Here is a 144,179-nt window from a genome sequence, read left to right on the forward strand (position 1 = left end):
TAGTTATCAGCAACATTGAACTGTACACTCCATTGAGTTGAATGCATTACTTTCTATTGAATGCAGTCTGTGGTAAGTTTGTGTACATAACTACTCAGGGTGATTTGGAACAGTATAGATATTGCATGTAGAGTGCTCAGTACCATGGAATACTCCAATGCAAGCTGAATTCAGTAACCTACCTGTTACCATTTACAGTGGAACAGCCATTGACTTGGTTTACTTCTGCAAAGGCTAAAGTTCCACTGTGTAGAGAAGGTAATGTTAATGAAAGTAACTTCTGGAGTATCGGTAGCACACTGATAACATTGGTTGCAGACAACTCTAAATCATATGGGTAGTGTGCTAACAATGTTTAAATCATGATAGCACATAGTAGTTATCAGCTAAATAGAACTGTACACTGCATTGAGTTGAATGCATTACTTTCTATACAATGCATTCTGAGGTAAGGTTGTGTACATAACTACTCTGGGTGGTTTGGAACTGTATAGATTTTGCATTTAGAGTGCTCAGTCCATGGAATACTCCAATGCAAGCTAAATTCAGTAACCTACCTGTTACCATTTACAGTGGAACAGCCATTGACTTGGTTTACTTCTGCAAAGGCTAAAGTTCAACTGTGTAGAGAAGGTAATGTTACTGAAAGTAACTTCTGGAGCATAGGTAGCGCACTGATAAAATTGGTTGCAGACAACTCTAAATCATATGGTTAGTGTACAAACAATGATATACATCATGTTAGCACATAGTAGCTATCAGCTAAATGGAACTGTACACTCCATTGAGTTGAATGCATTACTTTCTATTCATTGCATTCTGAGGTAAGGTTGTGTACAGAACTACTCTGGGTGGTTTGCAACAATATAGATTTTGCGTGTAGAGTGCTCAGTCCATGGAATACTCCAATGCAAGCTGAATTCAGTAACCTACCTGTTACCATTTACAGTGGAACAGCCATTGACTTGGTTTACTTCTGCAAAGTCTAAAGTTCCACTGTCTAGAGAAGGTAATGTTACTGAAAGTAACTTCTGGAGCATAGGTAGCACACTAATAAAATTGGTTGCAGACAACTCTAAAGCATATATTTAGTGTGCTAACAATGTTTACATCATGTTAGCACATAGTAGTTATCAGCAACATTGAACTGTACACTCCATTGAGTTGAATGCATTACTTTCTATTGAATGCAGTCTGTGGTAAGTTTGTGTACATAACTACTCAGGGTGATTTGGAACTGTATAGATATTGCATGTAGAGTGCTCAGTACCATGGAATACTCCAATGCAAGCTGAATTCAGTAACCTACCTGTTACAATTTACAGTGGAACAGCCATTGACTTGGTTTACTTCTGCAAAGGCTAAAGTTCCACTGTGTAGAGAAGGTAATGTTACTGAAAGTAACTTCTGGAGCATAGGTAGCGCACTGATAAAATTTGTTGCAGACAACTCTAAATCATATGGTTAGTGTGCTAACATTGTTTACATCATGTTAGCACATAGATGTTATCAGCTAAATAGAACTGTACACTCCATTGAGTTGAATGCATTACTTTCTATTCAATGCATTCTGAGGTAAGGTTGTGTACATAACTACTCTGGGTGGTTTGGAACTATATAGATTTTGCATGTAGAGTGCTCAGTCAATGGAATACTCCAATGCAAGCTGAATTCAGTAACCTACCTGTTACAATTTACAGTGGAACAGCCATTGACTTGGTTTACTTCTGCAAAGGCTAAAGTTCCACTGTGTAGAGAAGGTAATGTTACTGAAAGTAACTTCTGGAGCATACGTAGCACACTCATAAAATTGGTTGCAGACAACTCTAAAGCATATGTTTAGTGTGCTAACAATGTTTACATCATGTTAGCACATAGTAGTTATCAGCAACATTGAACTGTACACTCCATTGAGTTGAATGCATTACTTTCTATTGAATGCAGTCTGTGGTAAGTTTGTGTACATAACTACTCTGGGTGATTTGGAACTGTATAGATATTGCATGTAGAGTGCTCAGTGCCATGGAATACTCCAATGCAAGCTGAATTCTGTAAGCTACCTGTTACCATTTACAGTGGAACAGCGATTGACTTGGTTTACTTCTGCAAAGGCTAAAGTTCCACTGTGTAGAGAAGGTAATGTTACTGAAACTAAATTCTGGAGCATAGGTAGCACACTCATAAAATTGGTTGCAGACAACTCTAAATCATATGGTTAGTGTGCTAACATTGTTTACATCAGGTTAGCACATAGTAGTTATCAGCTAAATGCAACTGTACACTCCATTGAGTTGAATGCATTACTTTCTATTCATTGCATTCTGAGGTAAGGTTGTGTACATAACTACTCTGGGCGGTTTGCAACAATATAGATTTTGCATGTAGAGTGCTCAGTCCATGGAATACTCCAATGCAAGCTGAATTCAGTAACCTACCTGTTACCATTTACAGTGGAACAGCCATTGACTTGGTTTACTTCTGCAAAGTCTAAAGTTCCACTGTCTAGAGAAGGTAATGTTACTGAAAGTAACTTCTGGAGCATAGGTAGCACACTAATAAAATTGGTTGCAGAGAACTCTAAAGCATATATTTAGTGTGCTAACAATGTTTACATCATGTTAGCACATAGTAGTTATCAGCAACATTGAACTGTACACTCCATTGAGTTGAATGCATTACTTTCTATTGAATGCAGTCTGTGGTAAGTTTGTGTACATAACTACTCAGGGTGATTTGGAACAGTATAGATATTGCATGTAGAGTGCTCAGTACCATGGAATACTCCAATGCAAGCTGAATTCAGTAACCTACCTGTTACCATTTACAGTGGAACAGCCATTGACTTGGTTTACTTCTGCAAAGGCTAAAGTTCCACTGTGTAGAGAAGGTAATGTTAATGAAAGTAACTTCTGGAGTATCGGTAGCACACTGATAACATTGGTTGCAGACAACTCTAAATCATATGGGTAGTGTGCTAACAATGTTTAAATCATGATAGCACATAGTAGTTATCAGCTAAATAGAACTGTACACTGCATTGAGTTGAATGCATTACTTTCTATACAATGCATTCTGAGGTAAGGTTGTGTACATAACTACTCTGGGTGGTTTGGAACTGTATAGATTTTGCATTTAGAGTGCTCAGTCCATGGAATACTCCAATGCAAGCTAAATTCAGTAACCTACCTGTTACCATTTACAGTGGAACAGCCATTGACTTGGTTTACTTCTGCAAAGGCTAAAGTTCAACTGTGTAGAGAAGGTAATGTTACTGAAAGTAACTTCTGGAGCATAGGTAGCGCACTGATAAAATTGGTTGCAGACAACTCTAAATCATATGGTTAGTGTACAAACAATGATATACATCATGTTAGCACATAGTAGCTATCACCAGAATTGAACTGTACACTCCATTGAGTTGATTGCATTACTTTATATTCAATGCATTCTGTGGTAAGGTTGGGTACATAACTACTCTGGGTGATTTGGAACTGCATAGATATTGCATGTAGAGTGCTCAGTGCCATGGAATACTCCAATGCAAGCTGAATTCAGTAACCTACCTGTTACAATTTACAGTGGAACAGCCATTGACTTGGTTTACTTCTGCAAAGGCTAAAGTTCCACTGTGTAGAGAAGGTAATGTTACTGAAAGTAACTTCTGGAGTATCGGTAGCACACTGATAACATTGGTTGCAGACAACTCTAAATCATATGGGTAGTGTGCTAACAATGTTTAAATCATGATAGCACATAGTAGTTATCAGCAAAATTGAACTGTACACTCCATTGAGTTGAATGCATTACTTTCTATTCATTGCATTCTGAGGTAAGGTTGTGTACATAACTACTCTGGGTGGTTTGCAATAATATAGATTTTGCATGTAGAGTGCTCAGTCCATGGAATACTCCAATGCAAGCTGAATTCAGTAACCTACCTGTTACCATTTACAGTGGAACAGCCATTGACTTGGTTTACTTCTGCAAAGTCTAAAGTTCCACTGTCTAGAGAAGGTAATGTTACTGAAAGTAACTTCTGGAGCATAGGTAGCACACTAATAAAATTGGCTGCAGACAACTCTAAAGCATATATTTAGTGTGCTAACAATGTTTACATCATGTTAGCACATAGTAGTTATCAGCAACATTGAACTGTACACTCCATTGAGTTGAATGCACTACTTTCTATTGAATGCAGTCTGTGGTAAGTTTGTGTACATAACTACTCAGGGTGATTTGGAACTGTATAGATATTGCATGTAGAGTGCTCAGTACCATGGAATACTCCAATGCAAGCTGAATTCAGTAACCTACCTGTTACCATTTACAGTGGAACAGCGATTGACTTGGTTTACTTCTGCAAAGGCTAACGTTCCACTGTGTAGAGAAGGTAATGTGACTGAAAGTAACTTCTGGAGCATAGGTAGCGCACTGATAAAATTTGTTGCAGACAACTCTAAATCATATGGTTAGTGTGCTAACATTGTTTACATCATGTTAGCACATAGAAGTTATCAGCTAAATAGAACTGTACACTCCATTGAGTTGAATGCATTACTTTCTATTCAATGCATTCTGAGGTAAGGTTGTGTACATAACTACTCTGGGTGGTTTGGAACTATATAGATTTTGCATGTAGAGTGCTCAGTCCATGGAATACTCCAATGCAAGCTGAATTCAGTAACCTACCTGTTACCATTTACAGTGGAACAGCCATTCACTTGGTTTACTTCTGCAAAGGCTAAAGTTCCACTGTGTAGCCAAGGTAATGTTATTGAAAGTAACTTCTGGAGCATAGGTAGCACACTGATAAAATTGGTTGCAGACAACTCTAAATCATATGATTAGTGTACTAACAATGTTTACATCATCTGAGCACATAGTAGTTATCAGCTAAATACAACTGTACACTCCTTTGATTTCAATGCATTACTTTCTCTTCAATGCATTCTGAGGTAAGGTTGTGTACATTACTACTCTGGGTGGTTTGGAACTGTATAGATTTTGCATGTAGAGTGCTCACTGCCATGGAATACTCCAATGCAAGCTGAATTCAGTAACCTACCTGTTACCATTTACAGTGGAACAGCCATTGACTTGGTTTACTTCTGCAAAGGCTAAAGTTCAACTGTGTAGAGAAGGTAATGTTACTGAAAGTAACTTCTGGAGCATAGGTAGCACACTCATAAAATTGGTTGCAGACAACTCTAAATCATATGGTTGGTGTGCTAACATTGTTTACATCATGTTAGCACATAGAAGTTATCAACTAAATAGAACTGTACACCATTCAGTTGAATGCATTACTTTCTATTCAATGCATTCTGAGGTAAGGTTGTGTACATAACTACTCTGGGTGGTTTGGAACTATATAGATTTTGCATGTAGACTGCTCAGTCCATGGAATCCTCCAATGCAAGCTGAATTCAGTAACCTACCTGTTACCATTTACAATGGAACAGCCATTGACTTGGTTTAATTCTGCAAAGGCTAAAGTTCCACTGTGTAGAGAAGGTAATGTTACTGAAAGTAACTTCTGGAGCATAGGTAGCGCACTGATAAAATTGGTTGCAGACAACTCTAAATCATATGGTTAGTGTACTAACAATGTTATACATCATGTTAGCACATAGTAGCTATCACCAGAATTGAACTGTACACCATTGAGTTGATTGCATTACTTTCTATTCAATGCATTCTGTGGTAACGTTGTGTACATAATTTCTCTGGGTGGTTTGGAACTGTATAGATTTTGCATGTAGAGTGCTCAGTGCCATGGAATACACCAATGCAAGCTGAATTCAGTAACCTACCTGTTACCATTTACAGTGGAACAGCCATTGACTTGGTTTACTTCTGCAAAGGCTAAAGTTCCACTGTGTAGAGAAGGTAATGTTACTGAAAGTTACTTCTGGAGCATAGGTAGCACACTGATAAAATTGGTTCCAGACTACTCTAAATCATATGATTAGTGTACTAACAATGTTTACATCATCTTAGCACATAGTAGTTATCAGCTAAATACAACTGTATACTCCTTTGAGTTCAATGCATTACTTTCTATTCAATGCATTCTGTGGTAAGGTTGTGTACATAACTACTCTGGGCGGTTTGGAACTGTATAGATTTTGCATGTAGACTGCTCACTGCCATGGAATACTCCAATGCAAGCTGAATTCAGTAAGCTACCTGTTACCATTTACAGTGGAACAGCCATTGACTTGGTTTACTTCTGCAAAGGCTAAACTTCCACGGTGTAGAGAAGGTATTGTTACTGAAAGTAACTTCTGGAGCATAGGTAGCACACTCATAAATCTGGTTGCTGACAACTCCAGATCATATGGTTATTGTGCTAACAATGTTTAAATCATGCTAGCACATCGTAGTTATCAGCAAAATTGAACTGTACACTCGATTGAGTTGAAAGCATCACTTTCTATTCAATGCATTCTGTGGTAAGGTTGGGTACATAACTACTCTTGGCGGTTTGGAACTGCATAGATATTGCATGTAGAGTGCTCAGTGCCATGGAATACTCCAATGCAAGCTGAATTCAGTAACCTACCTGTTACCATTTACAGTGGAACAACCATTGACTTGGTTTACTTCTGCAAAGGCTAAAGTTCCACTGTGTAGCGAAGGTAATGTTACTGAAAGTAACTTCTGGAGCATAGGTAGCACACTGATAAAATTGGTTGCAGACAACTCTAAATCATATGATTAGTGTACTAACAATGTTTACATCATCTTAGCACATAGTAGTTATCAGCTAAATACAACTGTACACTCCTTTGAGTTCAATGCATTACTTTCTATTCAATGCATTCTGAGGTAAGGTTGTGTACATAACTACTCTGGGTGGTTTGGAACAATATAGATTTTGCATGTAGAGTGCTCAGTCCATGGAATACTCCAAAGCAAGATGAATTCGGTAACCTACCTGTTACCATTTACAGTGGAACAGCCATTGACTTGGTTTAGTTCTGCAAAGGCTAAAGTTCCACTGTGTAGAGAAGGTAATGTTACTGAAAGTAACTTCTGGAGCATAGGTAGCACACTCATAAAATTGGTTGCAGACAACTCTAAAGCATATGTTTAGTGTGCTAACAATGTTTACATCATGTTAGCACATAGTAGTTATCAGCAAAATTGAACTGTACACTCCATTGAGTTGAATGCATTACTTTCTATTCAATGCATTCTGTGGTAAGGTTGGGTACATAACTACTATGGGTGATTTGGAACTGTATAGATATTACATGTAGAGTGCTCAGTGCCATGGAATACTCCAATGCAAGCTGAATTCAGTAAGCTACCTGTTACCATTTACAGTGGAACAGCCATTGACTTGGTTTACTTCTGCAAAGGCTAAAGTTCCACTGTGTAGAGAAGGTAATGTTACTGAAACTAAATTCTGGAGCATAGGTAGCACACTCATAAAATTGGTTGCAGACAACTCTAAATCATATGGTTAGTGTGCTAACATTGTTTACATCAGGTTAGCACATAGTAGTTATCAGCTAAATAGAACTGTACACTCCATTGAGTTGAATGCATTACTTTCTATTCATTGCATTCTGAGGTAAGGTTGTGTACATAACTACTCTGGGTGGTTTGCAACAATATAGATTTTGCATGTAGAGTGCTCAGTCTATGGAATACTCCAATGCAAGCTGAATTCAGTAACCTACCTGTTACCATTTACAGTGGAACAGCCATTGACTTGGTTTATTTCTGCAAAGGCTAAAGTTCCACTGTGTAGAGAAGATAATGTTACTGAAAGTAACTTCTGGAGCATAGGTAGCACACTCATAAAATTGGTTGCAGACAACTCTAAATCATATGGTTAGTGTGCTAACATTGTTTACATCATGTTAGCACATAGAAGTTATCAACTAAATAGAACTGTACACCATTCAGTTGAATGCATTACTTTCTATTCAATGCATTCTGAGGTAAGGTTGTGTACATAACTACTCTGGGTGGTTTGGAACTATATAGATTTTGCATGTAGACTGCTCAGTCCATGGAATACTCCAATGCAAGCTGAATTCAGTAACCTACCTGTTACCATTTACAATGGAACAGCCATTGACTTGGTTTAATTCTGCAAAGGCTAAAGTTCCACTGTGTAGAGAAGGTAATGTTACTGAAAGTAACTTCTGGAGCATAGGTAGCGCACTGATAAAATTGGTTGCAGACAACTCTAAATCATATGGTTAGTGTACTAACAATGTTATACATCATGTTAGCACATAGTAGCTATCACCAGAATTGAACTGTACACCATTGAGTTGATTGCATTACTTTCTATTCAATGCATTCTGTGGTAACGTTGTGTACATAATTTCTCTGGGTGGTTTGGAACTGTATAGATTTTGCATGTAGAGTGCTCAGTGCCATGGAATACACCAATGCAAGCTGAATTCAGTAACCTACCTGTTACCATTTACAGTGGAACAGCCATTGACTTGGTTTACTTCTGCAAAGGCTAAAGTTCCACTGTGTAGAGAAGGTAATGTTACTGAAAGTTACTTCTGGAGCATAGGTAGCACACTGATAAAATTGGTTGCAGACTACTCTAAATCATATGATTAGTGTACTAACAATGTTTACATCATCTTAGCACATAGTAGTTATCAGCTAAATACAACTGTATACTCCTTTGAGTTCAATGCATTACTTTCTATTCAATGCATTCTGTGGTAAGGTTGTGTACATAACTACTCTGGGCGGTTTGGAACTGTATAGATTTTGCATGTAGACTGCTCACTGCCATGGAATACTCCAATGCAAGCTGAATTCAGTAAGCTACCTGTTACCATTTACAGTGGAACAGCCATTGACTTGGTTTACTTCTGCAAAGGCTAAACTTCCACGGTGTAGAGAAGGTATTGTTACTGAAAGTAACTTCTGGAGCATAGGTAGCACACTCATAAATCTGGTTGCTGACAACTCCAGATCATATGGTTATTGTGCTAACAATGTTTAAATCATGCTAGCACATCGTAGTTATCAGCAAAATTGAACTGTACACTCGATTGAGTTGAAAGCATCACTTTCTATTCAATGCATTCTGTGGTAAGGTTGGGTACATAACTACTCTTGGCGGTTTGGAACTGCATAGATATTGCATGTAGAGTGCTCAGTGCCATGGAATACTCCAATGCAAGCTGAATTCAGTAACCTACCTGTTACCATTTACAGTGGAACAACCATTGACTTGGTTTACTTCTGCAAAGGCTAAAGTTCCACTGTGTAGCGAAGGTAATGTTACTGAAAGTAACTTCTGGAGCATAGGTAGCACACTGATAAAATTGGTTGCAGACAACTCTAAATCATATGATTAGTGTACTAACAATGTTTACATCATCTTAGCACATAGTAGTTATCAGCTAAATACAACTGTACACTCCTTTGAGTTCAATGCATTACTTTCTATTCAATGCATTCTGAGGTAAGGTTGTGTACATAACTACTCTGGGTGGTTTGGAACAATATAGATTTTGCATGTAGAGTGCTCAGTCCATGGAATACTCCAAAGCAAGATGAATTCGGTAACCTACCTGTTACCATTTACAGTGGAACAGCCATTGACTTGGTTTAGTTCTGCAAAGGCTAAAGTTCCACTGTGTAGAGAAGGTAATGTTACTGAAAGTAACTTCTGGAGCATAGGTAGCACACTCATAAAATTGGTTGCAGACAACTCTAAAGCATATGTTTAGTGTGCTAACAATGTTTACATCATGTTAGCACATAGTAGTTATCAGCAAAATTGAACTGTACACTCCATTGAGTTGAAAGCATCACTTTCTATTCAATGCATTCTGTGGTAAGGTTGGGTACATAACTACTCTGTGTGTTTTGGAACTGTATAGATATTGCATGTAGAGTGCTCAGTGCCAGGGAATACTCCAATGCAAGCTGAATTCACTAACCTACCTGTTACCATTTACAGTGGAACAGCCATTGACTTGCTTTAATTCTGCAAAGGCTAAAGTTCCACTGTGTAGAGAAGGTAATGTTACTGAAACTAAATTCTGGAGCATAGGTAGCACACTCATAATATTGGTTGCAGACAACTCTAAATCATATGGTTAGTGTGCTAACAATGTTTACATCATGTTAGCACATAGTAGTTATGAGCTAAATTGAACTGTACACTCCATTGAGTTGAATGCATTACTTTCTATTCAATGCATTCTGTGGTAAGGTTGGGTACATAACTACTCTGGGTGATTTGGAACTGTATAGATATTACATGTAGAGTGCTCAGTGCCATGGAATACTCCAATGCAAGCTGAATTCAGTAAGCTACCTGTTACCATTTACAGTGGAACAGCCATTGACTTGGTTTACTTCTGCAAAGGCTAAAGTTCCACTGTGTAGAGAAGGTAATGTTACTGAAACTAAATTCTGGAGCATAGGTAGCACACTCATAAAATTGGTTGCAGACAACTCTAAATCATATGGTTAGTGTGCTAACATTGTTTACATCAGGTTAGCACATAGTAGTTATCAGCTAAATAGAACTGTACACTCCATTGAGTTGAATGCATTACTTTCTATTCATTGCATTCTGAGGTAAGGTTGTGTACATAACTACTCTGGGTGGTTTGCAACAATATAGATTTTGCATGTAGAGTGCTCAGTCCATGGAATACTCCAATGCAAGCTGAATTCAGTAACCTACCTGTTACCATTTACAGTGGAACAGCCATTGACTTGGTTTATTTCTGCAAAGGCTAAAGTTCCACTGTGTAGAGAAGATAATGTTACTGAAAGTAACTTCTGGAGCATAGGTAGCACACTCATAAAATTGGTTGCAGACAACTCTAAATCATATGGTTAGTGTGCTAACATTGTTTACATCATGTTAGCACATAGAAGTTATCAACTAAATAGAACTGTACACCATTCAGTTGAATGCATTACTTTCTATTCAATGCATTCTGAGGTAAGGTTGTGTACATAACTACTCTGGGTGGTTTGGAACTATATAGATTTTGCATGTAGACTGCTCAGTCCATGGAATACTCCAATGCAAGCTGAATTCAGTAACCTACCTGTTACCATTTACAATGGAACAGCCATTGACTTGGTTTAATTCTGCAAAGGCTAAAGTTCCACTGTGTAGAGAAGGTAATGTTACTGAAAGTAACTTCTGGAGCATAGGTAGCGCACTGATAAAATTGGTTGCAGACAACTCTAAATCATATGGTTAGTGTACTAACAATGTTATACATCATGTTAGCACATAGTAGCTATCACCAGAATTGAACTGTACACCATTGAGTTGATTGCATTACTTTCTATTCAATGCATTCTGTGGTAACGTTGTGTACATAATTTCTCTGGGTGGTTTGGAACTGTATAGATTTTGCATGTAGAGTGCTCAGTGCCATGGAATACACCAATGCAAGCTGAATTCAGTAACCTACCTGTTACCATTTACAGTGGAACAGCCATTGACTTGGTTTACTTCTGCAAAGGCTAAAGTTCCACTGTGTAGAGAAGGTAATGTTACTGAAAGTTACTTCTGGAGCATAGGTAGCACACTGATAAAATTGGTTGCAGACTACTCTAAATCATATGATTAGTGTACTAACAATGTTTACATCATCTTAGCACATAGTAGTTATCAGCTAAATACAACTGTATACTCCTTTGAGTTCAATGCATTACTTTCTATTCAATGCATTCTGTGGTAAGGTTGTGTACATAACTACTCTGGGCGGTTTGGAACTGTATAGATTTTGCATGTAGACTGCTCACTGCCATGCAATACTCCAATGCAAGCTGAATTCAGTAAGCTACCTGTTACCATTTACAGTGGAACAGCCATTGACTTGGTTTACTTCTGCAAAGGCTAAACTTCCACGGTGTAGAGAAGGTATTGTTACTGAAAGTAACTTCTGGAGCATAGGTAGCACACTCATAAATCTGGTTGCTGACAACTCCAGATCATATGGTTATTGTGCTAACAATGTTTAAATCATGCTAGCACATCGTAGTTATCAGCAAAATTGAACTGTACACTCGATTGAGTTGAAAGCATCACTTTCTATTCAATGCATTCTGTGGTAAGGTTGGGTACATAACTACTCTTGGCGGTTTGGAACTGCATAGATATTGCATGTAGAGTGCTCAGTGCCATGGAATACTCCAATGCAAGCTGAATTCAGTAACCTACCTGTTACCATTTACAGTGGAACAGCCATTGACTTGGTTTACTTCTGCAAAGGCTAAAGTTCCACTGTGTAGCGAAGGTAATGTTACTGAAAGTAACTTCTGGAGCATAGGTAGCACACTGATAAAATTGTTTGCAGACAACTCTAAATCATATGATTAGTGTACTAACAATGTTTACATCATCTTAGCACATAGTAGTTATCAGCTAAATACAACTGTACACTCCTTTGAGTTCAATGCATTACTTTCTATTCAATGCATTCTGAGGTAAGGTTGTGTACATAACTACTCTGGGTGGTTTGGAACAATATAGATTTTGCATGTAGAGTGCTCAGTCCATGGAATACTCCAAAGCAAGATGAATTCGGTAACCTACCTGTTACCATTTACAGTGGAACAGCCATTGACTTGGTTTAGTTCTGCAAAGGCTAAAGTTCCACTGTGTAGAGAAGGTAATGTTACTGAAAGTAACTTCTGGAGCATAGGTAGCACACTCATAAAATTGGTTGCAGACAACTCTAAAGCATATGTTTAGTGTGCTAACAATGTTTACATCATGTTAGCACATAGTAGTTATCAGCAAAATTGAACTGTACACTCCATTGAGTTGAAAGCATCACTTTCTATTCAATGCATTCTGTGGTAAGGTTGGGTACATAACTACTCTGTGTGTTTTGGAACTGTATAGATATTGCATGTAGAGTGCTCAGTGCCAGGGAATACTCCAATGCAAGCTGAATTCACTAACCTACCTGTTACCATTTACAGTGGAACAGCCATTGACTTGCTTTAATTCTGCAAAGGCTAAAGTTCCACTGTGTAGAGAAGGTAATGTTACTGAAACTAAATTCTGGAGCATAGGTAGCACACTCATAATATTGGTTGCAGACAACTCTAAATCATATGGTTAGTGTGCTAACAATGTTTACATCATGTTAGCACATAGTAGTTATGAGCTAAATTGAACTGTACACTCCATTGAGTTGAATGCATTACTTTCTATTCAATGCATTCTGTGGTAAGTTTGTGTACATAACTACTCTGGGTGATTTGGATCTGCATAGATATTGCATGTAGAGTGCTCAGTGCCATGGAATACTCCAATGCAAGCTGAATTCAGTAAGCTACCTGTTACCATTTACAGTGGAACAGCCATTGACTTGGTTTACTTCTGCAAAGGCTAAAGTTCCACTGTGTAGAGAAGGTAATGTTACTGAAACTAAATTCTGGAGCATAGGTAGCACACTCATAAAATTGGTTGCAGACAACTCTAAATCATATGGTTAGTGTGCTAACATTGTTTACATCAGGTTAGCACATAGTAGTTATCAGCTAAATAGAACTGTACACTCCATTGAGTTGAATGCAATACTTTCTATTCATTGCATTCTGAGGTAAGGTTGTGTACATAACTACTCTGGGTGGTTTGCAACAATATAGATTTTGCATGTAGAGTGCTCAGTCCATGGAATACTCCAATGCAAGCTGAATTCAGTAACCTACCTGTTACCATTTACAGTGGAACAGCCATTGACTTGGTTTATTTCTGCAAAGGCTAAAGTTCCACTGTGTAGAGAAGATAATGTTACTGAAAGTAACTTCTGGAGCATAGGTAGCACACTCATAAAATTGGTTGCAGACAACTCTAAATCATATGGTTAGTGTGCTAACATTGTTTACATCATGTTAGCACATAGAAGTTATCAACTAAATAGAACTGTACACCATTCAGTTGAATGCATTACTTTCTATTCAATGCATTCTGAGGTAAGGTTGTGTACATAACTACTCTGGGTGGTTTGGAACTATATAGATTTTGCATGTAGACTGCTCAGTCCATGGAATACTCCAATGCAAGCTGAATTCAGTAACCTACCTGTTACCATTTACAATGGAACAGCCATTGACTTGGTTTAATTCTGCAAAGGCTAAAGTTCCACTGTGTAGAGAAGGTAATGTTACTGAAAGTAACTTCTGGAGCATAGCTAGCGCACTGATAAAATTGGTTGCAGACAACTCTAAATCATATGGTTAGTGTACTAACAATGTTATACATCATGTTAGCACATAGTAGCTGTCACCAGAATTGAACTGTACACCATTGAGTTGATTGCATTACTTTCTATTCAATGCATTCTGTGGTAACGTTGTGTACATAATTTCTCTGGGTGGTTTGGAACTGTATAGATTTTGCATGTAGAGTGCTCAGTGCCATGGAATACACCAATGCAAGCTGAATTCAGTAACCTACCTGTTACCATTTACAGTGGAACAGCCATTGACTTGGTTTACTTCTGCAAAGGCTAAAGTTCCACTGTGTAGAGAAGGTAATGTTACTGAAAGTTACTTCTGGAGCATAGGTAGCACACTGATAAAATTGGTTGCAGACTACTCTAAATCATATGATTAGTGTACTAACAATGTTTACATCATCTTAGCACATAGTAGTTATCAGCTAAATACAACTGTATACTCCTTTGAGTTCAATGCATTACTTTCTATTCAATGCATTCTGTGGTAAGGTTGTGTACATAACTACTCTGGGCGGTTTGGAACTGTATAGATTTTGCATGTAGACTGCTCACTGCCATGGAATACTCCAATGCAAGCTGAATTCAGTAAGCTACCTGTTACCATTTACAGTGGAACAGCCATTGACTTGGTTTACTTCTGCAAAGGCTAAACTTCCACGGTGTAGAGAAGGTATTGTTACTGAAAGTAACTTCTGGAGCATAGGTAGCACACTCATAAATCTGGTTGCTGACAACTCCAGATCATATGGTTATTGTGCTAACAATGTTTAAATCATGCTAGCACATCGTAGTTATCAGCAAAATTGAACTGTACACTCGATTGAGTTGAAAGCATCACTTTCTATTCAATGCATTCTGTGGTAAGGTTGGGTACATAACTACTCTTGGCGGTTTGGAACTGCATAGATATTGCATGTAGAGTGCTCAGTGCCATGGAATACTCCAATGCAAGCTGAATTCAGTAACCTACCTGTTACCATTTACAGTGGAACAACCATTGACTTGGTTTACTTCTGCAAAGGCTAAAGTTCCACTGTGTAGCGAAGGTAATGCTACTGAAAGTAACTTCTGGAGCATAGGTAGCACACTGATAAAATTGGTTGCAGACAACTCTAAATCATATGATTAGTGTACTAACAATGTTTACATCATCTTAGCACATAGTAGTTATCAGCTAAATACAACTGTACACTCCTTTGAGTTCAATGCATTACTTTCTATTCAATGCATTCTGAGGTAAGGTTGTGTACATAACTACTCTGGGTGGTTTGGAACAATATAGATTTTGCATGTAGAGTGCTCAGTCCATGGAATACTCCAAAGCAAGATGAATTCGGTAACCTACCTGTTACCATTTACAGTGGAACAGCCATTGACTTGGTTTACTTCTGCAAAGGCTAAAGTTCCACTGTGTAGAGAAGGTAATGTTACTGAAAGGAACTTCTGGAGCATAGGTAGCACACTCATAAAATTGGTTGCAGACAACTCTAAAGCATATGTTTAGTGTGCTAACAATGTTTACATCATGTTAGCACATAGTAGTTATCAGCAAAATTGAACTGTACACTCCATTGAGTTGAAAGCATCACTTTCTATTCAATGCATTCTGTGGTAAGGTTGGGTACATAACTACTCTGTGTGTTTTGGAACTGTATAGATATTGCATGTAGAGTGCTCAGTGCCAGGGAATACTCCAATGCAAGCTGAATTCACTAACCTACCTGTTACCATTTACAGTGGAACAGCCATTGACTTGCTTTAATTCTGCAAAGGCTAAAGTTCCACTGTGTAGAGAAGGTAATGTTACTGAAACTAAATTCTGGAGCATAGGTAGCACACTCATAATATTGGTTGCAGACAACTCTAAATCATATGGTTAGTGTGCTAACAATGTTTACATCATGTTAGCACATAGTAGTTATGAGCTAAATTGAACTGTACACTCCATTGAGTTGAATGCATTACTTTCTATTCAATGCATTCTGTGGTAAGGTTGGGTACATAACTACTCTGGGTGATTTGGAACTGTATAGATATTACATGTAGAGTGCTCAGTGCCATGGAATACTCCAATGCAAGCTGAATTCAGTAACCTACCTGTTACCATTTACAGTGGAACAGCCATTGACTTGGTTTAATTCTGCAAAGACTAAAGATCCACTGTGTAGAGAAGGTAATGCTACTGAAAGTAACTTCTGGAGCATAGGTAACACACTCATAAAATTGGTTGCAGACAACTCTAAATCATATGGTTAGTGTGTTAACAATGTTTAAATCATGTTAGCACATCGTAGTTATCAGCAAAATTGAACTGTACACTCCATTGAGTTGAATGCATCACTTTCTATTCAATGCATTCTGTGGTAAGGTTGGGTACATAACTACTCTGGGTGATTTGGATCTGCATAGATATTGCATGTAGAGTGCTCAGTGCCATGGAATACTCCAATGCAAGCTGAATTCATTAAGCTACCTGTTACCATTTACAGTGGAACAGCCATTGACTTGGTTTACTTCTGCAAATGCTAAAGTTCCACTGTGTAGAGAAGGTAATGTTACTGAAAGTAACTTCTGGAGTATAGGTAGCACACTCATAAAATTGGTTGCAGACAACTCTAAATCATATGGGTAGTGTGCTAACAATGTTTAAATGATGTTAGCACATCGTCATTATCGGCAAAATTGAACTGTACACTCCATTGAGTTGAATGCATTACTTTCTATTCAATGCATTCTGTGGTAACGTTGTGTACATAACAACTCTGGGTGGTTTGGAACTGTATAGATTTTGCATGTAGAGTGCTCAGTGCCATGGAATAGTCCAATGCAAGCTGATTTCAGTAACCTACCTGTTACCATTTACAGTGGAACAGCCATTGACTTGGTTTAATTCTGCAAAGGCTAAAGTTCCACTGTGTAGAGAAGGTAATGTTACTGAAAGTTACTTCTGGAGCATAGGTAGCACACTGATAAAATTGGTTGCAGACTACTCTAAATCATATGATTAGTGTACTAACAATGTTTACATCATCTTAGCACATAGTAGTTATCAGCTAAATACAACTGTATACTCCTTTGAGTTCAATGCATTACTTTCTATTCAATGCATTCTGTGGTAAGGTTGTGTACATAACTACTCTGGGCGGTTTGGAACTGTATAGATTTTGCATGTAGACTGCTCACTGCCATGGAATACTCCAATGCAAGCTGAATTCAGTAAGCTACCTGTTACCATTTACAGTGGAACAGCCATTGACTTGGTTTACTTCTGCAAAGGCTAAACTTCCACGGTGTAGAGAAGGTATTGTTACTGAAAGTAACTTCTGGAGCATAGGTAGCACACTCATAAATCTGGTTGCTGACAACTCCAGATCATATGGTTATTGTGCTAACAATGTTTAAATCATGCTAGCACATCGTAGTTATCAGCAAAATTGAACTGTACACTCGATTGAGTTGAAAGCATCACTTTCTATTCAATGCATTCTGTGGTAAGGTTGGGTACATAACTACTCTTGGCGGTTTGGAACTGCATAGATATTGCATGTAGAGTGCTCAGTGCCATGGAATACTCCAATGCAAGCTGAATTCAGTAACCTACCTGTTACCATTTACAGTGGAACAACCATTGACTTGGTTTACTTCTGCAAAGGCTAAAGTTCCACTGTGTAGCGAAGGTAATGTTACTGAAAGTAACTTCTGGAGCATAGGTAGCACACTGATAAAATTGGTTGCAGACAACTCTAAATCATATGATTAGTGTACTAACAATGTTTACATCATCTTAGCACATAGTAGTTATCAGCTAAATACAACTGTACACTCCTTTGAGTTCAATGCATTACTTTCTATTCAATGCATTCTGAGGTAAGGTTGTGTACATAACTACTCTGGGTGGTTTGGAACAATATAGATTTTGCATGTAGAGTGCTCAGTCCATGGAATACTCCAAAGCAAGATGAATTCGGTAACCTACCTGTTACCATTTACAGTGGAACAGCCATTGACTTGGTTTAGTTCTGCAAAGGCTAAAGTTCCACTGTGTAGAGAAGGTAATGTTACTGAAAGTAACTTCTGGAGCATAGGTAGCACACTCATAAAATTGGTTGCAGACAACTCTAAAGCATATGTTTAGTGTGCTAACAATGTTTACATCATGTTAGCACATAGTAGTTATCAGCAAAATTGAACTGTACACTCCATTGAGTTGAAAGCATCACTTTCTATTCAATGCATTCTGTGGTAAGGTTGGGTACATAACTACTCTGTGTGTTTTGGAACTGTATAGATATTGCATGTAGAGTGCTCAGTGCCATGGAATACTCCAATGCAAGCTGAATTCACTAACCTACCTGTTACCATTTACAGTGGAACAGCCATTGACTTGCTTTAATTCTGCAAAGGCTAAAGTTCCACTGTGTAGAGAAGGTAATGTTACTGAAACTAAATTCTGGAGCATAGGTAGCACACTCATAATATTGGTTGCAGACAACTCTAAATCATATGGTTAGTGTGCTAACAATGTTTACATCATCTTAGCACATAGTAGTTATCAGCTAAATAGAACTGTACACTCCATTGAGTTGAATGCATTACTTTCTATTCATTGCATTCTGAGGTAAGGTTGTGTACATAACTACTCTGGGTGGTTTGCAACAATATAGATTTTGCATGTAGAGTGCTCAGTCCATGGAATACTCCAATGCAAGCTGAATTCAGTAACCTACCTGTTACCATTTACAGTGGAACAGCCATTGACTTGGTTTATTTCTGCAAAGGCTAAAGTTCCACTGTGTAGAGAAGATAATGTTACTGAAAGTAACTTCTGGAGCATAGGTAGCACACTCATAAAATTGGTTGCAGACAACTCTAAATCATATGGTTAGTGTGCTAACATTGTTTACATCATGTTAGCACATAGAAGTTATCAACTAAATAGAACTGTACACCATTCAGTTGAATGCATTACTTTCTATTCAATGCATTCTGAGGTAAGGTTGTGTACATAACTACTCTGGGTGGTTTGGAACTATATAGATTTTGCATGTAGACTGCTCAGTCCATGGAATACTCCAATGCAAGCTGAATTCAGTAACCTACCTGTTACCATTTACAATGGAACAGCCATTGACTTGGTTTAATTCTGCAAAGGCTAAAGTTCCACTGTGTAGAGAAGGTAATGTTACTGAAAGTAACTTCTGGAGCATAGCTAGCGCACTGATAAAATTGGTTGCAGACAACTCTAAATCATATGGTTAGTGTACTAACAATGTTATACATCATGTTAGCACATAGTAGCTATCACCAGAATTGAACTGTACACCATTGAGTTGATTGCATTACTTTCTATTCAATGCATTCTGTGGTAACGTTGTGTACATAATTTCTCTGGGTGGTTTGGAACTGTATAGATTTTGCATGTAGAGTGCTCAGTGCCATGGAATACACCAATGCAAGCTGAATTCAGTAACCTACCTGTTACCATTTACAGTGGAACAGCCATTGACTTGGTTTACTTCTGCAAAGGCTAAAGTTCCACTGTGTAGAGAAGGTAATGTTACTGAAAGTTACTTCTGGAGCATAGGTAGCACACTGATAAAATTGGTTGCAGACTACTCTAAATCATATGATTAGTGTACTAACAATGTTTACATCATCTTAGCACATAGTAGTTATCAGCTAAATACAACTGTATACTCCTTTGAGTTCAATGCATTACTTTCTATTCAATGCATTCTGTGGTAAGGTTGTGTACATAACTACTCTGGGCGGTTTGGAACTGTATAGATTTTGCATGTAGACTGCTCACTGCCATGGAATACTCCAATGCAAGCTGAATTCAGTAAGCTACCTGTTACCATTTACAGTGGAACAGCCATTGACTTGGTTTACTTCTGCAAAGGCTAAACTTCCACGGTGTAGAGAAGGTATTGTTACTGAAAGTAACTTCTGGAGCATAGGTAGCACACTCATAAATCTGGTTGCTGACAACTCCAGATCATATGGTTATTGTGCTAACAATGTTTAAATCATGCTAGCACATCGTAGTTATCAGCAAAATTGAACTGTACACTCGATTGAGTTGAAAGCATCACTTTCTATTCAATGCATTCTGTGGTAAGGTTGGGTACATAACTACTCTTGGCGGTTTGGAACTGCATAGATATTGCATGTAGAGTGCTCAGTGCCATGGAATACTCCAATGCAAGCTGAATTCAGTAACCTACCTGTTACCATTTACAGTGGAACAGCCATTGACTTGGTTTACTTCTGCAAAGGCTAAAGTTCCACTGTGTAGCGAAGGTAATGTTACTGAAAGTAACTTCTGGAGCATAGGTAGCACACTGATAAAATTGTTTGCAGACAACTCTAAATCATATGATTAGTGTACTAACAATGTTTACATCATCTTAGCACATAGTAGTTATCAGCTAAATACAACTGTACACTCCTTTGAGTTCAATGCATTACTTTCTATTCAATGCATTCTGAGGTAAGGTTGTGTACATAACTACTCTGGGTGGTTTGGAACAATATAGATTTTGCATGTAGAGTGCTCAGTCCATGGAATACTCCAAAGCAAGATGAATTCGGTAACCTACCTGTTACCATTTACAGTGGAACAGCCATTGACTTGGTTTAGTTCTGCAAAGGCTAAAGTTCCACTGTGTAGAGAAGGTAATGTTACTGAAAGTAACTTCTGGAGCATAGGTAGCACACTCATAAAATTGGTTGCAGACAACTCTAAAGCATATGTTTAGTGTGCTAACAATGTTTACATCATGTTAGCACATAGTAGTTATCAGCAAAATTGAACTGTACACTCCATTGAGTTGAAAGCATCACTTTCTATTCAATGCATTCTGTGGTAAGGTTGGGTACATAACTACTCTGTGTGTTTTGGAACTGTATAGATATTGCATGTAGAGTGCTCAGTGCCAGGGAATACTCCAATGCAAGCTGAATTCACTAACCTACCTGTTACCATTTACAGTGGAACAGCCATTGACTTGCTTTAATTCTGCAAAGGCTAAAGTTCCACTGTGTAGAGAAGGTAATGTTACTGAAACTAAATTCTGGAGCATAGGTAGCACACTCATAATATTGGTTGCAGACAACTCTAAATCATATGGTTAGTGTGCTAACAATGTTTACATCATGTTAGCACATAGTAGTTATGAGCTAAATTGAACTGTACACTCCATTGAGTTGAATGCATTACTTTCTATTCAATGCATTCTGTGGTAAGTTTGTGTACATAACTACTCTGGGTGATTTGGATCTGCATAGATATTGCATGTAGAGTGCTCAGTGCCATGGAATACTCCAATGCAAGCTGAATTCAGTAAGCTACCTGTTACCATTTACAGTGGAACAGCCATTGACTTGGTTTACTTCTGCAAAGGCTAAAGTTCCACTGTGTAGAGAAGGTAATGTTACTGAAACTAAATTCTGGAGCATAGGTAGCACACTCATAAAATTGGTTGCAGACAACTCTAAATCATATGGTTAGTGTGCTAACATTGTTTACATCAGGTTAGCACATAGTAGTTATCAGCTAAATAGAACTGTACACTCCATTGAGTTGAATGCAATACTTTCTATTCATTGCATTCTGAGGTAAGGTTGTGTACATAACTACTCTGGGTGGTTTGCAACAATATAGATTTTGCATGTAGAGTGCTCAGTCCATGGAATACTCCAATGCAAGCTGAATTCAGTAACCTACCTGTTACCATTTACAGTGGAACAGCCATTGACTTGGTTTATTTCTGCAAAGGCTAAAGTTCCACTGTGTAGAGAAGATAATGTTACTGAAAGTAACTTCTGGAGCATAGGTAGCACACTCATAAAATTGGTTGCAGACAACTCTAAATCATATGGTTAGTGTGCTAACATTGTTTACATCATGTTAGCACATAGAAGTTATCAACTAAATAGAACTGTACACCATTCAGTTGAATGCATTACTTTCTATTCAATGCATTCTGAGGTAAGGTTGTGTACATAACTACTCTGGGTGGTTTGGAACTATATAGATTTTGCATGTAGACTGCTCAGTCCATGGAATACTCCAATGCAAGCTGAATTCAGTAACCTACCTGTTACCATTTACAATGGAACAGCCATTGACTTGGTTTAATTCTGCAAAGGCTAAAGTTCCACTGTGTAGAGAAGGTAATGTTACTGAAAGTAACTTCTGGAGCATAGCTAGCGCACTGATAAAATTGGTTGCAGACAACTCTAAATCATATGGTTAGTGTACTAACAATGTTATACATCATGTTAGCACATAGTAGCTGTCACCAGAATTGAACTGTACACCATTGAGTTGATTGCATTACTTTCTATTCAATGCATTCTGTGGTAACGTTGTGTACATAATTTCTCTGGGTGGTTTGGAACTGTATAGATTTTGCATGTAGAGTGCTCAGTGCCATGGAATACACCAATGCAAGCTGAATTCAGTAACCTACCTGTTACCATTTACAGTGGAACAGCCATTGACTTGGTTTACTTCTGCAAAGGCTAAAGTTCCACTGTGTAGAGAAGGTAATGTTACTGAAAGTTACTTCTGGAGCATAGGTAGCACACTGATAAAATTGGTTGCAGACTACTCTAAATCATATGATTAGTGTACTAACAATGTTTACATCATCTTAGCACATAGTAGTTATCAGCTAAATACAACTGTATACTCCTTTGAGTTCAATGCATTACTTTCTATTCAATGCATTCTGTGGTAAGGTTGTGTACATAACTACTCTGGGCGGTTTGGAACTGTATAGATTTTGCATGTAGACTGCTCACTGCCATGGAATACTCCAATGCAAGCTGAATTCAGTAAGCTACCTGTTACCATTTACAGTGGAACAGCCATTGACTTGGTTTACTTCTGCAAAGGCTAAACTTCCACGGTGTAGAGAAGGTATTGTTACTGAAAGTAACTTCTGGAGCATAGGTAGCACACTCATAAATCTGGTTGCTGACAACTCCAGATCATATGGTTATTGTGCTAACAATGTTTAAATCATGCTAGCACATCGTAGTTATCAGCAAAATTGAACTGTACACTCGATTGAGTTGAAAGCATCACTTTCTATTCAATGCATTCTGTGGTAAGGTTGGGTACATAACTACTCTTGGCGGTTTGGAACTGCATAGATATTGCATGTAGAGTGCTCAGTGCCATGGAATACTCCAATGCAAGCTGAATTCAGTAACCTACCTGTTACCATTTACAGTGGAACAACCATTGACTTGGTTTACTTCTGCAAAGGCTAAAGTTCCACTGTGTAGCGAAGGTAATGCTACTGAAAGTAACTTCTGGAGCATAGGTAGCACACTGATAAAATTGGTTGCAGACAACTCTAAATCATATGATTAGTGTACTAACAATGTTTACATCATCTTAGCACATAGTAGTTATCAGCTAAATACAACTGTACACTCCTTTGAGTTCAATGCATTACTTTCTATTCAATGCATTCTGAGGTAAGGTTGTGTACATAACTACTCTGGGTGGTTTGGAACAATATAGATTTTGCATGTAGAGTGCTCAGTCCATGGAATACTCCAAAGCAAGATGAATTCGGTAACCTACCTGTTACCATTTACAGTGGAACAGCCATTGACTTGGTTTACTTCTGCAAAGGCTAAAGTTCCACTGTGTAGAGAAGGTAATGTTACTGAAAGGAACTTCTGGAGCATAGGTAGCACACTCATAAAATTGGTTGCAGACAACTCTAAAGCATATGTTTAGTGTGCTAACAATGTTTACATCATGTTAGCACATAGTAGTTATCAGCAAAATTGAACTGTACACTCCATTGAGTTGAAAGCATCACTTTCTATTCAATGCATTCTGTGGTAAGGTTGGGTACATAACTACTCTGTGTGTTTTGGAACTGTATAGATATTGCATGTAGAGTGCTCAGTGCCAGGGAATACTCCAATGCAAGCTGAATTCACTAACCTACCTGTTACCATTTACAGTGGAACAGCCATTGACTTGCTTTAATTCTGCAAAGGCTAAAGTTCCACTGTGTAGAGAAGGTAATGTTACTGAAACTAAATTCTGGAGCATAGGTAGCACACTCATAATATTGGTTGCAGACAACTCTAAATCATATGGTTAGTGTGCTAACAATGTTTACATCATGTTAGCACATAGTAGTTATGAGCTAAATTGAACTGTACACTCCATTGAGTTGAATGCATTACTTTCTATTCAATGCATTCTGTGGTAAGGTTGGGTACATAACTACTCTGGGTGATTTGGAACTGTATAGATATTACATGTAGAGTGCTCAGTGCCATGGAATACTCCAATGCAAGCTGAATTCAGTAACCTACCTGTTACCATTTACAGTGGAACAGCCATTGACTTGGTTTAATTCTGCAAAGACTAAAGATCCACTGTGTAGAGAAGGTAATGCTACTGAAAGTAACTTCTGGAGCATAGGTAACACACTCATAAAATTGGTTGCAGACAACTCTAAATCATATGGTTAGTGTGTTAACAATGTTTAAATCATGTTAGCACATCGTAGTTATCAGCAAAATTGAACTGTACACTCCATTGAGTTGAATGCATCACTTTCTATTCAATGCATTCTGTGGTAAGGTTGGGTACATAACTACTCTGGGTGATTTGGATCTGCATAGATATTGCATGTAGAGTGCTCAGTGCCATGGAATACTCCAATGCAAGCTGAATTCATTAAGCTACCTGTTACCATTTACAGTGGAACAGCCATTGACTTGGTTTACTTCTGCAAATGCTAAAGTTCCACTGTGTAGAGAAGGTAATGTTACTGAAAGTAACTTCTGGAGTATAGGTAGCACACTCATAAAATTGGTTGCAGACAACTCTAAATCATATGGGTAGTGTGCTAACAATGTTTAAATGATGTTAGCACATCGTCATTATCGGCAAAATTGAACTGTACACTCCATTGAGTTGAATGCATTACTTTCTATTCAATGCATTCTGTGGTAACGTTGTGTACATAACAACTCTGGGTGGTTTGGAACTGTATAGATTTTGCATGTAGAGTGCTCAGTGCCATGGAATAGTCCAATGCAAGCTGATTTCAGTAACCTACCTGTTACCATTTACAGTGGAACAGCCATTGACTTGGTTTAATTCTGCAAAGGCTAAAGTTCCACTGTGTAGAGAAGGTAATGTTACTGAAAGTTACTTCTGGAGCATAGGTAGCACACTGATAAAATTGGTTGCAGACTACTCTAAATCATATGATTAGTGTACTAACAATGTTTACATCATCTTAGCACATAGTAGTTATCAGCTAAATACAACTGTATACTCCTTTGAGTTCAATGCATTACTTTCTATTCAATGCATTCTGTGGTAAGGTTGTGTACATAACTACTCTGGGCGGTTTGGAACTGTATAGATTTTGCATGTAGACTGCTCACTGCCATGGAATACTCCAATGCAAGCTGAATTCAGTAAGCTACCTGTTACCATTTACAGTGGAACAGCCATTGACTTGGTTTACTTCTGCAAAGGCTAAACTTCCACGGTGTAGAGAAGGTATTGTTACTGAAAGTAACTTCTGGAGCATAGGTAGCACACTCATAAATCTGGTTGCTGACAACTCCAGATCATATGGTTATTGTGCTAACAATGTTTAAATCATGCTAGCACATCGTAGTTATCAGCAAAATTGAACTGTACACTCGATTGAGTTGAAAGCATCACTTTCTATTCAATGCATTCTGTGGTAAGGTTGGGTACATAACTACTCTTGGCGGTTTGGAACTGCATAGATATTGCATGTAGAGTGCTCAGTGCCATGGAATACTCCAATGCAAGCTGAATTCAGTAACCTACCTGTTACCATTTACAGTGGAACAACCATTGACTTGGTTTACTTCTGCAAAGGCTAAAGTTCCACTGTGTAGCGAAGGTAATGTTACTGAAAGTAACTTCTGGAGCATAGGTAGCACACTGATAAAATTGGTTGCAGACAACTCTAAATCATATGATTAGTGTACTAACAATGTTTACATCATCTTAGCACATAGTAGTTATCAGCTAAATACAACTGTACACTCCTTTGAGTTCAATGCATTACTTTCTATTCAATGCATTCTGAGGTAAGGTTGTGTACATAACTACTCTGGGTGGTTTGGAACAATATAGATTTTGCATGTAGAGTGCTCAGTCCATGGAATACTCCAAAGCAAGATGAATTCGGTAACCTACCTGTTACCATTTACAGTGGAACAGCCATTGACTTGGTTTAGTTCTGCAAAGGCTAAAGTTCCACTGTGTAGAGAAGGTAATGTTACTGAAAGTAACTTCTGGAGCATAGGTAGCACACTCATAAAATTGGTTGCAGACAACTCTAAAGCATATGTTTAGTGTGCTAACAATGTTTACATCATGTTAGCACATAGTAGTTATCAGCAAAATTGAACTGTACACTCCATTGAGTTGAAAGCATCACTTTCTATTCAATGCATTCTGTGGTAAGGTTGGGTACATAACTACTCTGTGTGTTTTGGAACTGTATAGATATTGCATGTAGAGTGCTCAGTGCCATGGAATACTCCAATGCAAGCTGAATTCACTAACCTACCTGTTACCATTTACAGTGGAACAGCCATTGACTTGCTTTAATTCTGCAAAGGCTAAAGTTCCACTGTGTAGAGAAGGTAATGTTACTGAAACTAAATTCTGGAGCATAGGTAGCACACTCATAATATTGGTTGCAGACAACTCTAAATCATATGGTTAGTGTGCTAACAATGTTTACATCATCTTAGCACATAGTAGTTATCAGCTAAATAGAACTGTACACTCCATTGAGTTGAATGCATTACTTTCTATTCATTGCATTCTGAGGTAAGGTTGTGTACATAACTACTCTGGGTGGTTTGCAACAATATAGATTTTGCATGTAGAGTGCTCAGTCCATGGAATACTCCAATGCAAGCTGAATTCAGTAACCTACCTGTTACCATTTACAGTGGAACAGCCATTGACTTGGTTTATTTCTGCAAAGGCTAAAGTTCCACTGTGTAGAGAAGATAATGTTACTGAAAGTAACTTCTGGAGCATAGGTAGCACACTCATAAAATTGGTTGCAGACAACTCTAAATCATATGGTTAGTGTGCTAACATTGTTTACATCATGTTAGCACATAGAAGTTATCAACTAAATAGAACTGTACACCATTCAGTTGAATGCATTACTTTCTATTCAATGCATTCTGAGGTAAGGTTGTGTACATAACTACTCTGGGTGGTTTGGAACTATATAGATTTTGCATGTAGACTGCTCAGTCCATGGAATACTCCAATGCAAGCTGAATTCAGTAACCTACCTGTTACCATTTACAATGGAACAGCCATTGACTTGGTTTAATTCTGCAAAGGCTAAAGTTCCACTGTGTAGAGAAGGTAATGTTACTGAAAGTAACTTCTGGAGCATAGCTAGCGCACTGATAAAATTGGTTGCAGACAACTCTAAATCATATGGTTAGTGTACTAACAATGTTATACATCATGTTAGCACATAGTAGCTATCACCAGAATTGAACTGTACACCATTGAGTTGATTGCATTACTTTCTATTCAATGCATTCTGTGGTAACGTTGTGTACATAATTTCTCTGGGTGGTTTGGAACTGTATAGATTTTGCATGTAGAGTGCTCAGTGCCATGGAATACACCAATGCAAGCTGAATTCAGTAACCTACCTGTTACCATTTACAGTGGAACAGCCATTGACTTGGTTTACTTCTGCAAAGGCTAAAGTTCCACTGTGTAGAGAAGGTAATGTTACTGAAAGTTACTTCTGGAGCATAGGTAGCACACTGATAAAATTGGTTGCAGACTACTCTAAATCATATGATTAGTGTACTAACAATGTTTACATCATCTTAGCACATAGTAGTTATCAGCTAAATACAACTGTATACTCCTTTGAGTTCAATGCATTACTTTCTATTCAATGCATTCTGTGGTAAGGTTGTGTACATAACTACTCTGGGCGGTTTGGAACTGTATAGATTTTGCATGTAGACTGCTCACTGCCATGGAATACTCCAATGCAAGCTGAATTCAGTAAGCTACCTGTTACCATTTACAGTGGAACAGCCATTGACTTGGTTTACTTCTGCAAAGGCTAAACTTCCACGGTGTAGAGAAGGTATTGTTACTGAAAGTAACTTCTGGAGCATAGGTAGCACACTCATAAATCTGGTTGCTGACAACTCCAGATCATATGGTTATTGTGCTAACAATGTTTAAATCATGCTAGCACATCGTAGTTATCAGCAAAATTGAACTGTACACTCGATTGAGTTGAAAGCATCACTTTCTATTCAATGCATTCTGTGGTAAGGTTGGGTACATTACTACTCTTGGCGGTTTGGAACTGCATAGATATTGCATGTAGAGTGCTCAGTGCCATGGAATACTCCAATGCAAGCTGAATTCAGTAACCTACCTGTTACCATTTACAGTGGAACAACCATTGACTTGGTTTACTTCTGCAAAGGCTAAAGTTCCACTGTGTAGCGAAGGTAATGCTACTGAAAGTAACTTCTGGAGCATAGGTAGCACACTGATAAAATTGGTTGCAGACAACTCTAAATCATATGATTAGTGTACTAACAATGTTTACATCATCTTAGCACATAGTAGTTATCAGCTAAATACAACTGTACACTCCTTTGAGTTCAATGCATTACTTTCTATTCAATGCATTCTGAGGTAAGGTTGTGTACATAACTACTCTGGGTGGTTTGGAACAATATAGATTTTGCATGTAGAGTGCTCAGTCCATGGAATACTCCAAAGCAAGATGAATTCGGTAACCTACCTGTTACCATTTACAGTGGAACAGCCATTGACTTGGTTTACTTCTGCAAAGGCTAAAGTTCCACTGTGTAGAGAAGGTAATGTTACTGAAAGGAACTTCTGGAGCATAGGTAGCACACTCATAAAATTGGTTGCAGACAACTCTAAAGCATATGTTTAGTGTGCTAACAATGTTTACATCATGTTAGCACATAGTAGTTATCAGCAAAATTGAACTGTACACTCCATTGAGTTGAAAGCATCACTTTCTATTCAATGCATTCTGTGGTAAGGTTGGGTACATAACTACTCTGTGTGTTTTGGAACTGTATAGATATTGCATGTAGAGTGCTCAGTGCCAGGGAATACTCCAATGCAAGCTGAATTCACTAACCTACCTGTTACCATTTACAGTGGAACAGCCATTGACTTGCTTTAATTCTGCAAAGGCTAAAGTTCCACTGTGTAGAGAAGGTAATGTTACTGAAACTAAATTCTGGAGCATAGGTAGCACACTCATAATATTGGTTGCAGACAACTCTAAATCATATGGTTAGTGTGCTAACAATGTTTACATCATGTTAGCACATAGTAGTTATGAGCTAAATTGAACTGTACACTCCATTGAGTTGAATGCATTACTTTCTATTCAATGCATTCTGTGGTAAGGTTGGGTACATAACTACTCTGGGTGATTTGGAACTGTATAGATATTACATGTAGAGTGCTCAGTGCCATGGAATACTCCAATGCAAGCTGAATTCAGTAACCTACCTGTTACCATTTACAGTGGAACAGCCATTGACTTGGTTTAATTCTGCAAAGACTAAAGATCCACTGTGTAGAGAAGGTAATGCTACTGAAAGTAACTTCTGGAGCATAGGTAACACACTCATAAAATTGGTTGCAGACAACTCTAAATCATATGGTTAGTGTGTTAACAATGTTTAAATCATGTTAGCACATCGTAGTTATCAGCAAAATTGAACTGTACACTCCATTGAGTTGAATGCATCACTTTCTATTCAATGCATTCTGTGGTAAGGTTGGGTACATAACTACTCTGGGTGATTTGGATCTGCATAGATATTGCATGTAGAGTGCTCAGTGCCATGGAATACTCCAATGCAAGCTGAATTCAGTAAGCTACCTGTTACCATTTACAGTGGAACAGCCATTGACTTGGTTTACTTCTGCAAATGCTAAAGTTCCACTGTGTAGAGAAGGTAATGTTACTGAAAGTAACTTCTGGAGTATAGGTAGCACACTCATAAAATTGGTTGCAGACAACTCTAAATCATATGGGTAGTGTGCTAACAATGTTTAAATGATGTTAGCACATCGTCATTATCGGCAAAATTGAACTGTACACTCCATTGAGTTGAATGCATTACTTTCTATTCAATGCATTCTGTGGTAACGTTGTGTACATAACAACTCTGGGTGGTTTGGAACTGTATAGATTTTGCATGTAGAGTGCTCAGTGCCATGGAATAGTCCAATGCAAGCTTAATTCAGTAACCTACCTGTTACCATTTACAATGGAACAGCCATTGACTTGGTTTAATTCTGCAAAGGCTAAAGTTCCACTGTGTAGAGAAGGTAATGTTACTGAAAGTAACTTCTGGAGTATAGGTAGCACACTCATAAAATTGGTTGCAGACAACTCTAAATCATATGGTTAGTGTACTAACAATGTTTACATCATGTTAGCACATAGTAGTTATCAGCTAAATTGAACTGTACACTCCATTGAGTCGAATGCATTACTTTCTATTCAATGCATTCTGTGGTAACTTTGTGTACATGACTTCTCAGGGGGATTTGGAACTGTATAGATATTGCACGTAGAGTGCTCAGTGCCATGGAATACTCCAATGCAAGCTGAATTCAGTTACCTACCTGTTACCATTTACAGTGGAACAGCCATTGACTTGGTTTAATTCTGCAAAGGCTAAAGTTCCACTGTGTAGAGAAGGTAATGTTACTGAAAGTAACTTCTGGAGTATAGGTAGCACACTAATAAAATTGGTTGCAGACAACTCTAAATCATATGGTTAGTGTGTTAACAATGTTTAATTCATGTTAGCACATCGTAGTTATCAGCAAAATTGAACTGTACACTCCATTGAGTTGAATGCATCACTTTCTATTCAATGCATTCTGTGGTAAGGTTGGGTACATAACTACTCTGGGTGATTTGGATCTGCATAGATATTGCATGTAGAGTGCTCAGTGCCATGGAATACTCCAATGCAAGCTGAATTCAGTAAGCTACCTGTTACCATTTACAGTGGAACAGCCATTGACTTGGTTTACTTCTGCAAATGCTAAAGTTCCACTGTGTAGAGAAGGTAATGTTACTGAAAGTAACTTCTGGAGTATAGGTAGCACACTCATAAAATTGGTTGCAGACAACTCTAAATCATATGGGTAGTGTGCTAACAATGTTTAAATGATGTTAGCACATCGTAATTATCGGCAAAATTGAATGTACACTCCATTGAGTTGAATGCATTACTTTCTATTCAATGCATTCTGTGGTAACGTTGTGTACATAACAACTCTGGGTGGTTTGGAACTGTATAGATTTTGCATGTAGAGTGCTCAGTGCCATGGAATAGTCCAATGCAAGCTGATTTCAGTAACCTACCTGTTACCATTTACAGTGGAACAGCCATTGACTTGCTTTAATTCTGCAAAGGCTAACGTTCCACTGTGTAGTGAAGGTAATGTTCCTGAAAGTAACTTCTGGAGCATAGGTCGCACACTCACAAAATTGGTTGCAGACAACTCTAAATCATATGATTAGTGTACTAACAATGTTTACATCATGTTAGCATATAGTAGTTTTCAGCAAAATTGAACTGTACACTCCATTGAGTTGAATGCATTACTTTGTATTCAATGCAGTCTGTGGTAAGTTTGTGTACATAACTACTCTGGGTGATTTGGAGCTGTATAGATTTTGCATATAGAGTGCTCACTGCCATGGAATACTCCAATGCAAGCTTAATTCAGTAACCTACCTGTTACCATTTACAATGGAACAGCCATTGACTTGGTTTAATTCTGCAAAGGCTAAAGTTCCACTGTGTAGAGAAGGTAATGTTACTGAAAGTAACTTCTGGAGTATAGGTAGCACACTCATAAAATTGGTTGCAGACAACTCTAAATCATATGGTTAGTGTACTAACAATGTTTACATCATGTTAGCACATAGTAGTGATCAGCTAAATTGAACTGTACACTCCATTGAGTCGAATGCATTACTTTCTATTCAATGCATTCTGTGGTAACTTTGTGTACATGACTTCTCAGGGTGATTTGGAACTGTATAGATATTGCACGTAGAGTGCTCAGTGCCATGGAATACTCCAATGCAAGCTGAATTCAGTTACCTACCTGTTACCATTTACAGTGGAACAGCCATTGACTTGGTTTAATTCTGCAAAGGCTAAAGTTCCACTGTGTAGAGAAGGTAATGTTACTGAAAGTAACTTCTGGAGTATAGGTAGCACACTCATAAAATTGTTTGCAGACAACTCTAAATCATATGGGTAGTGTGCTAACAATGTTTAAATGATGTTAGCACATCGTAATTATCGGCAAAATTGAACTGTAAACTACATTGAGTTGAATGCATTAGTTTCTATTCAATGCATTCTGTGGTAACGTTGTGTACATAACAACTCTGGGTGGTTTGGAACTGTATAGATTTTGCATGTAGAGTGCTCAGTGCCATGGAATACTCCAATGCAAGCTGATTTCAGTAACCTACCTGTTACCATTTAGAGTGGAACAGCCATTGACTTGGTTTAATTCTGCAAAGGCTAACGTTCCACTGTGTAGAGAAGGTAATGTTACTGATAGTAACTTCTGGAGCATAGGTACAACACTCATAAAATTGGTTGCAGACAACTCTAAATCATATGGTTAGTGTGCTAACATGATTTACATCATGTCAGCACATAGTAGCTATCAGCTAAATTGAACTGTACACTCCATTGAGTCGAATGCATTACTTTCTATTCAATGCATTCTGTGGTAACTTTGTGTACATGACTTCTCAGGGTGATTTGGAACTGTATAGATATTGCACGTAGAGTGCTCAGTGCCATGGAATACTCCAATGCAAGCTGAATTCAGTTACCTACCTGTGACCATTTACAGTGGAACAGCCATTGACTTAGTTTAATTCTGCAAAGGCTAACGTTCCACTGTGTAGAGAAGGTAATGTTACTGAAAGTAACTTCTGGAGCATAGGTAGCACACTCACAAAATTGGTTGCAGACAACTCTAAAGCATATGTTTAGTGTGCTAACAATGTTTACATCATGTTAGCACATAGTAGTTATCAGCTAAATACAACTGTATACTCCTTTGAGTTCAATGCATTACTTTCTATTCAATGCATTCTGTGGTAAGGTTGGGTACATAACTACTCTGGGTGGATTGGAACAATATAGATTTTGCATGTAGAGTGCTCAGTCCATGGAATACTCCAAAGCAAGATGAATTCGGTAACCTACCTGTTACCATTTACAGTGGAACAGCCATTGACTTGGTTTACTTCTGCAAAGGCTAAAGTTCCACTGTGTAGAGAAGGTAATGTTACTGAAAGTAACTTCTGGAGCATAGGTAGCACACTCATAAAATTGGTTGCAGACAACTCTAAAGCATATGTTTAGTGTGCTAACAATGTTTACATCATGTTAGCACATAGTAGTTATCAGCAAAATTGAACTGTACACTCCATTGAGTTGAAAGCATCACTTTCTATTCAATGCATTCTGTGGTAAGGTTGGGTACATAACTACTCTGTGTGTTTTGGAACTGTATAGATATTGCATGTAGAGTGCTCAGTGCCAGGGAATACTCCAATGCAAGCTGAATTCACTAACCTACCTGTTACCATTTACAGTGGAACAGCCATTGACTTGCTTTAATTCTGCAAAGGCTAAAGTTCCACTGTGTAGAGAAGGTAATGTTACTGAAAGTAACTTCTGGAGTATAGGTAGCACACTCATAAAATTGGTTGCAGACAACTCTAAATCATATGGTTAGTGTACTAACAATGTTTACATCATGTTAGCACATAGTAGTTATCAGCTAAATTGAACTGTACACTCCATTGAGTCGAATGCATTACTTTCTATTCAATGCATTCTGTGGTAACTTTGTGTACATGACTTCTCAGGGTGATTTGGAACTGTATAGATATTGCACGTAGAGTGCTCAGTGCCATGGAATACTCCAATGCAAGCTGAATTCAGTTACCTACCTGTTACCATTTACAGTGGAACAGCCATTGACTTAGTTTACTTATGCAAAGGCTAAACTTCCACTGTGTAGTGAAGGTAATGTTACTGAAAGTAACTTCTGGAGTATAGGTAGCACACTCATAAAATTGTTTGCAGACAACTCTAAATCATATGGGTAGTGTGCTAACAATGTTTAAATGATGTTAGCACATCGTAATTATCGGCAAAATTGAACTGTACACTCCATTGAGTTGAATGCATTACTTTCTATTCAATGCATTCTGTGGTAACGTTGTGTACATAACAACTCTGGGTGGTTTGGAACTGTATAGAGTTTGCATGTAGAGTGCTCACTGCCATGGAATACTCCAATGCAAGCTGATTTCAGTAAGCTACCTGTTACCATTTACAGTGGAACAGCCATTGACTTGGTTTACTTCTGCAAAGGCTAAACTTCCACGGTGTAGAGAAGGTATTGTTACTGAAAGTAACTTCTGGAGCATAGGTAGCACACTCATAAATCTGGTTGCTGACAACTCCAGATCATATGGTTATTGTGCAAACAATGTTTAAATCATGCTAGCACATCGTAGTTATCAGCAAAATTGAACTGTACACTCGATTGAGTTGAAAGCATCACTTTCTATTCAATGCATTCTGTGGTAAGGTTGGGTACATAACTACTCTGGGCGGTTTGGAACTGCGTAGATATTGCACGTAGAGTGCTCAGTGCCATGGAATACTCCAATGCAAGCTGAATTCAGTTACCTACCTGTTACCATTTACAGTGGAACAGCCATTGACTTGGTTTAATTCTGCAAAGGCTAAAGTTCCACTGTGTAGAGAAGGTAATGTTACTGAAAGTAACTTCTGGAGTATAGGTAGCACACTCATAAAATTGTTTGCAGACAACTCTAAATCATATGGGTAGTGTGCTAACAATGTTTAAATGATGTTAGCACATCGTAATTATCGGCAAAATTGAACTGTAAACTATATTGAGTTGAATGCATTAGTTTCTATTCAATGCATTCTGTGGTAACGTTGTGTACATAACAACTCTGGGTGGTTTGGAACTGTATAGATTTTGCATGTAGAGTGCTCAGTGCCATGGAATACTCCAATGCAAGCTGATTTCAGTAACCTACCTGTTACCATTTAGAGTGGAACAGCCATTGACTTGGTTTAATTCTGCAAAGGCTAACGTTCCACTGTGTAGAGAAGGTAATGTTACTGATAGTAACTTCTGGAGCATAGGTACAACACTCATAAAATTGGTTGCAGACAACTCTAAATCATATGGTTAGTGTGCTAACATGATTTACATCATGTCAGCACATAGTAGCTATCAGCTAAATTGAACTGTACACTCCATTGAGTCGAATGCATTACTTTCTATTCAATGCATTCTGTGGTAACTTTGTGTACATGACTTCTCAGGGTGATTTGGAACTGTATAGATATTGCACGTAGAGTGCTCAGTGCCATGGAATACTCCAATGCAAGCTGAATTCAGTTACCTACCTGTGACCATTTACAGTGGAACAGCCATTGACTTAGTTTACTTATGCAAAGGCTAAACTTCCACTGTGTAGTGAAGGTAATGTTACTGAAAGTAACTTCTGGAGTATAGGTAGCACACTCATAAAATTGTTTGCAGACAACTCTAAATCATATGGGTAGTGTGCTAGCAATGTTTAAATGATGTTAGCACATCGTAATTATCGGCAAAATTGAACTGTACACTCCATTGAGTTGAATGCATTACTTTCTATTCAATGCATTCTGTGGTAACGTTGTGTACATAACAACTCTGGGTGGTTTGGAACTGTATAGAGTTTGCATGTAGAGTGCTCAGTGCCATGGAATACTCCAATGCAAGCTGATTTCAGTAACCTACCTGTTACCATTTACAGTGGAACAGCCATTGACTTGGTTTAATTCTGCAAAGGCTAACGTTCCACTGTGTAGAGAAGGTAATGTTACTGAAAGTAACTTCTGGAGCATAGGTAGCACACTCACAAAATTGGTTGCAGACAACTCTAAAGCATATGTTTAGTGTGCTAACAATGTTTACATCATGTTAGCACATAGTAGTTATCAGCTAAATACAACTGTATACTCCTTTGAGTTCAATGCATTACTTTCTATTCAATGCATTCTGTGGTAAGGTTGGGTACATAACTACTCTGGGTGGATTGGAACAATATAGATTTTGCATGTAGAGTGCTCAGTCCATGGAATACTCCAAAGCAAGATGAATTCGGTAACCTACCTGTTACCATTTACAGTGGAACAGCCATTGACTTGGTTTACTTCTGCAAAGGCTAAAGTTCCACTGTGTAGAGAAGGTAATGTTACTGAAAGTAACTTCTGGAGCATAGGTAGCACACTCATAAAATTGGTTGCAGACAACTCTAAAGCATATGTTTAGTGTGCTAACAATGTTTACATCATGTTAGCACATAGTAGTTATCAGCAAAATTGAACTGTACACTCCATTGAGTTGAAAGCATCACTTTCTATTCAATGCATTCTGTGGTAAGGTTGGGTACATAACTACTCTGTGTGTTTTGGAACTGTATAGATATTGCATGTAGAGTGCTCAGTGCCAGGGAATACTCCAATGCAAGCTGAATTCACTAACCTACCTGTTACCATTTACAGTGGAACAGCCATTGACTTGCTTTAATTCTGCAAAGGCTAAAGTTCCACTGTGTAGAGAAGGTAATGTTACTGAAAGTAACTTCTGGAGTATAGGTAGCACACTCATAAAATTGGTTGCAGACAACTCTAAATCATATGGTTAGTGTACTAACAATGTTTACATCATGTTAGCACATAGTAGTTATCAGCTAAATTGAACTGTACACTCCATTGAGTCGAATGCATTACTTTCTATTCAATGCATTCTGTGGTAACTTTGTGTACATGACTTCTCAGGGTGATTTGGAACTGTATAGATATTGCACGTAGAGTGCTCAGTGCCATGGAATACTCCAATGCAAGCTGAATTCAGTTACCTACCTGTTACCATTTACAGTGGAACAGCCATTGACTTAGTTTACTTATGCAAAGGCTAAACTTCCACTGTGTAGTGAAGGTAATGTTACTGAAAGTAACTTCTGGAGTATAGGTAGCACACTCATAAAATTGTTTGCAGACAACTCTAAATCATATGGGTAGTGTGCTAACAATGTTTAAATGATGTTAGCACATCGTAATTATCGGCAAAATTGAACTGTACACTCCATTGAGTTGAATGCATTACTTTCTATTCAATGCATTCTGTGGTAACGTTGTGTACATAACAACTCTGGGTGGTTTGGAACTGTATAGAGTTTGCATGTAGAGTGCTCACTGCCATGGAATACTCCAATGCAAGCTGATTTCAGTAAGCTACCTGTTACCATTTACAGTGGAACAGCCATTGACTTGGTTTACTTCTGCAAAGGCTAAACTTCCACGGTGTAGAGAAGGTATTGTTACTGAAAGTAACTTCTGGAGCATAGGTACAACACTCAAAAAACTGGTTGCAAACAACTCGAAATCATATGGTTAGTGTGCTAACATGATTTACATCATGTTAGCACATAGTAGTTATCAGCTAAATTGAACTGTACACTCCATTGAGTCGATTGCATTACTTTCTATTCAATGCATTCTGTGGTAACTTTGTGTACATGACTACTCAAGGTGATTTGGAACTGTATAGATATTGCACGTAGAGTGCTCAGTGCCATGGAATACTCCAATGCAAGCTGATTACAGTAACCTACCTGTTACCATTTACAGTGGAACAGCCATTGACTTGGTTTAATTCGGCAAAGTTCCACTGTGTAGAGAAGGTAATGTTACTGAAAGTAACTGCTGGAGTATAGGTAGCACACTGATAAAATTGGTTGCAGACAACTCTAAATCATATGGGTCGTGTGCTAACAATGTTTAAATCATGTTAGCACATCGTAGTTATCAGCAAAATTGAACTGTACACTCCATTGAGTTGAAAGCTTCACTTTCTATTCAATGCATTCTGTGGTAAGGTTGGGTACATAACTACTCTGGGTGATTTGGAACTGTATAGGTATTGCACGTAGAGTGCTCAGTGCCATGGAATACTCCAATTCAAGCTGATTTCAGTAACCTACTTGCTACCATTTACAGTGGAACAGCCATTGACTTGGTTTACTTATGCAAAGGCTAAAGTTCCACTGTGTATAGAAGGTAATGTTACTGAAAGTAACTTCTGGAGCATAGGTAGAACACTCACAAAATTGGTTGCAGACAACTCTAAATCATATGATTAGTGTACTAACAATGTTTACATCATGTTAGCACATAGCAGTTTTCAGCAAAATTGAACTGTACACTCGATTGAGTTGAATGCATTACTTTGTATTCAATGCAGACTGTGGTAAGTTTGTGTACATAACTACTCTGGGTGGTTTGGAACTGTATAGATTTTGCATATTGAGTGCTCACTGCCATGGAATACTCCAATGCAAGCTTAATTCAGTAACCTACCTGTTACCATTTACAGTGGAACAGCCATTGACTTGGTTTATTTCTGCAAAGGCTAAAGTTCCACTGTGTAGAGAAGGTAATGTTACTGAAAGTAACTTCTGGAGCAGAGGTACAACACTCATAAAATTGGTTGCAAAGAACTCTAAATCATATGGTTAGTGTGCTAACATGATTTACATCATGTTAGCACATAGTAGTTATCAGCTAAATTGAACTGTACACTCCATTGAGTCGAATGCATTACTTTCTATTCAATGCATTCTGTGGTAACTTTGTGTACATGACTACTCAGGGTGATTTGGAACAGTATAGATATTGCACGTAGAGTGCTCAGAGCCATGGAATACTCCAATGCAAGCTGATTTCAGTAACCTACCTGTTACCATTTACAGTGGAACAGCCATTGACTTGGTTTACTTATGTAAAGGCTAAAGTTCCACTGTGTACAGAAGGTAATGTTACTGAAAGTAACTTCTGGAGCATAGGTAGAACACTCACAAAATTGGTTGCAGACAACTCTAAATCATATGGGTAGTGTGCTAACAATGTTTAAATGATGTTAGCACATCGTAATTATCGGCAAAATTGAATGTACACTCCATTGAGTTGAATGCATTACTTTCTATTCAATGCATTCTGTGGTAACGTTGTGTACATAACAACTCTGGGTGGTTTGGAACTGTATAGATTTTGCATGTAGAGTGCTCAGTGCCATGGAATAGTCCAATGCAAGCTGACTTCAGTAACCTACCTGTTACCATTTACAGTGGAACAGCCATTGACTTGCTTTAATTCTGCAAAGGCTAACGTTCCACTGTGTAGTGAAGGTAATGTTCCTGAAAGTAACTTCTGGAGCATAGGTCGCACACTCACAAAATTGGTTGCAGACAACTCTAAATCATATGATTAGTGTACTAACAATGTTTACATCATGTTAGCATATAGTAGTTTTCAGCAAAATTGAACTGTACACTCCATTGAGTTGAATGCATTACTTTGTATTCAATGCAGTCTGTGGTAAGTTTGTGTACATAACTACTCTGGGTGATTTGGAGCTGTATAGATTTTGCATATAGAGTGCTCACTGCCATGGAATACTCCAATGCAAGCTTAATTCAGTAACCTACCTGTTACCATTTACAATGGAACAGCCATTGACTTGGTTTAATTCTGCAAAGGCTAAAGTTCCACTGTGTAGAGAAGGTAATGTTACTGAAAGTAACTTCTGGAGTATAGGTAGCACACTCATAAAATTGGTTGCAGACAACTCTAAATCATATGGTTAGTGTACTAACAATGTTTACATCATGTTAGCACATAGTAGTGATCAGCTAAATTGAACTGTACACTCCATTGAGTCGAATGCATTACTTTCTATTCAATGCATTCTGTGGTAACTTTGTGTACATGACTTCTCAGGGTGATTTGGAACTGTATAGATATTGCACGTAGAGTGCTCAGTGCCATGGAATACTCCAATGCAAGCTGAATTCAGTTACCTACCTGTTACCATTTACAGTGGAACAGCCATTGACTTGGTTTAATTCTGCAAAGGCTAAAGTTCCACTGTGTAGAGAAGGTAATGTTACTGAAAGTAACTTCTGGAGTATAGGTAGCACACTCATAAAATTGTTTGCAGACAACTCTAAATCATATGGGTAGTGTGCTAACAATGTTTAAATGATGTTAGCACATCGTAATTATCGGCAAAATTGAACTGTAAACTACATTGAGTTGAATGCATTAGTTTCTATTCAATGCATTCTGTGGTAACGTTGTGTACATAACAACTCTGGGTGGTTTGGAACTGTATAGATTTTGCATGTAGAGTGCTCAGTGCCATGTAATACTCCAATGCAAGCTGATTTCAGTAACCTACCTGTTACCATTTAGAGTGGAACAGCCATTGACTTGGTTTAATTCTGCAAAGGCTAACGTTCCACTGTGTAGAGTATGTAATGTTACTGATAGTAACTTCTGGAGCATAGGTACAACACTCATAAAATTGGTTGCAGACAACTCTAAAGCATATGTTTAGTGTGCTAACAATGTTTACATCATGTTAGCACATAGTAGTTATCAGCTAAATACAACTGTATACTCCTTTGAGTTCAATGCATTACTTTCTATTCAATGCATTCTGTGGTAAGGTTGGGTACATAACTACTCTGGGTGGATTGGAACAATATAGATTTTGCATGTAGAGTGCTCAGTCCATGGAATACTCCAAAGCAAGATGAATTCGGTAACCTACCTGTTACCATTTACAGTGGAACAGCCATTGACTTGGTTTACTTCTGCAAAGGCTAAAGTTCCACTGTGTAGAGAAGGTAATGTTACTGAAAGTAACTTCTGGAGCATAGGTAGCACACTCATAAAATTGGTTGCAGACAACTCTAAAGCATATGTTTAGTGTGCTAACAATGTTTACATCATGTTAGCACATAGTAGTTATCAGCAAAATTGAACTGTACACTCCATTGAGTTGAAAGCATCACTTTCTATTCAATGCATTCTGTGGTAAGGTTGGGTACATAACTACTCTGTGTGTTTTGGAACTGTATAGATATTGCATGTAGAGTGCTCAGTGCCAGGGAATACTCCAATGCAAGCTGAATTCACTAACCTACCTGTTACCATTTACAGTGGAACAGCCATTGACTTGCTTTAATTCTGCAAAGGCTAAAGTTCCACTGTGTAGAGAAGGTAATGTTACTGAAAGTAACTTCTGGAGTATAGGTAGCACACTCATAAAATTGGTTGCAGACAACTCTAAATCATATGGTTAGTGTACTAACAATGTTTACATCATGTTAGCACATAGTAGTTATCAGCTAAATTGAACTGTACACTCCATTGAGTCGAATGCATTACTTTCTATTCAATGCATTCTGTGGTAACTTTGTGTACATGACTTCTCAGGGTGATTTGGAACTGTATAGATATTGCACGTAGAGTGCTCAGTGCCATGGAATACTCCAATGCAAGCTGAATTCAGTTACCTACCTGTTACCATTTACAGTGGAACAGCCATTGACTTAGTTTACTTATGCAAAGGCTAAACTTCCACTGTGTAGTGAAGGTAATGTTACTGAAAGTAACTTCTGGAGTATAGGTAGCACACTCATAAAATTGTTTGCAGACAACTCTAAATCATATGGGTAGTGTGCTAACAATGTTTAAATGATGTTAGCACATCGTAATTATCGGCAAAATTGAACTGTACACTCCATTGAGTTGAATGCATTACTTTCTATTCAATGCATTCTGTGGTAACGTTGTGTACATAACAACTCTGGGTGGTTTGGAACTGTATAGAGTTTGCATGTAGAGTGCTCACTGCCATGGAATACTCCAATGCAAGCTGATTTCAGTAAGCTACCTGTTACCATTTACAGTGGAACAGCCATTGACTTGGTTTACTTCTGCAAAGGCTAAACTTCCACGGTGTAGAGAAGGTATTGTTACTGAAAGTAACTTCTGGAGCATAGGTAGCACACTCATAAATCTGGTTGCTGACAACTCCAGATCATATGGTTATTGTGCTAACAATGTTTAAATCATGCTAGCACATCGTAGTTATCAGCAAAATTGAACTGTACACTCGATTGAGTTGAAAGCATCACTTTCTATTCAATGCATTCTGTGGTAAGGTTGGGTACATAACTACTCTGGGCGGTTTGGAACTGCATAGATATTGCATGTAGAGTGCTCAGTGCCATGGAATACTCCAATGCAAGCTGAATTCAGTAACCTACCTGTTACCATTTACAGTGGAACAGCCATTGACTTGGTTTACTTCTGCAAAGGCTAAAGTTCCACTGTGTAGAGAAGGTAATGTTACTGAAAGTAACTTCTGGAGCATAGGTAGCACACTGATAAAATTGGTTGCAGAAAACTCTAAATCATATGATTAGTGTACTAACAATGTTTACATCATCTTAGCACATAGTAGTTATCAGCTAAATACAACTGTACACTCCTTTGAGTTCAAAGCATTACTTTCTATTCAATGCATTCTGAGGTAAGGTTGTGTACATAACTACTCTGGGTGGTTTGGAACAATATAGATTTTGCATGTAGAGTGCTCAGTCCATGGAATACTCCAAATCAAGATGAATTCGGTAACCTACCTGTTACCATTTACAGTGGAACAGCCATTGACTTGGTTTACTTCTGCAAAGGCTAAAGTTCCACTGTGTAGAGAAGGTAATGTTACTGAAAGTAACTTCTGGAGCATAGGGAGCACACTCATAAAATTGGTTGCAGACAACTCTAAAGCATATGTTTAGTGTGCTAACAATGTTTACATCATGTTAGCACATAGTAGTTATCAGCAAAATTGAACTGTACACTCCATTGAGTTGAAAGCATCACTTTCTATTCAATGCGTTCTGTGGTAAGGTTGGGTACATAACTACTCTGGGTGGTTTGGAATTGTATAGATTTTGCATATAGAGTGCTCACAGCCATGGAATACTCCAATGCAAGCTTAATTCAGTAACCTACCTGTTACCATTTACAGTGGAACAGCCATTGACTTGGTTTAATTCGGCAAAGTTCCACTGTGTAGAGAAGGTAATGTTACTGAAAGTAACTTCTGGAGTATAGGTAGCACACTGATAAAATTGGTTGCAGACAACTCTAAATCATATGGGTCGTGTGCTAACAATGTTTAAATCATGTTAGCACATCGTAGTTATCAGCAAAATTGAACTGTACACTCCATTGAGTTGAAAGCTTCACTTTCTATTCAATGCATTCTGTGGTAAGGTTGGGTACATAACTACTCTGGGTGATTTGGAACTGTATAGATATTGCACGTAGAGTGCTCAGTGCCATGGAATACTCCAATGCAAGCTGATTTCAGTAACCTACTTGCTACCATTTACAGTGGAACAGCCATTGACTTGGTTTACTTATGCAAAGGCTAAAGTTCCACTGTGTATAGAAGGTAATGTTACTGAAAGTAACTTCTGGAGCATAGGTAGAACACTCACAAAATTGGTTGCAGACAACTCTAAATCATATGATTAGTGTACTAACAATGTTTACATCATGTTAGCACATAGCAGTTTTCAGCAAAATTGAACTGTACACTCGATTGAGTTGAATGCATTACTTTGTATTCAATGCAGACTGTGGTAAGTTTGTGTACATAACTACTCTGGGTGGTTTGGAACTGTATAGATTTTGCATATTGAGTGCTCACTGCCATGGAATACTCCAATGCAAGCTTAATTCAGTAACCTACCTGTTACCATTTACAGTGGAACAGCCATTGACTTGGTTTATTTCTGCAAAGGCTAAAGTTCCACTGTGTAGAGAAGGTAATGTTACTGAAAGTAACTTCTGGAGCAGAGGTACAACACTCATAAAATTGGTTGCAAAGAACTCTAAATCATATGGTTAGTGTGCTAACATGATTTACATCATGTTAGCACATAGTAGTTATCAGCTAAATTGAACTGTACACTCCATTGAGTCGAATGCATTACTTTCTATTCAATGCATTCTGTGGTAACTTTGTGTACATGACTACTCAGGGTGATTTGGAACAGTATAGATATTGCACGTAGAGTGCTCAGTGCCATGGAATACTCCAATTCAAGCTGATTTCAGTAACCTACTTGCTACCATTTACAGTGGAACAGCCATTGACTTGGTTTACTTATGCAAAGGCTAAAGTTCCACTGTGTATAGAAGGTAATGTTACTGAAAGTAACTTCTGGAGCATAGGTAGAACACTCACAAAATTGGTTGCAGACAACTCTAAATCATATGATTAGTGTACTAACAATGTTTACATCATGTTAGCACATAGCAGTTTTCAGCAAAATTGAACTGTACACTCGATTGAGTTGAATGCATTACTTTGTATTCAATGCAGACTGTGGTAAGTTTGTGTACATAACTACTCTGGGTGGTTTGGAACTGTATAGATTTTGCATATTGAGTGCTCACTGCCATGGAATACTCCAATGCAAGCTTAATTCAGTAACCTACTTGCTACCATTTACAGTGGAACAGCCATTGACTTGGTTTACTTATGCAAAGGCTAAAGTTCCACTGTGTATAGAAGGTAATGTTACTGAAAGTAACTTCTGGAGCATAGGTAGAACACTCACAAAATTGGTTGCAGACAACTCTAAATCATATGATTAGTGTACTAACAATGTTTACATCATGTTAGCACATAGCAGTTTTCAGCAAAATTGAACTGTACACTCGATTGAGTTGAATGCATTACTTTGTATTCAATGCAGACTGTGGTAAGTTTGTGTACATAACTACTCTGGGTGGTTTGGAACTGTATAGATTTTGCATATTGAGTGCTCACTGCCATGGAATACTCCAATGCAAGCTTAATTCAGTAACCTACCTGTTACCATTTACAGTGGAACAGCCATTGACTTGGTTTATTTCTGCAAAGGCTAAAGTTCCACTGTGTAGAGAAGGTAATGTTACTGAAAGTAACTTCTGGAGCAGAGGTACAACACTCATAAAATTGGTTGCAAAGAACTCTAAATCATATGGTTAGTGTGCTAACATGATTTACATCATGTTAGCACATAGTAGTTATCAGCTAAATTGAACTGTACACTCCATTGAGTCGAATGCATTACTTTCTATTCAATGCATTCTGTGGTAACTTTGTGTACATGACTACTCAGGGTGATTTGGAACTGTATAGATATTGCACGTAGAGTGCTCAGTGCCATGGAATACTCCAATGCAAGCTGAATTCAGTTACCTACCTGTTACCATTTACAGTGGAACAGCCATTGACTTGGTTTAATTCTGCAAAGGCTAAAGTTCCACTGTGTAGAGAAGGTAATGTTACTGAAAGTAACTTCTGGAGTATAGGTAGCACACTCATAAAATTGTTTGCAGACAACTCTAAATCATATGGGTAGTGTGCTAACAATGTTTAAATGATGTTAGCACATCGTAATTATCGGCAAAATTGAACTGTAAACTACATTGAGTTGAATGCATTAGTTTCTATTCAATGCATTCTGTGGTAACGTTGTGTACATAACAACTCTGGGTGGTTTGGAACTGTATAGATTTTGCATGTAGAGTGCTCAGTGCCATGGAATACTCCAATGCAAGCTGATTTCAGTAACCTACCTGTTACCATTTAGAGTGGAACAGCCATTGACTTGGTTTAATTCTGCAAAGGCTAACGTTCCACTGTGTAGAGAAGGTAATGTTACTGATAGTAACTTCTGGAGCATAGGTACAACACTCATAAAATTGGTTGCAGACAACTCTAAATCATATGGTTAGTGTGCTAACATGATTTACATCATGTCAGCACATAGTAGCTATCAGCTAAATTGAACTGTACACTCCATTGAGTCGAATGCATTACTTTCTATTCAATGCATTCTGTGGTAACTTTGTGTACATGACTTCTCAGGGTGATTTGGAACTGTATAGATATTGCACGTAGAGTGCTCAGTGCCATGGAATACTCCAATGCAAGCTGAATTCAGTTACCTACCTGTGACCATTTACAGTGGAACAGCCATTGACTTAGTTTACTGATGCAAAGGCTAAACTTCCACTGTGTAGTGAAGGTAATGTTACTGAAAGTAACTTCTGGAGTATAGGTAGCACACTCATAAAATTGTTTGCAGACAACTCTAAATCATATGGGTAGTGTGCTAGCAATGTTTAAATGATGTTAGCACATCGTAATTATCGGCAAAATTGAACTGTACACTCCATTGAGTTGAATGCATTACTTTCTATTCAATGCATTCTGTGGTAACGTTGTGTACATAACAACTCTGGGTGGTTTGGAACTGTATAGAGTTTGCATGTAGAGTGCTCAGTGCCATGGAATACTCCAATGCAAGCTGATTTCAGTAACCTACCTGTTACCATTTACAGTGGAACAGCCATTGACTTGGTTTAATTCTGCAAAGGCTAACGTTCCACTGTGTAGAGAAGGTAATGTTACTGAAAGTAACTTCTGGAGCATAGGTAGCACACTCACAAAATTGGTTGCAGACCACTCTAAAGCATATGTTTAGTGTGCTAACAATGTTTACATCATGTTAGCACATAGTAGTTATCAGCTAAATACAACTGTATACTCCTTTGAGTTCAATGCATTACTTTCTATTCAATGCATTCTGTGGTAAGGTTGGGTACATAACTACTCTGGGTGGATTGGAACAATATAGATTTTGCATGTAGAGTGCTCAGTCCATGGAATACTCCAAAGCAAGATGAATTCGGTAACCTACCTGTTACCATTTACAGTGGAACAGCCATTGACTTGGTTTACTTCTGCAAAGGCTAAAGTTCCACTGTGTAGAGAAGGTAATGTTACTGAAAGTAACTTCTGGAGCATAGGTAGCACACTCATAAAATTGGTTGCAGACAACTCTAAAGCATATGTTTAGTGTGCTAACAATGTTTACATCATGTTAGCACATAGTAGTTATCAGCAAAATTGAACTGTACACTACATTGAGTTGAAAGCATCACTTTCTATTCAATGCATTCTGTGGTAAGGTTGGGTACATAACTACTCTGTGTGTTTTGGAACTGTATAGATATTGCATGTAGAGTGCTCAGTGCCAGGGAATACTCCAATGCAAGCTGAATTCACTAACCTACCTGTTACCATTTACAGTGGAACAGCCATTGACTTGCTTTAATTCTGCAAAGGCTAAAGTTCCACTGTGTAGAGAAGGTAATGTTACTGAAAGTAACTTCTGGAGAATAGGTAGCACACTCATAAAATTGGTTGCAGACAACTCTAAATCATATGGTTAGTGTACTAACAATGTTTACATCATGTTAGCACATAGTAGTTATCAGCTAAATTGAACTGTACACTCCATTGAGTCGAATGCATTACTTTCTATTCAATGCATTCTGTGGTAACTTTGTGTACATGACTTCTCAGGGTGATTTGGAACTGTATAGATATTGCACGTAGAGTGCTCAGTGCCATGGAATACTCCAATGCAAGCTGAATTCAGTTACCTACCTGTTACCATTTACAGTGGAACAGCCATTGACTTAGTTTACTTATGCAAAGGCTAAACTTCCACTGTGTAGTGAAGGTAATGTTACTGAAAGTAACTTCTGGAGTATAGGTAGCACACTCATAAAATTGTTTGCAGACAACTCTAAATCATATGGGTAGTGTGCTAACAATGTTTAAATGATGTCAGCACATCGTAATTATCGGCAAAATTGAACTGTACACTCCATTGAGTTGAATGCATTACTTTCTATTCAATGCATTCTGTGGTAACGTTGTGTACATAACAACTCTGGGTGGTTTGGAACTGTATAGAGTTTGCATGTAGAGTGCTCACTGCCATGGAATACTCCAATGCAAGCTGATTTCAGTAAGCTACCTGTTACCATTTACAGTGGAACAGCCATTGACTTGGTTTACTTCTGCAAAGGCTAAACTTCCACGGTGTAGAGAAGGTATTGTTACTGAAAGTAACTTCTGGAGCATAGGTAGCACACTCATAAATCTGGTTGCTGACAACTCCAGATCATATGGTTATTGTGCTAACAATGTTTAAATCATGCTAGCACATCGTAGTTATCAGCAAAATTGAACTGTACACTCGATTGAGTTGAAAGCATCACTTTCTATTCAATGCATTCTGTGGTAAGGTTGGGTACATAACTACTCTGGGCGGTTTGGAACTGCATAGATATTGCACGTAGAGTGCTCAGTGCCATGGAATACTCCAATGCAAGCTGAATTCAGTTACCTACCTGTTACCATTTACAGTGGAACAGCCATTGACTTGGTTTAATTCTGCAAAGGCTAAAGTTCCACTGTGTAGAGAAGGTAATGTTACTGAAAGTAACTTCTGGAGTATAGGTAGCACACTCATAAAATTGTTTGCAGACAACTCTAAATCATATGGGTAGTGTGCTAACAATGTTTAAATGATGTTAGCACATCGTAATTATCGGCAAAATTGAACTGTAAACTACATTGAGTTGAATGCATTAGTTTCTATTCAATGCATTCTGTGGTAACGTTGTGTACATAACAACTCTGGGTGGTTTGGAACTGTATAGATTTTGCATGTAGAGTGCTCAGTGCCATGGAATACTCCAATGCAAGCTGATTTCAGTAACCTACCTGTTACCATTTAGAGTGGAACAGCCATTGACTTGGTTTAATTCTGCAAAGGCTAACGTTCCACTGTGTAGAGAAGGTAATGTTACTGATAGTAACTTCTGGAGCATAGGTACAACACTCATAAAATTGGTTGCAGACAACTCTAAATCATATGGTTAGTGTGCTAACATGATTTACATCATGTCAGCACATAGTAGCTATCAGCTAAATTGAACTGTACACTCCATTGAGTCGAAGGCATTACTTTCTATTCAATGCATTCTGTGGTAACTTTGTGTACATGACTTCTCAGGGTGATTTGGAACTGTATAGATATTGCACGTAGAGTGCTCAGTGCCATGGAATACTCCAATGCAAGCTGAATTCAGTTACCTACCTGTGACCATTTACAGTGGAACAGCCATTGACTTAGTTTACTTATGCAAAGGCTAAACTTCCACTGTGTAGTGAAGGTAATATTACTGAAAGTAGCTTCTGGAGTATAGGTAGCACACTCATAAAATTGTTTGCAGACAACTCTAAATCATATGGGTAGTGTGCTAGCAATGTTTAAATGATGTTAGCACATCGTAATTATCGGCAAAATTGAACTGTACACTCCATTGAGTTGAATGCATTACTTTCTATTCAATGCATTCTGTGGTAACGTTGTGTACATAACAACTCTGGGTGGTTTGGAACTGTATAGAGTTTGCATGTAGAGTGCTCAGTGCCATGGAATACTCCAATGCAAGCTGATTTCAGTAACCTACCTGTTACCATTTACAGTGGAACAGCCATTGACTTGGTTTAATTCTGCAAAGGCTAACGTTCCACTGTGTAGAGAAGGTAATGTTACTGAAAGTAACTTCTGGAGCATAGGTAGCACACTCACAAAATTGGTTGCAGACAACTCTAAAGCATATGTTTAGTGTGCTAACAATGTTTACATCATGTTAGCACATAGTAGTTATCAGCTAAATACAACTGTATACTCCTTTGAGTTCAATGCATTACTTTCTATTCAATGCATTCTGTGGTAAGGTTGGGTACATAACTACTCTGGGTGGATTGGAACAATATAGATTTTGCATGTAGAGTGCTCAGTCCATGGAATACTCCAAAGCAAGATGAATTCGGTAACCTACCTGTTACCATTTACAGTGGAACAGCCATTGACTTGGTTTACTTCTGCAAAGGCTAAAGTTCCACTGTGTAGAGAAGGTAATGTTACTGAAAGTAACTTCTGGAGCATAGGTAGCACACTCATAAAATTGGTTGCAGACAACTCTAAAGCATATGTTTAGTGTGCTAACAATGTTTACATCATGTTAGCACATAGTAGTTATCAGCAAAATTGAACTGTACACTCCATTGAGTTGAAAGCATCACTTTCTATTCAATGCATTCTGTGGTAAGGTTGGGTACATAACTACTCTGTGTGTTTTGGAACTGTATAGATATTGCATGTAGAGTGCTCAGTGCCAGGGAATACTCCAATGCAAGCTGAATTCACTAACCTACCTGTTACCATTTACAGTGGAACAGCCATTGACTTGCTTTAATTCTGCAAAGGCTAAAGTTCCACTGTGTAGAGAAGGTAATGTTACTGAAAGTAACTTCTGGAGTATAGGTAGCACACTCATAAAATTGGTTGCAGACAACTCTAAATCATATGGTTAGTGTACTAACAATGTTTACATCATGTTAGCACATAGTAGTTATCAGCTAAATTGAACTGTACACTCCATTGAGTCGAATGCATTACTTTCTATTCAATGCATTCTGTGGTAACTTTGTGTACATGACTTCTCAGGGTGATTTGGAACTGTATAGATATTGCACGTAGAGTGCTCAGTGCCATGGAATACTCCAATGCAAGCTGAATTCAGTTACCTACCTGTTACCATTTACAGTGGAACAGCCATTGACTTAGTTTACTTATGCAAAGGCTAAACTTCCACTGTGTAGTGAAGGTAATGTTACTGAAAGTAACTTCTGGAGTATAGGTAGCACACTCATAAAATTGTTTGCAGACAACTCTAAATCATATGGGTAGTGTGCTAACAATGTTTAAATGATGTTAGCACATCGTAATTATCGGCAAAATTGAACTGTACACTCCATTGAGTTGAATGCATTACTTTCTATTCAATGCATTCTGTGGTAACGTTGTGTACATAACAACTCTGGGTGGTTTGGAACTGTATAGAGTTTGCATGTAGAGTGCTCACTGCCATGGAATACTCCAATGCAAGCTGATTTCAGTAAGCTACCTGTTACCATTTACAGTGGAACAGCCATTGACTTGGTTTACTTCTGCAAAGGCTAAACTTCCACGGTGTAGAGAAGGTATTGTTACTGAAAGTAACTTCTGGAGCATAGGTAGCACACTCATAAATCTGGTTGCTGACAACTCCAGATCATATGGTTATTGTGCTAACAATGTTTAAATCATGCTAGCACATCGTAGTTATCAGCAAAATTGAACTGTACACTCGATTGAGTTGAAAGCATCACTTTCTATTCAATGCATTCTGTGGTAAGGTTGGGTACATAACTACTCTGGGCGGTTTGGAACTGCATAGATATTGCATGTAGAGTGCTCAGTGCCATGGAATACTCCAATGCAAGCTGAATTCAGTAACCTACCTGTTACCATTTACAGTGGAACAGCCATTGACTTGGTTTACTTCTGCAAAGGCTAAAGTTCCACTGTGTAGAGAAGGTAATGTTACTGAAAGTAACTTCTGGAGCATAGGTAGCACACTGATAAAATTGGTTGCAGACAACTCTAAATCATATGATTAGTGTACTAACAATGTTTACATCATCTTAGCACATAGTAGTTATCAGCTAAATACAACTGTACACTCCTTTGAGTTCAAAGCATTACTTTCTATTCAATGCATTCTGAGGTAAGGTTGTGTACATAACTACTCTGGGTGGTTTGGAACAATATAGATTTTGCATGTAGAGTGCTCAGTCCATGGAATACTCCAAATCAAGATGAATTCGGTAACCTACCTGTTACCATTTACAGTGGAACAGCCATTGACTTGGTTTACTTCTGCAAAGGCTAAAGTTCCACTGTGTAGAGAAGGTAATGTTACTGAAAGTAACTTCTGGAGCATAGGGAGCACACTCATAAAATTGGTTGCAGACAACTCTAAAGCATATGTTTAGTGTGCTAACAATGTTTACATCATGTTAGCACATAGTAGTTATCAGCAAAATTGAACTGTACACTCCATTGAGTTGAAAGCATCACTTTCTATTCAATGCGTTCTGTGGTAAGGTTGGGTACATAACTACTCTGGGTGGTTTGGAATTGTATAGATTTTGCATATAGAGTGCTCACAGCCATGGAATACTCCAATGCAAGCTTAATTCAGTAACCTACCTGTTACCATTTACAGTGGAACAGCCATTGACTTGGTTTAATTCGGCAAAGTTCCACTGTGTAGAGAAGGTAATGTTACTGAAAGTAACTTCTGGAGTATAGGTAGCACACTGATAAAATTGGTTGCAGACAACTCTAAATCATATGGGTCGTGTGCTAACAATGTTTAAATCATGTTAGCACATCGTAGTTATCAGCAAAATTGAACTGTACACTCCATTGAGTTGAAAGCTTCACTTTCTATTCAATGCATTCTGTGGTAAGGTTGGGTACATAACTACTCTGGGTGATTTGGAACTGTATAGATATTGCACGTAGAGTGCTCAGTGCCATGGAATACTCCAATGCAAGCTGATTTCAGTAACCTACTTGCTACCATTTACAGTGGAACAGCCATTGACTTGGTTTACTTATGCAAAGGCTAAAGTTCCACTGTGTATAGAAGGTAATGTTACTGAAAGTAACTTCTGGAGCATAGGTAGAACACTCACAAAATTGGTTGCAGACAACTCTAAATCATATGATTAGTGTACTAACAATGTTTACATCATGTTAGCACATAGCAGTTTTCAGCAAAATTGAACTGTACACTCGATTGAGTTGAATGCATTACTTTGTATTCAATGCAGACTGTGGTAAGTTTGTGTACATAACTACTCTGGGTGGTTTGGAACTGTATAGATTTTGCATATTGAGTGCTCACTGCCATGGAATACTCCAATGCAAGCTTAATTCAGTAACCTACCTGTTACCATTTACAGTGGAACAGCCATTGACTTGGTTTATTTCTGCAAAGGCTAAAGTTCCACTGTGTAGAGAAGGTAATGTTACTGAAAGTAACTTCTGGAGCAGAGGTACAACACTCATAAAATTGGTTGCAAAGAACTCTAAATCATATGGTTAGTGTGCTAACATGATTTACATCATGTTAGCACATAGTAGTTATCAGCTAAATTGAACTGTACACTCCATTGAGTCGAATGCATTACTTTCTATTCAATGCATTCTGTGGTAACTTTGTGTACATGACTACTCAGGGTGATTTGGAACAGTATAGATATTGCACGTAGAGTGCTCAGTGCCATGGAATACTCCAATTCAAGCTGATTTCAGTAACCTACTTGCTACCATTTACAGTGGAACAGCCATTGACTTGGTTTACTTATGCAAAGGCTAAAGTTCCACTGTGTATAGAAGGTAATGTTACTGAAAGTAACTTCTGGAGCATAGGTAGAACACTCACAAAATTGGTTGCAGACAACTCTAAATCATATGATTAGTGTACTAACAATGTTTACATCATGTTAGCACATAGCAGTTTTCAGCAAAATTGAACTGTACACTCGATTGAGTTGAATGCATTACTTTGTATTCAATGCAGACTGTGGTAAGTTTGTGTACATAACTACTCTGGGTGGTTTGGAACTGTATAGATTTTGCATATTGAGTGCTCACTGCCATGGAATACTCCAATGCAAGCTTAATTCAGTAACCTACTTGCTACCATTTACAGTGGAACAGCCATTGACTTGGTTTACTTATGCAAAGGCTAAAGTTCCACTGTGTATAGAAGGTAATGTTACTGAAAGTAACTTCTGGAGCATAGGTAGAACACTCACAAAATTGGTTGCAGACAACTCTAAATCATATGATTAGTGTACTAACAATGTTTACATCATGTTAGCACATAGCAGTTTTCAGCAAAATTGAACTGTACACTCGATTGAGTTGAATGCATTACTTTGTATTCAATGCAGACTGTGGTAAGTTTGTGTACATAACTACTCTGGGTGGTTTGGAACTGTATAGATTTTGCATATTGAGTGCTCACTGCCATGGAATACTCCGATGCAAGCTTAATTCAGTAACCTACCTGTTACCATTTACAGTGGAACAGCCATTGACTTGGTTTATTTCTGCAAAGGCTAAAGTTCCACTGTGTAGAGAAGGTAATGTTACTGAAAGTAACTTCTGGAGCAGAGGTACAACACTCATAAAATTGGTTGCAAAGAACTCTAAATCATATGGTTAGTGTGCTAACATGATTTACATCATGTTAGCACATAGTAGTTATCAGCTAAATTGAACTGTACACTCCATTGAGTCGAATGCATTACTTTCTATTCAATGCATTCTGTGGTAACTTTGTGTACATGACTACTCAGGGTGATTTGGAACAGTATAGATATTGCACGTAGAGTGCTCAGAGCCATGGAATACTCCAATGCAAGCTGATTTCAGTAACCTACCTGTTACCATTTACAGTGGAACAGCCATTGACTTGGTTTACTTATGTAAAGGCTAAAGTTCCACTGTGTACAGAAGGTAATGTTACTGAAAGTAACTTCTGGAGCATAGGTAGAACACTCACAAAATTGGTTGCAGACAACTCTAAATCATATGATTAGTGTACTAACAATGTTTACATCATGCTAGCACATAGCAGTTTTCAGCAAAATTGAACTGTACACTCGATTGAGTTGAATGCATTACTTTGTATTCAATGCAGTCTGTGGTAAGTTTGTGTACATAACTACTCTGGGTGGTTTGGAACTGTATAGATTTTGCATATAGAGTGCTCACTGCCATGGAATACTCCAATACAAGCTTAATTCAGTAACCTACCTGTTACCATTTACAGTGGAACAGCCATTGACTTGGTTTATTTCTGCAAAGGCTAAAGTTCCACTGTGGGGAGAAGGTAATGTTACTGAAAGTAACTTCTGGAGCATAGGTACAACAGTCATAAAATTGGTTGCAAACAACTCTAAATCATATGGTTAGTGTGCTAACATGATTTACATCATGTTAGCACATAGTAGTTATCAGCTAAATTGAACTGTACACTCCATTGAGTCGAATGCATACTTTCTATTGAATGCATTCTCTGGTAACTTTGTGTACATGACTACTCAGGGTGATTTGGAACTGTATAGATATTGCACGTAGAGTGCTCAGTGCCATGGAATACTCCAATGCAAGCTGATTTCAGTAACCTACCTGTTACCATTTACAGTGGAACAGCCATTGACTTGGTTTACTTCTGCAAAGGCTAACGTTCCACTGTGTAGAGAAGGTAATGTTACTGAAAGTAACTTCTGGAGCATAGGTAGCACACTCACAAAATTGGTTGCAGACAACTCTAAAGCATATGTTTAGTGTGCTAACAATGTTTACATCATGTTAGCACATAGTAGTTATCAGCTAAATACAACTGTATACTCCTTTGAGTTCAATGCATTACTTTCTATTCAATGCATTCTGTGGTAAGGTTGGGTACATAACTACTCTGGGTGGATTGGAACAATATAGATTTTGCATGTAGAGTGCTCAGTCCATGGAATACTCCAAAGCAAGATGAATTCGGTAACCTACCTGTTACCATTTACAGTGGAACAGCCATTGACTTGGTTTACTTCTGCAAAGGCTAAAGTTCCACTGTGTAGAGAAGGTAATGTTACTGAAAGTAACTTCTGGAGCATAGGTAGCACACTCATAAAATTGGTTGCAGACAACTCTAAAGCATATGTTTAGTGTGCTAACAATGTTTACATCATGTTAGCACATAGTAGTTATCAGCAAAATTGAACTGTACACTCCATTGAGTTGAAAGCATCACTTTCTATTCAATGCATTCTGTGGTAAGGTTGGGTACATAACTACTCTGTGTGTTTTGGAACTGTATAGATATTGCATGTAGAGTGCTCAGTGCCAGGGAATACTCCAATGCAAGCTGAATTCACTAACCTACCTGTTACCATTTACAGTGGAACAGCCATTGACTTGTTTTAATTCTGCAAAGGCTAAAGTTCCACTGTGTAGAGAAGGTAATGTTACTGAAAGTAACTTCTGGAGTATAGGTAGCACACTCATAAAATTGGTTGCAGACAACTCTAAATCATATGGTTAGTGTACTAACAATGTTTACATCATGTTAGCACATAGTAGTTATCAGCTAAATTGAACTGTACACTCCATTGAGTCGAATGCATTACTTTCTATTCAATGCATTCTGTGGTAACTTTGTGTACATGACTTCTCAGGGTGATTTGGAACTGTATAGATATTGCACGTAGAGTGCTCAGTGCCATGGAATACTCCAATGCAAGCTGAATTCAGTTACCTACCTGTTACCATTTACAGTGGAACAGCCATTGACTTAGTTTACTTATGCAAAGGCTAAACTTCCACTGTGTAGTGAAGGTAATGTTACTGAAAGTAACTTCTGGAGCATAGGTAGAACACTCATAAAATTGGTTGCTGACAACTCTAAATCAAATGGTTAGTGTGCTAACAATGTTTACATCATGTTAGCTCATAGTAGTTATCAGCTAAATTGAACTGTACACTCCATTGAGTCGAATGCATACTTTCTATTAAATGCATTCTGTGGTAACTTTGTGTACATGACTACTCAGGGTGATTTGGAACAGTATAGATATTGCACGTAGAGTGCTCAGAGCCATGGAATACAATGCAAGCTGATTTCAGTAACCTACCTGTTACCATTTACAGTGGAACAGCCATTGACTTGGTTTACTTCTGCAAAGGCTAAAGTTCCACTGTGTAGAGAAGGTAATGTTACTGAAAGTAACTTCTGGAGCATAGGTAGCACACTCACAAAATTGGTTGCAGACAACTCTAAATCATATGATTAGTGTACTAACAATGTTTACATCATGTTAGCACATCGTAATTATCAGCAAAATCGAACTGTACACTCCATTGAGTTGAAAGCATCACTTTCTATTCAATGTATTCTGTGGTAAGGTTGGGTACATAACTACTCTGGGTGATTTGGAACTGCATAGATATTGCATGTAGACTGCTCAGTGCCATGGAATACTCCAATGCAAGCTGAATTCAGTAAGCTACCTGTTACCATTTACAGTGAAACAGCCATTGACTTGGTTTACTTCTGCAAAGGCTAAAGTTCCACTGTGTAGAGAAGGTAATGTTACTGAAAGTAACTTCTGGAGCATAGGTAGCACACTCATAAAATTGGTTGCAGACAACTCTAAATCATATAGTTAGTGTGCTAACAATGTTTACATCATGTTAGCACATAGTAGGTATCAGCAAAATTTAACTGTACACTCCATTGAGTTGATTGCATTAATTTCTATTCAATGCATTCTGTGGTAACGTTGTGTACATAACTACTCTGGGTGTTTTGGAACTGTATAGATTTTGCATGTAGAGTGCTCAGTGCCATGGAATTCTCCAATGCAAGCTGAATTCAGTAATCTACCTGTTACCATTTACAGTGGAACAGCCATTGACTTGGTTTACTTCTGCAAAGGCTAAAGTTCCACTGTGCAGAGAAGGTAATGTTACTGAAAGTAACTTCTGGAGCATAGGTAGCACACTCATAAAATTGGTTGCAGACAACTCTAAATCATATGGTTAGTGTGCTAACATGATTTACATCATGTTAGCACATAGTAGTTATCAGCTAAATTGAACTGTATACTCCATTGAGCTGAATGCATTACTTTCCATTCAATGCATTCTGTGGTAACTTTGTGTGCATGACTACTCAGGGTGATTTGGAACTGTATAGATATTGCATGTAGAGTGCTCAGTGCCATGGAATTCTCCAATGCAAGCTGAATTCAGTAAGCTACCTGTTACCATTTACAGTGGAACAGCCATTGACTTGGTTTACTTCTGCAAAGGCTAAAGTTCCACTGTGTAGAGAAGGTAATGTTACTGAAAGTAAATTCTGGAGCATAGGTAGCACACTCATGAAATTGGTTGCAGACAACTCTAAATCATATGATTAGTGTGCTAACAATGTTTACATCATGTTAGCACATAGTAGTTATCAGCAGAATTGAACTGTACACTCCATTGAGTTGAATGCATTGCTTTCTATTCAATGCATTCTGTGGTAAGGTTGTGTACATAACTACTCTGGGTGGTTTGGAACTGTATAGATTTTGCATGTAGAGTGCTCACTGCCATGGAATACTCCAATGCACGCTTAATTCAGTAACCTACCTGTTACCATTTACAGTGGAACAGCCATTGATTTGGTTTAATTCTGCAAAGGCTAAAGTTCCACTGTGTAGAGAAGGTAATGTTACTGAAAGTTACTTGTGGAGCACAGGTAGCGCAGTGATAAAATTGTTTGCAGACAACTCTAAATCATATGGTTAGTGTACTAACAATGTTCACATCATGTTAGCACATAGTAGGTATCAGCACAATTTAACTGTACACTCCATTGAGTTGATTGCATTAATTTCTATTCAATGCATTCTGTGGTAACGTTGTGTACATAACTACTCTGGGTGGTTTGGAACTGTATAGATTTTGCATGTAGAGTGCTCAGTGCCATGGAATTCTCCAATGCAAGCTGAATTCAGTAATCTACCTGTTACCATTTACAGTGGAACAGCCATTGACTTGGTTTACTTCTGCAAAGGCTAAAGTTCCACTGTGCAGAGAAGGTAATGTTACTGAAAGTAACTTCTGGAGCATAGGTAGCACACTCATAAATCTGGTTGCTGACAACTCCAGATCATATGGTTATTGTGCTAACAATGTTTAAATCATGCTAGCACATGGTAGTTATCAGCAAAATTGAACTGTACACTCGATTGAGTTGAAAGCATCACTTTCTATTCAATGCATTCTGTGGTAAGGTTGGGTACATAACTACTCTGGGCGGTTTGGAACTGCATAGATATTGCATGTAGAGTGCTCAGTGCCATGGAATACTCCAATGCAAGCTGAATTCAGTAACCTACCTGTTACCATTTACAGTGGAACAGCCATTGACTTGGTTTACTTCTGCAAAGGCTAAAGTTCCACTGTGTAGAGAAGGTAATGTTACTGAAAGTAACTTCTGGAGCATAGGTAGCACACTGATAAAATTGGTTGCAGACAACTCTAAATCATATGATTAGTGTACTAACAATGTTTACATCATCTTAGCACATAGTAGTTATCAGCTAAATACAACTGTACACTCCTTTGAGTTCAAAGCATTACTTTCTATTCAATGCATTCTGAGGTAAGGTTGTGTACATAACTACTCTGGGTGGTTTGGAACAATATAGATTTTGCATGTAGAGTGCTCAGTCCATGGAATACTCCAAATCAAGATGAATTCGGTAACCTACCTGTTACCATTTACAGTGGAACAGCCATTGACTTGGTTTACTTCTGCAAAGGCTAAAGTTCCACTGTGTAGAGAAGGTAATGTTACTGAAAGTAACTTCTGGAGCATAGGGAGCACACTCATAAAATTGGTTGCAGACAACTCTAAAGCATATGTTTAGTGTGCTAACAATGTTTACATCATGTTAGCACATAGTAGTTATCAGCAAAATTGAACTGTACACTCCATTGAGTTGAAAGCATCACTTTCTATTCAATGCGTTCTGTGGTAAGGTTGGGTACATAACTACTCTGGGTGGTTTGGAATTGTATAGATTTTGCATATAGAGTGCTCACAGCCATGGAATACTCCAATGCAAGCTTAATTCAGTAACCTACCTGTTACCATTTAAAGTGGAACAGCCATTGACTTGGTTTATTTCTGCAAAGGCTAAAGTTCCACTGTGTAGAGAAGGTAATGTTACTGAAAGTAACTTCTGGAGCATAGGTACAACACTCAAGAAATTGGTTGCAAACAACTCGAAATCATATGGTTAGTGTGCTAACATGATTTACATCATGTTAGCACATAGTAGTTATCAGCTAAATTGAACTGTACACTCCATTGAGTCGATTGCATTACTTTCTATTCAATGCATTCTGTGGTAACTTTGTGTACATGACTACTCAAGGTGATTTGGAACTGTATAGATATTGCACGTAGAGTGCTCAGTGCCATGGAATACTCCAATGCAAGCTGATTTCAGTAACCTACCTGTTACCATTTACAGTGGAACAGCCATTGACTTGGTTTAATTCGGCAAAGTTCCACTGTGTAGAGAAGGTAATGTTACTGAAAGTAACTTCTGGAGTATAGGTAGCACACTGATAAAATTGGTTGCAGACAACTCTAAATCATATGGGTCGTGTGCTAACAATGTTTAAATCATGTTAGCACATCGTAGTTATCAGCAAAATTGAACTGTACACTCCATTGAGTTGAAAGCTTCACTTTCTATTCAATGCATTCTGTGGTAAGGTTGGGTACATAACTACTCTGGGTGATTTGGAACTGTATAGATATTGCACGTAGAGTGCTCAGTGCCATGGAATACTCCAATGCAAGCTGATTTCAGTAACCTACTTGCTACCATTTACAGTGGAACAGCCATTGACTTGGTTTACTTATGCAAAGGCTAAAGTTCCACTGTGTATAGAAGGTAATGTTACTGAAAGTAACTTCTGGAGCATAGGTAGAACACTCACAAAATTGGTTGCAGACAACTCTAAATCATATGATTAGTGTACTAACAATGTTTACATCATGTTAGCACATAGCAGTTTTCAGCAAAATTGAACTGTACACTCGATTGAGTTGAATGCATTACTTTGTATTCAATGCAGACTGTGGTAAGTTTGTGTACATAACTACTCTGGGTGGTTTGGAACTGTATAGATTTTGCATATTGAGTGCTCACTGCCATGGAATACTCCAATGCAAGCTTAATTCAGTAACCTACCTGTTACCATTTACAGTGGAACAGCCATTGACTTGGTTTATTTCTGCAAAGGCTAAAGTTCCACTGTGTAGAGAAGGTAATGTTACTGAAAGTAACTTCTGGAGCAGAGGTACAACACTCATAAAATTGGTTGCAAAGAACTCTAAATCATATGGTTAGTGTGCTAACATGATTTACATCATGTTAGCACATAGTAGTTATCAGCTAAATTGAACTGTACACTCCATTGAGTCGAATGCATTACTTTCTATTCAATGCATTCTGTGGTAACTTTGTGTACATGACTACTCAGGGTGATTTGGAACAGTATAGATATTGCACGTAGAGTGCTCAGTGCCATGGAATACTCCAATTCAAGCTGATTTCAGTAACCTACTTGCTACCATTTACAGTGGAACAGCCATTGACTTGGTTTACTTATGCAAAGGCTAAAGTTCCACTGTGTATAGAAGGTAATGTTACTGAAAGTAACTTCTGGAGCATAGGTAGAACACTCACAAAATTGGTTGCAGACAACTCTAAATCATATGGTTAGTGTACTAACAATGTTTACATCATGTTAGCACATAGCAGTTTTCAGCAAAATTGAACTGTACACTCGATTGAGTTGAATGCATTACTTTGTATTCAATGCAGACTGTGGTAAGTTTGTGTACATAACTACTCTGGGTGGTTTGGAACTGTATAGATTTTGCATATTGAGTGCTCACTGCCATGGAATACTCCAATGCAAGCTTAATTCAGTAACCTACCTGTTACCATTTACAGTGGAACAGCCATTGACTTGGTTTATTTCTGCAAAGGCTAAAGTTCCACTGTGTAGAGAAGGTAATGTTACTGAAAGTAACTTCTGGAGCAGAGGTACAACACTCATAAAATTGGTTGCAAAGAACTCTAAATCATATGGTTAGTGTGCTAACATGATTTACATCATGTTAGCACATAGTAGTTATCAGCTAAATTGAACTGTACATTGAGTCGAATGTATTACTTTCTATTCAATGCATTCTGTGGTAACTTTGTGTACATGACTACTCAGGGTGATTTGGAACAGTATAGATATTGCACGTAGAGTGCTCAGAGCCATGGAATACTCCAATGCAAGCTGATTTCAGTAACCTACCTGTTACCATTTACAGTGGAACAGCCATTGACTTGGTTTACTTATGTAAAGGCTAAAGTTCCACTGTGTACAGAAGGTAATGTTACTGAAAGTAACTTCTGGAGCATAGGTAGAACACTCACAAAATTGGTTGCAGACAACTCTAAATCATATGATTAGTGTACTAACAATGTTTACATCATGCTAGCACATAGCAGTTTTCAGCAAAATTGAACTGTACACTCGATTGAGTTGAATGCATTACTTTGTATTCAATGCAGTCTGTGGCAAGTTTGTGTACATAACTACTCTGGGTGGTTTGGAACTGTATAGATTTTGCATATAGAGTGCTCACTGCCATGGAATACTCCAATACAAGCTTAATTCAGTAACCTACCTGTTACCATTTACAGTGGAACAGCCATTGACTTGGTTTATTTCTGCAAAGGCTAAAGTTCCACTGTGGAGAGAAGGTAATGTTACTGAAAGTAACTTCTGGAGTATAGGTAGCACACTCATAAAATTGGTTGCAGACAACTCTAAATCATATGGTTAGTGTACTAACAATGTTTACATCATGTTAGCACATAGTAGTTATCAGCTAAATTGAACTGTACACTCCATTGAGTCGAATGCATTACTTTCTATTCAATGCATTCTGTGGTAACTTTGTGTACATGACTTCTCAGGGGGATTTGGAACTGTATAGATATTGCACGTAGAGTGCTCAGTGCCATGGAATACTCCAATGCAAGCTGAATTCAGTTACCTACCTGTTACCATTTACAGTGGAACAGCCATTGACTTGGTTTAATTCTGCAAAGGCTAAAGTTCCACTGTGTAGAGAAGGTAATGTTACTGAAAGTAACTTCTGGAGTATAGGTAGCACACTAATAAAATTGGTTGCAGACAACTCTAAATCATATGGTTAGTGTGTTAACAATGTTTAATTCATGTTAGCACATCGTAGTTATCAGCAAAATTGAACTGTACACTCCATTGAGTTGAATGCATCACTTTCTATTCAATGCATTCTGTGGTAAGGTTGGGTACATAACTACTCTGGGTGATTTGGATCTGCATAGATATTGCATGTAGAGTGCTCAGTGCCATGGAATACTCCAATGCAAGCTGAATTCAGTAAGCTACCTGTTACCATTTACAGTGGAACAGCCATTGACTTGGTTTACTTCTGCAAATGCTAAAGTTCCACTGTGCAGAGAAGGTAATGTTACTGAAAGTAACTTCTGGAGTATAGGTAGCACACTCATAAAATTGGTTGCAGACAACTCTAAATCATATGGGTAGTGTGCTAACAATGTTTAAATGATGTTAGCACATCGTAATTATCGGCAAAATTGAATGTACACTCCATTGAGTTGAATGCATTACTTTCTATTCAATGCATTCTGTGGTAACGTTGTGTACATAACAACTCTGGGTGGTTTGGAACTGTATAGATTTTGCATGTAGAGTGCTCAGTGCCATGGAATAGTCCAATGCAAGCTGATTTCAGTAACCTACCTGTTACCATTTACAGTGGAACAGCCATTGACTTGCTTTAATTCTGCAAAGGCTAACGTTCCACTGTGTAGTGAAGGTAATGTTCCTGAAAGTAACTTCTGGAGCATAGGTCGCACACTCACAAAATTGGTTGCAGACAACTCTAAATCATATGATTAGTGTACTAACAATGTTTACATCATGTTAGCATATAGTAGTTTTCAGCAAAATTGAACTGTACACTCCATTGAGTTGAATGCATTACTTTGTATTCAATGCAGTCTGTGGTAAGTTTGTGTACATAACTACTCTGGGTGATTTGGAGCTGTATAGATTTTGCATATAGAGTGCTCACTGCCATGGAATACTCCAATGCAAGCTTAATTCAGTAACCTACCTGTTACCATTTACAATGGAACAGCCATTGACTTGGTTTAATTCTGCAAAGGCTAAAGTTCCACTGTGTAGAGAAGGTAATGTTACTGATAGTAACTTCTGGAGCATAGGTACAACACTCATAAAATTGGTTGCAGACAACTCTAAATCATATGGTTAGTGTGCTAACATGATTTACATCATGTCAGCACATAGTAGCTATCAGCTAAATTGAACTGTACACTCCATTGAGTCGAATGCATTACTTTCTATTCAATGCATTCTGTGGTAACTTTGTGTACATGACTTCTCAGGGTGATTTGGAACTGTATAGATATTGCACGTAGAGTGCTCAGTGCCATGGAATACTCCAATGCAAGCTGAATTCAGTTACCTACCTGTGACCATTTACAGTGGAACAGCCATTGACTTAGTTTACTTATGCAAAGGCTAAACTTCCACTGTGTAGTGAAGGTAATGTTACTGAAAGTAACTTCTGGAGTATAGGTAGCACACTCATAAAATTGTTTGCAGACAACTCTAAATCATATGGGTAGTGTGCTAGCAATGTTTAAATGATGTTAGCACATCGTAATTATCGGCAAAATTGAACTGTACACTCCATTGAGTTGAATGCATTACTTTCTATTCAATGCATTCTGTGGTAACGTTGTGTACATAACAACTCTGGGTGGTTTGGAACTGTATAGAGTTTGCATGTAGAGTGCTCAGTGCCATGGAATACTCCAATGCAAGCTGATTTCAGTAACCTACCTGTTACCATTTACAGTGGAACAGCCATTGACTTGGTTTAATTCTGCAAAGGCTAACGTTCCACTGTGTAGAGAAGGTAATGTTACTGAAAGTAACTTCTGGAGCATAGGTAGCACACTCACAAAATTGGTTGCAGACAACTCTAAAGCATATGTTTAGTGTGCTAACAATGTTTACATCATGTTAGCACATAGTAGTTATCAGCTAAATACAACTGTATACTCCTTTGAGTTCAATGCATTACTTTCTATTCAATGGATTCTGTGGTAAGGTTGGGTACATAACTACTCTGGGTGGATTGGAACAATATAGATTTTGCATGTAGAGTGCTCAGTCCATGGAATACTCCAAAGCAAGATGAATTCGGTAACCTACCTGTTACCATTTACAGTGGAACAGCCATTGACTTGGTTTACTTCTGCAAAGGCTAAAGTTCCACTGTGTAGAGAAGGTAATGTTACTGAAAGTAACTTCTGGAGCATAGGTAGCACACTCATAAAATTGGTTGCAGACAACTCTAAAGCATATGTTTAGTGTGCTAACAATGTTTACATCATGTTAGCACATAGTAGTTATCAGCAAAATTGAACTGTACACTCCATTGAGTTGAAAGCATCACTTTCTATTCAATGCATTCTGTGGTAAGGTTGGGTACATAACTACTCTGTGTGTTTTGGAACTGTATAGATATTGCATGTAGAGTGCTCAGTGCCAGGGAATACTCCAATGCAAGCTGAATTCACTAACCTACCTGTTACCATTTACAGTGGAACAGCCATTGACTTGCTTTAATTCTGCAAAGGCTAAAGTTCCACTGTGTAGAGAAGGTAATGTTACTGAAAGTAACTTCTGGAATATAGGTAGCACACTCATAAAATTGGTTGCAGACAACTCTAAATCATATGGTTAGTGTACTAACAATGTTTACATCATGTTAGCACATAGTAGTTATCAGCTAAATTGAACTGTACACTCCATTGAGTCGAATGCATTACTTTCTATTCAATGCATTCTGTGGTAACTTTGTGTACATGACTTCTCAGGGTGATTTGGAACTGTATAGATATTGCACGTAGAGTGCTCAGTGCCATGGAATACTCCAATGCAAGCTGAATTCAGTTACCTACCTGTTACCATTTACAGTGGAACAGCCATTGACTTAGTTTACTTATGCAAAGGCTAAACTTCCACTGTGTAGTGAAGGTAATGTTACTGAAAGTAACTTCTGGAGTATAGGTAGCACACTCATAAAATTGTTTGCAGACAACTCTAAATCATATGGGTAGTGTGCTAACAATGTTTAAATGATGTTAGCACATCGTAATTATCGGCAAAATTGAACTGTACACTCCATTGAGTTGAATGCATTACTTTCTATTCAATGCATTCTGTGGTAACGTTGTGTACATAACAACTCTGGGTGGTTTGGAACTGTATAGAGTTTGCATGTAGAGTGCTCACTGCCATGGAATACTCCAATGCAAGCTGATTTCAGTAAGCTACCTGTTACCATTTACAGTGGAACAGCCATTGACTTGGTTTACTTCTGCAAAGGCTAAACTTCCACGGTGTAGAGAAGGTATTGTTACTGAAAGTAACTTCTGGAGCATAGGTAGCACACTCATAAATCTGGTTGCTGACAACTCCAGATCATATGGTTATTGTGCTAACAATGTTTAAATCATGCTAGCACATCGTAGTTATCAGCAAAATTGAACTGTACACTCGATTGAGTTGAAAGCATCACTTTCTATTCAATGCATTCTGTGGTAAGGTTGGGTACATAACAACTCTGGGTGGTTTGGAACTGTATAGATTTTGCATGTAGAGTGCTCAGTGCCATGGAATACTCCAATGCAAGCTGATTTCAGTAACCTACCTGTTACCATTTAGAGTGGAACAGCCATTGACTTGGTTTAATTCTGCAAAGGCTAACGTTCCACTGTGTAGAGAAGGTAATGTTACTGATAGTAACTTCTGGAGCATAGGTACAACACTCATAAAATTGGTTGCAGACAACTCTAAATCATATGGTTAGTGTGCTAACATGATTTACATCATGTCAGCACATAGTAGCTATCAGCTAAATTGAACTGTACACTCCATTGAGTCGAATGCATTACTTTCTATTCAATGCATTCTGTGGTAACTTTGTGTACATGACTTCTCAGGGTGATTTGGAACTGTATAGATATTGCACGTAGAGTGCTCAGTGCCATGGAATACTCCAATGCAAGCTGAATTCAGTTACCTACCTGTGACCATTTACAGTGGAACAGCCATTGACTTAGTTTACTTATGCAAAGGCTAAACTTCCACTGTGTAGTGAAGGTAATGTTACTGAAAGTAGCTTCTGGAGTATAGGTAGCACACATAAAATTGTTTGCAGACAACTCTAAATCATATGGGTAGTGTGCTAGCAATGTTTAAATGATGTTAGCACATCGTAATTATCGGCAAAATTGAACTGTACACTCCATTGAGTTGAATGCATTACTTTCTATTCAATGCATTCTGTGGTAACGTTGTGTACATAACAACTCTGGGTGGTTTGGAACTGTATAGAGTTTGCATGTAGAGTGCTCAGTGCCATGGAATACTCCAATGCAAGCTGATTTCAGTAACCTACCTGTTACCATTTACAGTGGAACAGCCATTGACTTGGTTTAATTCTGCAAAGGCTAACGTTCCACTGTGTAGAGAAGGTAATGTTACTGAAAGTAACTTCTGGAGCATAGGTAGCACACTCACAAAATTGGTTGCAGACAACTCTAAAGCATATGTTTAGTGTGCTAACAATGTTTACATCATGTTAGCACATAGTAGTTATCAGCTAAATACAACTGTATACTCCTTTGAGTTCAATGCATTACTTTCTATTCAATGGATTCTGTGGTAAGGTTGGGTACATAACTACTCTGGGTGGATTGGAACAATATAGATTTTGCATGTAGAGTGCTCAGTCCATGGAATACTCCAAAGCAAGATGAATTCGGTAACCTACCTGTTACCATTTACAGTGGAACAGCCATTGACTTGGTTTACTTCTGCAAAGGCTAAAGTTCCACTGTGTAGAGAAGGTAATGTTACTGAAAGTAACTTCTGGAGCATAGGTAGCACACTCATAAAATTGGTTGCAGACAACTCTAAAGCATATGTTTAGTGTGCTAACAATGTTTACATCATGTTAGCAAATAGTAGTTATCAGCAAAATTGAACTGTACACTCCATTGAGTTGAAAGCATCACTTTCTATTCAATGCATTCTGTGGTAAGGTTGGGTACATAACTACTCTGTGTGTTTTGGAACTGTATAGATATTGCATGTAGAGTGCTCAGTGCCAGGGAATACTCCAATGCAAGCTGAATTCACTAACCTACCTGTTACCATTTACAGTGGAACAGCCATTGACTTGCTTTAATTCTGCAAAGGCTAAAGTTCCACTGTGTAGAGAAGGTAATGTTACTGAAAGTAACTTCTGGAGTATAGGTAGCACACTCATAAAATTGGTTGCAGACAACTCTAAATCATATGGTTAGTGTACTAACAATGTTTACATCATGTTAGCACATAGCAGTTTTCAGCAAAATTGAACTGTACACTCGATTGAGTTGAATGCATTACTTTGTATTCAATGCAGACTGTGGTAAGTTTGTGTACATAACTACTCTGGGTGGTTTGGAACTGTATAGATTTTGCATATTGAGTGCTCACTGCCATGGAATACTCCAATGCAAGCTTAATTCAGTAACCTACTTGCTACCATTTACAGTGGAACAGCCATTGACTTGGTTTACTTATGCAAAGGCTAAAGTTCCACTGTGTATAGAAGGTAATGTTACTGAAAGTAACTTCTGGAGCATAGGTAGAACACTCACAAAATTGGTTGCAGACAACTCTAAATCATATGATTAGTGTACTAACAATGTTTACATCATGTTAGCACATAGCAGTTTTCAGCAAAATTGAACTGTACACTCGATTGAGTTGAATGCATTACTTTGTATTCAATGCAGACTGTGGTAAGTTTGTGTACATAACTACTCTGGGTGGTTTGGAACTGTATAGATTTTGCATATTGAGTGCTCACTGCCATGGAATACTCCAATGCAAGCTTAATTCAGTAACCTACCTGTTACCATTTACAGTGGAACAGCCATTGACTTGGTTTATTTCTGCAAAGGCTAAAGTTCCACTGTGTAGAGAAGGTAATGTTACTGAAAGTAACTTCTGGAGCAGAGGTACAACACTCATAAAATTGGTTGCAAAGAACTCTAAATCATATGGTTAGTGTGCTAACATGATTTACATCATGTTAGCACATAGTAGTTATCAGCTAAATTGAACTGTACACTCCATTGAGTCGAATGCATTACTTTCTATTCAATGCATTCTGTGGTAACTTTGTGTACATGACTACTCAGGGTGATTTGGAACAGTATAGATATTGCACGTAGAGTGCTCAGAGCCATGGAATACTCCAATGCAAGCTGATTTCAGTAACCTACCTGTTACCATTTACAGTGGAACAGCCATTGACTTGGTTTACTTATGTAAAGGCTAAAGTTCCACTGTGTACAGAAGGTAATGTTACTGAAAGTAACTTCTGGAGCATAGGTAGAACACTCACAAAATTGGTTGCAGACAACTCTAAATCATATGATTAGTGTACTAACAATGTTTACATCATGCTAGCACATAGCAGTTTTCAGCAAAATTGAACTGTACACTCGATTGAGTTGAATGCATTACTTTGTATTCAATGCAGTCTGTGGTAAGTTTGTGTACATAACTACTCTGGGTGGTTTGGAACTGTATAGATTTTGCATATAGAGTGCTCACTGCCATGGAATACTCCAATGCAAGCTTAATTCAGTAACCTACCTGTTACCATTTACAGTGGAACAGCCATTGACTTGGTTTACTTCTGCAAAGGCTAAAGTTCCACTGTGTAGAGAAGGTAATGTTACTGAAAGTAACTTCTGGAGCATAGGTAGCACACTCACAAAATTGGTTGCAGACAACTCTAAAGCATATGTTTAGTGTGCTAACAATGTTTACATCATGTTAGCACATAGTAGTTATCAGCTAAATACAACTGTATACTCCTTTGGGTTCAATGCATTACTTTCTATTCAATGCATTCTGTGGTAACTTTGTGTACATGACTTCTCAGGGTGATTTGGAACTGTATAGATATTGCACGTAGAGTGCTCAGTGCCATGGAATACTCCAATGCAAGCTGAATTCAGTTACCTACCTGTTACCATTTACAGTGGAACAGCCATTGACTTAGTTTACTTATGCAAAGGCTAAACTTCCACTGTGTAGTGAAGGTAATGTTACTGAAAGTAACTTCTGGAGTATAGGTAGCACACTCATAAAATTGTTTGCAGACAACTCTAAATCATATGGGTAGTGTGCTAACAATGTTTAAATGATGTTAGCACATCGTAATTATCGGCAAAATTGAACTGTACACTCCATTGAGTTGAATGCATTACTTTCTATTCAATGCATTCTGTGGTAACGTTGTGTACATAACAACTCTGGGTGGTTTGGAACTGTATAGAGTTTGCATGTAGAGTGCTCACTGCCATGGAATACTCCAATGCAAGCTGATTTCAGTAAGCTACCTGTTACCATTTACAGTGGAACAGCCATTGACTTGGTTTACTTCTGCAAAGGCTAAACTTCCACGGTGTAGAGAAGGTATTGTTACTGAAAGTAACTTCTGGAGCATAGGTAGCACACTCATAAATCTGGTTGCTGACAACTCCAGATCATATGGTTATTGTGCTAACAATGTTTAAATCATGCTAGCACATGGTAGATATCAGCAAAATTGAACTGTACACTCGATTGAGTTGAAAGCATCACTTTCTATTCAATGCATTCTGTGGTAAGGTTGGGTACATAACTACTCTGGGCGGTTTGGAACTGCATAGATATTGCATGTAGAGTGCTCAGTGCCATGGAATACTCCAATGCAAGCTGAATTCAGTAACCTACCTGTTACCATTTACAGTGGAACAGCCATTGACTTGGTTTACTTCTGCAAAGGCTAAAGTTCCACTGTGTAGAGAAGGTAATGTTACTGAAAGTAACTTCTGGAGCATAGGTAGCACACTGATAAAATTGGTTGCAGACAACTCTAAATCATATGATTAGTGTACTAACAATGTTTACATCATCTTAGCACATAGTAGTTATCAGCTAAATACAACTGTACACTCCTTTGAGTTCAAAGCATTACTTTCTATTCAATGCATTCTGAGGTAAGGTTGTGTACATAACTACTCTGGGTGGTTTGGAACAATATAGATTTTGCATGTAGAGTGCTCAGTCCATGGAATACTCCAAATCAAGATGAATTCGGTAACCTACCTGTTACCATTTACAGTGGAACAGCCATTGACTTGGTTTACTTCTGCAAAGGCTAAAGTTCCACTGTGTAGAGAAGGTAATGTTACTGAAAGTAACTTCTGGAGCATAGGGAGCACACTCATAAAATTGGTTGCAGACAACTCTAAAGCATATGTTTAGTGTGCTAACAATGTTTACATCATGTTAGCACATAGTAGTTATCAGCAAAATTGAACTGTACACTCCATTGAGTTGAAAGCATCACTTTCTATTCAATGCGTTCTGTGGTAAGGTTGGGTACATAACTACTCTGGGTGGTTTGGAATTGTATAGATTTTGCATATAGAGTGCTCACAGCCATGGAATACTCCAATGCAAGCTTAATTCAGTAACCTACCTGTTACCATTTAAAGTGGAACAGCCATTGACTTGGTTTATTTCTGCAAAGGCTAAAGTTCCACTGTGTAGAGAAGGTAATGTTACTGAAAGTAACTTCTGGAGCATAGGTACAACACTCAAGAAATTGGTTGCAAACAACTCGAAATCATATGGTTAGTGTGCGAACATGATTTACATCATGTTAGCACATAGTAGTTATCAGCTAAATTGAACTGTACACTCCATTGAGTCGATTGCATTACTTTCTATTCAATGCATTCTGTGGTAACTTTGTGTACATGACTACTCAAGGTGATTTGGAACTGTATAGATATTGCACGTAGAGTGCTCAGTGCCATGGAATACTCCAATGCAAGCTGATTTCAGTAACCTACCTGTTACCATTTACAGTGGAACAGCCATTGACTTGGTTTAATTCGGCAAAGTTCCACTGTGTAGAGAAGGTAATGTTACTGAAAGTAACTTCTGGAGTATAGGTAGCACACTGATAAAATTGGTTGCAGACAACTCTAAATCATATGGGTCGTGTGCTAACAATGTTTAAATCATGTTAGCACATCGTAGTTATCAGCAAAATTGAACTGTACACTCCATTGAGTTGAAAGCTTCACTTTCTATTCAATGCATTCTGTGGTAAGGTTGGGTACATAACTACTCTGGGTGATTTGGAACTGTATAGATATTGCACGTAGAGTGCTCAGTGCCATGGAATACTCCAATGCAAGCTGATTTCAGTAACCTACTTGCTACCATTTACAGTGGAACAGCCATTGACTTGGTTTACTTATGCAAAGGCTAAAGTTCCACTGTGTATAGAAGGTAATGTTACTGAAAGTAACTTCTGGAGCATAGGTAGAACACTCACAAAATTGGTTGCAGACAACTCTAAATCATATGATTAGTGTACTAACAATGTTTACATCATGTTAGCACATAGCAGTTTTCAGCAAAATTGAACTGTACACTCGATTGAGTTGAATGCATTACTTTGTATTCAATGCAGACTGTGGTAAGTTTGTGTACATAACTACTCTGGGTGGTTTGGAACTGTATAGATTTTGCATATTGAGTGCTCACTGCCATGGAATACTCCAATGCAAGCTTAATTCAGTAACCTACCTGTTACCATTTACAGTGGAACAGCCATTGACTTGGTTTACTTATGTAAAGGCTAAAGTTCCACTGTGTACAGAAGGTAATGTTACTGAAAGTAACTTCTGGAGCATAGGTAGAACACTCACAAAATTGGTTGCAGACAACTCTAAATCATATGATTAGTGTACTAACAATGTTTACATCATGCTAGCACATAGCAGTTTTCAGCAAAATTGAACTGTACACTCGATTGAGTTGAATGTATTACTTTGTATTCAATGCAGTCTGTGGTAAGTTTGTGTACATAACTACTCTGGGTGGTTTGGAACTGTATAGATTTTGCATATAGAGTGCTCACTGCCATGGAATACTCCAATACAAGCTTAATTCAGTAACCTACCTGTTACCATTTACAGTGGAACAGCCATTGACTTGGTTTATTTCTGCAAAGGCTAAAGTTCCACTGTGGAGAGAAGGTAATGTTACTGAAAGTAACTTCTGGAGCATAGGTACAACAGTCATAAAATTGGTTGCAAACAACTCTAAATCATATGGTTAGTGTGCTAACATGATTTACATCATGTTAGCACATAGTAGTTATCAGCTAAATTGAACTGTACACTCCATTGAGTCGAATGCATACTTTCTATTGAATGCATTCTCTGGTAACTTTGTGTACATGACTACTCAGGGTGATTTGGAACTGTATAGATATTGCACGTAGAGTGCTCAGTGCCATGGAATACTCCAATGCAAGCTGATTTCAGTAACCTACCTGTTACCATTTACAGTGGAACAGCCATTGACTTGGTTTACTTCTGCAAAGGCTAAAGTTCCACTGTGTAGAGAAGGTAATGTTACTGAAAGTAACTTCTGGAGCATAGGTAGCACACTCATAAAATTGGTTGCAGACAACTCTAAATCATATGGTTAGTGTGCTAACAATGTTTACATCATGTTAGCACATAGTAGTTATCAGCAGAATTGAACTGTACACTCCATTGAGTTGAATGCATTACTTTCTATTCAATGCATTCTGTGGTAATTTTGTGTACATAACTACTCTGGGTGGTTTGGAACTCTATAGATTTTGCATGTAGAGTGCTCACTGCCATGGAATACTCCAATGCACGCTTAATTCAGTAACCTACCTGTTACCATTTACAGTGGAACAGCCATTGATTTGGTTTAATTCTGCAAAGGCTGAAGTTCCACTGTGTAGTGAAGGTAATGTTACTGAAAGTTACTTCTGGAGCACAGGTAGCGCAGTGATAAAATTGTTTGCAGACAACTCTAAATCATATTGTTAGTGTACTAACAATGTTCACATCATGTTAGCACATAGTAGGTATCAGCAAAATTTAACTGTACACTCCATTGAGTTGATTGCATTAATTTCTATTCAATGCATTCTGTGGTAACGTTGTGTACATAACTACTCTGGGTGGTTTGGAACTGTATAGATTTTGCATGTAGAGTGCTCAGTGCCATGGAATTCTCCAATGCAAGCTGAATTCAGTAATCTACCTGTTACCATTTACAGTGGAACAGCCATTGACTTGGTTTACTTCTGCAAAGGCTAAAGTTCCACTGTGCAGAGAAGGTAATGTTACTGAAAGTAACTTCTGGAGCATAGGTAGAACACTCATAAAATTGGTTGCAGACAACTCTAAATCAAATGGTTAGTGTGCTAACAATGTTTACATCATGTTAGCTCATAGTAGTTATCAGCTAAATTGAACTGTACACTCCATTGAGTCGAATGCATACTTTCTATTGAATGCATTCTGTGGTAACTTTGTGTACATGACTACTCAGGGTGATTTGGAACAGTATAGATATTGCACGTAGAGTGCTCAGAGCCATGGAATACTCCAATGCAAGCTGATTTCAGTAACCTACCTGTTACCATTTACAGTGGAACAGCCATTGACTTGGTTTACTTCTGCAAAGGCTAAAGTTCCACTGTGCAGAGAAGGTAATGTTACTGAAAGTAACTTCTGGAGCATAGGTAGAACACTCATAAAATTGGTTGCAGACAACTCTAAATCAAATGGTTAGTGTGCTAACAATGTTTACATGATGTTAGCTCATAGTAGTTATCAGCTAAATTGAACTGTACACTCCATTGAGTCGAATGCATACTTTCTATTAAATGCATTCTGTGGTAACTTTGTGTACATGACTACTCAGGGTGATTTGGAACAGTATAGATATTGCACGTAGAGTGCTCAGAGCCATGGAATACAATGCAAGCTGATTTCAGTAACCTACCTGTTACCATTTACAGTGGAACAGCCATTGACTTGGTTTACTTCTGCAAAGGCTAAAGTTCCACTGTGTAGAGAAGGTAATGTTACTGAAAGTAACTTCTGGAGCATAGGTAGCACGCTGATAAAATTGGTTGCAGACAACTCTAAATCATATGGGTAGTGTGCCGACAATCGTTAAATCATGTTAGCACATAGTAGTTATCAGCAGAATTGAACTGTACACTCCATTGAGTTGAATGCATTACTTTCTATTCAATGCATTCTGTGGTAAGGTTGTGTACATAACTACTCTGGGTGGTTTGGAACTGTATAGATTTTGCATGTAGAGTGCTCACTGCATTGGAATACTCCAATGCATGCTGAATTCAGTAAGCTACCTGTTACCATTTACAGTGGAACAGCCATTGACTTGGTTTAACTATGCAAAGGCTAAACTTCCACTCTGTAGAGAAGGTAATGTTACTGAAAGTAACTTCTGGAGCATAGGTAGCACACTCACAAAATTGGTTGCAGACAACTCTAAATCATATGATTAGTGTACTAACAATGTTTACATCATGTTAGCACATCGTAATTATCAGCAAAATCGAACTGTACACTCCATTGAGTTGAAAGCATCACTTTCTATTCAATGTATTCTGTGGTAAGGTTGGGTACATAACTACTCTGGGTGATTTGGAACTGCATAGATATTGCATGTAGAGTGCTCAGTGCCATGGAATACTCCAATGCAAGCTGAATTCAGTAAGCTACCTGTTACCATTTACAGTGAAACAGCCATTGACTTGGTTTACTTCTGCAAAGGCTAAAGTTCCACTGTGTAGAGAAGGTAATGTTACTGAAAGTAACTTCTGGAGCATAGGTAGCACACTCATAAAATTGGTTGCAGACAACTCTAAATCATATGGTTAGTGTGCTAACAATGTTTACATCATGTTAGCACATAGTAGTTATCAGCAGAATTGAACTGTACACTCCATTGAGTTGAATGCATTACTTTCTATTCAATGCATTCTGTGGTAAGGTTGTGTACATAACTACTCTGGGTGGTTTGGAACTCTATAGATTTTGCATGTAGAGTGCTCACTGCCATGGAATACTCCAATGCAAGCTTAATTCAGTAACCTACCTGTTACCATTTACAGTGGAACAGCCATTGACTTGGTTTACTTATGTAAAGGCTAAAGTTCCACTGTGTACAGAAGGTAATGTTACTGAAAGTAACTTCTGGAGCATAGGTAGAACACTCACAAAATTGGTTGCAGACAACTCTAAATCATATGATTAGTGTACTAACAATGTTTACATCATGCTAGCACATAGCAGTTTTCAGCAAAATTGAACTGTACACTCGATTGAGTTGAATGCATTACTTTGTATTCAATGCAGTCTGTGGTAAGTTTGTGTACATAACTACTCTGGGTGGTTTGGAACTGTATAGATTTTGCATATAGAGTGCTCACTGCCATGGAATACTCCAATACAAGCTTAATTCAGTAACCTACCTGTTACCATTTACAGTGGAACAGCCATTGACTTGGTTTATTTCTGCAAAGGCTAAAGTTCCACTGTGGAGAGAAGGTAATGTTACTGAAAGTAACTTCTGGAGCATAGGTACAACAGTCATAAAATTGGTTGCAAACAACTCTAAATCATATGGTTAGTGTGCTAACATGATTTACATCATGTTAGCACATAGTAGTTATCAGCTAAATTGAACTGTACACTCCATTGAGTCGAATGCATACTTTCTATTGAATGCATTCTCTGGTAACTTTGTGTACATGACTACTCAGGGTGATTTGGAACTGTATAGATATTGCACGTAGAGTGCTCAGTGCCATGGAATACTCCAATGCAAGCTGATTTCAGTAACCTACCTGTTACCATTTACAGTGGAACAGCCATTGACTTGGTTTACTTCTGCAAAGGCTAAAGTTCCACTGTGTAGAGAAGGTAATGTTACTGAAAGTAACTTCTGGAGCATAGGTAGCACACTCATAAAATTGGTTGCAGACAACTCTAAATCATATGGTTAGTGTGCTAACAATGTTTACATCATGTTAGCACATAGTAGTTATCAGCAGAATTGAACTGTACACTCCATTGAGTTGAATGCATTACTTTCTATTCAATGCATTCTGTGGTAATTTTGTGTACATAACTACTCTGGGTGGTTTGGAACTCTATAGATTTTGCATGTAGAGTGCTCACTGCCATGGAATACTCCAATGCACGCTTAATTCAGTAACCTACCTGTTACCATTTACAGTGGAACAGCCATTGATTTGGTTTAATTCTGCAAAGGCTGAAGTTCCACTGTGTAGTGAAGGTAATGTTACTGAAAGTTACTTCTGGAGCACAGGTAGCGCAGTGATAAAATTGTTTGCAGACAACTCTAAATCATATTGTTAGTGTACTAACAATGTTCACATCATGTTAGCACATAGTAGGTATCAGCAAAATTTAACTGTACACTCCATTGAGTTGATTGCATTAATTTCTATTCAATGCATTCTGTGGTAACGTTGTGTACATAACTACTCTGGGTGGTTTGGAACTGTATAGATTTTGCATGTAGAGTGCTCAGTGCCATGGAATTCTCCAATGCAAGCTGAATTCAGTAATCTACCTGTTACCATTTACAGTGGAACAGCCATTGACTTGGTTTACTTCTGCAAAGGCTAAAGTTCCACTGTGCAGAGAAGGTAATGTTACTGAAAGTAACTTCTGGAGCATAGGTAGAACACTCATAAAATTGGTTGCAGACAACTCTAAATCAAATGGTTAGTGTGCTAACAATGTTTACATCATGTTAGCTCATAGTAGTTATCAGCTAAATTGAACTGTACACTCCATTGAGTCGAATGCATACTTTCTATTGAATGCATTCTGTGGTAACTTTGTGTACATGACTACTCAGGGTGATTTGTAACAGCATAGATATTGCACGTAGAGTGCTCAGAGCCATGGAATACTCCAATGCAAGCTGATTTCAGTAACCTACCTGTTACCATTTACAGTGGAACAGCCATTGACTTGGTTTACTTCTGCAAAGGCTAAAGTTCCACTGTGCAGAGAAGGTAATGTTACTGAAAGTAACTTCTGGAGCATAGGTAGAACACTCATAAAATTGGTTGCAGACAACTCTAAATCAAATGGTTAGTGTGCTAACAATGTTTACATCATGTTAGCTCATAGTAGTTATCAGCTAAATTGAACTGTACACTCCATTGAGTCGAATGCATACTTTCTATTAAATGCATTCTGTGGTAACTTTGTGTACATGACTACTCAGGGTGATTTGGAACAGTATAGATATTGCACGTAGAGTGCTCAGAGCCATGGAATACAATGCAAGCTGATTTCAGTAACCTACCTGTTACCATTTACAGTGGAACAGCCATTGACTTGGTTTACTTCTGCAAAGGCTAAAGTTCCACTGTGTAGAGAAGGTAATGTTACTGAAAGTAACTTCTGGAGCATAGGTAGCACGCTGATAAAATTGGTTGCAGACAACTCTAAATCATATGGGTAGTGTGCCGACAATCGTTAAATCATGTTAGCACATAGTAGTTATCAGCAGAATTGAACTGTACACTCCATTGAGTTGAATGCATTACTTTCTATTCAATGCATTCTGTGGTAAGGTTGTGTACATAACTACTCTGGGTGGTTTGGAACTGTATAGATTTTGCATGTAGAGTGCTCACTGCATTGGAATACTCCAATGCATGCTGAATTCAGTAAGCTACCTGTTACCATTTACAGTGGAACAGCCATTGACTTGGTTTAACTATGCAAAGGCTAAACTTCCACTCTGTAGAGAAGGTAATGTTACTGAAAGTAACTTCTGGAGCATAGGTAGCACACTCACAAAATTGGTTGCAGACAACTCTAAATCATATGATTAGTGTACTAACAATGTTTACATCATGTTAGCACATCGTAATTATCAGCAAAATCGAACTGTACACTCCATTGAGTTGAAAGCATCACTTTCTATTCAATGTATTCTGTGGTAAGGTTGGGTACATAACTACTCTGGGTGATTTGGAACTGCATAGATATTGCATGTAGAGTGCTCAGTGCCATGGAATACTCCAATGCAAGCTGAATTCAGTAAGCTACCTGTTACCATTTACAGTGAAACAGCCATTGACTTGGTTTACTTCTGCAAAGGCTAAAGTTCCACTGTGTAGAGAAGGTAATGTTACTGAAAGTAACTTCTGGAGCATAGGTAGCACACTCATAAAATTGGTTGCAGACAACTCTAAATCATATGGTTAGTGTGCTAACAATGTTTACATCATGTTAGCACATAGTAGTTATCAGCAGAATTGAACTGTACACTCCATTGAGTTGAATGCATTACTTTCTATTCAATGCATTCTGTGGTAAGGTTGTGTACATAACTACTCTGGGTGGTTTGGAACTCTATAGATTTTGCATGTAGAGTGCTCACTGCCATGGAATACTCCAATGCAAGCTGAATTCAGTAAGATACCTGTTACCATTTACAGTGGAACAGCCATTGACTTGGTTTAATTCTGCAAAGGCTAAAGTTCCACTGTGTAGAGAAGGTAATGTTACTGAAAGTAACATCTGGAGCATAGGTAGCACACTCATGAAATTGGTTGCAGACAACTCTAAATCATATGGTTAGGGTGCTAACAATGTTTACATCATGTTAGCACATAGTAGTTATCAGCAGAATTGAACTGTACACTCCATTGAGTTGAATGCATTGCTTTCTATTCAATGCATTCTGTGGTAAGGTTGTGTACATAACTACTCTGGGTGGTTTGGAACTGTATAGATTTTGCATGTAGAGTGCTCGCTGTCATGGAATACTCCAATGCACGCTTAATACAGTAACCTACCTGTTACCATTTACAGTGGAACAGCCATTGACTTGGTTTAATTCTGCAAAGGCTAAAATTCCACTGTGTAGAGAAGGTAATGTTACTTAAAGTAACTTCTGGAGCATAGGTAGCACACTGATAAAATTGGTTGCAGACAACTCTAAATCATATGGGTAGTGTGCCGACAATGTTTAAATCATGTTAGCACATAGTAGTTATCAGCAGAATTGAACTGTACACTCCATTGAGTTGAATGCATTACTTTCTATTCAATGCATTCTGTGGTAAGGTTGTGTACATAACTACTCTGGGTGGTTTGGAACTGTATAGATTTGGCATGTAGAGTGCTCAGTGCCATGGAATACTCCAATGCAAGCTGAATTCAGTAACCTACCTGTTACCATTTACTGTGGAACAGCCATTGACTTGGTTTAATTCTGCAAAGGCTAAAGTTCCACTGTGTAGAGAAGGTAATGTTACTGAAAGTAACTTCTGCAGCATAGGTAGCACAATCATAAAATTGGTTGCAGACAACTCTAAATCATATGGTTAGTGTGCTAACATTGTAAACATCATGTTAGCACATAGTAGTTATCAGCTAAATACAACTGTACACTCCTTTGAGTTCAATGCATTACTTTCTATTCAATGTATTCTGAGGTAAAGTTGTGTACATAACTACTCTGGGTGGTTTGGAACTGTATAGATTTTGCATGTAGAGTGCTCAGTGCCATGGAATACTCCAATGCAAGCTGAATTCAGTAAGCTACCTGTTACCATTTACAGTGAAACAGCCATTGACTTGGTTTACTTCTGCAAAGGCTAAAGTTCCTCTGTGTAGAGAAGGTAATGTTACTGAAAGTAACTTCTGGAGCATAGGTAGCACACTCATAAAATTGGTTGCAGACAACTCTAAATCATATGGTTAGTGTGCTAACAATGTTTACATCATGTTAGCACATAGTAGTTATCAGCAGAATTGAACTGTACACTCCATTGAGTTGAATGCATTACTTTCTATTCAATGCATTCTGTGGTAAGGTTGTGTACATAACTACTCTGGGTGGTTTGGAACTCTATAGATTTTGCATGTAGAGTGCTCACTGCCATGGAATACTCCAATGCACGCTTAATTCAGTAACCTACCTGTTACCATTTACAGTGGAACAGCCATTGACTTGGTTTAATTCTGCAAAGGCTGAAGTTCCACTGTGTAGAGAAGGTAATGTTACTGAAAGTTACTTCTGGAGCACAGGTAGCGCAGTGATAAAATTGTTTGCAGACAACTCTAAATCATATGGTTAGTGTACTAACAATGTTCACATCATGTTAGCACATAGTAGGTATCAGCAAAATTTAACTGTACACTCCATTGAGTTGATTGCATTAATTTCTATTCAATGCATTCTGTGGTAACGTTGTGTACATAACTACTCTGGGTGTTTTGGAACTGTATAGATTTTGCATGTAGAGTGCTCAGTGCCATGGAATTCTCCAATGCAAGCTGAATTCAGTAATCTACCTGTTACCATTTACAGTGGAACAGCCATTGACTTGGTTTACTTCTGCAAAGGCTAAAGTTCCACTGTGCAGAGAAGGTAATGTTACTGAAAGTAACTTCTGGAGCATAGGTAGCACACTCATAAAATTGGTTGCAGACAACTCTAAATCATATGGTTAGTGTGCTAACAATGTTTACATCATGTTAGCACATAGTAGTTATCAGCAGAATGGAACTGTACACTCCATTGAGTTGAATGCATTGCTTTCTATTCAATGCATTCTGTGGTAAGGTTGTGTACATAACTACTCTGGGTGGTTTGGAACTGTATAGATTTTGCATGTAGAGTGCTCGCTGCCATGGAATACTCCAATGCACGCTTAATACAGTAACCTACCTGTTACCATTTACAGTGGAACAGCCATTGACGGTTTAATTCTGCAAAGGCTAAAATTCCACTGTGTAGAGAAGGTAATGTTACTGAAAGTAACTTCTGGAGCATAGGTAGCACACTGATAAAATTGGTTGCAGACAACTCTAAATCATATGGGTAGTGTGCCGACAATGTTTAAATCATGTTAGCACATAGTAGTTATCAGCAGAATTGAACTGTACACTCCATTGAGTTGATTGCATTAATTTCTATTCAATGCATTCTGTGGTAACGTTGTGTACATAACTACTCTGGGTGTTTTGGAACTGTATAGATTTTGCATGTAGAGTGCTCAGTGCCATGGAATTCTCCAATGCAAGCTGAATTCAGTAATCTACCTGTTACCATTTACAGTGGAACAGCCATTGACTTGGTTTACTTCTGCAAAGGCTAAAGTTCCACTGTGCAGAGAAGGTAATGTTACTGAAAGTAACTTCTGGAGCATAGGTAGCACACTCATAAAATTGGTTGCAGACAACTCTAAATCATATGGTTACTGTGCTAACATGATTTACATCATGTTAGCACATAGTAGTTATCAGCTAAATTGAACTGTATACTCCATTGAGCTGAATGCATTACTTTCCATTCAATGCATTCTGTGGTAACTTTGTGTGCATGACTACTCAGGGTGATTTGGAACTGTATAGATATTGCATGTAGAGTGCTCAGTGCCATGGAATACTCCAATGCAAGCTGAATTCAGTAAGCTACCTGATACCATTTACAGTGGAACAGCCATTGACTTGGTTTACTTCTGCAAAGGCTAAAGTTCCACTGTGTAGAGAAGGTAATGTTACTGAAAGTAACATCTGGAGCATAGGTAGCACACTCATGAAATTGGTTGCAGACAACTCTAAATCATATGGTTAGGGTGCTAACAATGTTTACATCATGTTAGCACATAGTAGTTATCAGCAGAATTGAACTGTACACTCCATTGAGTTGAATGCATTGCTTTCTATTCAATGCATTCTGTGGTAAGGTTGTGTACATAACTACTCTGGGTGGTTTGGAACTGTATAGATTTTGCATGTAGAGTGCTCGCTGTCATGGAATACTCCAATGCACGCTTAATACAGTAACCTACCTGTTACCATTTACAGTGGAACAGCCATTGACTTGGTTTAATTCTGCAAAGGCTAAAATTCCACTGTGTAGAGAAGGTAATGTTACTGAAAGTAACTTCTGGAGCATAGGTAGCACACTGATAAAATTGGTTGCAGACAACTCTAAATCATATGGGTAGTGTGCCGACAATGTTTAAATCATGTTAGCACATAGTAGTTATCAGCAGAATTGAACTGTACACTCCATTGAGTTGAATGCATTACTTTCTATTCAATGCATTCTGTGGTAAGGTTGTGTACATAACTACTCTGGGTGGTTTGGAACTGTATAGATTTTGCATGTAGAGTGCTCAGTGCCATGGAATACTCCAATGCAAGCTGAATTCAGTAACCTACCTGTTACCATTTACTGTGGAACAGCCATTGACTTGGTTTAATTCTGCAAAGGCTAAAGTTCCACTGTGTAGAGAAGGTAATGTTACTGAAAGTAACTTCTGCAGCATAGGTAGCACAATCATAAAATTGGTTGCAGACAACTCTAAATCATATGGTTAGTGTGCTAACATTGTAAACATCATGTTAGCACATAGTAGTTATCAGCTAAATACAACTGTACACTCCTTTGAGTTCAATGCATTACTTTCTATTCAATGTATTCTGAGGTAAAGTTGTGTACATAACTACTCTGGGTGGTTTGGAACTGTATAGATTTTGCACGTAGAGTGCTCAGTCCATGGAATACTCCAATGTAAACTGAATTCAGTAACCTACCTGTTACCATTTACAGTGGAACAGCCATTGACTTGGTTTACTTCTGCAAAGGCAAAAGTTCCACTGTGTAGAGAAGGTAATGTTACTGAAAGTAACTTCTGGAGCATAGGTGGCACACTCATAAAATTGATTGCAGACAACTCTAAATCATATGGTTAGTGTGCTAACAATGTTTACATCATGTTAGCACATAGTAGTTATCAGCAGAATTGAACTGTACACTCCATTGAGTTGAATGCATTACTTTCTATTCAATGCATTCTGTGGAAAGGCTGTGCACATAACTACTCTGGGTTGTTTGGAACTGTATAGATTTTGCATGTAGAGTGCTCAGTGCCATGGAATACTCCAATGCAAGCTGAATTCAGTAAGCTACCTGTTACCATTTACAGTGGAACAGCCATTCACTTGGTTTACTTATGCAAAGGCTAAAGTTCCACTGTGTAGAGAAGGTAATGTTACTGAAAGTAACTTCTGGAGCATAGGTAGAACACTCATAAAATTGGTTGCAGACAACTCTAAATCAAATGGTTAGTGTGCTAACAATGTTTACATCATGTTAGCACATAGTAGTTATCAGCTAAATTGAACTGTACACTCCATTGAGTTGAATATATTACTTTCTATTCAATGCATTCTGTGGTAACTTTGTGTACATAACTACTCTGGGTGATTTGGAACTGTATAGATATTGCACGTAGAGTGCTCAGTGCCATGGAATACTCCAATGCAAGCTGATTTCAGTAACCTACCTGTTACCATTTACAGTGGAACAGCCATTGACTTGGTTTACTTATGCAAAGGCTAAAGTTCCACTGTGTAGAGAAGGTAATGTTACTGAAACAACTTCTGGAGCATAGGTAGCACACTCATAGAATTGGTTGCAGACAACTCTAAATCGTATGGTTAGTGTGCTAACAATGTTTACATCATGTTAGCACATAGTAGTTATCAGCAGAATTGAACTGTACACTCCATTGAGTTGAATGCATTACTTTCTATTCAATCCATTCTGTGGTAATGTTGTGTACATAACTACTCTGGGTGGATTGGAACTGTATAGATTTTGCATGTAGAGTGCTCACTGCCATGGAATACTCCAATGCAAGCTTAATTCAGTAACCTACCTGTTACCATTTACAGTGGAACAGCCATTGACTTGGTTTACTTCTGCAAAGGCTAAAGTTCCACTGTGTAGAGAAGGTAATGTTACTGAAAGTAACTTCTGGAGCATAGGTAGCATACTCATAGAATTGGTTGCAGACAACTCTAAATCATATGGTTAGTGTGCTAACAATGTTTACATCATGTTAGCACATAGTAGTTATCAGCAGAATTGAACTGTACACTCCATTGAGTTGAATGCATTACTTTCTATTCAATGCATTCTGAGGTAAAGTTGTGTACATAACTACTCTGGGAGGTTTGGAACTGTATAGATTTTGCATGTAGAGTGCTCAGTCCATGGAATACTCCAATGCAAGCTGAATTCAGTAACCTACCTGTTACCATTTACTGTGGAACAGCCATTGACTTGGTTTAATTCTGCAAAGGCTAAAGTTCCACTGTGTAGAGAAGGTAATGTTACTGAAAGTAACTTCTGCAGCATAGGTAGCACAATCATAAAATTGGTTGCAGACAACTCTAAATCATATGGTTAGTGTGCTAACATTGTAAACATCATGTTAGCACATAGTAGTTATCAGCTAAATACAACTGTACACTCCTTTGAGTTCAATGCATTACTTTCTATTCAATGCATTCTGAGGTAAAGTTGTGTACATAACTACTCTGGGTGGTTTGGAACTGTATAGATTTTGCATGTAGAGTGCTCAGTCCATGGAATACTCCAATGTAAACTGAATTCAGTAACCTACCTGTTACCATTTACACTGGAACAGCCATTGACTTGGTTTACTTCTGCAAAGGCTAAAGTTCCACTGTGTAGAGAAGGTAATGTTACTGAAAGTAACTTCTGGAGCATAGGTGGCACACTCATAAAATTGATTGCAGACAACTCTAAATCATATGGTTAGTGTGCTAACAATGTTTACATCATGTTAGCACATAGTAGTTATCAGCAGAATTGAACTGTACACTCCATTGAGTTGAATGCATTACTTTCTATTCAATGCAGTCTGTGGTAGGTTTGTGTACATAACTACTCTGGGATGTTTGGAACAGTATAGATTTTGCATATAGAGTGCTCACTGCCATGGAATACACCAATGCAAGCTGAATTCAGTAACCTACCTGTTACCATTTACAGTGGAACAGCCATTGACTTGGTTTACTTCTGCAAAGGCTAAAGTTCCACTGTGTAGAGAAGGTAATGTTACTGAAAGTAACTTCTGGAGCATAGGTAGCACACTCATAAAATTGGTTGCAGACAACTCTAAATCAATTGGCTAGTGTGCTAACATTGTTTACATCATGTTAGCACATAGTAGTTATCCGCTAAATACAACTGTACACTCCATTGAGATCAATGCATTACTTTCTATTCAATGCATTCTGTGGTAACGTTGTGTACATAACTACTCTGGGTGGTTTGGAACTGTATAGATTTTTTGCATATAGAGTGCTCACTGCCATGGAATACTCCAATGCAAGCTTAATTCAGTAACCTACCTGTTACCATTTACAGTGGAACAGCCATTGACTTGGTTTATTTCTGCAAAGGCTAAAGTTCCACTGTGTAGAGAAGGTAATGTTACTGAAAGTAACTTCTGGAGCATAGGTAGAACACTCATAAAATTGGTTGCAGACAACTCTAAATCAAATGGTTAGTGTGCTAACAATGTTTACATCATGTTAGCACATAGTGGTTATCAGCTAAATTGAACTGTACACTCCATTGAGTTGAATATATTACTTTCTATTCAATGCATTCTGTGGTAACTTTGTGTACATGACTACTCAGGGTGATTTGGAACTGCATAGATATTGCATGTAGAGTGCTCAGTGCCATGGAATACTCCAATGCAAGCTGAATTCAGTAAGCTACCTGTTACCATTTACAGTGGAACAGCCATTGACTTGGTTTACTTATGCAAAGGCTAAAGTTCCACTGTGTAGAGATGGTAATGTTACTGAAAGTAACTTCTGGAGCATAGGTAGAACACTCATAAAATTGGTTGCAGACAACTCTAAATCAAATGGTTAGTGTGCTAACAATGTTTACATCATGTTAGCACATAGTAGTTATCAGCTAAATTGAACTGTACACTCCATTGAGTTGAATATATTACTTTCTATTCAATGCATTCTGTGGTAACTTTGTGTACATAACTACTCTGGGTGATTTGGAACTGTATAGATATTGCACGTAGAGTGCTCAGTGCCATGGAATACTCCAATGCAAGCTGATTTCAGTAACCTACCTGTTACCATTTACAGTGGAACAGCCATTGACTTGGTTTACTTATGCAAAGGCTAAAGTTCCACTGTGTAGAGAAGGTAATGTTACTGAAACAACTTCTGGAGCATAGGTAGCACACTCATAGAATTGGTTGCAGACAACTCTAAATCATATGGTTAGTGTGCTAACAATGTTTACATCATGTTAGCACGTAGTAGTTATCAGCAGAATTGAACTGTACACTCCATTGAGTTGAATGCATTACTTTCTATTCAATGCATTCTGTGGTAAGGTTGTGTACATAACTACTCTGGGTGGTTTGGAACTGTATAGATTTTGCATGTAGAGTGCTCAGTGCCATGGAATACTCCAATGCAAGCTGAATTCAGTAACCTACCTGTTACCATTTACTGTGGAACAGCCATTGACTTGGTTTAATTCTGCAAAGGCTAAAGTTCCACTGTGTAGAGAAGGTAATGTTACTGAAAGTAACTTCTGCAGCATAGGTAGCACAATCATAAAATTGGTTGCAGACAACTCTAAATCATATGGTTAGTGTGCTAACATTGTAAACATCATGTTAGCACATAGTAGTTATCAGCTAAATACAACTGTACACTCCTTTGAGTTCAATGCATTACTTTCTATTCAATGTATTCTGAGGTAAAGTTGTGTACATAACTACTCTGGGTGGTTTGGAACTGTATAGATTTTGCATGTAGAGTGCTCAGTCCATGGAATACTCCAATGTAAACTGAATTCAGTAACCTACCTGTTACCATTTACAGTGGAACAGCCATTGACTTGGTTTACTTCTGCAAAGGCAAAAGTTCCACTGTGTAGAGAAGGTAATGTTACTGAAAGTAACTTCTGGAGCATAGGTGGCACACTCATAAAATTGATTGCAGACAACTCTAAATCATATGGTTAGTGTGCTAACAATGTTTACATCATGTTAGCACATAGTAGTTATCAGCAGAATTGAACTGTACACTCCATTGAGTTGAATGCATTACTTTCTATTCAATGCATTCTGTGGAAAGGCTGTGCACATAACTACTCTGGGTTGTTTGGAACTGTATAGATTTTGCATGTAGAGTGCTCAGTGCCATGGAATACTCCAATGCAAGCTGAATTCAGTAAGCTACCTGTTACCATTTACAGTGGAACAGCCATTCACTTGGTTTACTTATGCAAAGGCTAAAGTTCCACTGTGTAGAGAAGGTAATGTTACTGAAAGTAACTTCTGGAGCATAGGTAGAACACTCATAAAATTGGTTGCAGACAACTCTAAATCAAATGGTTAGTGTGCTAACAATGTTTACATCATGTTAGCACATAGTAGTTATCAGCTAAATTGAACTGTACACTCCATTGAGTTGAATATATTACTTTCTATTCAATGCATTCTGTGGTAACTTTGTGTACATAACTACTCTGGGTGATTTGGAACTGTATAGATATTGCACGTAGAGTGCTCAGTGCCATGGAATACTCCAATGCAAGCTGATTTCAGTAACCTACCTGTTACCATTTACAGTGGAACAGCCATTGACTTGGTTTACTTATGCAAAGGCTAAAGTTCCACTGTGTAGAGAAGGTAATGTTACTGAAACAACTTCTGGAGCATAGGTAGCACACTCATAGAATTGGTTGCAGACAACTCTAAATCATATGGTTAGTGTGCTAACAATGTTTACATCATGTTAGCACATAGTAGTTATCAGCAGAATTGAACTGTACACTCCATTGAGTTGAATGCATTACTTTCTATTCAATCCATTCTGTGGTAATGTTGTGTACATAACTACTCTGGGTGGTTTGGAACTGTATAGATTTTGCATGTAGAGTGCTCACTGCCATGGAATACTCCAATGCAAGCTTAATTCAGTAACCTACCTGTTACCATTTACAGTGGAACAGCCATTGACTTGGTTTACTTCTGCAAAGGCTAAAGTTCCACTGTGTAGAGAAGGTAATGTTACTGAAAGTAACTTCTGGAGCATAGGTAGCATACTCATAGAATTGGTTGCAGACAACTCTAAATCATATGGTTAGTGTGCTAACAATGTTTACATCATGTTAGCACATAGTAGTTATCAGCAGAATTGAACTGTACACTCCATTGAGTTGAATGCATTACTTTCTATTCAATGCATTCTGAGGTAAAGTTGTGTACATAACTACTCTGGGTGGTTTGGAACTGTATAGATTTTGCATGTAGAGTGCTCAGTCCATGGAATACTCCAATGCAAGCTGAATTCAGTAACCTACCTGTTACCATTTACTGTGGAACAGCCATTGACTTGGTTTAATTCTGCAAAGGCTAAAGTTCCACTGTGTAGAGAAGGTAATGTTACTGAAAGTAACTTCTGCAGCATAGGTAGCACAATCATAAAATTGGTTGCAGACAACTCTAAATCATATGGTTAGTGTGCTAACATTGTAAACATCATGTTAGCACATAGTAGTTATCAGCTAAATACAACTGTACACTCCTTTGAGTTCAATGCATTACTTTCTATTCAATGCATTCTGAGGTAAAGTTGTGTACATAACTACTCTGGGTGGTTTGGAACTGTATAGATTTTGCATGTAGAGTGCTCAGTCCATGGAATACTCCAATGTAAACTGAATTCAGTAACCTACCTGTTACCATTTACACTGGAACAGCCATTGACTTGGTTTACTTCTGCAAAGGCTAAAGTTCCACTGTGTAGAGAAGGTAATGTTACTGAAAGTAACTTCTGGAGCATAGGTGGCACACTCATAAAATTGATTGCAGACAACTCTAAATCATATGGTTAGTGTGCTAACAATGTTTACATCATGTTAGCACATAGTAGTTATCAGCAGAATTGAACTGTACACTCCATTGAGTTGAATGCATTACTTTCTATTCAATGCAGTCTGTGGTAGGTTTGTGTACATAACTACTCTGGGATGTTTGGAACAGTATAGATTTTGCATATAGAGTGCTCACTGCCATGGAATACACCAATGCAAGCTGAATTCAGTAACCTACCTGTTACCATTTACAGTGGAACAGCCATTGACTTGGTTTACTTCTGCAAAGGCTAAAGTTCCACTGTGTAGAGAAGGTAATGTTACTGAAAGTAACTTCTGGAGCATAGGTAGCACACTCATAAAATTGGTTGCAGACAACTCTAAATCAATTGGCTAGTGTGCTAACATTGTTTACATCATGTTAGCACATAGTAGTTATCCGCTAAATACAACTGTACACTCCATTGAGATCAATGCATTACTTTCTATTCAATGCATTCTGTGGTAACGTTGTGTACATAACTACTCTGGGTGGTTTGGAACTGTATAGATTTTTTGCATATAGAGTGCTCACTGCCATGGAATACTCCAATGCAAGCTTAATTCAGTAACCTACCTGTTACCATTTACAGTGGAACAGCCATTGACTTGGTTTATTTCTGCAAAGGCTAAAGTTCCACTGTGTAGAGAAGGTAATGTTACTGAAAGTAACTTCTGGAGCATAGGTAGAACACTCATAAAATTGGTTGCAGACAACTCTAAATCAAATGGTTAGTGTGCTAACAATGTTTACATCATGTTAGCACATAGTGGTTATCAGCTAAATTGAACTGTACACTCCATTGAGTTGAATATATTACTTTCTATTCAATGCATTCTGTGGTAACTTTGTGTACATGACTACTCAGGGTGATTTGGAACTGCATAGATATTGCATGTAGAGTGCTCAGTGCCATGGAATACTCCAATGCAAGCTGAATTCAGTAAGCTACCTGTTACCATTTACAGTGGAACAGCCATTGACTTGGTTTACTTATGCAAAGGCTAAAGTTCCACTGTGTAGAGATGGTAATGTTACTGAAAGTAACTTCTGGAGCATAGGTAGAACACTCATAAAATTGGTTGCAGACAACTCTAAATCAAATGGTTAGTGTGCTAACAATGTTTACATCATGTTAGCACATAGTAGTTATCAGCTAAATTGAACTGTACACTCCATTGAGTTGAATATATTACTTTCTATTCAATGCATTCTGTGGTAACTTTGTGTACATGACTACTCAGGGTGATTTGGAACTGCATAGATATTGCATGTAGAGTGCTCAGTGCCATGGAATACTCCAATGCAAGCTGAATTCAGTAAGCTACCTGTTACCATTTACAGTGGAACAGCCATTGACTTGGTTTACTTATGCAAAGGCTAAAGTTCCACTGTGTAGAGATGGTAATGTTACTGAAAGTAACTTCTGGAGCATAGGTAGAACACTCATAAAATTGGTTGCAGACAACTCTAAATCAAATGGTTAGTGTGCTAACAATGTTTACATCATGTTAGCACATAGTAGTTATCAGCTAAATTGAACTGTACACTCCATTGAGTTGAATATATTACTTTCTATTCAAAGCATTCTGTGGTAACTTTGTGTACATAACTACTCTGGGTGATTTGGAACTGTATAGATATTGCACGTAGAGTGCTCAGTGCCATGGAATACTCCAATGCAAGCTGATTTCAGTAACCTACCTGTTACCATTTACAGTGGAACAGCCATTGACTTGGTTTACTTATGCAAAGGCTAAAGTTCCACTGTGTAGAGAAGGTAATGTTACTGAAAGTAACTTCTGCAGCATAGGTAGCACAATCATAAAATTGGTTGCAGACAACTCTAAATCATATGGTTAGTGTGCTAACATTGTAAACATCATGTTAGCACATAGTAGTTATCAGCTAAATACAACTGTACACTCCTTTGAGTTCAATGCATTACTTTCTATTCAATGTATTCTGAGGTAAAGTTGTGTACATAACTACTCTGGGTGGTTTGGAACTGTATAGATTTTGCATGTAGAGTGCTCAGTCCATGGAATACTCCAATGTAAACTGAATTCAGTAACCTACCTGTTACCATTTACAGTGGAACAGCCATTGACTTGGTTTACTTCTGCAAAGGCAAAAGTTCCACTGTGTAGAGAAGGTAATGTTACTGAAAGTAACTTCTGGAGCATAGGTGGCACACTCATAAAATTGATTGCAGACAACTCTAAATCATATGGTTAGTGTGCTAACAATGTTTACATCATGTTAGCACATAGTAGTTATCAGCAGAATTGAACTGTACACTCCATTGAGTTGAATGCATTACTTTCTATTCAATGCATTCTGTGGAAAGGCTGTGCACATAACTACTCTGGGTTGTTTGGAACTGTATAGATTTTGCATGTAGAGTGCTCAGTGCCATGGAATACTCCAATGCAAGCTGAATTCAGTAAGCTACCTGTTACCATTTACAGTGGAACAGCCATTCACTTGGTTTACTTATGCAAAGGCTAAAGTTCCACTGTGTAGAGAAGGTAATGTTACTGAAAGTAACTTCTGGAGCATAGGTAGAACACTCATAAAATTGGTTGCAGACAACTCTAAATCAAATGGTTAGTGTGCTAACAATGTTTACATCATGTTAGCACATAGTAGTTATCAGCTAAATTGAACTGTACACTCCATTGAGTTGAATATATTACTTTCTATTCAATGCATTCTGTGGTAACTTTGTGTACATAACTACTCTGGGTGATTTGGAACTGTATAGATATTGCACGTAGAGTGCTCAGTGCCATGGAATACTCCAATGCAAGCTGATTTCAGTAACCTACCTGTTACCATTTACAGTGGAACAGCCATTGACTTGGTTTACTTATGCAAAGGCTAAAGTTCCACTGTGTAGAGAAGGTAATGTTACTGAAAGTAACTTCTGGAGCATAGGTAGCATACTCATAGAATTGGTTGCAGACAACTCTAAATCATATGGTTAGTGTGCTAACAATGTTTACATCATGTTAGCACATAGTAGTTATCAGCAGAATTGAACTGTACACTCCATTGAGTTGAATGCATTACTTTCTATTCAATGCATTCTGAGGTAAAGTTGTGTACATAACTACTCTGGGTGGTTTGGAACTGTATAGATTTTGCATGTAGAGTGCTCAGTCCATGGAATACTCCAATGCAAGCTGAATTCAGTAACCTACCTGTTACCATTTACTGTGGAACAGCCATTGACTTGGTTTAATTCTGCAAAGGCTAAAGTTCCACTGTGTAGAGAAGGTAATGTTACTGAAAGTAACTTCTGCAGCATAGGTAGCACAATCATAAAATTGGTTGCAGACAACTCTAAATCATATGGTTAGTGTGCTAACATTGTAAACATCATGTTAGCACATAGTAGTTATCAGCTAAATACAACTGTACACTCCTTTGAGTTCAATGCATTACTTTCTATTCAATGCATTCTGAGGTAAAGTTGTGTACATAACTACTCTGGGTGGTTTGGAACTGTATAGATTTTGCATGTAGAGTGCTCAGTCCATGGAATACTCCAATGTAAACTGAATTCAGTAACCTACCTGTTACCATTTACACTGGAACAGCCATTGACTTGGTTTACTTCTGCAAAGGCTAAAGTTCCACTGTGTAGAGAAGGTAATGTTACTGAAAGTAACTTCTGGAGCATAGGTGGCACACTCATAAAATTGATTGCAGACAACTCTAAATCATATGGTTAGTGTGCTAACAATGTTTACATCATGTTAGCACATAGTAGTTATCAGCAGAATTGAACTGTACACTCCATTGAGTTGAATGCATTACTTTCTATTCAATGCAGTCTGTGGTAGGTTTGTGTACATAACTACTCAGGGATGTTTGGAACAGTATAGATTTTGCATATAGAGTGCTCACTGCCATGGAATACACCAATGCAAGCTGAATTCAGTAACCTACCTGTTACCATTTACAGTGGAACAGCCATTGACTTGGTTTACTTCTGCAAAGGCTAAAGTTCCACTGTGTAGAGAAGGTAATGTTACTGAAAGTAACTTCTGGAGCATAGGTAGCACACTCATAAAATTGGTTGCAGACAACTCTAAATCAATTGGCTAGTGTGCTAACATTGTTTACATCATGTTAGCACATAGTAGTTATCCGCTAAATACAACTGTACACTCCATTGAGATCAATGCATTACTTTCTATTCAATGCATTCTGTGGTAACGTTGTGTACATAACTACTCTGGGTGGTTTGGAACTGTATAGATTTTTTGCATATAGAGTGCTCACTGCCATGGAATACTCCAATGCAAGCTTAATTCAGTAACCTACCTGTTACCATTTACAGTGGAACAGCCATTGACTTGGTTTATTTCTGCAAAGGCTAAAGTTCCACTGTGTAGAGAAGGTAATGTTACTGAAAGTAACTTCTGGAGCATAGGTAGAACACTCATAAAATTGGTTGCAGACAACTCTAAATCAAATGGTTAGTGTGCTAACAATGTTTACATCATGTTAGCACATAGTGGTTATCAGCTAAATTGAACTGTACACTCCATTGAGTTGAATATATTACTTTCTATTCAATGCATTCTGTGGTAACTTTGTGTACATGACTACTCAGGGTGATTTGGAACTGCATAGATATTGCATGTAGAGTGCTCAGTGCCATGGAATACTCCAATGCAAGCTGAATTCAGTAAGCTACCTGTTACCATTTACAGTGGAACAGCCATTGACTTGGTTTACTTATGCAAAGGCTAAAGTTCCACTGTGTAGAGATGGTAATGTTACTGAAAGTAACTTCTGGAGCATAGGTAGAACACTCATAAAATTGGTTGCAGACAACTCTAAATCAAATGGTTAGTGTGCTAACAATGTTTACATCATGTTAGCACATAGTAGTTATCAGCAGAATTGAACTGTACACTCCATTGAGTTGAATGCATTACTTTCTATTCAATGCATTCTGTGGAAAGGCTGTGCACATAACTACTCTGGGTTGTTTGGAACTGTATAGATTTTGCATGTAGAGTGCTCAGTGCCATGGAATACTCCAATGCAAGCTGAATTCAGTAAGCTACCTGTTACCATTTACAGTGGAACAGCCATTCACTTGGTTTACTTATGCAAAGGCTAAAGTTCCACTGTGTAGAGAAGGTAATGTTACTGAAAGTAACTTCTGGAGCATAGGTAGAACACTCATAAAATTGGTTGCAGACAACTCTAAATCAAATGGTTAGTGTGCTAACAATGTTTACATCATGTTAGCACATAGTAGTTATCAGCTAAATTGAACTGTACACTCCATTGAGTTGAATATATTACTTTCTATTCAATGCATTCTGTGGTAACTTTGTGTACATAACTACTCTGGGTGATTTGGAACTGTATAGATATTGCACGTAGAGTGCTCAGTGCCATGGAATACTCCAATGCAAGCTGATTTCAGTAACCTACCTGTTACCATTTACAGTGGAACAGCCATTGACTTGGTTTACTTATGCAAAGGCTAAAGTTCCACTGTGTAGAGAAGGTAATGTTACTGAAACAACTTCTGGAGCATAGGTAGCACACTCATAGAATTGGTTGCAGACAACTCTAAATCATATGGTTAGTGTGCTAACAATGTTTACATCATGTTAGCACATAGTAGTTATCAGCAGAATTGAACTGTACACTCCATTGAGTTGAATGCATTACTTTCTATTCAATCCATTCTGTGGTAATGTTGTGTACATAACTACTCTGGGTGGTTTGGAACTGTATAGATTTTGCATGTAGAGTGCTCACTGCCATGGAATACTCCAATGCAAGCTTAATTCAGTAACCTACCTGTTACCATTTACAGTGGAACAGCCATTGACTTGGTTTACTTCTGCAAAGGCTAAAGTTCCACTGTGTAGAGAAGGTAATGTTACTGAAAGTAACTTCTGGAGCATAGGTAGCATACTCATAGAATTGGTTGCAGACAACTCTAAATCATATGGTTAGTGTGCTAACAATGTTTACATCATGTTAGCACATAGTAGTTATCAGCAGAATTGAACTGTACACTCCATTGAGTTGAATGCATTACTTTCTATTCAATGCATTCTGAGGTAAAGTTGTGTACATAACTACTCTGGGTGGTTTGGAACTGTATAGATTTTGCATGTAGAGTGCTCAGTCCATGGAATACTCCAATGCAAGCTGAATTCAGTAACCTACCTGTTACCATTTACTGTGGAACAGCCATTGACTTGGTTTAATTCTGCAAAGGCTAAAGTTCCACTGTGTAGAGAAGGTAATGTTACTGAAAGTAACTTCTGCAGCATAGGTAGCACAATCATAAAATTGGTTGCAGACAACTCTAAATCATATGGTTAGTGTGCTAACATTGTAAACATCATGTTAGCACATAGTAGTTATCAGCTAAATACAACTGTACACTCCTTTGAGTTCAATGCATTACTTTCTATTCAATGCATTCTGAGGTAAAGTTGTGTACATAACTACTCTGGGTGGTTTGGAACTGTATAGATTTTGCATGTAGAGTGCTCAGTCCATGGAATACTCCAATGTAAACTGAATTCAGTAACCTACCTGTTACCATTTACACTGGAACAGCCATTGACTTGGTTTACTTCTGCAAAGGCTAAAGTTCCACTGTGTAGAGAAGGTAATGTTACTGAAAGTAACTTCTGGAGCATAGGTGGCACACTCATAAAATTGATTGCAGACAACTCTAAATCATATGGTTAGTGTGCTAACAATGTTTACATCATGTTAGCACATAGTAGTTATCAGCAGAATTGAACTGTACACTCCATTGAGTTGAATGCATTACTTTCTATTCAATGCAGTCTGTGGTAGGTTTGTGTACATAACTACTCTGGGATGTTTGGAACAGTATAGATTTTGCATATAGAGTGCTCACTGCCATGGAATACACCAATGCAAGCTGAATTCAGTAACCTACCTGTTACCATTTACAGTGGAACAGCCATTGACTTGGTTTACTTCTGCAAAGGCTAAAGTTCCACTGTGTAGAGAAGGTAATGTTACTGAAAGTAACTTCTGGAGCATAGGTAGCACACTCATAAAATTGGTTGCAGACAACTCTAAATCAATTGGCTAGTGTGCTAACATTGTTTACATCATGTTAGCACATAGTAGTTATCCGCTAAATACAACTGTACACTCCATTGAGATCAATGCATTACTTTCTATTCAATGCATTCTGTGGTAACGTTGTGTACATAACTACTCTGGGTGGTTTGGAACTGTATAGATTTTTTGCATATAGAGTGCTCACTGCCATGGAATACTCCAATGCAAGCTTAATTCAGTAACCTACCTGTTACCATTTACAGTGGAACAGCCATTGACTTGGTTTATTTCTGCAAAGGCTAAAGTTCCACTGTGTAGAGAAGGTAATGTTACTGAAAGTAACTTCTGGAGGATAGGTAGAACACTCATAAAATTGGTTGCAGACAACTCTAAATCAAATGGTTAGTGTGCTAACAATGTTTACATCATGTTAGCACATAGTGGTTATCAGCTAAATTGAACTGTACACTCCATTGAGTTGAATATATTACTTTCTATTCAATGCATTCTGTGGTAACTTTGTGTACATGACTACTCAGGGTGATTTGGAACTGCATAGATATTGCATGTAGAGTGCTCAGTGCCATGGAATACTCCAATGCAAGCTGAATTCAGTAAGCTACCTGTTACCATTTACAGTGGAACAGCCATTGACTTGGTTTACTTATGCAAAGGCTAAAGTTCCACTGTGTAGAGATGGTAATGTTACTGAAAGTAACTTCTGGAGCATAGGTAGAACACTCATAAAATTGGTTGCAGACAACTCTAAATCAAATGGTTAGTGTGCTAACAATGTTTACATCATGTTAGCACATAGTAGTTATCAGCTAAATTGAACTGTACACTCCATTGAGTTGAATATATTACTTTCTATTCAATGCATTCTGTGGTAACTTTGTGTACATAACTACTCTGGGTGATTTGGAACTGTATAGATATTGCACGTAGAGTGCTCAGTGCCATGGAATACTCCAATGCAAGCTGATTTCAGTAACCTACCTGTTACCATTTACAGTGGAACAGCCATTGACTTGGTTTACTTATGCAAAGGCTAAAGTTCCACTGTGTAGAGAAGGTAATGTTACTGAAACAACTTCTGGAGCATAGGTAGCACACTCATAGAATTGGTTGCAGACAACTCTAAATCATATGGTTAGTGTGCTAACAATGTTTACATCATGTTAGCACGTAGTAGTTATCAGCAGAATTGAACTGTACACTCCATTGAGTTGAATGCATTACTTTCTATTCAATCCATTCTGTGGTAATGTTGTGTACATAACTACTCTGGGTGGTTTGGAACTGTATAGATTTTGCATGTAGAGTGCTCACTGCCATGGAATACTCCAATGCAAGCTTAATTCAGTAACCTACCTGTTACCATTTACAGTGGAACAGCCATTGACTTGGTTTACTTCTGCAAAGGCTAAAGTTCCACTGTGTAGAGAAGGTAATGTTACTGAAAGTAACTTCTGGAGCATAGGTAGCATACTCATAGAATTGGTTGCAGACAACTCTAAATCATATGGTTAGTGTGCTAACAATGTTTACATCATGTTAGCACATAGTAGTTATCAGCTAAATACAACTGTACACTCCTTTGAGTTCAATGCATTACTTTCTATTCAATGCATTCTTTGGTAACGTTTTGTACATAACAACTCTGGGTGGTTTGGAACTGTATAGATTTTGCATGTAGACTGCTCAGTGCCATGTAATACTCCAATGCAAGCTGAATTCAGTAACCTACCTGTTACCATTTACAGTGGAACAGCCATTGACTTGGTTTACTTATGCAAAGGCTAAACTTCCACTCTGTAGAGAAGGTAATGTTACTGAAAGTAACTTCTGGAGCATAGGTAGCACACTCATAAAATTGTTTGCAGACAACTCTAAATAATATGATTAGTGTACTAACAATGTTTACATCATGTTAGCACATAGCAGTTTTCAGCAAAATTGAACTGTATACTCGATTGAGTTGAATGCATTACTTTGTATTCAATGCATTCTGTGGTAACTTTGTGTACATGACTACTCAGGGTGATTTGGAACTGTATAGATATTGCACGTAGAGTGCTCAGTGCCATGGAATGCTCCAATGCAAGCTGATTTCAGTAACCTAATTGGTACCATTTACAGTGGAACAGCCATTGACTTGGTTTACTTCTGCAAAGGCTAAAGTTCCACTGTGCAGAAAAGTTAATGTTACTGAAAGTAACTTCTGGAGCATAGGTAGCACACTCATAAAATTGGTTGCAGACAACTCTAAATCATATGATTAGTATACTAACAATGTTTACATCATGTTAGCACATCGTAATTATCAGCAAAATCGAACTGTACACTCCATTGAGTTGAAAGCATCACTTTCTATTCAATGCATTCTGTGGTAATGTTGGGTACATAACTACTCTGGGTGATTTGGAACTGCATAGATATTGCATGTAGAGTGCCCAGTGCATTGGAATACTCCAATGCAAGCTGATTTCAGTAATCTACTTGGTACCATTTACAGTGGAACAGCCATTGACTTGGTTTAATTCTGCAAAGGCTAAAGTTCCACTGTGTAGAGAAGGTAATGTTACTGAAAGTAACTTCTGGAGCATAGGTAACACACTGATAAAATTGGTTGCAGACAACTCTAAATCATATGGGTAGTGTGCTGACAATGTTTAAATCATGTTAGCACATAGTAGTTATAAGCAGAATTGAACTGTACACTCCATTGAGTTGAATGCATTACTTTCTAAATGCATTCTGTGGAAAGGCTGTGCACATAACTACTCTGGGTTGTTTGGAACTGTATAGATTTTGCATGTAGAGTGCTCAGTGCCATGGAATACTCCAATGCAAGCTGAATTCAGTAACCTACCTGTTACCATTTACTGTGGAACAGCCATTGACTTGGTTTAATTCTGCAAAGGCTAAAGTTCCACTGTGCAGAGAAGGTAATGTTACTGAAAGTAACTTCTGGAGCATAGGTAGCACACTGATAAAATTGGTTGCCGACAACTCTAAATCATATGGGTAGTGTGCTAACAATGTTTAAATCATGTTAGCATATAGTAGTTATCAGCTAATTTGAACTGTACACTCCATTGAGTTGAAAGCATCACTTTCTATTCAATGCATTCTGTGGTAAGGTTGGGTACATAACTACACTGGGTGATTTCGAACTGTATAGATATTGCATGTAGAGTGCTCCGTGCCATGGAATACTCCAACGGAAGCTGAATTCACTAACCTACCTGTTAACATTTACAGTGGAACAGCCATTGACTTGGTTTACTTCTGCAAAGGCTAAAGTTCCACTGTGTAGAGAAGGTAATGTTACTGAAAGTAACTTCTGGAGCATAGGTAGCACACTCATAAAATTGGTTGCAGACAACTCTAAATCATATGATTAGTATACTAACAATGTTTACATCATGTTAGCACATAGTAGGTATCAGCAAAATTTAACTGTACACTCCATTGAGTTGATTGCATTACTTTCTATTCAATGCATTCTGTGGTAACGTTGTGTACATAACTACTCTGGGCGGTTTGGAACTGTATAGATTTTCCATGTAGACTGCTCAGTGCCATGGAATACTCCAATGCAAGCTGAATTCAGTAACCTACCTGTTACCATTTACAGTGGAACAGCCATTGACTTGGTTTAATTCTGCAAAGGCTAAAGTTCCAGTGTGTAGAGAAGGTATTGTTACTGAAAGTTACTTCTGGAGCATAGGTACAACACTCATTAAATTGGTTGCAGACAACTCTAAATCATATGGTTAGTGTGCTAACATGATTTACATCATGTTAGCACATAGTAGTTATCAGCTAAATTGAACTGTACACTCCATTGAGTCGAATGCATTACTTTCTATTCAATGCATTCTGTGGTAAATTTGTGTACATGACTACTCAGGGTGATTTGGAACTGTATAGATATTGCACGTAGAGTGCTCAGTGCCATGGAATACTCGAATGCAAGCTGATTTCAGTAATCTACTTGGTACCATTTACAGTGGAACAGCCATTGACTTGGTTTAATTCTGCAAAGGCTAAAGTTCCACTGTGTAGAGAAGGTAATGTTACTGAAAGTTACTTCTGGAGCACAGGTAGCGCACTGATAAAATTGTTTACAGAGAACTCTAAATCATATGGTCAGTGTGCTAACATGATTTACATCATGTTAGCACATAGTAGTTATCAGCAGAATTGAACTGTATAGTCCATTGAGTTGAATGCATTACTTTCTATTGAATGCATTCTGTGGTAACTTTGTGTACATGACTACTCAGGGTGATTTGGAACTGTATAGATATTGCACGTAGAGTGCTCAGTGCCATGGAATACAATGCATGCTGATTTCGGTAACCTACCTGTTACCATTTACAGTGGAACAGCCATTGACTTGGTTTACTTATGCAAAGGCTAACCTTCCACTGTGTAGTGAAGGTAATGTTACTGAAAGTAACTTCTGGGGCATAGGTAGCACACTCACAAAATTGGTTGCAGACAACTCTAAAGCATATGTTTAGTGTGTTAACAATGTTTACATCATGTTAGCACATAGTAGTTATCAGCAACATTGAACTGTACACTCCATTGAGTTGAATGCATTACTTTCTATTCAATGCATTCTGTGGTAAGGTTGTGTACATAACTACTCTGGGTGGTTTGGAACTGTATACATTTTGCATGTAGAGTGCTCATTGCATTGGAATACTCCAATGCAAGCTGAATTCAGTAAGCTACCTGTTACCATTTACAGTGGAACAGCCATTGACTTGGTTTACTTCTGCAAAGGCTAAACTTCCACTGTGTAGAGAAGGTAATGTTACTGAAAGTAACTTCTGGAGCATAGCTAGCACACTCATAAATCTGGTTGCTGACAACTCTAAATCATATGCTTATTGTGCTAACAATGTTTAAATCATGTTAGCACATCGTAGTTATCAGCAAAATTGAACTGTACACTCCATGGAGTTGAAAGCATCACTTTCTATTCAATGCATTCTGTGGTAAGGTTGGGTACATAACTACTCTGGGTGATTTGGAACTGCATAGATATTGCATGTAGAGTGCTCAGTGCCATGGAATACTCCAATGCAAGCTGAATTCTGTAAGCTTCCTGTTACCATTTACAGTGGAACAGCCATTGACTTGGTTTACTTCTGCAAAGGCTAAAGTTCCACTGTGTAGAGAAGGTAATGTTACTGAAAGTAACTTCTGGAGCATAGGTAGAACACTCATAAAATTGGTTGCAGACAACACTAAATCAAATGGTTAGTGTGCTAACAATGTTTACATCATGTTAGCACATAGTAGTTATCAGCTAAATTGAACTGTACACTCCTTTGAGTTGAATGCATTACTTTCTATTCAATGCATTCTGTGGTAACTTTGTGTACATAACTACTCAGGGTGATTTGGAACTGTATAGATATTGCATGTAGAGTGCTCAGTATCTTGGAATACTCCAATGCAAGCTGAATTCAGTAACCTACCTGTTACCATTTACAGTGGAACAGCCATTGACTTGGTTTACTTCTGCAAAGGCTAAACTTCCACTGTGTAGAGAAGGTAATGTTACTGAAAGTAACTTCTGGAGCATAGCTAGCACACTCATAAATCTGGTTGCTGACAACTCTAAATCATATGCTTATTGTGCTAACAATGTTTAAATCATGTTAGCACATCGTAGTTATCAGCAAAATTGAACTGTACACTCCATGGAGTTGAAAGCATCACTTTCTATTCAATGCATTCTGTGGTAAGGTTGGGTACATAACTACTCTGGGTGATTTGGAACTGCATAGATATTGCATGTAGAGTGCTCAGTGCCATGGAATACTCCAATGCAAGCTGAATTCTGTAAGCTTCCTGTTACCTTTTACAGTGGAACAGCCATTGACTTGGTTTACTTCTGCAAAGGCTAAAGTTCCACTGTGTAGAGAAGGTAATGTTACTGAAAGTAACTTCTGGAGCATAGGTAGAACACTCATAAAATTGGTTGCAGACAACTCTAAATCAAATGGTTAGTGTGCTAACAATGTTTACATCATGTTAGCACATAGTAGTTATCAGCTAAATTGAACTGTACACTCCATTGAGTTGAATGCATTACTTTCTATTCAATGCATTCTGTGGTAACTTTGTGTACATAACTACTCTGGGTGGTTTGGAACTGTATAGATTTTGCATGTAGAGTGCTCACTGCCATGGAATACTCCAATGCAAGCTTAATTCAGTAACCTACCTGTTACCATTTACAGTGGAACAGCCATTGACTTGGTTTACTTCTGCAAAGGCTAAAGTTCCACTGTGTAGAGAAGGTAATGTTACTGAAAGTAACTTCTGGAGCATAGGTAGCATACTCATAGAATTGGTTGCAGACAACTCTAAATCATATGGTTAGTGTGCTAACAATGTTTACATCATGTTAGCACATAGTTATTATCAGCAGAATTGAACTGTACACTCCATTGAGTTGAATGCATTACTTTCTATTCAATGCATTCTGTGGTAAGGTTGTGTACCTAACTACTCTGGGTGGTTTGGAACTGTATAGATTTTGCATGTAGAGTGCTCACTGCATTGGAATACTCCAATGCAAGCTGAATTCAGTAAGCTACCTGTTACCATTTACAGTGGAACAGCCATTGACTTGGTTTACTTATGCAAAGGTTAAAGTTCCACTGTGTAGAGAAGGTAATGTTACTGAAACAACTTCTGGAGCATAGGTAGCACACTCATAGAATTGGTTGCAGACAACTCTAAATCATATGGTTAGTGTGCTAACAATGTTTACATCATGTTAGCACATAGTAGTTATCAGCAGAATTGAACTGTACACTCCATTGAGTTGAATGCATTACTTTCTATTCAATCCATTCTGTGGTAATGTTGTGTACATAACTACTCTGGGTGGTTTGGAACTGTATAGATTTTGCATGTAGAGTGCTCACTGCCATGGAATACTCCAATGCAAGCTTAATTCAGTAACCTACCTGTTACCATTTACAGTGGAACAGCCATTGACTTGGTTTACTTTTGCAAAGGCTAAAGTTCCACTGTGTAGAGAAGGTAATGTTACTGAAAGTAACTTCTGGAGCATAGGTAGCATACTCATAGAATTGGTTGCAGACAACTCTAAATCATATGGTTAGTGTGCTAACAATGTTTACATCATGTTAGCACATAGTTATTATCAGCAGAATTGAACTGTACACTCCATTGAGTTGAATGCATTACTTTCTATTCAATGCATTCTGTGGTAAGGTTGTGTACATAACTACTCTGGGTGGTTTGGAACTGTATAGATTTTGCATGTAGAGTGCTCACTGCCATGGAATACTCCAATGCAAGCTTAATTCAGTAACCTACCTGTTACCATTTACAGTGGAACAGCCATTGACTTGGTTTAATTCTGCAAAGGCTAAAGTTCCACTGTGTAGAGAAGGTAATGTTACTGAAAGTAACTTCTGGAGCATAGGTGGCACACTGATAAAATTGGTTGCAGACAACGCTATATCATATGGGTAGTGTGCTGACAATGTTTAAATCATGTTAGCACATAGTAGTTATCAGCAGAATTGAACTGTACACTCCATTGAGTTGAATGCATTACTTTCTATTCAATGCATTCTGTGGTAAGGTTGTGTACATAACTACTCTGGGTGGTTTGGAACTGTATAGATTTTGCATGTAGAGTGCTCACTGCATTGGAATACTCCAATGCAAGCTGAATTCAGTAAGCTACCTGTTACCATTTACAGTGGAACAGCCATTGACTTGGTTTACTTCTGCAAAGGCTAAACTTCCACTGTGTAGAGAAGGTAATGTTACTGAAAGTAACTTCTGGAGCATAGCTAGCACACTCATAAATCTGGTTGCTGACAACTCTAAATCATATGCTTATTGTGCTAACAATGTTTAAATCATGTTAGCACATCGTAGTTATCAGCAAAATTGAACTGTACACTCCATGGAGTTGAAAGCATTACTTTCTATTCAATGCATTCTGTGGTAACTTTGTGTACATAACTACTCTGGGTGATTTGGAACTGTATAGATATTGCATGTAGAGTGCTCAGTATCTTGGAATACTCCAATGCAAGCTGAATTCAGTAACCTACCTGTTACCATTTACAGAGGAACAGCCATTGACTTGGTTTACTTATGCAAAGGCTAAACTTCCACTGTGTAGAGAAGGTAATGTTACTGAAAGTAACTTCTGGAGCATAGCTAGCACACTCATAAATCTGGTTGCTGACAACTCTAAATCATATGCTTATTGTGCTAACAATGTTTAAATCATGTTAGCACATCGTAGTTATCAGCAAAATTGAACTGTACACTCCATGGAGTTGAAAGCATCACTTTCTATTCAATGCATTCTGTGGTAAGGTTGGGTACATAACTACTCTGGGTGATTTGGAACTGCATAGATATTGCATGTAGAGTGCTCAGTGCCATGGAATACTCCAATGCAAGCTGAATTCAGTACCCTACCTGTTACCATTTACAGTGGAACAGCCATTGACTTGGTTTACCTATGCAAAGGCTAATTGCAAAGGCTAAAGTTCCACTGTGTAGAGAAGGTAATGTTACTGAAAGTTACTTCTGGAGCACAGGTAGCGCAGTGATAAAATTGTTTGCAGACAACTCTAAATCATATGGTTAGTGTACTAACAATGTTCACATCATGTTAGCACATAGTAGGTATCAGCAAAATTTAACTGTACACTCCATTGAGTTGATTGCATTAATTTCTATTCAATGCATTCTGTGGTAACGTTGTGTACATAACTACTCTGGGTGGTTTGGAACTGTATAGATTTTGCATGTAGAGTGCTCAGTGCCATGGAATTCTCCAATGCAGGCTGAATTCAGTAATAAACCTGTTACCATTTACAGTGGAACAGCCATTGACTTGGTTTACTTCTGCAAAGGCTAAAGTTCCACTGTGCAGAGAAGGTAATGTTACTGAAAGTAACTTCTGGAGCATAGGTAGCACACTCATAAAATTGGTTGCAGACAACTCTAAATCATATGGTTAGTGTGCTAACATGATTTACATCATGTTAGCACATAGTAGTTAGCAGCTAAATTGAACTGTATACTCCATTGAGCTGAATGCATTACTTTCCATTCAATGCATTCTGTGGTAACTTTGTGTGCATGACTACTCAGGGTGATTTGGAACTGTATAGATATTGCATGTAGAGTGCTCAGTGCCATGGAATACTCCAATGCAAGCTGAATTCAGTAAGCTACCTGTTACCATTTACAGTGGAACAGCCATTGACTTGGTTTACTTCTGCAAAGGCTAAAGTTCCACTGTGTAGAGAAGGTAATGTTACTGAAAGTAACATCTGGAGCATAGGTAGCACACTCATGAAATTGGTTGCAGACAACTCTAAATCATATGGTTAGTGTGCTAACAATGTTTACATCATGTTAGCACATAGTTATTATCAGCAGAATTGAACTGTACACTCCATTGAGTTGAATGCATTACTTTCTATTCAATGCATTCTGTGGTAAGGTTGTGTACATAACTACTCTGGGTGGTTTGGAACTGTATAGATTTTGCATGTAGAGTGCTCACTGCCATGGAATACTCCAATGCAAGCTTAATTCAGTAACCTACCTGTTACCATTTACAGTGGAACAGCCATTGACTTGGTTTAATTCTGCAAAGGCTAAAGTTCCACTGTGTAGAGAAGGTAATGTTACTGAAAGTAACTTCTGGAGCATAGGTGGCACACTGATAAAATTGGTTGCAGACAACGCTATATCATATGGGTAGTGTGCTGACAATGTTTAAATCATGTTAGCACATAGTAGTTATCAGCAGAATTGAACTGTACACTCCATTGAGTTGAATGCATTACTTTCTATTCAATGCATTCTGTGGTAAGGTTGTGTACATAACTACTCTGGGTGGTTTGGAACTGTATAGATTTTGCATGTAGAGTGCTCACTGCATTGGAATACTCCAATGCAAGCTGAATTCAGTAAGCTACCTGTTACCATTTACAGTGGAACAGCCATTGACTTGGTTTACTTCTGCAAAGGCTAAACTTCCACTGTGTAGAGAAGGTAATGTTACTGAAAGTAACTTCTGGAGCATAGCTAGCACACTCATAAATCTGGTTGCTGACAACTCTAAATCATATGCTTATTGTGCTAACAATGTTTAAATCATGTTAGCACATCGTAGTTATCAGCAAAATTGAACTGTACACTCCATGGAGTTGAAAGCATTACTTTCTATTCAATGCATTCTGTGGTAACTTTGTGTACATAACTACTCTGGGTGATTTGGAACTGTATAGATATTGCATGTAGAGTGCTCAGTATCTTGGAATACTCCAATGCAAGCTGAATTCAGTAACCTACCTGTTACCATTTACAGAGGAACAGCCATTGACTTGGTTTACTTATGCAAAGGCTAAACTTCCACTGTGTAGAGAAGGTAATGTTACTGAAAGTAACTTCTGGAGCATAGCTAGCACACTCATAAATCTGGTTGCTGACAACTCTAAATCATATGCTTATTGTGCTAACAATGTTTAAATCATGTTAGCACATCGTAGTTATCAGCAAAATTGAACTGTACACTCCATGGAGTTGAAAGCATCACTTTCTATTCAATGCATTCTGTGGTAAGGTTGGGTACATAACTACTCTGGGTGATTTGGAACTGCATAGATATTGCATGTAGAGTGCTCAGTGCCATGGAATACTCCAATGCAAGCTGAATTCAGTACCCTACCTGTTACCATTTACAGTGGAACAGCCATTGACTTGGTTTACCTATGCAAAGGCTAATTGCAAAGGCTAAAGTTCCACTGTGTAGAGAAGGTAATGTTACTGAAAGTTACTTCTGGAGCACAGGTAGCGCAGTGATAAAATTGTTTGCAGACAACTCTAAATCATATGGTTAGTGTACTAACAATGTTCACATCATGTTAGCACATAGTAGGTATCAGCAAAATTTAACTGTACACTCCATTGAGTTGATTGCATTAATTTCTATTCAATGCATTCTGTGGTAACGTTGTGTACATAACTACTCTGGGTGGTTTGGAACTGTATAGATTTTGCATGTAGAGTGCTCAGTGCCATGGAATTCTCCAATGCAGGCTGAATTCAGTAATAAACCTGTTACCATTTACAGTGGAACAGCCATTGACTTGGTTTACTTCTGCAAAGGCTAAAGTTCCACTGTGCAGAGAAGGTAATGTTACTGAAAGTAACTTCTGGAGCATAGGTAGCACACTCATAAAATTGGTTGCAGACAACTCTAAATCATATGGTTAGTGTGCTAACATGATTTACATCATGTTAGCACATAGTAGTTAGCAGCTAAATTGAACTGTATACTCCATTGAGCTGAATGCATTACTTTCCATTCAATGCATTCTGTGGTAACTTTGTGTGCATGACTACTCAGGGTGATTTGGAACTGTATAGATATTGCATGTAGAGTGCTCAGTGCCATGGAATACTCCAATGCAAGCTGAATTCAGTAAGCTACCTGTTACCATTTACAGTGGAACAGCCATTGACTTGGTTTACTTCTGCAAAGGCTAAAGTTCCACTGTGTAGAGAAGGTAATGTTACTGAAAGTAACATCTGGAGCATAGGTAGCACACTCATGAAATTGGTTGCAGACAACTCTAAATCATATGGTTAGTGTGCTAACAATGTTTACATCATGTTAGCACATAGTAGTTATCAGCAGAATTGAACTGTACACTCCATTGAGTTGAATGCATTGCTTTCTATTCAATGCATTCTGTGCTAATGTTGTGTACATAACTACTCTGGGTGGTTTGGAACTGTATAGATTTTGCATGTAGAGTGCTCGCTGCCATAGAATACTCCAATGCACGCTTAATACAGTAACCTACCTGTTACCATTTACAGTGGAACAGCCATTGACTTGGTTTACTTATGCAAAGGCTAAAGTTCCACTGTGTAGAGAAGGTAATGTTACTGAAAGTAACTTCTGGAGCATAGGTAGCACACTCACAAAATTGGTTGCAGACAACTCTAAATCATATGGTTAGTGTGCTAACATGATTTACATCATGTTAGCACATAGTAGTTATCAGCTAAATTGAACTGTACACTCCATTGAGTCGAATGCATACTTTCTATTGAATGCATTCTGTGGTAACTTTGTGTACATGACTACTCAGGGTGATTTGGAACTGTATAGATATTGCACGTAGAGTGCTCAGTGCCATGGAATACTCCAATGCAAGCTGATTTCAGTAACCTACTTGGTACCATTTACAGTGGAACAGCCATTGACTTGGTTTACTTATGCAAAGGCTAAAGTTCCACTGTGTAGACAAGGTAATCTTACTGAAAGTTACTTCTGGAGCACAGGTAGCGCAGTGATAAAATTGTTTGCAGACAACTCTAAATCATATGGTTAGTGTACTAACAATGTTCACATCATGTTAGCACATAGTAGGTATCAGCAAAATTTAACTGTACACTCCATTGAGTTGATTGCATTAATTTCTATTCAATGCATTCTGTGGTAACGTGGTGTACATAACTACTCTGGGTGGTTTGGAACTGTATAGATTTTGCATGTAGAGTGCTCACTGCATTGGAATACTCCAATGCAAGCTGAATTCTGTAAGCTACCTGTTACCATTTACAGTGGAACAGCCATTGACTTGGTTTACTTATGCAAAGGCTAAACTTCCACTGTGTAGTGAAGGTAATGTTACTGAAAGTAACTTCTGGAGCATAGCTAGCACACTCATAAATCTGGTTGCTGACAACTCTAAATCATATGCTTATTGTGCTAACAATGTTTAAATCATGTTAGCACATCGTAGTTATCAGCAAAATTGAACTGTACACTCCATGGAGTTGAAAGCATCACTTTCTATTCAATGCATTCTGTGGTAAGGTTGGGTACATAACTACTCTGGGTGATTTGGAACTGCATAGATATTGCATGTAGAGTGCTCAGTATCTTGGAATACTCCAATGCAAGCTGAATTCAGTAACCTACCTGTTACCATTTACAGTGGAACAGCCATTGACTTGGTTTACTTATGCAAAGGCTAAAGTTCCACTGTGTAGAGAAGGTAATGTTACTGAAAGTAACTTCTGGAGCATAGGTAGAACACTCATAAAATTGGTTGCAGACAACTCTAAATCATATGGTTAGTGTACTAACAATGTTCACATCATGTTAGCACATAGTAGGTATCAGCAAAATTTAACTGCACACTCCATTGAGTTGATTGCATTAATTTCTATTCAATGCATTCTGTGGTAACGTTGTGTACATAACTACTCTGGGTGGTTTGGAACTGTATAGATTTTGCATGTAGAGTGCTCGCTGCCATAGAATACTCCAATGCACGCTTAATACAGTAACCTACCTGTTACCATTTACAGTGGAACAGCCATTGACTTGGTTTACTTATGCAAAGGCTAAAGTTCCACTGTGTAGAGAAGGTAATGTTACTGAAAGTAACTTCTGGAGCATAGGTAGCACACTCACAAAATTGGTTGCAGACAACTCTAAATCATATGGTTAGTGTGCTAACAATGTTTACATCATGTTAGCACATAGTAGTTATCAGCAGAATTGAACTGTACACTCCATTGAGTTGAATGCATTGCTTTCTATTCAATGCATTCTGTGCTAAGGTTGTGTACATAACTACTCTGGGTGGTTTGGAACTGTATAGATTTTGCATGTAGAGTGCTCGCTGCCATAGAATACTCCAATGCACGCTTAATACAGTAACCTACCTGTTACCATTTACAGTGGAACAGCCATTGACTTGGTTTACTTATGCAAAGGCTAAAGTTCCACTGTGTAGAGAAGGTAATGTTACTGAAAGTAACTTCTGGAGCATAGGTAGCACACTCACAAAATTGGTTGCAGACAACTCTAAATCATATGGTTAGTGTGCTAACATGATTTACATCATGTTAGCACATAGTAGTTATCAGCTAAATTGAACTGTACACTCCATTGAGTCGAATGCATACTTTCTATTGAATGCATTCTGTGGTAACTTTGTGTACATGACTACTCAGGGTGATTTGGAACTGTATAGATATTGCACGTAGAGTGCTCAGTGCCATGGAATACTCCAATGCAAGCTGATTTCAGTAACCTACTTGGTACCATTTACAGTGGAACAGCCATTGACTTGGTTTGCTTATGCAAAGGCTAAACTTCCACTGTGTAGTGAAGGTAATGTTACTGAAAGTAACTTCTGGGGCATAGGTAGCACACTCAAAAAATTGGTTGCAGACAACTCTAAAGCATATGTTTAGTGTGCTAACAATGTTTACATCATGTTAGCACATAGTAGTTATCAGCAACATTGAACTGTACACTCTATTGAGTTGAATGCATTACTTTCTATTCAATGCATTCTGTGGTAATTTTGTGTACATGACTACTCAGGGTGATTTGGAACTGTATAGATATTGCACGTAGAGTGCTCAGTGCCATGGAATACTCCAATGCAAGCTGATTTCAGTAACCTACCTGTTACCATTTACAGTGGAACAGCCATTGACTTGGTTTACTTATGCAAAGGCTAAAGTTCCACTGTGTAGAGAAGGTAATGTTACTGAAAGTAACTTCTGGAGCATAGGTAGAACACTCATAAATCTGGTTGCTGACAACTCTAAATCATATGCTTATTGTGCTAACAATGTTTAAATCATGTTAGCACATCGTAGTTATCAGCAAAATTGAACTGTACACTCCATGGAGTTGAAAGCATCACTTTCTATTCAATGCATTCTGTGGTAAGGTTGGGTACATAACTACTCTGGGTGATTTGGAACTGCATAGATATTGCATGTAGAGTGCTCAGTATCTTGGAATACTCCAATGCAAGCTGAATTCAGTAACCTACCTGTTACCATTTACAGTGGAACAGCCATTGACTTGGTTTACTTATGCAAAGGCTAAACTTCCACTGTGTAGTGAAGGTAATGTTACTGAAAGTAACTTCTGGGGCATAGGTAGCACACTCAAAAAATTGGTTGCAGACAACTCTAAAGCATATGTTTAGTGTGCTAACAATGTTTACATCATGTTAGCACATAGTAGTTATCAGCAACATTGAACTGTACACTCTATTGAGTTGAATGCATTACTTTCTATTCAATGCATTCTGTGGTAATTTTGTGTACATGACTACTCAGGGTGATTTGGAACTGTATAGATATTGCACGTAGACTGCTCAGTGCCATGGAATACTCCAATGCAAGCTGATTTCAGTAACCTACCTGTTACCATTTACAGTGGAACAGCCATTGACTTGGTTTACTTATGCAAAGGCTAAAGTTCCACTGTGTAGAGAAGGTAATGTTACTGAAAGTAACTTCTGGAGCATAGGTAGAACACTCATAAAATTGGTTGCAGACAACTCTAAATCATATGGTTAGTGTACTAACAATGTTCACATCATGTTAGCACATAGTAGGTATCAGCAAAATTTAACTGCACACTCCATTGAGTTGATTGCATTAATTTCTATTCAATGCATTCTGTGGTAACGTTGTGTACATAACTACTCTGGGTGGTTTGGAACTGTATAGATTTTGCATGTAGAGTGCTCAGTGCCATGGAATTCTCCAATGCAAGCTGAATTCAGTAATCAACCTGTTACCATTTACAGTGGAACAGCCATTGACTTGGTTTACTTCTGCAAAGGCTAAAGTTCCACTGTGCAGAGAAGGTAATGTTACTGAAAGTAACTTCTGGAGCATAGGTAGCACACTCATAAAATTGGTTGCAGACAACTCTAAATCATATGGTTAGTGTGCTAACATGATTTACATCATGTTAGCACATAGTAGTTAGCAGCTAAATTGAACTGTATACTCCATTGAGCTGAATGCATTACTTTCCATTCAATGCATTCTGTGGTAACTTTGTGTGCATGACTACTCAGGGTGATTTGGAACTGTATAGATATTGCATGTAGAGTGCTCAGTGCCATGGAATACTCCAATGCAAGCTGAATTCAGTAAGCTACCTGTTACCATTTACAGTGGAACAGCCATTGACTTGGTTTACTTCTGCAAAGGCTAAAGTTCCACTGTGTAGAGAAGGTAATGTTACTGAAAGTAACATCTGGAGCATAGGTAGCACACTCATGAAATTGGTTGCAGACAACTCTAAATCATATGGTTAGTGTGCTAACAATGTTTACATCATGTTAGCACATAGTAGTTATCAGCAGAATTGAACTGTACACTCCATTGAGTTGAATGCATTGCTTTCTATTCAATGCATTCTGTGCTAAGGTTGTGTACATAACTACTCTGGGTGGTTTGGAACTGTATAGATTTTGCATGTAGAGTGCTCGCTGCCATAGAATACTCCAATGCACGCTTAATACAGTAACCTACCTGTTACCATTTACAGTGGAACAGCCATTGACTTGGTTTACTTATGCAAAGGCTAAAGTTCCACTGTGTAGAGAAGGTAATGTTACTGAAAGTAACTTCTGGAGCATAGGTAGCACACTCACAAAATTGGTTGCAGACAACTCTAAATCATATGGTTAGTGTGCTAACATGATTTACATCATGTTAGCACATAGTAGTTATCAGCTAAATTGAACTGTACACTCCATTGAGTCGAATGCATACTTTCTATTGAATGCATTCTGTGGTAACTTTGTGTACATGACTACTCAGGGTGATTTGGAACTGTATAGATATTGCACGTAGAGTGCTCAGTGCCATGGAATACTCCAATGCAAGCTGATTTCAGTAGCCTACTTGGTACCATTTACAGTGGAACAGCCATTGACTTGTTTTGCTTATGCAAAGGCTAAACTTCCACTGTTTAGTGAAGGTAATGTTACTGAAAGTAACTTCTGGGGCATAGGTAGCACACTCAAAAAATTGGTTGCAGACAACTCTAAAGCATATGTTTAGTGTGCTAACAATGTTTACATCATGTTAGCACATAGTAGTTATCAGCAACATTGAACTGTACACTCTATTGAGTTGAATGCATTACTTTCTATTCAATGCATTCTGTGGTAATTTTGTGTACATGACTACTCAGGGTGATTTGGAACTGTATAGATATTGCACGTAGAGTGCTCAGTGCCATGGAATACTCCAATGCAAGCTGATTTCAGTAACCTACCTGTTACCATTTACAGTGGAACAGCCATTGACTTGGTTTACTTATGCAAAGGCTAAAGTTCCACTGTGTAGAGAAGGTAATGTTACTGAAACTAACTTCTGGAGCATAGGTAGAACACTCATAAAATTGGTTGCAGACAACTCTAAATCAAATGGTTAGTGTGCTAACAATGTTTACATCATGTTAGCACATAGTAGTTATCAGCTAAATTGAACTGTACACTCCATTGAGTTGAATGCATTACTTTCTATTCAATGCATTCTGTGGTAACGTTGTGTACATAACTACTCTGGGTGATTTGGAACTGTATATATATTGCATGTAGAGTGCTCAGTATCTTGGAATACTCCAATGCAAGCTGAATTCAGTAACCTACCTGTTACCATTTACAGTGGAACAGCCATTGACTTGGTTTACTTCTGCAAAGGCTAAAGTTCCACTGTGTAGAGAAGGTAATGTTACTGAAAGAACTTCTGGAGCATAGGTAGCACACTCATAGAATTGGTTGCAGACAACTCTAAATCATATGGTTAGTGTGCTAACAATATTTACATCATGTTAGCACATAGTAGTTATCAGCAGAATTGAACTGTACACTCCATTGAGTTGAATGCATTACTTTCTATTCAATGCATTCTGTGGTAAGGTTGTGTACATAACTACTCTGGGTGGTTTGGAACTGTATAGATTTTGCATGTAGAGTGCTCACTGCCATGGAATACTCCAATGCAAGCTTAATTCAGTAACCTACCTGTTACCATTTACAGTGGAACAGCCATTGACTTGGTTTACTTCTGCAAAGGCTAAAGTTCCACTGTGTAGAGAAGGTAATGTTACTGAAAGTAACTTCTGGAGCATAGGTAGCATACTCAGAGAATTGGTTGCAGACAACTCTAAATCATATGGTTAGTGTGCTAACAATGTTTACATCATGTTAGCACATAGTTATTATCAGCAGAATTGAACTGTACACTCCATTGAGTTGAATGCATTACTTTCTATTCAATGCATTCTGTGGTAAGGTTGTGTACATAACTACTCTGGGTGGTTTGGAACTGTATAGATTTTGCATGTAGAGTGCTCACTGCATTGGAATACTCCAATGCAAGCTGAATTCAGTAAACTACCTGTTACCATTTACAGTGGAACAGCCATTGACTTGGTTTACTTCTGCAAAGGCTAAACTTCCACTGTGTAGAGAAGGTAATGTTACTGAAAGTAACTTCTGGAGCATAGCTAGCACACTCATAAATCTGGTTGCTGACAACTCTAAATCATATGCGTATTGTGCTAACAATGTTTAAATCATGTTAGCACATCGTAGTTATCAGCAAAATTGAACTGTACACTCCATGGAGTTGAAAGCATTACTTTCTATTCAATGCATTCTGTGGTAACTTTGTGTACATAACTACTCTGGGTGATTTGGAACTGTATAGATATTGCATGTAGAGTGCTCAGTATCTTGGAATTCTCCAATGCAAGCTGAATTCAGTAACCTACCTGTTACCATTTACAGTGGAACAGCCATTGACTTGGTTTACTTATGCAAAGGCTAAACTTCCACTGTGTAGTGAAGGTAATGTTACTGAAAGTAACTTCTGGGGCATAGGTAGCACACTCAAAAAATTGGTTGCAGACAACTCTAAAGCATATGGTTAGTGTGCTAACAATGTTTACATCATGTTAGCACATAGTAGTTATCAGCAGAATTGAACTGTACACTCCATTGAGTTGAATGCATTACTTTCTATTCAATGCATTCTGTGGTAATGTTGTGTACATAACTACTCTGGGTGGTTTGGAACTGTATAGATTTTGCATGTAGAGTGCTCACTGCCATGGAATACTCCAATGCAAGCTTAATTCAGTAACCTACCTGTTACCATTTACAGTGGAACAGCCATTGACTTGGTTTACTTCTGCAAAGGCTAAAGTTCCACTGTGTAGAGAAGGTAATGTTACTGAAAGTAACTTCTGGAGCATAGGTAGCATACTCATAGAATTGGTTGCAGACAACTCTAAATCATATGGTTAGTGTGCTAACAATGTTTACATCATGTTAGCACATAGTTATTATCAGCAGAATTGAACTGTACACTCCATTGAGTTGAATGCATTACTTTCTATTCAATGCATTCTGTGGTAAGGTTGTGTACATAACTACTCTGGGTGGTTTGGAACTGTATAGATTTTGCATGTAGAGTGCTCACTGCCATGGAATACTCCAATGCAAGCTTAATTCAGTAACCTACCTGTTACCATTTACAGTGGAACAGCCATTGACTTGGTTTAATTCTGCAAAGGCTAAAGTTACACTGTGTAGAGAAGGTAATGTTACTGAAAGTAACTTCTGGAGCATAGGTGGCACACTGATAAAATTGGTTGCAGACAACGCTATATCATATGGGTAGTGTGCTGACAATGTTTAAATCATGTTAGCACATAGTAGTTATCAGCAGAATTGAACTGTACACTCCATTGAGTTGAATGCATTACTTTCTATTCAATGCATTCTGTGGTAAGGTTGTGTACATAACTACTCTGGGTGGTTTGGAACTGTATAGATTTTGCATGTAGAGTGCTCACTGCATTGGAATACTCCAATGCAAGCTGAATTCAGTAAGCTACCTGTTACCATTTACAGTGGAACAGCCATTGACTTGGTTTACTTCTGCAAAGGCTAAACTTCCACTGTGTAGAGAAGGTAATGTTACTGAAAGTAACTTCTGGAGCATAGCTAGCACACTCATAAATCTGGTTGCTGACAACTCTAAATCATATGCTTATTGTGCTAACAATGTTTAAATCATGTTAGCACATCGTAGTTATCAGCAAAATTGAACTGTACACTCCATGGAGTTGAAAGCATTACTTTCTATTCAATGCATTCTGTGGTAACTTTGTGTACATAACTACTCTGGGTGATTTGGAACTGTATAGATATTGCATGTAGAGTGCTCAGTATCTTGGAATACTCCAATGCAAGCTGAATTCAGTAACCTAACTGTTACCATTTACAGTGGAACAGCCATTGACTTGGTTTACTTATGCAAAGGCTAAACTTCCACTGTGTAGAGAAGGTAATGTTACTGAAAGTAACTTCTGGAGCATAGCTAGCACACTCATAAATCTGGTTGCTGACAACTCTAAATCATATGCTTATTGTGCTAACAATGTTTAAATCATGTTAGCACATCGTAGTTATCAGCAAAATTGAACTGTACACTCCATGGAGTTGAAAGCATCACTTTCTATTCAATGCATTCTGTGGTAAGGTTGGGTACATAACTACTCTGGGTGATTTGGAACTGCATAGATATTGCATGTAGAGTGCTCAGTGCCATGGAATACTCCAATGCAAGCTGAATTCAGTACCCTACCTGTTACCATTTACAGTGGAACAGCCATTGACTTGGTTTACCTATGCAAAGGCTAATTGCAAAGGCTAAAGTTCCACTGTGTAGAGAAGGTAATGTTACTGAAAGTTACTTCTGGAGCACAGGTAGCGCAGTGATAAAATTGTTTGCAGACAACTCTAAATCATATGGTTAGTGTACTAACAATGTTCACATCATGTTAGCACATAGTAGGTATCAGCAAAATTTAACTGTACACTCCATTGAGTTGATTGCATTAATTTCTATTCAATGCATTCTGTGGTAACGTTGTGTACATAACTACTCTGGGTGGTTTGGAACTGTATAGATTTTGCATGTAGAGTGCTCAGTGCCATGGAATTCTCCAATGCAGGCTGAATTCAGTAATAAACCTGTTACCATTTACAGTGGAACAGCCATTGACTTGGTTTACTTCTGCAAAGGCTAAAGTTCCACTGTGCAGAGAAGGTAATGTTACTGAAAGTAACTTCTGGAGCATAGGTAGCACACTCATAAAATTGGTTGCAGACAACTCTAAATCATATGGTTAGTGTGCTAACATGATTTACATCATGTTAGCACATAGTAGTTAGCAGCTAAATTGAACTGTATACTCCATTGAGCTGAATGCATTACTTTCCATTCAATGCATTCTGTGGTAACTTTGTGTGCATGACTACTCAGGGTGATTTGGAACTGTATAGATATTGCATGTAGAGTGCTCAGTGCCATGGAATACTCCAATGCAAGCTGAATTCAGTAAGCTACCTGTTACCATTTACAGTGGAACAGCCATTGACTTGGTTTACTTCTGCAAAGGCTAAAGTTCCACTGTGTAGAGAAGGTAATGTTACTGAAAGTAACATCTGGAGCATAGGTAGCACACTCATGAAATTGGTTGCAGACAACTCTAAATCATATGGTTAGTGTGCTAACAATGTTTACATCATGTTAGCACATAGTAGTTATCAGCAGAATTGAACTGTACACTCCATTGAGTTGAATGCATTGCTTTCTATTGAATGCATTCTGTGGTAACTTTGTGTACATGACTACTCAGGGTGATTTGGAACTGTATAGATATTGCACGTAGAGTGCTCAGTGCCATGGAATACTCCAATGCAAGCTGATTTCAGTAACCTACTTGGTACCATTTACAGTGGAACAGCCATTGACTTGGTTTACTTATGCAAAGGCTAAAGTTCCACTGTGTAGACAAGGTAATCTTACTGAAAGTAACTTCTGGAGCATAGGTAGAACACTCACAAAATTGGTTGCAGACAACTCTAAATCATATGATTAGTGTACTAACAATGTTTACATCATGTTAGAACATAGTTATTATCAGCAAAATTGAACTGTACACTCGATTGAGTTGAATGCATTACTTTGTATTCAATGCAGTCTGTGGTAAGTTTGTGTACATAACTACTCTGGGTGGTTTGGAACTGTATAGATTTTGCATATAGAGTGCTCACTGCCATGGAATACTCCAATGCAAGCTTAATTCAGTAACCTACCTGTTACCATTTACAGTGGAACAGCCATTGACTTGGTTTATTTCTGCAAAGGCTAAAGTTCCACTGTGTAGAGAAGGTAATGATACTGAAAGTAACTTCTGGAGCATAGGTACAACACTCATAAAATTGGTTGCAAACAACTCTAAATCATATGGTTAGTGTGCTAACATGATTTACATCATGTTAGCACATAGTAGTTATCAGCTAAATTGAACGGCACACTCCATTGAGTCGATTGCATTACTTTCTATTGAATGCATTCTGTGGTAACTTTGTGTACATGACTACTCAGGGTGATTTGGAACTGTTTAGATATTGCACGTAGAGTGCTCAGTGCCATGGAATACTCCAATGCATGCTGATTTCAGTAACCTACCTGTTACCATTTACAGTGGAACTGCCATTGACTTGGTTTACTTATGCAAAGGCTAAACTTCCACTGTGTAGAGAAGGTAATGTTACTGAAAGTTACTTCTGGAGCACAGGTAGCGCAGTGATAAAATTGTTTGCAGACAACTCTAAATCATATGGTTAGTGTACTAACAATGTTCACATCATGTTAGCACATAGTAGGTATCAGCAAAATTTAACTGTACACTCCATTGAGTTGATTGCATTAATTTCTATTCAATGCATTCTGTGGTAACGTGGTGTACATAACTACTCTGGGTGGTTTGGAACTGTATAGATTTTGCATGTAGAGTGCTCACTGCCATGGAATACTCCAATGCAAGCTTAATTCAGTAACCTACCTGTTACCATTTACAGTGGAACAGCCATTGACTTGGTTTACTTATGCAAAGGCTAAACTTCCACTGTGTAGAGAAGGTAATGTTACTGAAAGTAACTTCTGGAGCATAGCTAGCACACTCATAAATCTGGTTGCTGACAACTCTAAATCATATGCTTATTGTGCTAACAATGTTTAAATCATGTTAGCACATCGTAGTTATCAGCAAAATTGAACTGTACACTCCATGGAGTTGAAAGCATCACTTTCTATTCAATGCATTCTGTGGTAAGGTTGGGTACATAACTACTCTGGGTGATTTGGAACTGCATAGATATTGCATGTAGAGTGCTCAGTGCCATGGAATACTCCAATGCAAGCTGAATTCAGTACCCTACCTGTTACCATTTACAGTGGAACAGCCATTGACTTGGTTTACCTATGCAAAGGCTAATTGCAAAGGCTAAAGTTCCACTGTGTAGAGAAGGTAATGTTACTGAAAGTTACTTCTGGAGCACAGGTAGCGCAGTGATAAAATTGTTTGCAGACAACTCTAAATCATATGGTTAGTGTACTAACAATGTTCACATCATGTTAGCACATAGTAGGTATCAGCAAAATTTAACTGTACACTCCATTGAGTTGATTGCATTAATTTCTATTCAATGCATTCTGTGGTAACGTTGTGTACATAACTACTCTGGGTGGTTTGGAACTGTATAGATTTTGCATGTAGAGTGCTCAGTGCCATGGAATTCTCCAATGCAGGCTGAATTCAGTAATAAACCTGTTACCATTTACAGTGGAACAGCCATTGACTTGGTTTACTTCTGCAAAGGCTAAAGTTCCACTGTGCAGAGAAGGTAATTTTACTGAAAGTAACTTCTGGAGCATAGGTAGCACACTCATAAAATTGGTTGCAGACAACTCTAAATCATATGGTTAGTGTGCTAACATGATTTACATCATGTTAGCACATAGTAGTTAGCAGCTAAATTGAACTGTATACTCCATTGAGCTGAATGCATTACTTTCCATTCAATGCATTCTGTGGTAACTTTGTGTGCATGACTACTCAGGGTGATTTGGAACTGTATAGATATTGCATGTAGAGTGCTCAGTGCCATGGAATACTCCAATGCAAGCTGAATTCAGTAAGCTACCTGTTACCATTTACAGTGGAACAGCCATTGACTTGGTTTACTTCTGCAAAGGCAAAAGTTCCACTGTGTAGAGAAGGTAATGTTACTGAAAGTAACATCTGGAGCATAGGTAGCACACTCATGAAATTGGTTGCAGACAACTCTAAATCATATGGTTAGTGTGCTAACAATGTTTACATCATGTTAGCACATAGTAGTTATCAGCAGAATTGAACTGTACACTCCATTGAGTTGAATGCATTGCTTTCTATTCAATGCATTCTGTGCTAAGGTTGTGTACATAACTACTCTGGGTGGTTTGGAACTGTATAGATTTTGCATGTAGAGTGCTCGCTGCCATAGAATACTCCAATGCACGCTTAATACAGTAACCTACCTGTTACCATTTACAGTGGAACAGCCATTGACTTGGTTTACTTATGCAAAGGCTAAAGTTCCACTGTGTAGAGAAGGTAATGTTACTGAAAGTAACTTCTGGAGCATAGGTAGCACACTCACAAAATTGGTTGCAGACAACTCTAAATCATATGGTTAGTGTGCTAACATGATTTACATCATGTTAGCACATAGTAGTTATCAGCTAAATTGAACTGTACACTCCATTGAGTCGAATGCATACTTTCTATTGAATGCATTCTGTGGTAACTTTGTGTACATGACTACTCAGGGTGATTTGGAACTGTATAGATATTGCACGTAGAGTGCTCAGTGCCATGGAATACTCCAATGCAAGCTGATTTCAGTAACCTACTTGGTACCATTTACAGTGGAACAGCCATTGACTTGGTTTACTTATGCAAAGGCTAAAGTTCCACTGTGTAGACAAGGTAATCTTACTGAAAGTAACTTCTGGAGCATAGGTAGAACACTCACAAAATTGGTTGCAGACAACTCTAAATCATATGATTAGTGTACTAACAATGTTTACATCATGTTAGCACATAGTTATTATCAGCAAAATTGAACTGTACACTCGATTGAGTTGAATGCATTACTTTGTATTCAATGCAGTCTGTGGTAAGTTTGTGTACATAACTACTCTGGGTGGTTTGGAACTGTATAGATTTTGCATATAGAGTGCTCACTGCCATGGAATACTCCAATGCAAGCTTAATTCAGTAACCTACCTGTTACCATTTACAGTGGAACAGCCATTGACTTGGTTTATTTCTGCAAAGGCTAAAGTTCCACTGTGTAGAGAAGGTAATGATACTGAAAGTAACTTCTGGAGCATAGGTACAACACTCATAAAATTGGTTGCAAACAACTCTAAATCATATGGTTAGTGTGCTAACATGATTTACATCATGTTAGCACATAGTAGTTATCAGCTAAATTGAACGGCACACTCCATTGAGTCGATTGCATTACTTTCTATTGAATGCATTCTGTGGTAACTTTGTGTACATGACTACTCAGGGTGATTTGGAACTGTTTAGATATTGCACGTAGAGTGCTCAGTGCCATGGAATACTCCAATGCATGCTGATTTCAGTAACCTACCTGTTACCATTTACAGTGGAACTGCCATTGACTTGGTTTACTTATGCAAAGGCTAAACTTCCACTGTGTAGAGAAGGTAATGTTACTGAAAGTTACTTCTGGAGCACAGGTAGCGCAGTGATAAAATTGTTTGCAGACAACTCTAAATCATATGGTTAGTGTACTAACAATGTTCACATCATGTTAGCACATAGTAGGTATCAGCAAAATTTAACTGTACACTCCATTGAGTTGATTGCATTAATTTCTATTCAATGCATTCTGTGGTAACGTGGTGTACATAACTACTCTGGGTGGTTTGGAACTGTATAGATTTTGCATGTAGAGTGCTCACTGCATTGGAATACTCCAATGCAAGCTGAATTCTGTAAGCTACCTGTTACCATTTACAGTGGAACAGCCATTGACTTGGTTTACTTATGCAAAGGCTAAACTTCCACTGTGTAGTGAAGGTAATGTTACTGAAAGTAACTTCTGGAGCATAGCTAGCACACTCATAAATCTGGTTGCTGACAACTCTAAATCATATGCTTATTGTGCTAACAATGTTTAAATCATGTTAGCACATCGTAGTTATCAGCAAAATTGAACTGTACACTCCATGGAGTTGAAAGCATCACTTTCTATTCAATGCATTCTGTGGTAAGGTTGGGTACATAACTACTCTGGGTGATTTGGAACTGCATAGATATTGCATGTAGAGTGCTCAGTATCTTGGAATACTCCAATGCAAGCTGAATTCAGTAACCTACCTGTTACCATTTACAGTGGAACAGCCATTGACTTGGTTTACTTATGCAAAGGCTAAACTTCCACTGTGTAGTGAAGGTAATGTTACTGAAAGTAACTTCTGGGGCATAGGTAGCACACTCAAAAAATTGGTTGCAGACAACTCTAAAGCATATGTTTAGTGTGCTAACAATGTTTACATCATGTTAGCACATAGTAGTTATCAGCAACATTGAACTGTACACTCTATTGAGTTGAATGCATTACTTTCTATTCAATGCATTCTGTGGTAATTTTGTGTACATGACTACTCAGGGTGATTTGGAACTGTATAGATATTGCACGTAGAGTGCTCAGTGCCATGGAATACTCCAATGCAAGCTGATTTCAGTACCCTACCTGTTACCATTTACAGTGGAACAGCCATTGACTTGGTATACTTATGCAAAGGCTAAAGTTCCACTGTGTAGAGAAGGTAATGTTACTGAAAGTAACTTCTGGAGCATAGGTAGAACACTCATAAAATTGGTTGCAGACAACTCTAAATCATATGGTTAGTGTACTAACAATGTTCACATCATGTTAGCACATAGTAGGTATCAGCAAAATTTAACTGCACACTCCATTGAGTTGATTGCATTAATTTCTATTCAATGCATTCTGTGGTAACGTTGTGTACATAACTACTCTGGGTGGTTTGGAACTGTATAGATTTTGCATGTAGAGTGCTCAGTGCCATGGAATTCTCCAATGCAAGCTGAATTCAGTAATCAACCTGTTACCATTTACAGTGGAACAGCCATTGACTTGGTTTACTTCTGCAAAGGCTAAAGTTCCACTGTGCAGAGAAGGTAATGTTACTGAAAGTAACTTCTGGAGCATAGGTAGCACACTCATAAAATTGGTTGCAGACAACTCTAAATCATATGGTTAGTGTGCTAACATGATTTACATCATGTTAGCACATAGTAGTTAGCAGCTAAATTGAACTGTATACTCCATTGAGCTGAATGCATTACTTTCCATTCAATGCATTCTGTGGTAACTTTGTGTGCATGACTACTCAGGGTGATTTGGAACTGTATAGATATTGCATGTAGAGTGCTCAGTGCCATGGAATACTCCAATGCAAGCTGAATTCAGTAAGCTACCTGTTACCATTTACAGTGGAACAGCCATTGACTTGGTTTACTTCTGCAAAGGCTAAAGTTCCACTGTGTAGAGAAGGTAATGTTACTGAAAGTAACATCTGGAGCATAGGTAGCACACTCATGAAATTGGTTGCAGACAACTCTAAATCATATGGTTAGTGTGCTAACAATGTTTACATCATGTTAGCACATAGTAGTTATCAGCAGAATTGAACTGTACACTCCATTGAGTTGAATGCATTGCTTTCTATTCAATGCATTCTGTGCTAAGGTTGTGTACATAACTACTCTGGGTGGTTTGGAACTGTATAGATTTTGCATGTAGAGTGCTCGCTGCCATAGAATACTCCAATGCACGCTTAATACAGTAACCTACCTGTTACCATTTACAGTGGAACAGCCATTGACTTGGTTTACTTATGCAAAGGCTAAAGTTCCACTGTGTAGAGAAGGTAATGTTACTGAAAGTAACTTCTGGAGCATAGGTAGCACACTCACAAAATTGGTTGCAGACAACTCTAAATCATATGGTTAGTGTGCTAACATGATTTACATCATGTTAGCACATAGTAGTTATCAGCTAAATTGAACTGTACACTCCATTGAGTCGAATGCATACTTTCTATTGAATGCATTCTGTGGTAACTTTGTGTACATGACTACTCAGGGTGATTTGGAACTGTATAGATATTGCACGTAGAGTGCTCAGTGCCATGGAATACTCCAATGCAAGCTGATTTCAGTAACCTACTTGGTACCATTTACAGTGGAACAGCCATTGACTTGGTTTACTTATGCAAAGGCTAAAGTTCCACTGTGTAGACAAGGTAATCTTACTGAAAGTAACTTCTGGAGCATAGGTAGAACACTCACAAAATTGGTTGCAGACAACTCTAAATCATATGATTAGTGTACTAACAATGTTTACATCATGTTAGCACATAGTTATTATCAGCAAAATTGAACTGTACACTCGATTGAGTTGAATGCATTACTTTGTATTCAATGCAGTCTGTGGTAAGTTTGTGTACATAACTACTCTGGGTGGTTTGGAACTGTATAGATTTTGCATATAGAGTGCTCACTGCCATGGAATACTCCAATGCAAGCTTAATTCAGTAACCTACCTGTTACCATTTACAGTGGAACAGCCATTGACTTGGTTTATTTCTGCAAAGGCTAAAGTTCCACTGTGTAGAGAAGGTAATGATACTGAAAGTAACTTCTGGAGCATAGGTACAACACTCATAAAATTGGTTGCAAACAACTCTAAATCATATGGTTAGTGTGCTAACATGATTTACATCATGTTAGCACATAGTAGTTATCAGCTAAATTGAACGGCACACTCCATTGAGTCGATTGCATTACTTTCTATTGAATGCATTCTGTGGTAACTTTGTGTACATGACTACTCAGGGTGATTTGGAACTGTTTAGATATTGCACGTAGAGTGCTCAGTGCCATGGAATACTCCAATGCATGCTGATTTCAGTAACCTACCTGTTACCATTTACAGTGGAACTGCCATTGACTTGGTTTACTTATGCAAAGGCTAAACTTCCACTGTGTAGAGAAGGTAATGTTACTGAAAGTTACTTCTGGAGCACAGGTAGCGCAGTGATAAAATTGTTTGCAGACAACTCTAAATCATATGGTTAGTGTACTAACAATGTTCACATCATGTTAGCACATAGTAGGTATCAGCAAAATTTAACTGTACACTCCATTGAGTTGATTGCATTAATTTCTATTCAATGCATTCTGTGGTAACGTGGTGTACATAACTACTCTGGGTGGTTTGGAACTGTATAGATTTTGCATGTAGAGTGCTCACTGCATTGGAATACTCCAATGCAAGCTGAATTCTGTAAGCTACCTGTTACCATTTACAGTGGAACAGCCATTGACTTGGTTTACTTATGCAAAGGCTAAACTTCCACTGTGTAGTGAAGGTAATGTTACTGAAAGTAACTTCTGGAGCATAGCTAGCACACTCATAAATCTGGTTGCTGACAACTCTAAATCATATGCTTATTGTGCTAACAATGTTTAAATCATGTTAGCACATCGTAGTTATCAGCAAAATTGAACTGTACACTCCATGGAGTTGAAAGCATCACTTTCTATTCAATGCATTCTGTGGTAAGGTTGGGTACATAACTACTCTGGGTGATTTGGAACTGCATAGATATTGCATGTAGAGTGCTCAGTATCTTGGAATACTCCAATGCAAGCTGAATTCAGTAACCTACCTGTTACCATTTACAGTGGAACAGCCATTGACTTGGTTTACTTATGCAAAGGCTAAACTTCCACTGTGTAGTGAAGGTAATGTTACTGAAAGTAACTTCTGGGGCATAGGTAGCACACTCAAAAAATTGGTTGCAGACAACTCTAAAGCATATGTTTAGTGTGCTAACAATGTTTACATCATGTTAGCACATAGTAGTTATCAGCAACATTGAACTGTACACTCTATTGAGTTGAATGCATTACTTTCTATTCAATGCATTCTGTGGTAATTTTGTGTACATGACTACTCAGGGTGATTTGGAACTGTATAGATATTGCACGTAGAGTGCTCAGTGCCATGGAATACTCCAATGCAAGCTGATTTCAGTACCCTACCTGTTACCATTTACAGTGGAACAGCCATTGACTTGGTTTACTTATGCAAAGGCTAAAGTTCCACTGTGTAGAGAAGGTAATGTTACTGAAAGTAACTTCTGGAGCATAGGTAGAACACTCATAAAATTGGTTGCAGACAACTCTAAATCATATGGTTAGTGTACTAACAATGTTCACATCATGTTAGCACATAGTAGGTATCAGCAAAATTTAACTGCACACTCCATTGAGTTGATTGCATTAATTTCTATTCAATGCATTCTGTGGTAACGTTGTGTACATAACTACTCTGGGTGGTTTGGAACTGTATAGATTTTGCATGTAGAGTGCTCAGTGCCATGGAATTCTCCAATGCAAGCTGAATTCAGTAATCAACCTGTTACCATTTACAGTGGAACAGCCATTGACTTGGTTTACTTCTGCAAAGGCTAAAGTTCCACTGTGCAGAGAAGGTAATGTTACTGAAAGTAACTTCTGGAGCATAGGTAGCACACTCATAAAATTGGTTGCAGACAACTCTAAATCATATGGTTAGTGTGCTAACATGATTTACATCATGTTAGCACATAGTAGTTAGCAGCTAAATTGAACTGTATACTCCATTGAGCTGAATGCATTACTTTCCATTCAATGCATTCTGTGGTAACTTTGTGTGCATGACTACTCAGGGTGATTTGGAACTGTATAGATATTGCATGTAGAGTGCTCAGTGCCATGGAATACTCCAATGCAAGCTGAATTCAGTAAGCTACCTGTTACCATTTACAGTGGAACAGCCATTGACTTGGTTTACTTCTGCAAAGGCTAAAGTTCCACTGTGTAGAGAAGGTAATGTTACTGAAAGTAACATCTGGAGCATAGGTAGCACACTCATGAAATTGGTTGCAGACAACTCTAAATCATATGGTTAGTGTGCTAACAATGTTTACATCATGTTAGCACATAGTAGTTATCAGCAGAATTGAACTGTACACTCCATTGAGTTGAATGCATTGCTTTCTATTCAATGCATTCTGTGCTAAGGTTGTGTACATAACTACTCTGGGTGGTTTGGAACTGTATAGATTTTGCATGTAGAGTGCTCGCTGCCATAGAATACTCCAATGCACGCTTAATACAGTAACCTACCTGTTACCATTTACAGTGGAACAGCCATTGACTTGGTTTACTTATGCAAAGGCTAAAGTTCCACTGTGTAGAGAAGGTAATGTTACTGAAAGTAACTTCTGGAGCATAGGTAGCACACTCACAAAATTGGTTGCAGACAACTCTAAATCATATGGTTAGTGTGCTAACATGATTTACATCATGTTAGCACATAGTAGTTATCAGCTAAATTGAACTGTACACTCCATTGAGTCGAATGCATACTTTCTATTGAATGCATTCTGTGGTAACTTTGTGTACATGACTACTCAGGGTGATTTGGAACTGTATAGATATTGCACGTAGAGTGCTCAGTGCCATGGAATACTCCAATGCAAGCTGATTTCAGTAACCTACTTGGTACCATTTACAGTGGAACAGCCATTGACTTGGTTTACTTATGCAAAGGCTAAAGTTCCACTGTGTAGACAAGGTAATGTTACTGAAAGTAACTTCTGGAGCATAGGTAGAACACTCACAAAATTGGTTGCAGACAACTCTAAATCATATGATTAGTGTACTAACAATGTTTACATCATGTTAGCACATAGTTATTATCAGCAAAATTGAACTGTACACTCGATTGAGTTGAATGCATTACTTTGTATTCAATGCAGTCTGTGGTAAGTTTGTGTACATAACTACTCTGGGTGGTTTGGAACTGTATAGATTTTGCATATAGAGTGCTCACTGCCATGGAATACTCCAATGCAAGCTTAATTCAGTAACCTACCTGTTACCATTTACAGTGGAACAGCCATTGACTTGGTTTATTTCTGCAAAGGCTAAAGTTCCACTGTGTAGAGAAGGTAATGATACTGAAAGTAACTTCTGGAGCATAGGTACAACACTCATAAAATTGGTTGCAAACAACTCTAAATCATATGGTTAGTGTGCTAACATGATTTACATCATGTTAGCACATAGTAGTTATCAGCTAAATTGAACGGTACACTCCATTGAGTCGATTGCATTACTTCCTATTGAATGCATTCTGTGGTAACTATGTGTACATGACTACTCAGGGTGATTTGGAACTGATTAGATATTGCACGTAGAGTGCTCAGTGCCATGGAATACTCCAATGCATGCTGATTTCAGTAACCTACCTGTTACCATTTACAGTGGAACTGCCATTGACTTGGTTTACTTATGCAAAGGCTAAACTTCCACTGTGTAGAGAAGGTAATGATACTGAAAGTTACTTCTGGAGCACAGGTAGCGCAGTGATAAAATTGTTTGCAGACAACTCTAAATCATATGGTTAGTGTACTAACAATGTTCACATCATGTTAGCACAAAGTAGGTATCAGCAAAATTTAACTGTACACTCCATGGAGTTGATTGCATTAATTTCTATTCAATGCATTCTGTGGTAACGTTGTGTACATAACTACTCTGGGTGGTTTGGAACTGTATAGATTTTGCATGTAGAGTGCTCACTGCATTGGAATACTCCAATGCAAGCTGAATTCTGTAAGCTACCTGTTACCATTTACAGTGGAACAGCCATTGACTTGGTTTACTTCTGCAAAGGCTAAACTTCCACTGTGTAGAGAAGGTAATGTTACTGAAAGTAACTTCTGGAGCATAGCTAGCACACTCATAAATCTGGTTGCTGACAACTCTAAATCATATGCTTATTGTGCTAACAATGTTTAAATCATGTTAGCACATCGTAGTTATCAGCAAAATTGAACTGTACACTCCATGGAGTTGAAAGCAACACTTTCTATTCAATGCATTCTGTGGTAAGGTTGGGTACATAACTACTCTGGGTGATTTGGAACTGCATAGATATTGCATGTAGAGTGCTCAGTACCTTGGAATACTCCAATGCAAGCTGAATTCAGTAACCTACCTGTTACCATTTACAGTGGAACAGCCATTGACTTGGTTTGCTTATGCAAAGGCTAAACTTCCACTGTGTAGTGAAGGTAATGTTACTGAAAGTAACTTCTGGGGCATAGGTAGCACACTCAAAAAATTGGTTGCAGACAACTCTAAAGCATATGTTTAGTGTGCTAACAATGTTTACATCATGTTAGCACATAGTAGTTATCAGCAACATTGAACTGTACACTCTATTGAGTTGAATGCATTACTTTCTATTCAATGCATTCTGTGGTAATTTTGTGTACATGACTACTCAGGGTGATTTGGAACTGTATAGATATTGCACGTAGAGTGCTCAGTGCCATGGAATACTCCAATGCAAGCTGATTTCAGTAACCTACCTGTTACCATTTACAGTGGAACAGCCATTGACTTGGTTTACTTATGCAAAGGCTAAAGTTCCACTGTGTAGAGAAGGTAATGTTACTGAAAGTAACTTCTGGAGCATAGGTAGAACACTCATAAAATTGGTTGCAGACAACTCTAAATCAAATGGTTAGTGTGCTAACAATGTTTACATCATGTTAGCACATAGTAGTTATCAGCTAAATTGAACTGTACACTCCATTGAGTTGAATGCATTACTTTCTATTCAATGCATTCTGTGGTAACGTTGTGTACATAACTACTCTGGGTGATTTGGAACTGTATATATATTGCATGTAGAGTGCTCAGTATCTTGGAATACTCCAATGCAAGCTGAATTCAGTAACCTACCTGTTACCATTTACAGTGGAACAGCCATTGACTTGGTTTACTTCTGCAAAGGCTAAAGTTCCACTGTGTAGAGAAGGTAATGTTACTGAAAGAACTTCTGGAGCATAGGTAGCACACTCATAGAATTGGTTGCAGACAACTCTAAATCATATGGTTAGTGTGCTAACAATATTTACATCATGTTAGCACATAGTAGTTATCAGCAGAATTGAACTGTACACTCCATTGAGTTGAATGCATTACTTTCTATTCAATGCATTCTGTGGTAAGGTTGTGTACATAACTACTCTGGGTGGTTTGGAACTGTATAGATTTTGCATGTAGAGTGCTCACTGCCATGGAATACTCCAATGCAAGCTTAATTCAGTAACCTACCTGTTACCATTTACAGTGGAACAGCCATTGACTTGGTTTACTTCTGCAAAGGCTAAAGTTCCACTGTGTAGAGAAGGTAATGTTACTGAAAGTAACTTCTGGAGCATAGGTAGCATACTCAGAGAATTGGTTGCAGACAACTCTAAATCATATGGTTAGTGTGCTAACAATGTTTACATCATGTTAGCACATAGTTATTATCAGCAGAATTGAACTGTACACTCCATTGAGTTGAATGCATTACTTTCTATTCAATGCATTCTGTGGTAAGGTTGTGTACATAACTACTCTGGGTGGTTTGGAACTGTATAGATTTTGCATGTAGAGTGCTCACTGCATTGGAATACTCCAATGCAAGCTGAATTCAGTAAACTACCTGTTACCATTTACAGTGGAACAGCCATTGACTTGGTTTACTTCTGCAAAGGCTAAACTTCCACTGTGTAGAGAAGGTAATGTTACTGAAAGTAACTTCTGGAGCATAGCTAGCACACTCATAAATCTGGTTGCTGACAACTCTAAATCATATGCGTATTGTGCTAACAATGTTTAAATCATGTTAGCACATCGTAGTTATCAGCAAAATTGAACTGTACACTCCATGGAGTTGAAAGCATTACTTTCTATTCAATGCATTCTGTGGTAACTTTGTGTACATAACTACTCTGGGTGATTTGGAACTGTATAGATATTGCATGTAGAGTGCTCAGTATCTTGGAATTCTCCAATGCAAGCTGAATTCAGTAACCTACCTGTTACCATTTACAGTGGAACAACCATTGACTTGGTTTACTTATGCAAAGGCTAAACTTCCACTGTGTAGTGAAGGTAATGTTACTGAAAGTAACTTCTGGGGCATAGGTAGCACACTCAAAAAATTGGTTGCAGACAACTCTAAAGCATATGTTTAGTGTGCTAACAATGTTTACATCATGTTAGCACATAGTAGTTATCAGCAACATTGAACTGTACACTCCATTGAGTTGAATGCATTACTTTCTATTCAATGCATTCTGTGGTAATTTTGTGTACATGACTACTCAGGGTGATTTGGAACTGTATAGATATTGCACGTAGAGTGCTCAGTGCCATGGAATACTCCAATGCAAGCTGATTTCAGTAACCTACCTGTTACCATTTACAGTGGAACAGCCATTGACTTGGTTTACTTATGCAAAGGCTAAAGTTCCACTGTGTAGAGAAGGTAATGTTACTGAAAGTAACTTCTGGAGCATAGGTAGAACACTCATAAAATTGGTTGCAGACAACTCTAAATCAAATGGTTAGTGTGCTAACAATGTTTACATCATGTTAGCACATAGTAGTTATCAGCTAAATTGAACTGTACACTCCATTGAGTTCAATGCATTACTTTCTATTCAATACATTCTGTGGTAACTTTGTGTACATAACTACTCTGGGTGATTTGGAACTGTATAGATATTGCATGTAGAGTGCTCAGTATCTTGGAATACTCCAATGCAAGCTGAATTCAGTAACCTACCTGTTACCATTTACAGTGGAACAGCCATTGACTTGGTTTACTTCTGCAAAGGCTAAAGATCCACTGTGTAGAGAAGGTAATGTTACTGAAACAACTTCTGGAGCATAGGTAGCACACTCATAGAATTGGTTGCAGACAACTCTAAATCATATGGTTAGTGTGCTAACAATGTTTACATCATGTTAGCACATAGTAGTTATCAGCAGAATTGAACTGTACACTCCATTGAGTTGAATGCATTACTTTCTATTCAATGCATTCTGTGGTAATGTTGGGTACATAACTACTCTGGGTGATTTGGAACTGCATAGATATTGCATGTAGAGTGCTCAGTGCCATGGAATACTCCAATGCAAGCTGAATTCAGTAAGCTACCTGTTACCATTTACAGTGGAACAGCCATTGACTTGGTTTACTTCTGCAAAGGCTAAAGTTCCACTGTGTAGAGAATGTAATGTTACTGAAAGTAACATCTGGAGCATAGGTAGCACACTCATAAAATTGGTTGCAGACAACTCTAAATCATGTGGTTAGTGTGCTAACAATGTTTAAATCATGTTAGCACATAGTAGTTATCAGCAGAATTGAACTGTACACTCCATTGAGTTGAATGCATTGCTTTCTATTCAATGCATTCTGTGCTAAGGTTGTGTACATAACTACTCTGGGTGGTTTGGAACTGTATAGATTTTGCATGTAGAGTGCTCGCTGCCATGGAATACTCCAATGCACGCTTAATACAGTAACCTACCTGTTACCATTTACAGTGGAACAGCCATTGACTTGGTTTAATTCTGCAAAGGCTAAAGTTCCACTGTGTAGAGAAGGTAATGTTACTAAAAGTAACTTCTGGAGCATAGGTAGCACACTGATAAAATTGGTTGCAGACAACTCTAAATCATATGGGTAGTGTGCCGACAATCGTTAAATCATGTTAGCACATAGTAGTTATCAGCAGAATTGAACTGTACACTCCATTGAGTTGAATGCATTACTTTCTATTCAATGCATTCTGTGGTAAGGTTGTGTACATAACTACTCTGGGTGGTTTGCAACTGTATAGATTTTGCATGTAGAGTGCTCACTGCATTGGAATACTCCAATGCAAGCTGAATTCAGTCAGCTACCTGTTACCATTTACAGTGGAACAGCCATTGACTTGGTTTACTTCTGCAAAGGCTAAACTTCCACTGTGTAGAGAAGGTATTGTTACTGAAAGTAACTTCTGGAGCATAGCTAGCACACTCATAAATCTGGTTGCTGACAACTCTAAATCATATGCTTATTGTGCTAACAATGTTTAAATCATGTTAGCACATCGTAGTTATCAGCAAAATTGAACTGTACACTCCATGGAGTTGAAAGCATCACTTTCGATTCAATGCATTCTGTGGTAAGTTTGGGTACATAACTACTCTGGGTGATTTGGAACTGCATAGATATTGCATGTAGAGTGCTCAGTGCCATGGAATACTCCAATGCAAGCTGAATTCAGTAAGCTACCTGTTACCATTTACAGTGGAACAGCCATTGACTTGGTTTACTTCTGCAAAGGCTAAAGTTCCACTGTGTAGAGAATGTAATGTTACTGAAAGTAACATCTGGAGCATAGGTAGCACACTCATAAAATTGGTTGCAGACAACTCTAAATCATGTGGTTAGTGTGCTAACAATGTTTAAATCATGTTAGCACATAGTAGTTATCAGCAGAATTGAACTGTACACTCCATTGAGTTGAATGCATTGCTTTCTATTCAATGCATTCTGTGCTAAGGTTGTGTACATAACTACTCTGGGTGGTTTGGAACTGTATCGATTTTGCATGTAGAGTGCTCGCTGCCATGGAATACTCCAATGCACGCTTAATACAGTAACCTACCTGTTACCATTTACAGTGGAACAGCCATTGACTTGGTTTAATTCTGCAAAGGCTAAAGTTCCACTGTGTAGAGAAGGTAATGTTACTGAAAGTAACTTCTGGAGCATAGGTAGCACACTGATAAAATTGGTTGCAGACAACTCTAAATCATATGGGTAGTGTGCCGACAATCGTTAAATCATGTTAGCACATAGTAGTTATCAGCAGAATTGAACTGTACACTCCATTGATTTGAATGCATTACTTTCTATTCAATGCATTCTGTGGTAAGGTTGTGTACATAACTACTCTGGGTGGTTTGCAACTGTATAGATTTTGCATGTAGAGTGCTCACTGCATTGGAATACTCCAATGCAAGCTGAATTCAGTCAGCTACCTGTTACCATTTACAGTGGAACAGCCATTGACTTGGTTTACTTCTGCAAAGGCTAAACTTCCACTGTGTAGAGAAGGTATTGTTACTGAAAGTAACTTCTGGAGCATAGCTAGCACACTCATAAATCTGGTTGCTGACAACTCTAAATCATATGCTTATTGTGCTAACAATGTTTAAATCATGTTAGCACATCGTAGTTATCAGCAAAATTGAACTGTACACTCCATGGAGTTGAAAGCATCACTTTCGATTCAATGCATTCTGTGGTAAGTTTGGGTACATAACTACTCTGGGTGATTTGGAACTGCATAGATATTGCATGTAGAGTGCTCAGTGCCATGGAATACTCCAATGCAAGCTGAATTCAGTAAGCTACCTGTTACCATTTACAGTGGAACAGCCATTGACTTGGTTTACTTCTGCAAAGGCTAAAGTTCCACTGTGTAGAGAATGTAATGTTACTGAAAGTAACATCTGGAGCATAGGTAGCACACTCATAAAATTGGTTGCAGACAACTCTAAATCATGTGGTTAGTGTGCTAACAATGTTTAAATCATGTTAGCACATAGTAGTTATCAGCAGAATTGAACTGTACACTCCATTGAGTTGAATGCATTGCTTTCTATTCAATGCATTCTGTGCTAAGGTTGTGTACATAACTACTCTGGGTGGTTTGGAACTGTATAGATTTTGCATGTAGAGTGCTCGCTGCCATGGAATACTCCAATGCACGCTTAATACAGTAACCTACCTGTTACCATTTACAGTGGAACAGCCATTGACTTGGTTTAATTCTGCAAAGGCTAAAGTTCCACTGTGTAGAGAAGGTAATGTTACTGAAAGTAACTTCTGGAGCATAGGTAGCACACTGATAAAATTGGTTGCAGACAACTCTAAATCATATGGGTAGTGTGCCGACAATCGTTAAATCATGTTAGCACATAGTAGTTATCAGCAGAATTGAACTGTACACTCCATTGAGTTGAATGCATTACTTTCTATTCAATGCATTCTGTGGTAAGGTTGTGTACATAACTACTCTGGGTGGTTTGCAACTGTATAGATTTTGCATGTAGAGTGCTCAGTGCCATGGAATACTCCAATGCAAGCTGAATTCAGTAACCTACCTGTTACCATTTACTGTGGAACAGCCATTGACTTGGTTTAATTCTGCAAAGGCTAAAGTTCCACTGTGTAGAGAAGGTAATGTTACTGAAAGTAACTTCTGCAGCATAGGTAGCACACTCATAAAATTGGTTGCAGACAACTCTAAATCATATGGTTAGTGTGCTAACATTGTTAACATCATGTTAGCACATAGTAGTTATCAGCTAAATACAACTGTACACTCCTTTGAGTTCAATGCATTACTTTCTATTCAATGCATTCTGAGGTAAAGTTGTGTACATAACTACTCTGGGTGGTTTGGAACTGTATAGATTTTGCATGTAGAGTGCTCAGTCCATGGAATACTCCAATGTAAACTGAATTCAGTAAGCTACCTGTTACCATTTACAGTGGAACAGCCATTGACTTGGTTTACTTCTGCAAAGGCTAAAGTTCCACTGTGTAGAGAAGGTAATGTTACTGAAAGTAACTTCTGGAGCATAGGTAGCACACTGATAAAATTGGTTGCAGACAACTCTAAATCATATGGGTAGTGTGCTAACAATGTTTAAATCATGTTAGCACGTAGTAGTTATCAGCTAAATTGAACTGTACATTCCATTGAGTTGAAAGCATCACTTTCTATTCAATGCATTCTGTGGTAAGGTTGGGTACATAACTACTCTGGGTGATTTGGAACTGTATAGATATTGCATGTAGAGTGCTCAGTGCCATGGAATACTCCAACGCAAGCTGAATTCACTAACCTACCTGTTAACATTTACAGTGGAACAGCCATTGACTTGGTTTACTTCTGCAAAGGCTAAAGTTCCACTGTGTAGAGAAGGTAATGTTACTGAAAGTAACTTCTGGAGCATAGGTAGCACACTCATAAAATTGGTTGCAGACAACTCTAAATCATATGGTTAGTGTGCTAACATTGTTAGCATCATGTTAGCACATAGTAGTTATCAGCTAAATACAACTGTACACTCCATTGAGTTCAATGCATTACTTTGTATTCAATGCATTCGGAGGTAACGTTGTGTACATAACTACTCTGGGTGGTTTGGAATAGTATAGATTTTGCATGTAGAGTGCTCAGTCCATGGAATACTCCAATGTAAACTGAATTCAGTAACCTACCTGTTACCATTTACAGTGGAACAGCCATTCACTTGGTTTACTTCTGCAAAGGCTAAAGTTACACTGTGTAGAGAAGGTAATGTTACTGAAAGTAACTTCTGGAGCATAGGTAACAAACTCATAAAATTGGTTGCAGAAAACTCTAAATCATATGGTTAGTTTGCGAACATGATTTACATCATATTAGCACATAGTAGTTATCAGCTAAATTGAACTGTACACTCCATTGAGTTGAATGCATTACTTTCTATTCAATGCAGTCTGAGGTAAGGTTGTGTACATAACTACTCTGGGTGGTTTGGAAATGTATAGGTTTTGGATGTAGAGTGCTCACTGGCATGGTATACTCCAATGCAAGCTGAATTCAGTAACCTACCTGTTACCATTTACAGTGCAACCGCCATTGACTTGGTTTAATTCTGCAAAGGCTAAAGTTCCACTGTGTAGAGAAGGTAATGTTACTGAAAGTTACTTCTGGAGCATAGGTTGCGCACTGATAAAATTGGTTGCAGACAACTCTATATCGTATGGGTAATGTGCTGACAATGTTTAAATCATGTTAGCAGATAGTAGTTATCAGCAGAATTGAACTGTACACTCCATTGAGTTGAATGCATTACTTTCTATTCAATGCATTCTGTGGTAAGGTTGTGTACATAACTACTCTGGGTGGTTTGGAACTGTATAGATTTTGCATGTAGAGTGCTCACGGCCATGGAATACTCCAATGCAAGCTGAATTCAGTAAGCTACCTGTTACCATTTACAGTGGGACAGCCATTGACTTGGTTTACTTCTGCCAAGGCTAAAGTTCCACTGTGTAGAGAAGGTAATGTTACTGAAAGTAACTTCTGGAGCATAGGTAGCACACTGATAAAATTGGTTGCAGACAACTCTAAATCATATGGGTAGTGTGCCGACAATCGTTAAATCATGTTAGCACATAGTAGTTATCAGCAGAATTGAACTGTACACTCCATTGAGTTGAATGCATTACTTTCTATTCAATGCATTCTGTGGTAAGGTTGTGTACATAACTACTCTGGGTGGTTTGCAACTGTATAGATTTTGCATGTAGAGTGCTCAGTGCCATGGAATACTCCAATGCAAGCTGAATTCAGTAACCTACCTGTTACCATTTACTGTGGAACAGCCATTGACTTGGTTTAATTCTGCAAAGGCTAAAGTTCCACTGTGTAGAGAAGGTAATGTTACTGAAAGTAACTTCTGCAGCATAGGTAGCACACTCATAAAATTGGTTGCAGACAACTCTAAATCATATGGTTAGTGTGCTAACATTGTTAACATCATGTTAGCACATAGTAGTTATCAGCTAAATACAACTGTACACTCCTTTGAGTTCAATGCATTACTTTCTATTCAATGCATTCTGAGGTAAAGTTGTGTACATAACTACTCTGGGTGGTTTGGAACTGTATAGATTTTGCATGTAGAGTGCTCAGTCCATGGAATACTCCAATGTAAACTGAATTCAGTAAGCTACCTGTTACCATTTACAGTGGAACAGCCATTGACTTGGTTTACTTCTGCAAAGGCTAAAGTTCCACTGTGTAGAGAAGGTAATGTTACTGAAAGTAACTTCTGGAGCATAGGTAGCACACTGATAAAATTGGTTGCAGACAACTCTAAATCATATGGGTAGTGTGCTAACAATGTTTAAATCATGTTAGCACATAGTAGTTATCAGCTAAATTGAACTGTACATTCCATTGAGTTGAAAGCATCACTTTCTATTCAATGCATTCTGTGGTAAGGTTGGGTACATAACTACTCTGGGTGATTTGGAACTGTATAGATATTGCATGTAGAGTGCTCAGTGCCATGGAATACTCCAACGCAAGCTGAATTCACTAACCTACCTGTTAACATTTACAGTGGAACAGCCATTGACTTGGTTTACTTCTGCAAAGGCAAAGTTCCACTGTGTAGAGAAGGTAATGTTACTGAAAGTAACTTCTGGAGCATAGGTAGCACACTCATAAAATTGGTTGCAGACAACTCTAAATCATATGGTTAGTGTGCTAACATTGTTAGCATCATGTTAGCACATAGTAGTTATCAGCTAAATACAACTGTACACTCCATTGAGTTCAATGCATTACTTTGTATTCAATGCATTCGGAGGTAACGTTGTGTACATAACTACTCTGGGTGGTTTGGAATAGTATAGATTTTGCATGTAGAGTGCTCAGTCCATGGAATACTCCAATGTAAACTGAATTCAGTAACCTACCTGTTACCATTTACAGTGGAACAGCCATTCACTTGGTTTACTTCTGCAAAGGCTAAAGTTACACTGTGTAGAGAAGGTAATGTTACTGAAAGTAACTTCTGGAGCATAGGTAACAAACTCATAAAATTGGTTGCAGAAAACTCTAAATCATATGGTTAGTTTGCGAACATGATTTACATCATATTAGCACATAGTAGTTATCAGCTAAATTGAACTGTACACTCCATTGAGTTGAATGCATTACTTTCTATTCAATGCAGTCTGAGGTAAGGTTGTGTACATAACTACTCTGGGTGGTTTGGAAATGTATAGGTTTTGGATGTAGAGTGCTCACTGGCATGGTATACTCCAATGCAAGCTGAATTCAGTAACCTACCTGTTACCATTTACAGTGCAACCGCCATTGACTTGGTTTAATTCTGCAAAGGCTAAAGTTCCACTGTGTAGAGAAGGTAATGTTACTGAAAGTTACTTCTGGAGCATAGGTTGCGCACTGATAAAATTGGTTGCAGACAACTCTATATCGTATGGGTAATGTGCTGACAATGTTTAAATCATGTTAGCAGATAGTAGTTATCAGCAGAATTGAACTGTACACTCCATTGAGTTGAATGCATTACTTTCTATTCAATGCATTCTGTGGTAAGGTTGTGTACATAACTACTCTGGGTGGTTTGGAACTGTATAGATTTTGCATGTAGAATGCTCAGTGCCATGGAATACTCCAATGCAAGCTGAATTCAGTAAGCTACCTGTTACCATTTAGAGTGGAACAGCCATTGACTTGGTTTACTTCTGCAAAGGCTAAACTTACACTGTGTAGAGAAGATATTGTTACTGAAAGTATCTTCTGCATAGGTAGCACACTCATAAATCTGGTTGCTGACAACTCTAAATCATATGGTTATTGTGCTAACAATGTTTATATAATGTTAGCACATAGTAGTTATGAGCAAAATTGAACTGTACACTCCATTGAGTTGAAAGCATCACTTTCTATTCAATGCATTCTGTGGTAAGGTTGGGTACATAACTACTCTGGGTGATTTGGAACTGCATAGATATTGCATGTAGAGTGCTCAGTGCCATGGAATACTCCAATGCAAGCTGAATTCAGTAAGCTACCTGTTACCATTTACAGTGGAACAGCCATTGACTTGGTTTACTTCTGCAAAGGCTAAAGTTCCACTGTGTAGAGAATGTAATGTTACTGAAAGTAACATCTGGAGCATAGGTAGCACACTCATAAAATTGGTTGCAGACAACTCTAAATCATGTGGTTAGTGTGCTAACAATGTTTAAATCATGTTAGCACATAGTAGTTATCAGCAGAATTGAACTGTACACTCCATTGAGTTGAATGCATTGCTTTCTATTCAATGCATTCTGTGCTAAGGTTGTGTACATAACTACTCTGGGTGGTTTGGAACTGTATAGATTTTGCATGTAGAGTGCTCGCTGCCATGGAATACTCCAATGCACGCTTAATACAGTAACCTACCTGTTACCATTTACAGTGGAACAGCCATTGACTTGGTTTAATTCTGCAAAGGCTAAAGTTCCACTGTGTAGAGAAGGTAATGTTACTGAAAGTAACTTCTGGAGCATAGGTAGCACACTGATAAAATTGGTTGCAGACAACTCTAAATCATATGGGTAGTGTGCCGACAATCGTTAAATCATGTTAGCACATAGTAGTTATCAGCAGAATTGAACTGTACACTCCATTGAGTTGAATGCATTACTTTCTATTCAATGCATTCTGTGGTAAGGTTGTGTACATAACTACTCTGGGTGGTTTGCAACTGTATAGATTTTGCATGTAGAGTGCTCACTGCATTGGAATACTCCAATGCAAGCTGAATTCAGTCAGCTACCTGTTACCATTTACAGTGGAACAGCCATTGACTTGGTTTACTTCTGCAAAGGCTAAACTTCCACTGTGTAGAGAAGGTATTGTTACTGAAAGTAACTTCTGGAGCATAGCTAGCACACTCATAAATCTGGTTGCTGACAACTCTAAATCATATGCTTATTGTGCTAACAATGTTTAAATCATGTTAGCACATCGTAGTTATCAGCAAAATTGAACTGTACACTCCATGGAGTTGAAAGCATCACTTTCGATTCAATGCATTCTGTGGTAAGTTTGGGTACATAACTACTCTGGGTGATTTGGAACTGCATAGATATTGCATGTAGAGTGCTCAGTGCCATGGAATACTCCAATGCAAGCTGAATTCAGTAAGCTACCTGTTACCATTTACAGTGGAACAGCCATTGACTTGGTTTACTTCTGCAAAGGCTAAAGTTCCACTGTGTAGAGAAGGTAATGTTACTGAAAGTAACATCTGGAGCATAGGTAGCACACTCATGACATTGGTTGCAGACAACTCTAAATCATATGGTTAGTGTGCTAACAATGTTTACATCATGTTAGCACATAGTAGTTATCAGCAGAATTGAACTGTACACTCCATTGAGTTGAATGCATTGCTTTCTATTCAATGCATTCTGTGGTAAGGTTGTGTACATAACTACTCTGGGTGGTTTGGAACTGTATAGATTTTGCATGTTGAGTGCTCGCTGCCATGGAATACTCCAATGCACGCTTAATACAGTAACCTACCTATTACCATTTACAGTGGAACAGCCATTGACTTGGTTTAATTCTGCAAAGGCTAAAGTTCCACTGTGTAGAGAAGGTAATGTTACTGAAAGTAACTTCTGGAGCATAGGTAGCACACTGATAAAATTGGTTGCAGACAACTCTAAATCATATGGGTAGTGTGCCGACAATGTTTAAATCATGTTAGCACATAGTAGTTATCAGCAGAATTGAACTGTACACTCCATTGAGTTGAGTGCATTACTTTCTATTCAATGCATTCTGTGGTAAGGTTGTGTACGTAACTATTCTGGGTGGTTTGGAACTGTATAGATTTTGCATGTTGAGTGCTCAGTGCCATGGAATACTCCAATGCAAGCTGAATTCAGTAACCTACCTGTTACCATTTACTGTGGAACAGCCATTGACTTGGTTTAATTCTGCAAAGGCTAAAGTTCCACTGTGTAGAGAAGGTAATGTTACTGAAAGTAACTTCTGCAGCATAGGTAGCAGAATCATAAAATTGGTTGCAGACAACTCTAAATCATATGGTTAGTGTGCTAACATTGTTAACATCATGTTAGCACATAGTAGTTATCAGCTAAATTGAACTGTACATTCCATTGAGTTGAAAGCATCACTTTCTATTCAATGCATTCTGTGGTAAGGTTGGGTACATAACTACTCTGGGTGATTTGGAACCTGTATAGATATTGCATGTAGAGTGCTCAGTGCCATGGAATACTCCAACGCAAGCTGAATTCACTAACCTACCTGTTAACATTTACAGTGGAACAGCCTTTGACTTGGTTTACTTCTGCAAAGGCTAAAGTTCCACTGTGTAGAGAAGGTAATGTTACTGAAAGTAACTTCTGGAGCATAGGTAGCACACTGATAAAATTGGTTGCAGACAACTCTATATCGTATGGGTAATGTGCTGACAATGTTTAAATCATGTTAGCAGATAGTAGTTATCAGCAGAATTGAACTGTACACTCCATTGAGTTGAATGCTTTACTTTCTATTCAATGCATTCTGTGGTAAGGTTGTGTACATAACTACTCTGGGTGGTTTGGAACTGTATAGATTTTGCATGTAGAGTGCTCACTGCCATGGAATACTCCAATGCAAGCTGAATTCAGTAAGCTACCTGTTACCATTTACAGTGGAACAGCCATTGACTTGGTTTACTTCTGCAAAGGCTGAACTTCCACTTTGTAGAGAAGGTATTGTTACTGAAAGTATCTTCTGGAGCATAGGTAGCACACTCATAAATCTGGTTGCTGACAACTCTAAATCATATGGTTATTGTGCTAACAATGTTTAAATCATGTTAGCAGATCGTAGTTATCAGCAAAATTGAACTGTACACTCCATTGAGTTGAAAGCATCACTTTCTATTCAATGCATTCTGTGGTAAGGTTGGGTACATAACTACTCTGGGTGATTTGGAACTGCATAGATATTGCATGTAGAGTGCTCAATGCCATGGAATACTCCAATGCAAGCTGAATTCAGTAAGCTACCTGTTACCATTTACAGTGGAACAGCCATTGACTTGGTTTACTTCTGCAAAGGCTAAAGTTCCACTGTGTAGAGAAGGTAATGTTACTGAAAGTAAATTCTGGAGCATAGGTAGCACACTGATAAAATTGGTTGCAGACAACTCTAAATCATATGGGTAGTGTGCTGACAATGTTTAAATCATGTTAGCACATAGTAGTTATCAGCAGAATTGAACTGTACACTCCATTGAGTTGAATGCATTACTTTCTATTCAATGCATTCTGTGGTAAGGTTGTGTACATAACTACTCTGGGTGGTTTGGAACTGTATAGATTTTGCATGTAGAGTGCTCAGTGCCATGGAATACTCCAATGCAAGCTGAATTCAGTAACCTACCTGTTACCATTTACTGTGGAACAGCCATTGACTTGGTTTAATTCTGCAAAGGCTAAAGTTCCACTGTGTAGAGAAGGTAATGTTACTGAAAGTAACTTCTGCAGCATAGGTAGCAGAATCATAAAATTGGTTGCAGACAACTCTAAATCATATGGTTAGTGTGCTAACATTGTTAACATCATGTTAGCACATAGTAGTTATCAGCTAAATACAACTGTACACTCCTTTGAGTTCAATGCATTACTTTCTATTCAATGCATTCTGAGGTAACGTTGTGTACATAACTACTCTGGGTGGTTTGGAACTGTATAGATTTTGCATGTAGAGTGCTCAGTCCATGGAATACTCCAATGTAAACTGAATTCAGTAACCTACCTGTTACCATTTACAGTGGAACAGCCATTGACTTGGTTTACTTCTGCAAAGGCTAAAGTTCCACTGTGTAGAGAAGGTAATGTTACTGAAAGT

The sequence above is a fragment of the Hypanus sabinus genome, chromosome 8 (genome assembly GCF_030144855.1).
Source record: "Hypanus sabinus isolate sHypSab1 chromosome 8, sHypSab1.hap1, whole genome shotgun sequence".
Classification (NCBI taxonomy): Eukaryota; Metazoa; Chordata; class Chondrichthyes; order Myliobatiformes; family Dasyatidae; genus Hypanus; species Hypanus sabinus.